This window comes from Carettochelys insculpta, chromosome 2 (genome assembly GCF_033958435.1).
Source record: "Carettochelys insculpta isolate YL-2023 chromosome 2, ASM3395843v1, whole genome shotgun sequence".
Lineage (NCBI taxonomy): Eukaryota > Metazoa > Chordata > Testudines > Carettochelyidae > Carettochelys > Carettochelys insculpta.
In genome coordinates, this window is record NC_134138.1 from 65,183,172 (window position 1) to 65,298,026 (window position 114,855).

Sequence of the window (114,855 nt, forward strand, 5' to 3'; positions counted from 1 at the left end):
CGTCGTTCTCTCCTCTACTGGGGCCCCACTGACCACTGGGATTCATTGGCTAGTGGGCAAGGGGTGAACAGGGCAGGGGCTGAAGGAGAGGAGGGATGCAGGAAACCATGGGGCATCTTGTGTGGGGAGATGGAGGGAAGGAGAGGAAGGACTCATCAGGCAGTGGTGGTGGGGTAGCATCTCAGGGAAGCATTGGAGTAGGAACAGGAAAAGGCCGAGTGCTGGCAGGGCCACCATAACCCAGGTATCTAGTGATATGGTGAGAGCTGTGCCAAAGGAGGCTTAACCTCTTATACTTGCTGCCTATCCATAAGACTAACATTCCGCGCTCTGCATGGTGGTAGTCATGGGGGAGAGCCTGCAACTGGCAAGCACAACCTTCAGAAGAAGGCAGTGCTGAATAAAGGTCGTGACTAGGCTGGCTAGGGAATGTGCTAGTTCATTGCTTCCTCGAGACAGCCCTCTGCTGAGATGCCTCCTGTAGACCTCTGCCTGCAAGTCAAGGTTTCCCTCTGCAACAGAATCCCCAAGAAAAGGCTTCGCTGCAAAGGCAGTGCAAAATTGAACTCTCTTCCTTCCCCCTTCTCTCCAAATTCAACTTTGTAGAGTGCCTGCAGGGAAAATGACGGCCAGAATGCAATCTAACCTGTGAAGCATCTCATGATGAAGTAAGCAGCCACTGAAAAGCACAGTTAATAATCACAAGAACTTCCCTGTCTGGAATGGAATCTGCCATCCACTATTTTAGAGCTTTAAATTCCCATCGGTCTAACTGGAAATTCTGTGCTTTTGTGAGTGGATTTTAACATGTAACAGTAAGTGCTGGTTTTAAAAAACAAACAAACCCATTTTCCTGGAAGGCAGCTGTAATTTTTTCTGTCCAACAATTCCTTTACTCCCTCTATGAGGAGTACTAGCTTCTTCTGCTCTACAATAAAGAAAAAGATTAGCACCAGAAGGTGCTTTTGCCCCTGTGCTCTGAACGTCATTAGGTTCAGGCTCATTTTCTCCTTTGTTTAAGTGAGTTTCAAAGTCTTAAGAATGCTCCTCTGGATCCACAAACAAAAGTAATGAGTCATGCTCTATCAGCAAAAAGTCACACCAGGTGTTTCATTAGGAACCTTCCCTGGTGTACATCTCTAATGAGAAAAAGTCACTTGTCCTTCAGCATCATGCTGCACAATGAACCTGGAGCTTGTACCAACAGTTTGCTAATTCTTGCTAATTGCTGCCCAAGAAATGGTGGCACTGCTAGGGAGAGGGCATAAATAGGGCAGCCAGGTGTGTGCTGATTCATTGCACTTGTCCTGTAGGTGCAGCACTGCAAGCGTCCCCTTGGAAATGAAAGCAGACCCCCTCCCACTGGAGGCAAGTGGGGAGACAACCCAGTCCAGCCTTTGAATGAAGCACCCCTGCTGTGGTGAAGTAGAGCAGGCTGGTAAAGGAACATTTACTGTGCCTGTGCCAGCAAAAGCGCAACAGGCCCCATAACCTTAGTCTGACCTTAATACGGTGGTGGTTTTCCAGGGAGTCTGGTGGAAGTTGAGTAGCTCCCCGTAGCAAGCGCCGCACCAGCAGATGGCGGGCTCTGGGGCTGGGTAGCTAGCTCGGAATCTGAGCACACTGGTCTGGTGGGTCTGGACAACGGCGGTTTCTATTCTCCTCAGGCCCGCGCCAAGCTTGCGGCTGAAGGGGTTTGCACGGAAGCAGGTGGTTCCGTGACCTCCGCGGAGCGCCCCGGGCTGGGACACAGCGGCGGAGCGCCTGGCGGAGAGCAGCGGGGAGCTGATCTCCCGCCGGCTGCTGCCTGGCTTCGCCGCCCGCTCCTTGCCCAGGTGCCCCCCGCCCCCGGCTGCTTTCACCGCTCGGCGGGGGTCAGCGCGCGCCCGGCTTGGCGCCCCGCCCGGGTCACTCCCGCAGCCCAAAAAAGTGGTTGCACAGCTGCCCCCCCCCACCCCCGCCGGTGGCTCCACAGTGATGGGCGGGAATGGGGGTGGGGGCGCAAGCGGCTCCCGTCTCCGGGCAAACCCGTCTCCAGGGCGCCAGACGCGAGCGCTGCCGCTCCGCCCAGCGGGCTGTCCCCGCTGCGCCTGCGTGCGCTGCTCCGCGGGCGGGAGGCGGCGGCCGGGGGGGCTCCGCGTCCTTAGGTGGCCACCAGCCGGGCGAGCAGACGGGCACGGGCTTCCCCGGCTCCAGGAGTGCCCCGCGCCGGGCCCAGCTCCGCCCTCCCGCCCTGCCCCGAGGGGCGAGAACCAGGTGGGTACCGGGGTTGTTCTTTAGCCCGAATGGATGCACAGCGCGTTTCCCTCCGTCGCGCCCCCCTCCTGGCATGCCTGCGGTGCGGGCATGTGATTGGAGGGGAGCCCGGCGCTGCACGTAAGAGAGCCGGTGCAACGCGTGCGGCGTGTCCCCGGGAGCCCCTGCCCTCGGAGACCTGGCATGGGAGTCACTGCACATGCTAGCTACATGGAGCCAGCGCGGGGCGGCATTGAACATGCTGGGTGGGAGCTGAGTAACACAGAGAGAGGGAGAGCGCTTGTGCGTGTATGTCTGTATGCACGCATGCAGCTTAGCCAGGGAGAATCACCCAGCAGGCTGGAGACATGCTTCTTATTGTTTGTAGATCATTGTTCACGTTATCTAAATGGTAATTAATGCAGGAGTTGTATGGCAGTGGCAGCTGCAGAGTTGAACTGCTACACTCAACGCCTCCTCTCCTCCCCCACTTCTCCTTTTCCCTGTATTTATGTCTGTCTTCGCTGGTTGCACAAAGCTGAGTTGGACAGAAAGACAAAAGGCGAACTGACGCGTAAAGGAGAGCGGTTACTCTCGCAGATGGCGATACACGGGGATATATTTCACTAGCTGTACACCGATTACCACATGTGCACTACATATGAGTGTTTGCACGTATACTGTATATGCATAGGTATATCTATAAGTCTGCATGTAATCTATGCATGCAGTTACAGCTGTATTAGCTCTTTGAGCTTGTGTTGTTGTGAGGACCCTGCCTGCTTTTCTGCATGCTCCATGCGTGCATCAGAGGGGTGTCGAGAGAATCACGTTTCTTTATCTCTTTGTTTCCTGTGTGCTTTTCTTTTCCTTCTTTTGAGAAATACGGCTAACCTTCTCCAAGTCACCATAGATTAGGAAGCTAGGCAAGCGAACTTTGTGTGGGATGCCATCTGCAGTGTCCCTCATATTTGTAATTGTATATTTATTCCGGTATGTTTATTTTTAGTATTGAAAATAAAGGAGTTGGTATGCTGACCTTTTGCTGGTGCCTCTGGCTGTAAATAACAGGATGTCTCCTTGAATGAAGCGCATGTACATATATGTATATATGCATATACATCCTCTTATACGTATATCAGTATTTTTGTTTTTACAAGTAACAAACAGAGGATGTTAGGATGTCTTTCAATTCTATGTCAGTGGGACCAATGCAGTAGGGGGTGAGAAATGGTTATAATTAGTTCCCTCAAAATAAAATGAATATGACTGAGTGATAATTGAGAGACCATAACAAGAGAGGAGCTTTAGACTGGACAGAGTCGAGAGAGTGTGTTTCAGGGAGGTGGGGAATGCGATTGCTGGGAAAGGGTTTCAGATGTCCTGCCCTTATTGTTCAGGAACAGAGAGGGAGCTTGGCAACAGAGCCCCGCATGTCCTTTTCTAGCCCCGGGGAGCTGCGGTTGGGAGCTAGTGCCGGGCAAAGCAGGACAAAAGCAGCACGCTGACCTTCTGTTTGATCTCTCTGCATTACAGATTGGCAGATTTGCCATCAGGAGGTTTAAACTTGATTCTGTGCCGACTGCCTCTTCTGATCTGCGGGCTGTGGCGGGGAGGCTCAAATGCAGACAACCGAGAGCTCTCTCCTGCCCAGACTGGGCTATAGATGCACCTTGGCATTTTTCAGTGTTAAACGTGGCCAAATGGTCTGTGGGGAAAATGTTCCAACAGAAATAAAGAGGCGCCATCCAAGCTGTTCGTCGCTTAGCTGCTGGGAGGGCAGTCGGGTCCCTAAGAAGCACTAAGAAGGATGAACCCACAAAGGACGCTGTTAGACATGTGTTCTGATACACCGATGTGACACCGTTAGCTGTGTGTTGGATTCAGCGCAGTAAATCCACAGGGATTATGCTACGTTTCTTCGGGTTTACCCGATGAAATGGCATTGGAGGTTCTAACTGAACAATACAATGTAGCTGATGTTTCTTTTAAAGCTTAACTCAAGCCAGAGATGCTGCCAGCATGGCGTCAGGGGCAAGAACAAAGCAGCAGTACCCATTCTCCCCCAGGAAGCAGCACCCAGAGGATCAAGAAGAGAACTCCAGGTCCAAGAGTTTGCCGGCTCTGAACAGGTCTGCTCCTCGGATTACCACAACACAAAGCACCTTCCTTGGGGCAAAACAGAGTTTTTTGCACAGTTTCCAAGAAAGGTCTGACCTGAGATGTGGCCTTGATACCAACAAATCAGCTCACATTAATGGTGCTGCTGCGTCTGGGACTGTGTTCTCTTTCACGGCCTCCAGCTTTTCAGGGGTTGGGAGTTTCACGGAGAGGACAGACTGTAATATCTTTGCTGGTGCAAGCAAAGGTGTTTCCCCAGCTACCACGTTGATGGCTTTCCCAGGTAGAAAGTGTCTCAGCGTGGTGTTGACAGATTCCCGTTTCTTCTTGGTTTGCATGTGCTTTTTGACTTTCATTCAGTCTTTAATGGTCTCTGGGTATCTGAGCAGTGTTATTACCACCATTGAGAGGAGGTACAGTTTGAAAAGCTCTGAGTCTGGGCTGCTGGTCAGCTGTTTTGATATTGGTAGCCTGGTGGTTGTGGTGTTCATCAGTTACTTTGGGGGGCGAGGAAGGAGGCCTCTCTGGCTTGCTGTAGGTGGGTTTTTCATTGCTCTCGGGGCTGCACTTTTTTCTTTACCTCATTTCATCTCTCCATCATATCAGATTCAAGAATTGAACTCTTCCCTCTCTAATGAGGGCTTGTGCATGACTGGCAATTATACCGCCAAAGACCATTTGGAGTCACCGTCCTGTGTCAAGGACTCAGGTGGAAATGATCACTCCCTCTATGTAGCTTTATTCATTTGTGCCCAAATTCTCATTGGCATGGGCTCCACACCCATCTATACCTTGGGACCAACCTACTTAGATGACAATGTCAAGAAAGAAAATGCATCTCTGTACCTAGGTAAGGCATTTTAGTAAAAATAACTGTAAGCATTTTAAAGGGATACCATTGCCCCCAAATCTAACCATTTTCAAAACATGAATTAAAGTTAGTTCCAGGTATTACATCTGGCCCTGCACTTCCTTGCCACTTCTTGTGGTGTGAGGGTGGCATTTTTTAATTTATTCTTTTTTGTCCTTCTGCAATTGACCAACTCTCTCATGTAAAGAATAACAGCAATGAAGGGTCCTGTGGCACCTTATAGACTAACAGAAAATATATGTAAATAATAGTCAGTTAGCTCTAAGTGTTTCTGAGAAACCGTGAAACTGACTACACGCACATGCTTTCTAATGTTTGCGCTAATCTTTGTCAGTTGTAAGTATTTTCGCATGACAGCTAACAATAGTAAGTAAAATATTTTTGGGGAGGAAATGTTATTTTAGTTTACAGTGTTCCCTTAGGTGATCTTTGATAATAATAAGTCCTCTTGTGTTTCAAAACTTCAACTAACCTATCATTACCATAGAGTCGTAACATTTTGTGGATACTTTGGAAGAGTTGTCATATTTGGATAATGTACTTTATTTACCTAATATTTATGTATCTTTGTTCAGAAGGGTCTTTTGGCACTCATTAATGAATCACCTGAAAACTTTACATAATTTAAAAATATTAATAAAATACAGTACAAGCTTTATTATTCAGCATCTTGGGGGAACTGGGGATGCTGGATAATAAAATGTGCCACATATTCAAGCAGGACGGGTAGCTGGCCCTGCTCTGTCCCCTGTCTGGGCAGCGGGCATTTGGCCCCAATCTTCCAGCCCTGGCTGGGCAGCTGGCCTCCTCTTCTGGCCCCAGCTAGGTAACTGGTCCTGTTGCAGCTGGCCACCGCCTGGTAACTGGCCCTGTGACAGCCAGTGCCAGCTGGTGAGCTGGCCCCAAGTGATCAGTTGGCAGCCCCAGAAGCCTGCCCGACTGGGTAACCAGACAGTGACATGCCGGTTTACTGGCTGTGCCTGTGCTGAGTAGAAGGGCTTTTACTGAAATGGGGAATATCAATCTCTATGGAAACATGACAAAATTAAATAACTCCCTATCTCAGTTGTTCAACTGATCCCTAAGTCAATCAAAAACCTGACCAGAAATGCATATCAGGCTGTGTCCTGAAATTCTCCAACTTGAGACTTTGGCAAACAGCTAGTAGGAGATATTGGGTCACCCACAGAGAACAACCTGGCACCTGGCCCTTGGTAGTTTAACCCTGAGATAGCAAGAGTGGCTCAGGGACGGTAATTACAGTGATGGAAGACATGATCTTTCAGATAATTGGGTCATGACCAGTGTTCCCTGTAAGCTGGATGCTTGTACAGCTGCTCAGGAGACATTCATATGCTGCCCAGCTGATTAACAGAGTGGCCACAGTTAGTTTTTTTGTTTGCTTGTGGTGCACCTTTGCACCTGCCTCAGTGCATGCAACAGTTATTCCGCACATGGATGGAAACAATCCACACTTGGATGGAAAAGATTAGTGGGAACGTTGGCCATGACCAGTTAGACTTTTGGATATCAGGACTAGCACTCCAAATATGCTTAATGAGGGAGGAAGTACTCTGGTTTCCAAGTTTACAATAGTGTTTTCCATTATCTTGCACAAAATAAAGCTTGCTTACATGAGACTGTATTGTTGTAAAGGAAAGCAGAGGCTTTATGAGGGATTGAAAGGATTCCTAAATGGTTTTGCATACTTGCTGTCACTGTTTTGAAGAGTTATTATTATTGACCTTAAGTTAAATTGTTTTGCCTTCAAGTTAACCTCAGAACCAGTAGGTCAATGGAAGATGGCATCCATGAGTGAAGCATGCCTAATGAAGTGAGAAAGTGTGCATGTAATTACTGTATTCAGCAGAAATATTAGATTATATGGGGAAGGTCCCAGGGTCAGTATTTGTGTATTTGTGACTATGTTCTGAACCATTTTTTATGCTAGTTTTCTCTCTGTTGTCTTTGGAAAACCTAAGTCATTTTGGGCTGTGCTGATTTTCAAAAAACACCCAGTATGTTTTATCATCATCCCAAATCATCATAGTGAAATAGTGAGTAGGCAACAGAGTACCTTCACTTTCTCTCCTTCCCTCTCGTTAAGTGGTGTTGAAATGTAAATGCAAAGTAGCATGGGGTGAAATTTTTTGGTGTTTGGAAGCAAGATAAGCAATAACCATGGCTCAGAATGGCAGAGAAAGGGGTGCGGATCTTTTTGCGGAAAGGCAAGTTCAGTGCAAAACAAAAAAGCACATTTTCAGTCTTAAAAGCCAGTCAGAGACAGGGAGGGGGATTTTGCTAATTATGGGGAACTGGAAGCAGTAGCAATGAGCAGTATGAAGGCAAAAAGTTTGGGGAGGGACACAAGATAAGGGTTCTGAAATTGCGTGTATGAAAGTCCCCTCATGTTCTTGTGGAGTGCATTAAAATAAAACAAATACAGTGGAAATCACAGTAAAGGAGTTGGAGATACATGAAGAAATGGATTTGAGCCTGCTGTTGTGGGATGAATTTTTCTCTGACTTACCTTGACAGCAACATTATTGTCTTCAAATTCTTTGCTACAGATGCACAACAGCTCATAAAAAGGTGTGTTTTATTTGGATCAGGGTGGTAACCTCCTGACAATAAAAACTAGTGAATGGTCCAAAGAGGAAGGACTGTGGAGCTAGAGCCTGCTGGAGCCCCCTACCCCAGGAAGGGGGACAGCAAACCTTAAGCCGAAGGGCTTCAGTCCCAGGGGAGAGTGGAGGAGCATGTAACCTTAGTCCCAACAGACAGGGCTGAAAGGCTTCAGCCTCTGGTGGTGAGGCTCCGGCTTGGACTTCAGCCCGGGGCCCAAGCAAATCTAAGCCAGCCCTGCAGTGACCCATTTTGGGATCCTGACCCATAGTGTGAGAATCACTGATGTAGATGCCTAAATTTGACTAAGTGCCTAATTTTAGGCACTTACATATGAGAAATTTAGTCTATGAATCTGTCCATAAAACAACCAAGGGGAGAAAAATGTCAATAAATCTAATAAAAACACCTCAAAAATTGCTAAATAGTAACAGAGAGGTAGCCATAGACATCAAAAATTGCTAGAATACCTTCACTGTATATAAAAAAAAAATCATAGCTTTAGAGTCCAGTATCTCAGGATCTGATAGGGCTATAAGCTCACGTTGTTTTCCACTGGAAATCTAGGAATTGCTTCTTTTCACCAATATAAATCTCTGTGGGATTGAATGATATATTGGGCTTTTAAAACTGCTATTTGTTTAGGACTGAATGTTGATTGGTGACATTATGTGTGTGATTCCCATCATTTGGGAAAGGAGAAAACATTTATCTGGGTGGTTGATTTAAAAACAAATAAGGCTATTTGAGACTTGCTCAGAAGTTTGAACTCTTAGAAGTCCTGATGAGATGGATTAGTGATCAGAGGGTAGGCAAGGCAGCTAGCTGACAGTGAAAAATAAATGCGTTTATCACATGGCTCTGCATTTTAGTCATGTGAAGATGAGACGTAATAATCAATTTTCAGTTCCATGCAACTTTGTTAGGATTAGCTAAATAAGCGTGGGCTGTGTGTATACTGGCATGTACACACAAAAAGGAGGGGATGCTGAGAGACGTTCTAAAGAGAAAAAAGCCCCAAAGAAAAGGCAGCTGATGCTTTGTAAAGGGTATCTTAGTGAATAGAGTGTGAGGTTTATTTATTTATTTTTTTAATTCATAATATAAAGACATTGGCATAGGTAATTGCACTTGTAGTGCTTCTGAGTATTTTCCTCAGAAAAATATTTCTTAATGGGGTCTTTTTGTTTACAAACACAACTTTTAAACAATTCTCCACAACTTCTTACAACCCTTTAAGGCTTGCCCATTTTTACACTCATGGTAATTCTGTAAAGTCCCTGCAGATCAGTAATCTCAGTTCTAGGAAAACTCACCTTATGTGACTGTGGAAGCTATTTTATTTCTTCTCTAAATTAATCCAGATCACAGTTTGAGTGGCAATAGCATACCCTCTTAAGAGTAGGCATGCGAGCTCAGGGTGGGCAGCTGTTTTTCCATTCCTGGCTGGAAGTCCTGCTCTCAGAAAACACACTTGATGCTTATACATAGTCTCTTGGCTGCCTACCCTTCAGCCCATCTGTTAGGATGGCACTGTGCCAGTTTACAAGGTGGTATATGATTTTCATTAAGACAAAGGTGCCAAGCAGTGATGTGTGTAATTGGGCTGTCTGTGCAGTGCTGTCAGTACTTTTTTCGTGCAAGCAGCTTGTTCTCTGTAACAGCAATGCTACAGTGATTCCACATGCTTCTTTACACCTGTTGGTAGTTTTGGGCTGACATATGAATAGTGAGAAAGTGAAGGCCCTCATTTCTTTCAAACAGTTACTATTGTGGCAGGAGAGTCAAATCTACGGAATCTGAAACAGAACTGGCAATTAGTGTGTTATTTTTATTCAGTTCTCCCTTCCCTTCTTTGTAGGCTTTGTTACTATGAGACGTCTCTCTTTTCAATGGCCTGATATATGCAAATTATCTTTTAGTGGTCAATTTCAGCTCATATTTATATCAGTGGCAGACCCCCATTGATCTCAATGGGAACTGGACTGGGTCTTTTATTTTTTTTTCTTTTTTTTTTTTCTTCTGCTTTTGGCATAATTCCTGCAAATTGATACATTCTAAAACTGACTCTTGTACCTAGATTAATTTTAACGACCCAGTTGTGTATATATGATTTATGAGCTTACTTGTAGCTCTTGATTATAATTTATCTCCTGAAAAGATGAGACCTTGTGCATTTGACAGGAAAAGTGTTGTTACTCATTTTAGCTGTAGAATAATTTTTGTAAAACAGGCAAGACACTACCTAAAAAGAAGTTGCTTATGTACACGTTGAAGTATAAATTTACCTTGTGAGTTTCTGTATTCATGGAAAGCCATTTTCAGTTTTGATTACAAAAGTATTATGTTTACACAGTATATTGCACTGTATATGAGTAACCTTTACGTGTGTCATCTGACATGATAGAAGTTGGGATTTTTTTGTTAAAAGTTACCAAAGAATGAATTAACTGTTGTATGAAACACATTATTTTTTCAGAGTCTAGAGCAGGGGTCAGCAACTCCCAGCATGCGTGCCAAGAGTGCCACGTGAGCTGATTTTCATTGGCACATGAGATGGGAGCTCAGCCCTCCCCCTTCTGCCCCTGCCGCGGGGAGCTTGGTTAAAGCCATGTTGCCTGTGGATTAACAAAAGACCAGCTGATGCTACCAACCAGCGCCTAAATGATAAAGTTCTGTGCATTGTTAGTTATTTATTAATGAAGCTGTTGTAAGTAGGACTATTAGTGACTTTAGAAAGTAACCCTGGCACTCGGCCTATAGGTAGTCCGTTGTCTCCGATGATGACATCTTGAGCTTGCACAGGCTCATCGATTGTGGACTCGCATGTGGCTGAGGAGTCCAAGCTTTGAACGGCATGGGTGTTCACAGCGGGGGCAAGGCAATTGTCCTGGCTCTGTTGGTGTGGCTGCTGCTGTTGCTTTCTTCCTCTCACGAGCATCAATGAGGCGTGTGCATCGCTGCTCTTCAGAGTTGTCATATGTGTGTCATACGAGAGCATGCCAGCCTGTTCGGTCTTTTGCATGCTGTTCTAGCTGATCTGGTTTTAAACCAGCATGAGCAATGTTGGCCTTCACGCAGTCTTTATACCTCTTGTGAGGCCTGCCTTGATTCCTTTTGCCCTGGGAGAGTTCACCGTAGAGGAGTTGCTTAGGGAGTCTGGATGCCTCCATTTGTATGACGTGTCCTGTCCAGCGAAGCTGGGGTGTCAGAATCATGGCTTCGATGCTCGTGGTTCCTGCTCTGTCCAAGACTTCCAGGTTCATAACTCTTTCCTGCCATCGAATGTGCAGTATTGACCTCAGGCTGCATGTGTGGAAGTGCTCCAGCAGTTTTATGTTTTCTGTACAAGGTCCAGGTTTCACAGCCATACAGGAGACTGGTCAGCACTACAGCCTTGTACACGTTCAGTTTAGTAGACCGTCGGATATTGTGCTGATTCAGCACTCGCGCTCTCAGACATCCTAGTGCCCGGCTGGCCTGGCGGATTCTGGCTTTGATTTCTTTGTCAAGGGAGCCATCATTGTCCATCATGCTGCTAAGGTACTTGAACTCCTCTACTGTTTTTAACTCTGTTCCTTCAATAAAGATTGAAGCGGGGAGAATGGCAGATCCTGGAGCAGGTTGAAACAGTACGTCGGTCTTTCCTAGGCTGATGGTCAAACCAAAGAGGCGAGTGGCATCAGCAACCTTTTTGACGATGAGCTGGAGATCAGATTCCTTGTGTGCCATAAGTGCACAGTCATCAGTAAAAGGGCTTCAAGGATGAGCCTCTCAGGCTTCTTGGTTTTAACATTCAGACGACGAAGGTCAAAAAGTGACCCATCAAGTCTGTATTTTATGTAGATTCCATGGTCCAGGTCCCTAACTTCGTGGCTGAGGACGCACATGAAAAAGAAGTTGAATAACACTGGGGCCAGCACGCACCCTTACTTCACACCATTGTATATCTCAAATGTGTCTGAGGACTCGCCATTTGAAAGAAGAAAGTCAGTCATGCCATTGTGGAAAAGGCATATGAGGTTAACGAATCTTCTCAGGCAGCCAAGTTTTGACATGATAATCCACAGGGGTTCTCTGTTGACGGTGTCAAATGCCTTGTTCAGGTCTATAAAGACAGTGTGCAGATCCAAGTTCTGCTCTGTGCACTTTTCCTGGACCTGAAGAACAGCAGAGGTCATGTCAATGGTGCTGCGGCCTGGGCGAAAACCACACTGTGCTTCTGGTAGGTTCTCCTCTGGGATGCTGGTGATCAGACAGTTGAGGATGACTCGAGCCAAGATCATCCCAGCAGTACAGAGAAGAGAGATGCCCTGGTAATTTCCACAGTCAGCTTTGTTGCCCTTGTTCTTGAAGAGCGAGATGATTATGGCGTCCTTAAAGTCTTCAGGCATTTCTTCTTCTTCCCAGATGCTGATCAGGATGTTGTGAAAGGCTCCAAGTGACAGTGGTCCTGCCACTTTGAAAATTTTAGCAGGGATACCATCCATCCCAGGGGCTTTGCCAGAGCTGGTCTGGCTGATTGCCTTTTTGACCTCATGCATTGTTGGGGGCAGGTCAAGACTGTCTATTGTGGTTTTCTGAGGGATCTGGTCTAGGGCCACAGGGTTGACAATGGAGGGTCTGTTGAGAAGGTTGCTGAAGTGCTCTCTTCACCTATTGTTGATGCTGTTGTTCTCCCTCAGAAGGGTCATGCCATCTGCTGACAGGAGAGGTGTACTACTTTTATTTGAAGGTCCATATATAGCTTTGATAGCACTGAAGAACGTCTTGGGGTCTTGGTGTCAGCATAGTATTGGACTTAGCTTTACTTTCCCACCACTCATCTTGCATTTTGCAAAGTGCCTTTTGCACCCGGCTCTGAAGGTGTTTGAAATGATCATGTTTGGAGATTGAGGACTGATCATTTGCCGTAGCAGAAATGCGTTCTGATTTTCCTTTAAGATCTTCATGATGGCTTCGTCATTTTCATCAAACCAGTCTTGGTGAGCTCTCTTTTTCAGTCCTAGTGTTGACTTGGCTGACTCCGTCACGATGTCAAAAGGTCAGATTTTGGCACTCTGCCTTGGAAAGGTTGCTGACCCCTGTCTAGAATGTTTAAGGTTGACCATGAGGAACTTGGGGAGAAATGAGTATCACAGTTTAATTTGAGAATAAAGCATCCCTCAGTTTTCAGAACATAATTACTGGGCATGCAAGGATAAAGCATTATGGGTGACTATCTGGAAAATTGGATAAAGCCTGTGTAAATGGGCTTGCTACAGATAGCTGGGATGGAAGCCAAAGGAACAAAATCCTGTCCCAAGCTGCAGGGAAATAATATTTGGATTGATTTAAGCAATGTTTGAATCGTGCCTTTGTTTCAGAATGAATCTCTTTATTCACAGTGTCAGTTAGGCCATCTTAATACTCTTACATTTGACTTTGAAATCTTTGACTTACCAGTGTTTCATAGTTAACTAATACAGGTGCACATCATATATTTTGTATGAAATGCATAAAATACTCTTAGTAAGATCTCTAGTTATGTTTGCAAGCAGATTCATTTCCACAGGTACAGGAAGCGAGATAAATAGCAGCAACCTCAGGACCACTGCTCTACTTCTCTAATGTTTCCACTGGCAGAGGGCAGCTGTGAAATTAATTTGGGGTTCCGTAGTGGATCAGTCCATTGTTAGCAGCTGTCCAAGATAAGCGATAGACATGCCTCTTGACTGGCCTGGTTCTGTGGCACTCACTTTTGAGGCTGTGCCATCGCAGTTCAGGCAGATTATGCATGGCGTGACCGTCCATCCCGTTTTCACTGGGGCTGTCCCGTATCGTAGGCAGGCATCCCTCCTTTTTTTTAACAAAAGAGCTAATTGTCCCATATATATTCACTCCCCTTGCTGAGCTTCCCTTCCCGTGAGTCAGCACAGCTGCAGCTGCACCTGCAGGTAAAATCAATCAAGAGCTGGCAGGACAGCATGTGTAGCACGTACTGACTGGCAGTACAGGCAGCAGCAGGAGGGGGACCCAGGGGCCCTGCCATAGGGGTAAGGCTGGGTATGGTGGGGGGGTAAAGTAGTGTGTTTTGTCCCCCTCTAAGTTTTAAAGGGAGACCTGGTGCCCCAGCAGTGCTGAGCAGCCTCTCCCTGGGACAGTTCCCCCTGCAGCTGGGGAGACTGCTGTGGGGAAGTAGCCCAATCCCTGCTGCAGGACAGCCTCCCATGTAGCTGGGGATGTGTCCCTCCCATGGTGCAGCTGCCTCCACATTTAGGGAGCCCCTGCAGCTGGGGAGCTCTCCTGTGGGGCAGCAGCCCTGTTCCTGTCCCCCAGAGGCATGGGGCAGCTGAGGCGGTGCCTCCCGGGGTGGGAGCCCCGTTCCAGCACAGCGTGGTTTGGGGGGCAGCCAGGGATCTTCACTTGCTTGGCAGCCGCAGCCGGGAGCCGTGCCCCCACCCCCATCACAGGGTGTCCCGTATTTGGCTTAGGGAAATGTGGTCATCCTACTTATGCCATTGGAGATGGGGACCGAGTGCTTGACATCTGACCTTTCATGTGCTGCTGCTCTGATTGTTGTTTAGTAATGTGTATTGCCATAGTCTGCAGGCACCTCTAGTTATGGCCTCGGAGTCCATTGTGCTAGTTGCTGTACACACACAGCACAGAGACAGCCACTACGCCCAAGGAGTTGACAATCTAAGTGTAAGGTAAGTGACAACAAGTGGATGTAGAGTTTCATAAGTGGTTAGGGGCTGTACCCTTCCATGATATTAATGGAGGAGGTGCAGGGTCTGGGATAGTTGTTGGCTGCAGAAAGGAGCTTGGGGTCCAGGAGCGGGTGTGGGATGTAGGAGGAGTTTGTGGCAGGGGGCAGGAAGCAGGAGGGGGTTGGGTTGTGACCTAGGGCGGGGGCGTGTTGTGACCTCGGGCAGGGCACTGGGTGCAGGGGTTTGGGCTGTGACCTTGGGCAGGGCACTGGGTGCAGGGGTTTGGGCTGTGACCTCGGGCAGGGCACTGGGTGCAGGGGTTTGGGCTGTGACCTCGGGCAGGGCACTGGGTGCAGGGGTTTGGGCTGTGACCTTGGGCAGGAGGGTGTTGTGACATGAGGCAGAGAACTGGAAAGCAGGGTCTGGGAGGGGTACTGGTGCAGGAGGAGGGGTGGAGGGTTTGGGTTATGTGGGTTAGGATGGCAGGAGGAGGAGGGAAAGTTGTGTGGGAAGGAAGGGGCTGGGGTGCCAGAGGCAAGTTCTGGCTGGGAGATGCTTATCTGAGCAACTCCTTGGCAGCAGCCAAGCAGGCTCCCTGACTTCAATGCCTCGGCAGGCCGCTCAGAGCAGCCAACTGCCGGAACGTGTATCTCTGTGAGCAGCTACAAGCCCAAGGGGAGAGTGGGAGGAGTAATTCCATGCAGCTTTTTCTTCAAAGAGGCAGCTCCTGTTGGCCAGAAACTGGCCAACTGGAGCTGCAAGATTTTGTTGGGGGCAGGGGCAGCACACGAAGCAGCTCCCCCCTTCCCACTAGGCTCACAACTCTTCACAGATAAGCGAAGCCCCACAGCCAGCTTTGTTGAGTGGCATACTGGGGCAGGGTGGGCTGGGAGCCTAACAGAGCTCCTTCTGTGCCTGTGGACTAGATTCAGCAGCTTGGTGGGCTGGGTTTGGCCCGTGGGCTCTGTTTTGCCTGGCCTTGATGTAGACAGATGGGGGAGTCCAAGAATACAAAAAATATTGCTCAGCGCAACAAGCAGGGGTGTGCGCATGCCAGCAACGCAGCAGTTGCCAAGGTTTTTCTAGGCGTCATGGTGAAAAAGAGTTGTGAGGAGGAATTTAGACGTGGATCATTCGGTAGCATTGTGGAAAGTTTCTCCCAAAAGCTGCGTCTACACGTGCACGCTACTTCGAAGTAGCAGCACCAACTTCGAAATAGCGCCCGTCGCGTCTACACGCGTCGGGCGCTATTTCGAAGTTAACTTCGACGTTAGGTGGCGAGACGTCGAAGTCGCTAACCTCATGAGGAGATAGGAATAGCGCCTTACTTCGACGTTCAACGTCAAAGTAGGGACTGTGTAGACGATCCGCGTCCCGCAACGTCGAAATTGCTGGGTCCTCCATGGCGGCCATCAGCTGGGGGGTTGAGAGATGCTCTCTCTCCAGCCCCTGCGGGGCTCTGTGGTCACTGTGGGCAGCAGCCCTTAGCCCAGGGCTTCTGGCTGCTTCTGCGGCAGCTGGGGATCTATGCTGCAGGCACAGGGTCTGCAACCAGTTGTCGGCTCTGTGTATCTTGTGTTGTTTAGTGCAACTGTGTCTGGGAGGGGCCCTTTAAGGGAGCGGCTTGCTGTTGAGTCTGCCCTGTGACCCTCTCTGCAGCTGTGCCTGGCATCCCTATTTCGATGTGTGCTACTTTGACATGTAGACGTTCCCTCGCTGTGCCTATTTCGATGTTGGGCTGAGCAACGTCGAAGTTGAACATCGACGTTGCCGGCCCTGGAGGACGTGTAGACGTTATTCATCGAAATAGCCTATTTCGATGTTGGCTGCACGTGTAGACGTAGCCAAAGTGTGGGGAAGCATGGGAGAAAGAACGGAAGTCGTTGCTTGAAAATTTTAACTTGTGGCCAATCAGGGGTGACATGAGGGTGGGAGGGTGAGAGAGGACCTGACACCTGCATCAGGGGGTCTGTCCTCCAGCACTTCCTGGCAGTGGTGGAGGGAAGTTCTGGTTCTCTGACTCTGCCACCTCACTCGGGGGAGGACCACCCGCTGCACTGATCAGCAGGAAGTGGAGTAATGCCGCCAGGAGCTGGGGGGAGCTGAGTGAGCTAGGAATGCATTGTTCTGCTTCTCCACGGCCACCGCCAGGGAGTCTAGGAAGACCTGACCTCTGCTGCCAGCACCAGGCCTGTGTTAGTCCCCTGTGTTGTGTTGCCCAGCGGAGGGGACTTGGGGGAAGAGGCAGAGCAGGGGCAGGGAAGAGGTGTGGCAGGGGTGAGGCCTGGGATGGAGGGGCATTGCCTCGACTCTCCCTTGGGCCAAGGGTGGTGCAAGGAGGCATTGGGGGGCGGGGGGTGGTCACATGGCCAGTGCAGCCACTGTCTTCTTTCTCACCTGTTGCCCCGATGGCCGATGGAGACTGGTTTGCTGGCTGATCGGAGGTGAGCACCTGCATCTCTGTAGTGAGTGAGAGATAATAGATACCATAGAGTGGCAGTAGGCTGAGAAGGGCCTTGAAAGTGACTATGAGAAGCTTGCGTTTGATTCGGGAGAGAAGAGGAACCAGTGGAGGGATTCAAAGAGAAGGTGATGTGGTCAATGCGAGAGCCTGAGAAAACAATTTGAGCAGCAGCAGCAAGAGCAGCATTCTGAATGGGTGTGAGCAGCATTGGTGCTGGGTGAAGGCTGGGACTGGGGAGGCAAGACCCAGCCCTGCCTCTTCTGTGCCCACCAGAGCCCAGCCCCCACTGTGGCCTCTGTCCCTGGTCCTGCGCCATCCTCTCAATTATGGTGCTGCCCCCCACAAGGCTGTTGCATGCCTGGGCAGCTGTACAGCCCTCGCTCCCAGCTCCAGCTCTGGGAGCAGCCAGGCAGCCCTGCAGCCATGGCCAGGCAGCTGCATTGTAGCTGCAGCCCTCCCAAGCGGCTGGAGCACTGGTCAGCTGGGCACCAGGCCCCTGCTAGTCCCCTGGGTTTTGTTGCCGTGGATGGAGCCACAGCCTTCCTAGCTAGCTGCAGTGGGTGGGCCGACACACATCTTTTTGGGAAGGCAGTGATCGCCCTTGCCTATATTACCCTTCACCCGTGATGAGTGGGGGTAAGATAGCACATGTCAGCTGCGTCTACACGTGCACGCTACTTCGAAGTAGCGACACCAACTTCGAAATAGCGCCCGTCGCGTCTACACGCGTCGGGCGCTATTTCGAAGTTAACTTCGACGTTAGGCGGCGAGACGTCGAAGTCGCTAACCTCATGAGGAGATAGGAATAGCGCCCTACTTCGACGTTCAACGTCGAAGTAGGGACCGTGTAGACGATCCGCGTCCCGCAACGTCGAAATTGCTGGGTCCTCCATGGCGGCCATCAGCTGGGGGGTTGAGAGATGCTCTCTCTCCAGCCCCTGCGGGGCTCTATGGTCACCGTGGGCAGCAGCCCTTAGCCCAGGGCTTCTGGCTGCTTCTGCGGCAGCTGGGGATCTATGCTGCAGGCACAGGGTCTGCAACCAGTTCTCAGCTCTGTGTATCTTGTGTTGTTTAGTGCAACTGTGTCTGGGAGGGGCCCTTTAAGGGAGCGGCTGGCTGTTGAGTCCGCCCTGTGACCCTGTCTGCAGCTGTGCCTGGCATCCCTATTTCGATGTGTGCTACTTTGACGTGTAGACGTTCCCTCGCTGCGCCTATTTCGATGTTGGGCTGAGCAACGTCGAAGTTGAACATCGACGTTGCCAGCCCTGGAGGACGTGTAGACGTTATTCATCGAAATAGACTATTTCGATGTCGCAACATCGAAATAAGCTATTTCGATGTTGGCTGCACGTGTAGCCGTAGCCGTCATGTTTAGAGAGAAGCTTGGGGAAGTAATGGAGACTTGAGGTGATGAGTGTTTAGGCAAGAGCATTACCAGTTAACCCCTTAACCATTAAAATCTCTGGTTTGGATGTGAAGAACTGAGAGGGATTTGGTGTGGTTCTTGAGAATCTTGGAGTACCCACTTTATCGTTGCACAGGGTGCACAGTATTTGGTTAATGTGGCAATTGTTCAGTATTTCTTTTATCCTCACCATTTAGTGTGTGATAGCATATCTTATTCATTGATCACCATCTCAACCTTGCAATGAATACAAAAATATTAATTTCCCATGGATTTTTAATACCACTTATCACTGTAGCATCTGAGTCTCACAAACATGAATGAAGTTTTTTTGCATCATTTCTGTGAGGTAGGGAGGGATTTCACATGTTGGTATTGAATTCAGAGGGAGATGAAGGCAGTAACTTGGAAAAGTACCCACAGATTTTGGGTGTCTCAGTGAGTGGGTGCCTAATTTAACAACCTGAACTTTCAAAGCACCTGTGTATGTTTATGGCAAGTTTGATGTTCATTCGCACCTTTCATATCATAATCAAGTGAGGCAAGAGGTGCCACAGATCAGTGGCTCTCAACCAGAGGTGCGCGTAGAGCTTTTCTAGAGGCTATGTTAAGGCTATGTCTATACTAGATTAAGAAAGTCGATTGCAGATACACAATTCTAGTTATGCCAGTTGCATAGCTAACATTGATATATCTGTGCTTGGCTAATTTGTCTGTCTCTCCAGGAGAAGGGGTGACAGGAGAGTTTCATCTCCGTCCACGTTTATTTTTGGGACTGGTTTCTCTACTATTTCTTTTCAGCTTGGTAAATATATTTAAAACATTTCTTACTACACTCAAGAAAGCATAAACTCATTTTGTACCTCCTTTTGCTGTATTTACACGCAAGCATCCTCTGCAAACAAGGGATGTAAAATCCCATTTAATTGGTTAACCAGTTAAACAATAGGTTTAACCAGTTAACTGATTGAATGGGTTGCAGGCAGGGGGAGCGATCACACTGCAGCGAACAGGGGCTGCTCTGGCCTGGCTGGAGCACCCCTGCCCATGGCACTCTATGGACCGGGGATGCTCCAGCCTGGCTGGAGTGTCCCTGTCCGTGGTGCTGCCACAGTTGAGGGGGGATGCTCTCCACTGCAGCTGGAGCCGTCCCCATCTGCACCAGCCTCATGTGCGCTTCAGGTGGGGGCACTCCAGCTGGGCTGAAGCAGCCCTGGTCCCAGCGTGCCATGGAAGTGCTCCAGCTCACCTGGAGCAGCCCTCAGGGCTGCTGTGGACAGGGCTACTCTGTGATGGCCCTTGGGTGCTAGAGCAATCCCCTGCTGCAGTGGGCAGCAGGGTGCTCAACCCACACCGGATAACAGTAACTGGTAATCCTCCTTCTACCAGTTAACCAGCTGACCTTTATGTTTCTCTGAAAATTGACTGAAAATGAGACCCACCAGTTAAGCAGATCTGCCTCTTGTGGGAGTGTTGTTGCTACTGACATTAGTGACAAAATAAATATGTTAATGGCTGCGTCTACACGTGCACGCTACTTCGAAGTAGCGGCAGTAACTTCGAAATAGCGCCCGTCACGTCTACACGTGTTGGGCGCTATTTCGAAGTTGAAATCGACGTTAGGCGGCGAGACGTCGAAGTCGCTAACCCCATGAGCGGATGGGAATAGTGCCCTACTTCGACGTTCAACATCGAAGTAGGGACGTGTAGACGATCCGCGTCCCGCAACATCGAAATAGCGGGGTCCTCCATGGCGGCCATCAGCTGGGGGGTTGAGAGATACTCTCTCTCCAGCCCTTGCGGGGCTCTGTGGTCACCGTGGGCAGCAGCCCTTAGCCCAGGGCTTCTGGCTGCTGCTGCTGCAGCTGGGGGTCCGTGCTGCATATACAGGGTCTGCAACTAGTTGTTGGCTCTGTGTATCTTGCACTGTTTAATGAAAGTGTGTCTGGGAGGGGCCCTTTAAGGGAGCGACTTGCTGTTGAGTCCGCCCCGTGACCCTGTCTGCAGCTGTGCCTGGCTCCCTTATTTCGATGTGTGCTACTTTGGCGTGTAGACGTTCCCTCGCTGTGCCTATTTCGATGTTGGGCTGAGCAACGTCGAAGTTGAACATCGACGTTGCCAGCCCTGGAGGACGTGTAGACGTTATTCGTCGAAATAGCCTATTTCGATGTCGCAACATCGAAATAAGCTATTTCGAAAGTTGGGTGCACGTGTAGACGTAGCCAAGATGTGTTACTGTCAGAATGACAGATCCGCACACCTGAGAGTGAGTGACCTGGATTTTGTCCCTTTGTGTTAGTTGTCTGCAGAAATACTGATTAAAGTCTAGCTGCAGCTCAGTGAGTTACAACTGTGCTAACCTGCTAACAGCAATAGGTGTAGTTCTGGTGTCACTAAAGGCACAACTTGAAGGCAGGGTGATAGCCATGTTGTAGTCTGTGAAGTTATCCATTGTAAAACGGGCATAATTAGGTCCTCGATATCAAGCAGAGTTTGACAGTTGTGGGGAAAAAATTGTTGGTTGTAAATTGGATGAATTTGACACAGGAATTACTGAGTGAGAAATAAACTTGGACCCCATCATGCCACACACTTGTGTCACTTTTCCTAATAGTCCTGAACTGTGACTGACTGTATGTTCATATTTCGTTCCAGTCTTCTCTCTGTTCTTTTAATCCTCAGAATTTTTTGATCAGTTCCCTTGGATGCTAGACGGTCCACTTCTTGCGCCTTTCATTTCTCTTGTTCAGAGGTATTGTACTCTGTTGAACCTCAGTAACAGGCTGTAGGTTGCTTCACTCCTTTTGCTTACTTAAAGATTTTACTACTTCCCTGTACTGCATCATGTTCAAAGTGGCCCAGATCTGCAAGGTGCTGAATGTCCTCAATTCCCATTGTCACTTGGAGATGAGGTTACTCAGTACTTCAGGAACTTGGGACTTAGCTTTGAGAATTACCCCAACATTTCTTTTCTTGATATCTAATCCATCTGTGCTTCCTTCAGCATACTGAATTTAGATGTCTTTTTTTTTTTTTTTAAATAGATCCTGGAGGGCTTCTTGTGTGGTTGGATTCTTGCCTGTCTGGATCCTTAAGTTGTCTTCTGCATACTCACTCAATGTTTTGTTAGTTCTGAATGAAATATCTGGTTATTTTTTACACCACATTAGTTGGCCCCAACACTTGCATTCACCCTAAGCAACACATGTTCATTTTGTTGATCATTCATTTTATCTTTACCTAATGTTTCTGACACTGCCTCCCTCCATTTTTCTTTCCTTTTTGTCTTTCTTGTAGCTTGTACTCCTTTGTGTCCACAAACCATATATGGAAACCATCTCACCAACATTGTTGTTATTATTTTGGCTCATCTTGTAATTTCCCATATCCCTCACGCCTTTGGAAAGGCAACGGAGTTCACCAAGGAGTGACTGGTGAGGAGGGACATGGGCAGCAGCAGCTTATATGGTGCCCCCTGCGTGACTCCTCCTTGTGTCACCCTAGCCCTGGGGAGGGCCAGGATAAACTCTCCCCTCTGCCCCAGGCCTCACACTGCTTTTTCCAGCCTCTTCCCTGTGCCTGCTCCACCCCTTCTCCTCGTAGCCAGGGGACTAGTTGACAACCTGGTCCTGGCAGCAGGAGTGAGGCCCCTCTTCACTCACTGACAGCTGCAGGTGTGGAGTGGGGTATAGCAACTAACTTTTCCCTAGCCTGTTCTTCTCCCCTGCCTTCCAGACGCATTGCTCCTGTATCAAGGTCAGCTTTAGGGAAAATGGTGCCCTGGAAGAAACTGAGTGTGGGTGCCCTAGCCTTGACTGCCTCCTCCCCATGGTCATTGACCTTCTAGACCCCAGTACAACCCAGACTCACTGTTCAACCTCCATCTTTCCTGCCTGGCTCCAACTGCATTTAATCCTGTGTGTCAGAACCCGAGGGACTATGGAGAGAATGCACTGTCCTACAGCTTGGGCAAAAGTTAAAGGAGTTTGCAGCTCTCAGGCCATTTTTCAGAAATAGTCTTTTTACTTTACACAAACAAAGGAAAGTCTTAGCATGACAGGGAGGGGGCAGGCATGAGATGCAAGAGATAGGCAGTCAGGGCCACAAAAGCTGCACAGGGGCTCGCAGCTGGAACAGCAAAGAATGCATCAGGGCAGGAATCAGGTGGACTAGGGAACTGTGGTTGTGGTCACTTCATGCTTTCTGGCATAGCCTTAAATTTCTCTTTTCATTTTAGTCTTTGTTATACTAGCTTGCAGGGGCAAACAATAACTAGCTGGAGGATGTGGAGGATTTCTGGAACAATGTTAAGTCATTAGATATTTTTGCAGCACTACAGAAAAAGAGTTAAATCTGCTAGGCCAATTTTCCTCTATGGTGTAAATTCACTTGATTCACATCAGATAAATTATTGTACTGCTAGCTTTCCAGTTCAACAATATATTTTCCATACCTGATACCTTTCAGTGCTTCATTGTGATCAATCCAGTGGAGCAAGTAGTGAGATTTTAAGTAGCAAATGGAATATTTGGTTTATTAGTGTGAAGAAACAACAGAATAAGGTAATTAACCTTCCCTTTCTCCCCAAACAAAAACCAATCATGGTTCATGCACAAAGCCACACTTTGGAAAAAGCTAATTGTTCTTATTCTCTGTAGTTGAAGAAGTGTAGAGAAGTAGACAGACTGTAAGAATAACTGTAAAGACTAACAGAAGAACCCCATGGGCTATTAGGAGTGAGAAGTGCCTTTTTGTTTGTTTGTACTGCCCAAGCTGGTGGAGGTGTTGGTGGAGGCAGCGTATCTGTAAGTCGGAAAAGATAGCCGTTGTACAAATACTGCCTAGGTTGCTGAATACTTGATAGAAGTTTTGACATCTGGAAGGTTTATGTTACAAGCTAGATATCTTCCTTGGTCTGACAAAAAAAACCAAACAAACCAAGGGTAATATATTAGGAATTTTTGAACTTTCCTATTCTCTTTTAATAAAGATATTCAGCCATTTCACCCCAATTCTTCTTTCTGGTGGAATCTAGGCTCAGGGTTCCTGAAGTTATGCTTGCTAGAATGACTCCTCCAGGCTGGTGTGGTTCCAGTTCATCCCTGGCCTATACATTAACTGCCCACCTGCTGGGGGAGCTGGTGGTGTAGAACTAGCTATTACATCAGTGAAATCTCTGGATGTTGCCTTTGTGCCCTCAGCATGGCTGGTGGGGAAAAAAATGAAGCTACAGCCCAGGGTCTGTTCTGTTTTAAGGGTTTTTTTCATGTACAGCACTGAAAAATACCATGAAAGACAAATTTTTTTCCCTTGGATTTGTGTTTTGCTATACTTTCCTCAAAACCTAAAAGCAAAAAAAGTCTGCTTCACATTTTTCTGAGTTGCCTCTGAGTAACAGACGACGTGATACATTTAGGGGAACTGATAGCTAGTTGCTTTCTGATATGGGAGGCCTGACTTGAAATGTGTGAAAGTGATTATATGATTGTTTTTTGATACAAACTTTGGTTCTGTCCTGTAAACTTGTGCTGATTTTTGTTATACACAAGGCCAAAATAGACACTAATCCTCTTATGTAGGATTGTGAAGCAAGTATTAAGAGGACCCAAGTCAGTGCTGTCAGAGCTGTTTTTTGGTAAACATACTTGGCATTTTCATCTGCCAGTTCTACAGTACTTCTTAATATTCAGTATTTAATGCCAGTGACTGTTGCATATAGTGTACATGACAGTACAGGCAACAGTAGCTATGTCATATCTGTCTTTAGTGGTTTTCTCCACAGTCCTGAAAAGTGGCAGCTGCACCATACATCAAACGTTAGACAAACACATTTTTAACAACTGCCTGAAACCCTCACTCCAATGGCCTTAGGATTTTTAAAGCATGTGATAGACTGAGCTGAATGGCACATGTATTTATAGCACTCTTTTTATGAGTGGATTTTAGTTTGACATCACATTTGGAATCATGACCTTCCTTCTTTGTGATGCATCTCCCAGAAAAAAAGGGACGTTTTGTATAAATTAAATGTTCATTTCCCAAGAGTCATTTCATGTATTCAAATAAATGAATGAATTATTTCTGTTATTGCCACATAGGGTAGATTAAATTGATATTTGATTTTATTATTAATCGGCTTTTTTGAATTTAAATGAGATTTTAATTGACATTAAATACATGTTCTTTTTTTAAAAATTAGACATGTTTAAACCAAATTTGAAATTATGATAACATACATTAAGGCCTAAACTTATTATATGGCCTCATGAAATATGACCTAGAATGCTCCAGGAGCTGACTGAGGAGATACATTAATCATTAGCAGTGCTCTTCAAAACCTCCTGGAAAATGGAAGAGGACTGTAAGAGAGTAAATATTGTGCCAATCTATAAAAAGTGGAATCAAGACAACCTGGGGAACTGAAGACCAGTTAGCTTAATTTTGGTGCCCAGAAAGATAATGGAGCAAATTATCAAGCAATCAGTTTGCAAACATCTAGAAAACAAGAAGGTGATAAGTAACAGTCAACATGCATTTGTCAAGAACAAATCACATCAAATCAATCTAATGATTTTCTTTGTCAGGGTAACAAGCCTTGGGGATAAGGGGGAATCAATACATGTAGTTTATCTAGATTTCAGTAAGGCTTTACTTATTGTCCCACATGATCTTCTCAGAAATAAACTAAGGAGATACAACCTAGATTGAGCTAATATAAGGTGAGTGCATAACAGATTGGAAAACCATTTCCAGAGAGTAATCATCAGAGGTTCATGGTCCAGTTGGAAGGACCTCTGGAGTGGGGTCCTATAGGGATTGGTCTTGAGTCCAGTTCCCTTCAGTATTTTCATTAGTGCTTTAGACACTGACATAGAGGTTACACTTATAAAGTTTGCAGATGATACCAAGCTGGGAGGGAATGCATGTGCTTCAGAGAATGGACTAAGATTAAAAATGATCTGTGTAAATTGGAGAGGTGGTCTTAAGTAAATAGGACGAAATTCAATAAGAACAAACATTTGTTTCAAGGAACAAGAACATTTTTTCTCCTTAACCACTGATGATAGGACAAGAGACAGCGGGCTTACGTTGCAGCCAAGGGGTAGGGAATAGAGACGGTTTGGCTGGATGTGACAAAAATCTTCCTGTCAGGATAGTTAAGCACTGGAACAAAGGCTGCCTCTACACTATGAGATTTTTTTCCAAGTGCCTGTCCTCACTGTAAATTCCATTAACTAGATTTATGGACCACTGAAATCGACATAATCTCGAAATGCTAAAATCGAAGTAACCTGATGGGTGCAGCGTTCAGTTCACATTTAAAATTCTGAATGGAAGGTAGTGAGGATGCGCCATGTCTTTAAATCAAATTCATTAGCCTCCACAGATGTCCTGTATGTGCCCCACAGTTTTCGGCTCTGGCCTCTTACACCTCCACTGCTCTCAGGTGCAGAGAAATTAGGCAACAGGAAGATACTTAGAATTCGGCACTTGCAAGCCTGTGGCTGTTGGGTCATGAGAGGCCAAACAATCTTTTTTTTTGCTAGTAGCACAGCTATGGGGTCTGTACTGCTGTGTGTACCCCTGCTAGCTGCCTTTTCTTCTGTGCTGCCTGGTGCCAGCTGCTGACTCTCCCCCCCCCCCCCCCTGCCCCGTACCGTGTGTCAGTTAGGCTGTGGGTGAGGGTCATGCTTGTCTGGTAGGATGAGAAACTTCTTTTCAGCTGTTCCCATGTTGTCCTCACCCCCACATCCCCTCCCATCCCTCGCACCGGAGGTGCCACACAGTCTGGAACATTCCTGCGCTCAGCTGCATCACGTGGCTTGACCCCGAACCAGCAAAGGGACGTGTTGCACAAGGTGCCAGGCAACTTGTGCATGGTGAGGGTCACGATTTTCAGGGGCTGGCTGTAGCTGGGCGTTTTTAGCTGCCCGTGGGACCTCTCCCTCGGTGTTCACAATTTTTGGGGGCTGGCTGTTGCTGGGGCTCTTTTAGCTGCCTGAGCCATACGTGTTTCGATGAAGGTAACATATTAGCTATACAGTTACCACAGTTGTCGAAGTAAGTCTTGCAGCGGGGAATGTTCTTGTTCTTAGAGTCTTCTTTTCCAGGTCCAAACCTGGCTGTAGTCTGGGATCGTTTAGGGTCTTCTTTCACAGGGGGCCTAAATCCAGATTGAAGTTCCTGAAAGGGCTTCCATGGGCGGTCATGATTTTTGTGGCTGTCAAAAGTCTACTGTCTTTTAGCTGCCCCGAGCCATTACGGATCATTCATTTGAGTTTCAGGATAGCAACCATGTCTACTTGAGCATAAAGGTCTTCTTTCACAGGGGACCTAAGTCCAGATTCAAGTTCCTGAAAGGGCCTCTGTTGGCAGTCACGATTTTCATGGCTGTCAAAAGTGTACTGTCTTTTAGCCACCCTGAGCCATTACTGATGATTCATTCCAATTTCACTGTAATGCACGTGTCTTCTTAGGTCCTCTTTCCCACAAGGTGTAAATCAATATCCAAGCCCAAAATAAAGCCTAGGCACGCTGTTTCCGTGTAGCACCCATGTCTACGTAAACATATTTAACATGGCAGGGGAAAGAGGGGAATGAAATGTGGAAAGATGTCATATACCCACATCTACTTGTGGGGCCAGAATGCAACAGGGCTCAGGGAACTGTGGGATAGGTTCCCACTATACTCTGCTGCAGCACTTGGTTTAAGCTTGATTTAAGCTACTTGTGTGTGGCAGCAATAAGTCAATTTCACGAGGAGCATGTAAGAAGGTGAAGATGCTCAAAATCGAATGGGTAAAACCCAGCATTAAGAAATCGATTTTAATAAAATTGGTTTTATCTCATAGTGTAGACGCAGCCAAATTGCCTAAGGAGGTTGTGGAACCTCCATCCTTGGAGGTTTTTAAGAACAAGGTAGACAAATACTTGTTAGGTGTTATTATTTAGACTGGTCTTGAGTGCAGGGGTCAGAACCAGATTGAGGTCCTTTTGGTTACGTCTACACAGCAGCTTTATTTTGAAATAATCCATTCTGGAATAGCTATTCTGAAATAGTTTATTTTGAAATAACACAACTGCATACAAAATACATTTTGAAATAGCACCTAGCTATTTTAAAACAGCATTGCTGGACACGCAATGCCTATTTTGAAATAGTGACATTGGAATTCATCATGGCTTATTTCAAAATAACACTGTTCTGTGTGTTAACAGTGCCTATTTCAAAATAGGTGTTATTCCTCCTGCAATGAGGTTTATGAAATCTGAAATAACATTTGAAACATTTGCTGTTTCAAATTGATTTTGAATTAGCATGTGCATAGTGTAGATGCTTGCAAAGTTATTTAGAAATAACTGCTGTTATCTTGAAAAAACTTCCCTGTGTAGATGTAGCCTTCCAGTCCTACACTTCTATGATTCTATAATCTATTGGAATCATTTAGATTAATTACAGCAAAAATAAGCAGTACACATAGGGTCATACAAAGATTTTTTTGGGGTCTGGGGCAGAATCTGAAATGGAGGCCTCCCCACTCTTCCAAAAACATTACCATGGCGATACTTTTAAGAAATTAGGAGGAGTTTGGGGTCCTGGACTTGTGGGGTCCCTCCTCTCTGCCACAGGAATAGGGAACTGGAGAAGGCATGGGAGAGGAAAGAAGGCTCAAGCCTGTGGGGATGCTGCCCTCCTCATAGGAATGAGGGATGAGGCTTTGCCTAGTGTGTGGCTGGGCTGCTCAGGCTGCTCTTGATCTGGCTTCTCCCTGAGCCTCAAGTCCTACTGTTGGTTGAAGTAGTATTTCTAAGCCTACTCCCACGTCTTGGTTCTTGGCTTGGTGAGTTGCCTTCATCATGGTGCAGCAATAGCAGTGGTGGTGGGATCTAGCAGACTCAACTGGGGTGGAGGAATTGTTCCTAGTACTGTCAATGGGAGGTGCCAAAGCTACAGTGAGCTGCAACGCCATGCTTCCAGTTACAGTTTATGTCTTTCAAATTTGGTTTGGTTCTCCCTCCATAATTTTGGGGAGCCACTCAGATTGGGTGCTGGGGTGCAAACTGCCCCTTTTCCCCTACCTCTGGATGGCTCTGAGTACATGTTTGCTGCCAAGTTTTAAAGGAATTCAAAGCACTGAGCAAGTGGAAGTAGCTGGCTACACATCTGAAACCACAGTTTTTATATAAGTGCTCTACCAGCTTTTGACAGCAGTAGTCTTTTTAGGTGGAAGGAGAGTATAATTATAAGACTGTATTTCACTGACCAGCACAATATTAAGCAAAATGAAAATGGAATGGGATTTGATCAGAAACCTTAGTCTGAAACGTTATTGCATGTAGATGATTTTCTGACACTTACAAAGATAGCAGCTGGAAGTGCTTGAAGTGGCTCAGAGCTGGCTATAATGCCTCTATGGCAATGTTTTCAACACTCACCAAGTGATATTGAGGCTGTTGTGTTGGAAAAGGTGCACTCCCTTTTCCGGGTCACTAAGCCAGAGTGTTACTTTCCACTTCAGAAGCACATAAGGTCAGTGTGGGGATGCTGACCTCCACACACCCCATGCCGCAAGTGGCTGGAACAGGGAAGGGATTATGCAGATACACAGTGTTGCAGGGGCACTGATGGAAAAATGTGATAGCAAGTCTGCATTTTGAGTCCTTTCAGTTTATCTTTCTGACTTAAAAATTTTGGGTTTCTCTTTTAAAGGATCATTTTGTTTTGAGAATGGTATAACCATGCAATGGGCAATGTCTTGTTCAACCCTTGAGAAATTTAGTACAGCGCTATCCTCTTCAGTGATGTGGGAAGCTTGTTTGTGGCAATTACTGCACACAGGTAGGATGAATTTTGTATGAACTTGATAGATATTTTTCAGGCCCTTGCAGAAATACATACTGGGGGTACTTCTAGCAGAGATAAAAACAGGGACCTTCCACTACACTGACCTACCAGGGGATTGAATTAGACATGCTAGTGCATATATTGTGACTCCCTCAAGATAAGCTTCAGGAGCTACTGCATTACATTAAGGGAGGCAGAAGGGACAAAATAGTTACACTCTGCCAATCTGTTGTTTGGCATCTTAACTTTGTCTGTTGGGTAATAGTGTGGTGTGAGCTTTCTGCACCCGGCTCGCAGTGGTCACTGCACCATTTTGTAAGAGTTACCAGAGATGTGAAGGAGGATTTGGAGGCATGGGAAGATTTTCTAAGCCATTTTTAATGGAGCGTCTTTATGGAGGGGAGAATAAGTACTGGAGGCTGATTTAAAGGTCCGCCCAGATGCTTTGGGAGGTACAAGTTCTGTGTCTTTTTTACCAACATAGGTGATGTGCCCAGAAATGGCCTTGTACCTGGATGCAAAAAGGGTAGTGCAGGGACATGTTTCCCATTTTGGTTGCAGTGGTTATTTGAGGAATGAAGTGCGCTAATGGAAGAGTGTCTTTCTTGCATGACAACATGGTATCAGTACATGTCCTCAGTCACCCGTTGTCAGATTACAGAGAGTTATGAGGTTGGAAGGGGCTTTTGTGCTACAGTGTTTAAGCCTGAACATCTGTTCCTTTTCCAGACGTGTCTGGCATTAATAATGGTGTAGCTGATGCAGTATCTCATTTTCAGAGGGACAGATTTTGGGAGCTGTGACCAAGAGCCATCAAGGAACCCGAACAGATGTTACTGGCACTATGAAACCTTGGCATATGATCAGCTGTCAGTGCCGTGTAGAGGTCGGTGCCTCTGCAAACACAATGGAGTTATGAAGGATCTTTTAATATTTTTGTGAAAATCCAGGCTCTGGAAGCCCTGTCTGTGATATAGCTTATTGTAGAGAAAGCTACGCATGTCATTAGCAGCCCAATGACTGTCAGCCTTAACCATCTCCACTTACCTTACATGTGTCAGTTGGCTGAGTGGCTACGCATATCCTTGCAGCAGTGTTTTAGTCCAAAAGTTTCTAATAGGGATCTTAAAACTCCGGCCTTAGGGGGAGCATACATTGCCCATCATTAATACGCTGTAGGGATCTGGTGAGGATTCTAGAACCCATATGCTGATGGGGACAGTAAGTGGTCTTGTTCAGGGTGGCATTTCTGCAGGCATTTTTTTGTAGCTTTTAGGACCAGTGAGCTAGTACCTGGATATTGTGGGATGACTCTGGATGGGCTTTAGAGTTGGGGGATAAACCCGGGGTGGGACAGCTAACTAACTAATAACCATGAGGAAGTCGAAGATGGATCATGGAAGCCAGGATGAACTCATTATTTTACAGGAGGGTGGTGAGCATTGGATGTATCTTGTGATGGCTGTAGGGGAATACATGGTGATAAGACCAGCAAGGGCTGGGCCCCTGATTGCAACTTAACAGTTTGTTACAATTTTAAGAGTGGGACTGATGAAATAGTGGCTTCCAGCATGTGAATATTGTTCCTGCTCTTTCAGAATTGTGCTGGCAGAAGCAGTAGCCTAGCTAGCTATGGGGTCAGGGCAGTTTGGGCAACTGGGTGTTGACATTCTGAAGCATACAGAATGTATGAGACCTCCCCAGATGGGGAATCGGTGTTAATTTTCCATTGTGTTTTCATTCCAGATGCAGGCAGATGGGCATGTGAATCTGCAGGCACAGTATTCCTTACTGGGTGCATAGGCTGGCTTCCAGGTTGTCTGGAGGTTGCAGCTTGTTCTCAGTAGTGAAGAAGTCCTAAGCTGGCACAGGAGGAGGGGCAAGCTATGGGACCAGCTGATGTGTACCATAGGGGCGCGCAAGCAGACATAACTGTGGTTCATCTGGTGGTGAGACACGCTCCAACACAGGGACTGGTGGGGGAGGCAGTGTGTTGACAAGCCTAGAGAGGTGTATTTAGGAGGCACGTAGATAGTGGGGTGGCCAAATGCATAGTGTCATAACAGGGGCTGATAATTTGTAGTCTGGACATAGGGCACAGGGCATCAGAATTATTCAGGGATGATGGGGTCTGCTTGCCAGACTTGTGAACTGAAATGGTTTTGGCTGATATTAAAGAAGGCAAAGTCCCCTGGGAATATATTGTAATGATTATGGGATTACCTACACTGTTTCTCTGCGGGGTGCTCCCAAACAGTTAAGAATAAAGTTGGAGACCAGTTGAACTACATGCAGCATCTCCTGTCCTTCCTGTATAACCAGACAATTGAAGATTTTCCTTACTTAGGTCAGTTTAAATCCACTTTGTGCTACCAAAGAATCAAAAAGGGATTGTACCATGGGCCATGATCTGGCCCTTGTATTAAATAACCAAGTAACACTTGAGAGAGAGAGCTATGTGTGTCATCTAGGCACAGTCCATTGTTTTCTATGGTGCAGATTATTCAGTCATATTGTGTCTTTGAAAATAAAGTTTTTCACATTTTGATCATATATTTGGCCACAGTCATTTAACTGAAAAGTGATATTAATTTATGATATTGGAAGAAATGGGACATAAATAGCAGAGACTGTAATCTAATTTTTCTTTGAGTAGATTTTTTTTAATTTTTAATTTTTAAATATGCCACTTAAGCGTGCGTGCGTTTGCAAAGCACGCTAGAACCAGACAGTTTTGCCAAGCAAAATGCTCATTCCTTTTGTCTGTAACCTCTTCCTTAGCTTTATGAGGCAACAAGGCTCTGATGTCCCTCAGTTTCTCTCTTAACTGCCTGAGGCTGGAGTCAGAGTTCTGGGTGGTTATAAACCTCACAATCTTTCACTGTTGAGTATTTCTCCTAATTGTTGAGAGTAGATTTAGTGTTAGTTACATAATTATGTGTTTCCCTCAGTGGTACGCTCAGCAGGATTCAGACGTTATCCATCACGTGGGGGACTCTTGGTGCTTTCCCTGTTTGGACAGGGCCCACATGAAAGAGTGGTTTAAGGCTACATCTACACTATGAAATAAATTTGAATTGAAGGCAGTTAGCTCGTTTGTACCAAGTACCTGTCTTCACTGTAAATACCACTAACTAGATTTAGGGAGCACTAATATCGATATAATATCATCAGAACTGGGTGAGTGTAGTGGTAAGTTCGAATTTAACCGTTCAAATGAAGGCTGGTGTGGAAGCGCCATGTCTTTGAATCAAATTCATTAGCTTACAGAGGCTGACTAGTGCTGCTGCACCTGGCTCCTGGCTGCCTGCCACTTGTGGGAGCTGGGAAACTGACCAGTGCAGCAGCCCTGGTCAGTTTCCCAGCTCCTGTGACTGAGGGGGATCTGGGAAACTGACAGCATTGCTGCACCTGGCTCCCAGCTCTCTGCCACTCATGGGAGCCAGAAAACTGACCAGCACAGCACCTGGCTCCCTGCTGCACCTGGCTTCCAGCTCCCGCGAGCCAGATGTAGCTGTGCTGGTCAGTTTTCTGGCTCCCCCAAGCTGTGAGGACCTGTGAACCAGGCAGTTGGGTGAGCGCTGCCAGCAGTGGGGGTGCAGCAGGGCCCGGGGCTGAGGCAACTGTTGGATAGGTTCCCACAATGCACTGCTGCAGTAGTGGATGTGTGTCCACTCTCGTGTGGCAGCATTAACTCAACTTTATGTAGACTTTGTGGGAAGTGAGGGTACTCAAAATCAAATTTACAAAACTCAGAGTTATAAAACTGAATTTAATAAAATCTGATTTATCTGGTAGTGCATACATAGCTTCAGATTTATAGATCATTCACAAAGTGGACTCAGGTGACTAGGGACCTTCACCTAAATTAGAGCATGTTCAAACAGGCCGTGTGACCTTCTTCAGCACTGTGACCCTCATTGGATTTGAGGTTGCCCTCAGGTTCTGAGAGATCTGCCATGCCCCATGCTCTGGAGCTGGGGCCTTTCTGAAGAGATGGCGGTGCCATTCTCCATCGAGTGCACCCAAGAAATGATTGCATAAGACCAAGGCTATGTCTACACTAGCACACTACGTTGAAGTAGCCTATTTTGAAGTAAGGACATTGAAATAGGCTACTTCGACGCATATTGTCTACATGTCCTCCAGGGCTGGTGCCATCAACATTCAATGTTGAAGTAGCGACGGAGAATGTCGAAAGGAGCTGCCCTGGAAGGAAATGCAGCGTATCCACACACACAAGTGCTCCCCGTTGAAATAAGGGGCCAGCAAAGCCCCAAGTCGCTTCCTTAAAAGGCCCCTCCCAGACACACTCAGCCTGCAGAGCACGAGATCCACAGAGCCGACAACTGGTTGCAGACCCTGTGCACGCAGCGTGGACCCACAGCAGCAGAACCATCAGCAGCAGCAGCCAGAAGCCCTGGGCTAAGGGCTGCTGTATGCAGTGACCATAGAGCCCCACAGGGGCTGGACAGAGCGTCTTTCAACCCCTCAGCTGATGGCCGCCATGGAGGACCCTGCTATTTTGAAGTAGCAGGACGTGGATCGTCTACACACGCCCTACTTCGACGTTGAATGTCGAAGTAGGGCGCTATTCCCATCTTCGGATGGGAATAACGATTTCGACGTCTCACCACCTAACGTCGATTTCAACGTCGAAATAGCACACGGTGCGTGTAAACGCACTCCCAGTGAGATTACTCCATGTCTTGAGGAGGTACTTCTGCAGAGAAACTCTTTGGAACCATTATATTTGGTATCAGGGAAATTACCAGAAGGGTTCTCACCACCCTCCACTTTGGTGTCACTGCTGACTTTAGGATAGGTTCTGCTTACAGCCCTGGGAACAATGGAGGCATATTTAGTTCTGACTTTACTGCCATGTGTCATATATGGACCATATGCAGGGTCAAGTGGTTTCCTCACCAACAATTGCTAAATGGATGGTGTCCTGTATCAAGTGTACCTACAAAAGATTCTTGATTACTCTTTCTCAGGGGGTGTGAGTATCTCCTATGTATCAACAGCATTCCTCAGTGACATTTAGGTACGGGACTTGCATGGTCATCCATACATATGTTTATGAACCATTAAGTCCTTACTGCATTTTCCAGAGCTTATGCAAACTTTGGAAAGGTGATTCTGCAATCTTGGTTTAGATAGGCTGTGAGATCTGCCTCCTGTGGAGACTGCTTGTGGGTTACCTAAATGGAACACATGGCTGCACCTGTGTGAAGACTTGATTTACACTTGACTTAAACCCTTGTACTCTGAGTGGAGCACAGGTCATCTTCAGGTCTCCTCCACTACACTCTGTCTCAGAACAAAACTTCTAGCTGACTCCAAGAGTACCGCGGTTGTTGTCATTCGGTCCCAGGAGATCTTCTGGGCGTTGTTTGAGGTCTTCCTCTTCTGTTTTTGCAAAGGTGATTCTTAGTGATGTGATACAGATCTGCACTCCATGACACACCCTCCTTCCCAATGCAAAGGGTGTTTGGTCCAAAGGAACTGAGGAGGGTCGAGGCAGTGCTGTCTCATATAGCCAGCGGAGGGACTATTATCAGGAGGTATCGGTGTCATCCCTCTACATGCACTGGTGAAATTCTCCAGCTCTGGTGCTCTGGACAAGTATGTACTTGAGCACAATACACATTTGCAGCATGTCTTGAAGAACACAGTTACTATAAGTAACCCATTTCTTTCCCACACTAGCTGATGAAGCTCATTCCGGTGAATATGTTGTGTAAAGCCCTATCAAAAGTAAGGCTCCTCCGTGAGCCTTGTTCTGATGAGCATTTGTGCTTTGATACCATCTCATTTTTAGGGATCTCACTGTTAAATTTTTTCATTTATGGTCGTTGAAGATAGGAAAAATCTACTCGGTCATCCAGTCAGTTACTGTGCAATTTAATGCCCTGCTTATTAAAAGTACTTAATCATTTGCTTTAGATTCATCCCTGTTCAGGAGAGCACATAAACATGTGCTTAAGTTTCACTGACTTTTAAAAAGCTAAAGCAGGTAGTCCTTTCTTGCTGGAATGGACCAAAAAATGTGGAGCTTGTTCCTCCTTGATTTCAGTCTTGGCCTAACCATCTCTACTTTAGAACAATACCTTCACTTCAACTTTGTTCCGAAGGCATTTTAAAGTATGATTATCTCTTAATATAAGTTCTCCTTCCCTTTTTTCCGGTTAAACAACACCAGCTTTTAAGGTAATTTTATTGCATGTGCTTGGGTTGGATGATGCACATTTTGCATTGCTGTACAGCGATGTGAAAGGGATGTAGAGTGAGGCAATCTGGAAGTGAAATGATTATGATTATTTAATATCAGATCTGTAGCCTTATTATGAAAAGGTCATATTTAAAAAACAAAACAAAAAAAGCAAGTCTTCCTTCTTCTGGAAGCATGTTGTGTCTGCATTTTGTACCTACGGTTGATTAGTAGCCTCTATTTGTTCCTCATTTGTTTAAATGCAGATGCCAATTGGAGTAATTGTTCCTGTAGGTATCTACTGGTGACTGATGGCGCAAATTGTTCCTGTGAAAGAGGAGGGCCAGGCTTTTTGAAATTGATTACTTGAAAATGTTCCCCTTTGTGTAACTATCAAACAGTTCACATAAAATTTCTAGAATGCTATATGTGAAATGTTTTACAGTTTATGTCCTGTACCTGTTCATTCATGGGTATTAAAAAGACATCAGTTGTCCTAACTAAAGGGAAAGAGAGAAAGCATTTGATGCTATGAATTGTAAGTGCTCTTGTCTTCCACTGACTCCCATGCACTGCTTGGCATCGACCGATTCTGCAAAAGATAACTTCAATGGAAGTGATGTGTATCTAAGAATCTGTGATGTAGTATGCCAATCCCACACTAGGCCAGAAGGAGTGAAACAGTAATACTGGGCCCATTTAGTTCCACTGCTCTGGGCCTGACTAATATGCTTTGGCTGGATGAAAAGGTTAAAAGGAATTTGCAAGCCCAGACCAGGGACTAAGGACAGGGTGCAGAAGAAAAGGATACTTCACTGGGAAGTCAGACAGAAGATTGAATCTGAGAGGGGACCACAGAGCAGGTGATGCCCTCATCCACTACTTTCTCCAGTTATGCTCCCCTTTAAGAACCTGCAGTTCCTTCAGGACTCATTTGGATTTTATAAGTTATTGACTATTTGGACTCTAGGTGCTATGCTCCAAATGGAGAGAGCACATAAGTAATAGTCTGGGAGCGTCAGATTTTGACTCACTGCAGGGATGACCCCACAAGTGTGAGTTCTCACAAGGCTCTGGACAGTTACCTGGTGGAGAGGGAGGGCCCAAGTCTCCCCACTTCAGGGCTGAGGCCCAGATACTTCAGTCCCAGGTCAATTACCAATCATCTCTATTGCCCACACAGAAAGACGAGGGGCTGGACATCTATCATACTGTTAATCCTGTGGCACCTTGTAGACTAACTGTTAGTCTACAAGGTGCCACAGGACTTCTTGTTGTTTTTGCGGATGCAGACTAGCACGGCAGCCCACCTGATACTGTTGTATCATCATCATCATGTAAGGCCCAATTACTGCTCCAAAATTATATGGTGGGGGGGGCAGTGAGCCGTGCCTCCCTAATTGCTAATGAAAGAAACATAAGCATAGAATGTCCCCCAGCAGATATTTGTTCCCTGTGGCAGAATGGTAGATTCTGCCAGGCAGGTGCTGCTATTACACTTTTTGCCCATCAGGGGCTGCTGTGGCACCAGAAGAGAGGATAGCTGGCTCAGCGCCAGAGCAGTAGAGGGCACGTTGTATGCCATCATATCATAGAAGTGGAAGGGACCTTGGAAGGTTGTCAAGTCCAGTCCCCTGCACTTACAGCAGGACTAACCTGCCCCTGAAAGGCCCCCTCAGGAACTGAGCTCACAGCACTGTGTTTACAAGGCCAATGCTCTAGCCACTGAGCTATTCCCTCCACTTTTGGCCTTCTTCCCACCCCCATATGCTTCTACAAAGCCTTTGGCACCCTGAGAGAGGGGGAGAATGGGGCTCAGGATTACTCTATCCCTCCTCTGTACAGAGGCTCACTAACCTTTACATCACGTTCCCTTCCAACATCCTGGTCTTCGCAGAGCTGCTTCTACAAGTTCAGGATCTGCATCTATGTAGTAAATGTGGCAAGAATATCTGCAATATGTCCTACATGAAGTCCTGCTGAAGTCCAGTATAAAGTAAATGTATCCTGAGGCACTCATACCATGCTTGGCTTTCAGATAGTATGGGGAGGACCATGGTTTAAAAAGCTGAATAGAATGGCATAGACTAGCCTTTTGAGGTGAAACAGTGAACTCCACTGAGTGAGTACCATAGAGAAAGCTTAATACCTTCTTCCAGTAAGGTATTTTCTTTGGTTCTGAATAAATTATCTTTTACACAGAGGTAGTCAAAGAGATTTACATTAAAAAAGAGGAGAAAACATAAAATACAGCAGCAGTGGGTAAAACATTAAAGATGTACTAACTAATGGTAACTCTTAGATTATATTTAGTTATGTGTTTAGAGACAAACCAAGACAACACAACTGTCTAGAGCTACATCTACATGTGAATGCTACATCGAAATAGCTTATTTCGATGTAGCGACATCGAAATAAGCTATTTCGATGAATAACGTCTACACGTCCTCCAGGGCTGGTGCCGTTGATGTCCAGCGTCGACGTTGGGCAGCACTACATCGAAGTAGGCGCTGCAGGGGAGCGTCTACACACCAAAGTGTCCCACATCAAAATAAGGGTGCCAGGAACAGCTGCAGACAGGGTCACAGGGTGGACTCAACAGCAAGCCGCTCCCTTAAAGGGCCCCTCCCAGACACACTTGCACTAAACAGCACAAGATCCACAGAGCCAACAACTGGTTGCAGACCCTGTGCATGCAGCATGGATCCCCAGCTGCAGCAGCAGCAGCCAGAAGCCCTGGGCCAAGGGCTGCTGCACACGGTGACAATAGAGCCCCGCAGGGGCTGGAGAGAGCGTCTCTCAACCCCTCAGCTGATGGCCACCATGGCGGACCCCGCTATTTCGATGTTGCGGGACGCGGATTGGCTACACGTGCCCTACTTTGACGTTCAACGTCGAAGTAGGGCGTTATTCCCATTTCCTCATGAGGATAGCGACTTCGTTGTCTAGCCACCTTATGTCGAATTCAACTTCGAAATAGCGCTCGCCACGTGTAGATGTGGTGGGCGCTATTTCGAAGTTGGCGCGGCTACTTTGAAGTAGCTGGCACGTGTAGATGCGGCTTAGAAGAAATATCTGTGAAGACGCATCTGCTCCACAGTGCCCAAGGTCCTTTCTTTTCCCACTTGAGTTGTAGTAAATGTACCCTCAGAAATGATGATTCTATAGCCATAGAGAAGGGACAACAAATCTCCTAAGTTAGTCCAGCTGATGCACATTTACATGTGTGTTTTCATCCAAGATTTGAAGTAACTGAGGAGGGAATAGATTTCCGTTCTTATCACTAAAATTCAACTGCATTGTTCTTTTATGGCTTTCCTAAATGCAGCTACCTAAAGTTGAAATAACACAGTTGTGACGGTCTTCTCCTGGGACACTGTGCGGGACAGGTGTTTTGGAGAGACATTCTGAAGTTACATCGTGATCTCTGGGAAGCTATTAGCATAGAAGGATTCCTGAGAGGAAATTGAACACCCCGCTTGGTATTTATTTTACAATAAAAATATTTCAGAAATTTTGTAAATATTAGACTCCTAGAACACTGTCTCCAGAAGGATATGAACAGTTTTTTTTTATTAGTTTTGATGGGAAGTATCAAGAGTGAGAAATCCAAATGAAGATATAAAATAACTTTTCTGTGTTCATACAGATAGTGAAATATTTTCTTCCTAAAAGACAACTGAGGCTCCTTTTCCAAGTGAATTAAAAGAGTCTGTTTCATCTCCTCTAGAACAACTTGCTTGCATTGGCAATAAGGAGAGGAAGGCATGCTGTGATCTCATTTGCATTTGTGTAAAATCTGGAATGACTCCACTGACTACAGTGAAATTACTTCAGATTTACCTCAGTGTAAATGAAATCACCATGTGGCATATAAGCCTGTTAGATAACTTGCCATTTGTATCTCTTCCTTATATCTTCACCAACATAATGTCATAGACCAGTGTTTGTACAGTACCAAGAATTGCTGCAATTTAGGGTCCCATTGCATAAGTAATAAATAATAAAACTGGGGACTAATAATATATGTCTGAAGGCAAATCTAAGAGCATCCCTCATGCTCATGTGTGCATCACAAGCTCCTCCACAAAGACTAAGCAGACACATGTATATACTTCTCTCTCTCTCTCTGTCATGCACACCCAGGAAGAAGGAGAAAGAGTCCTACTACCATGGTGAGGGGTTGAGAAAAAGCTACTCAGTGGTTAGAAACATAAGCAGTCCTGAGGGTGGGAGGTACATTTATGGGACCTACTGAATCTGGCATATAAATAAGAAACCCTAAGTGCAAGAGTTAGAAAGTATCAGTCACATCCTGTCTCCAGCAAAATAATGTTTAAGAGTTGAGGTAGTGGTGGCATTCTGTTGGGATGGATTTCATCTTTAGCAAGGGAGTCTGAGATTTACTTTCCCAAAATTCTGTAATGGTAGCTCTGACTTGTCCTTTCTGTGGAAGAGAATGTGAAACCCAGTAGAAATGAAGTAGAAGACATCACTTCAAACAGGAAAAATTACAAAGTACTTACTTTGCCAAGGACAAATACCCAATTTTGCTCACAGATCTGCATGGTAGCTCTTAGTTGCACCATTTTGATTTTTGTGTACGTAAAGGTTTCTTGGTAATTTAGATGTATGGAAAGCAGAATATCAACACATGATTATTGTTCAGTTTTGAAGGAAGAATTTTTCTCTAAGTGACTTATATAGTTCAGCAGATGGTGATTTTAATGCAGCTGGTTTATCAGAGTAAATTAGGTATTTTTCAAGCTCAAAAATTTCTTAACACAAACGGCTGACTGTGCACTGTCTGCAGATGCAAATAGAGCAGTTCAAATGTGTTCAACCATGATTTGTACAGATTTGGAGATTAGAATCTGATTCAAGCCAATGATGTGCCAACCCAGTATACCGTACATCATCCAATCCCATCAGTGTATCTGAGTCAATAAGTTATGTCTGTGAGTCAATGGAGGATTTATTTATTTTTAGTTTAAAAGAAAATCACCAATTTGAGCATGAAATGTGTTGAATTTAATGTATAATGAATTTATCTCGGCATTCTGAGTGTGCATTCTTCACACAGTATATACTTAACATTTCTAGCTGTTCTTCTCAGAATATATTAGAGCCAAATAATTTCAGATGTGTTTGCATTAACATTGTGGGTCACGCCAAAGGTCCATCTAGCCCACTGGCCAATTCCAGGTGCTTCAGAATAAATGAATGGAAGAGTGATCATCTAGTGATCCACCCTTGGGTGCCCATTCCTAGTGTTGGGCAAACAGAGGTTAGGAACACCCATCTTTGGCTAAGAGCCATTGGTGGACCTATCCTCCATTAACTTACCTAGTTCTTTTCTGAACTCTTTTGCAGTAGAATGTTGAGGTGTCTCTGACCTGCTTCTATCAGCAGATTGTTTCACAGGTCTATCCTTTATGTGTGCTGTTATATCTAAACTGTGTTTATCACTGCACCGTATGCATTCATTTAGGGCAATGTTCTGCCACCCTACTGCAAGCAATGATGGGAATTTTGACATTCCTTTTGTGTCTACTACAGGCACAAAATCTAGGGTAAGGCTAGGTGAGTAACAAGTATAAAAGGTAATCACTATAATATAAGAACGATTTGCGTTTTACCTAATTTATAATCTTATTATTTTAGTTCAATATAATGTTAGTCAAAGGGATTTTTTTCTTTTGGTGGGAGCAAAATACATCAAACTGCAGATAATATTGTAATCTAGGGGTTATTATGTGATGAAAAATTGCAACAAAACCAATAAGGGAGAGCTATCAAGAGGTTTGATTCTTAGCCAATAATTGTCTGAATTGTAGTCTAGCGGCACCTTACATATTCTCCATTAGTGATGCTGATACCAGTCAGCATATTTTTCTGATCCTTATTGTTTAATTACATCATAGTTACAAGCACTTTATAAAATAACAATTTCATAACTGAATTAAGGCATCCCCGTGTGGAAAAATTTAAATATTTATTATTGCCTAGTGTAGTGAGGTGGTGTGCGTGTCCCTAGAAGCAGAAGAGTCCTTCCTGAAGCCTGGGTGGTTGGAGCCAGAGCGCCCTTGCCCTACTCCCAGAGACTAAAGTTCAGGACAGGAAGTGGAAGAGGCAGAGCCCCAAGGTCATTGAGGGAGCAGCCGCTGGACGTATGCCCCTGAAAAGGGGTGCACAAGGGACTGAGTGGGACCTGCCAGTGAACAGCCCTGACAGACCCTGGAGTAGCTTCCTGACCTGCCACTTGCCTGCTATCCTGGGCACACTGAAGTGCCTAAGCTCCCTCATGACCCGGCCTGGAATCAGATACCTACAGAGTGGGGAGATAGGAAGTAACCTGGGGGCAGCTGATGTCATTGTGTTGCAGTCTGGATCCCCATTGACCAGCAGCTAGTGACGGCTGCTGTTAGGTCCCCAGGCTGGCGAACAAGGGAATAGGTGAGCCTGTGTCCCCCTGCTACCCACAATGGGGGGAGACAGTCTCCATGCCCCCCCGCCCTAAACCAGACTGCTAGTTTGCTCAGCCTTGCTAAAAGGAGCTGTGCCCTGCTTGATCACAGGCCGTGCCCTTAGTACCTACTGTTGGTTGCTCAGCTGAAAGGAGCTGAGCCCTGCACTAACTGCTGCCCAGCCCTGAACCAGGGCTGGCTTATGTACTGACTGTTTGCTCTGGCCCTGCTGAAGGGAACTGAGTCTGGAAAGTGCAGTTTTGCTCTGAACAAGGACCTCCCAGGAACTGACTGTAGTGAGGTGTGGTGGCCATCTCCTACCCTGGAGAGGGCGAACCCCAGCAAACACCTCTACACCTAGGTGCACTGTCTTCATTCTAGTTGCATAAAACACTGGGAGGAACCAATCCAACCATCCCCGTCAGCTGTTGCTGTTTAATTAAATTTCAATTTCATATCAGCAGAAAGATTACTGTAACAGATGCTATCATAATGCATATTTCTGTTGAGAAAACTCACATTATGCAGTTTGGATTTCATGGCAGAATAAAGATCTTCCTATGTTTTGTACTGGTGTTAGTTCTCTTCAGTTGCCTAAGGAAGATACAGGAATATCCAAGAGCAGGGCTGTCACCAGTTGCCACTGGGTCCCAGTAGACATGTCTTTTTCCTAATTTAAAACAAAACTATCAGAATTATGGCACCCAGGCTATTGGTGCTGTACTAATCTTACCTTGTAATTAACATAAAGATGTTCTGTTGTTACAGTTCAGCTTTTCAAATATATATAGAACTGGGGTGGGGAATAAGGAGTCTGTGGGCCAGATGTGGTTTGCCAGGGTTAGCACGAGGCGCTCCACTGTTCGCTTCCACACCCGTCTACTGGCACCGCTGCTTGCAGATTCCGTTGGGTGCATTTCACTGCTCCAGGCCAGTTGGAGCTGTGGGAAGTGGCATGGGCTGGGCCACCACATCCTCTAGCTCCCATTGGCTAGGAACTGTGAATTGTGGCCAAAGGGAGCTGTGAGTAGCCATAGCTGATGTAGAATACAGTTAAATTAATTCGAAATACCCTACTTGTTACATTAGAACAGCTGCTACATTAGTTTATTTCTCCAAGGAAGATTGGGTGAAGGAGGGGGTTGCAGGTTGGTGTTGTTCTGGGGGCAGGAGAGGGTAAGGGGTACAAGGTCTGGGAGGGAGTTTGGTGCTGGAGGGGATTCTGACCAGGGGCAGAGGGCTGGTGTGCAGGAAGGAGTGTGAGATGTAGGCTTTGGCTGGGAGGCGCTTACCACAGGTGGCTCCCCACCAGCAGTGCTCGCGTAGGCTGCCTACATGCCCTGGTCCCAGAAACAGCCAGCTGCTAAAACGTCTCTGTGCGCCTCTGAGGGCAGGGGAATAGTGTGTCTGTCTGCACTACCTGCACTTGCAAATGTCACTCCTGCAATCCCCTTGGCTAGGAACGGTCATGATTGTGCTTGTTTTGGTGGCTGGTTTATTAACATGAATTTGTAAACTTAGATAAGGGGCCAAACCATGAACTGAGAGACCTCTTGTTCTGTCAGTTTCTGTAAAAATCATCGATTCAGTAAAATAATGCCAAGTGGATTTTCGTCATATTTGGATAACCCCTAACCACTCTCCCCAAGAGCAAACATCAACCTTAACGCTTGCAGTGTAGTTAAAATCATCTTTATTCAAAGCATCTTCCAAACAATTTTAAAGGACTTCTCTCACTGGCAGTTTCTACACATGCCATTTTCTCCTAAAGGGACATGCTAATAAACAGCCCGAAATATGCTAATGAGGCAAGGATGCAAATTTCCCATGCCTCATTAGTATAAGGTCATGTGATTTGGAGTCCGGAAGACGGTCTTCTGGACTCCAAAACAGCGTGTAGAAGCGGGGCCCCCCAGGGGTCTTCTGGAAGGAAGAGCTCCTTCCAGAGGCCCCTTCTTCCCAAACATTTTTGGGAATAATAGGAACTAAGGGCTGGCTTCTCCTGTACATTGCTGCTCCTTTGCACTGGTAGAAAGTCATCTCAGCTAGCTAGTTGGAAGATCACACAGAACTGGTGAAACCCCTGGAGTGGCATAGTGCTGGCCTAGAGCTCTAAGTTACCCACTCTTGGTGCCCTACTGGGTGAGCTGAGCACCTCTGCTATTCCTTGTTGTCAGAATGGCCCCTTGTGACCCTACACTCCAGTTCTAAGACTGCTTTAACTTCAGTGGTTTTAACAAGCCTTTGATAAGTCTTATGATCAGGGAGACACAAAGGAAATGCAAAGCCACCTCTGTCCCTCTCCCATGCAGACTACTGAGACCCAAGAGAAGAATGCTGTTTTTATTAAGTGTTTTGGTTAGTATGGACGTGTAAACAGATGGTTAATAAAGTTGGTTTGCTCACTGAAGGGCTCACTGTGTTTGAATATGCAGTGCTAAACGATGACCTTGAACAAGTTCATGCATCTAAGTATGGAAGAGGTATGATGATCTCTTCTTAGTGTGACAACATAATTAGAAGAGCCATAGAATTTCACCAAATGATTTCTTTGCCTAGCCGATAACTGCAAAGATAGAGTATTTAAAAATACATTCAGTTTTGATGTAAAGTGAGGGAGAATCCATCATATTTCTTGATAATTTGCGTCAATGGTTAATTACCTACAGTGTTAAGAGAGTGTGCTTCATTTCTAGTCTGAATTTGTCTAGTGTCATCTTCTAAACATTGGATTTTGTTGTGCCTTTTTCTGCCAAATGAAAACCCATCTACTATGACACTGTGGAATCAAATAATCTCCTAATCTAGATATTTGAGAATCGAAGTCTTCAAACTCTTTTTATGAGAAAGAGGAAGAAACAGAATGAACAGCCTTTACTGATAAGTAAATGAGAGAGTCCTTGGCCAGTTTTCAAAAAGGGTTTTGTATGAATAATTAAATTATCTAATTAGTGAAATAATTATGATCTTTATGGTTAATTTTTAAGCCTTCAGTTCTCCCAGATCAGCTGTGAATGTTTGTTTGAAAATATCTCAGAGGAATCCCTTGAGTAACATAAATCAATTTTTCCTGAGATCAGACACTGAAAATTAGTAACATGTTTGTTCATATTTTATTAACACATGAATGACATTTTCTGTATATGGCAGTGAGCTGTAAATAAAATGGTGAGTCACACATTTCATAGCCAAACTAAAAGCAGACAAATCTAATTAGAATAGTTTAAGACCATTTAAAGTAAGAGTGGTTTGTTGTCTGTTTTGTAAAACAATATCGTTGATATATAAAAATGATATTATAGAGTTGTTTGAAAATTTTCTAATAAAACAGTTTTCTTTTGGAAAACTCTGATTCAATTAAATAAAAACTTTCACAGGAATGTATTGCCAACATTTTTGCGTGAAACTATCAAACCAATGCATTCCAATCAGATCAAAATATTTCATGTAGGCTTTATTGCTTATATTTTATGTAAGTGTGAAAGTTAAAACATTTCAGCTTTTATTATATAGTTGAACTGGTAAGGCTGAAATACTTTCAGAAGTGAGTGGTCCTGGATGGAAAACTGAGCTCTGATTTAGGCAGGGTAGGGATTTGACATGCCCTTTCCTCCATCCCCCACCACTGGGCCAGAGAGAGATGCACATATGTTCCTTTTGTCCTTGGCATATGTAAGATTTGGTACAATAAAAGACATAGCAACAAAATTCCAATTTCATGAAAACATGCAAAAGGTTCCAGTGTGGAACAAAACCAAATTTGTTTACCTCAAAAGTTGCAGTAAAATGGAGATTTGTTTGTAACTCTGGTAGGTGTGAAAGTAAATGCTGTTGCAAAGTGACAGAGCTGTGACAGTGTTTCAAATACGGTTTTAGATATGGCACCAGACTTACCATGGTCTCTACGTTTTAATTTCCTAGTCATTTTTAATAATTACGTGTACAGACTGTCACAAATTTAGACTTTTTTGAGTGAAGAGAGGTAGAAAAGTAGTTTTTTCAACAATACAACAATTAAATGTTGGATAATTATTTCAACAATTAAATGTTGGATAATATAATTATCAGGGTCAGCTGCAGGCTACTGTAATAAGGCACATCTGCTTAAAGGCAAATGACTAATGTGAGTAATAAAATATATTTATTATTTCAGCTGAAGAATGAAAATATAACTGCAACTAAAGAATTGGGGGGGGGGAGAGAGAGAGAAGAAGAGAGAGAATTAGAATAGTCACTAGACCTTCCTAATAGCAAAGAATAATAATAGAACTCATTTAGCTTGATCTAAAAAGAAGGCAGTCACCCATATCCTGAGTAATGAATGTATACATAGGGGCTATAGTTTTGCTTTTGAAAGGAAATTAATTCCTGCTTGTGGTATTTTTTATTAGTGACTCTTGTCCCTCTGAGGGTCAGTGGAAGAAAACTGTACACAAAATCCTTTGACCTTCAGACCATTTCATCCTTGGACAGGGAATTAGGGTAATCAGCCGTCCTGTATTGGGCAGGCTGGTCCTGTATTTGGGATGCCAAAAAGGCGTTCTGACTTATTTTTTAAAAGGGGGCTCATTGTCCCATATTTGGGCCACTCCCCCTGTGACCTTTTCCGCCAGCAGCTACGAAGGTGCGGCTGCTGGTGGGAGTCACTTCCCTGAGCCTTGGGAAAGCAGGGGGAGTGCGGGCAGCTGCCACTTCCCCAGGGCTCAGGGAACCCTGGGGGCTGCTGCTTCCTTGGTGCTCCCAAGGAGGCGGGCAGCTGCTGCTTCCCCGGGGCTCTGGCGGAGGGTGGGAGCTGCCGCTTCCTGGGGCTCTGGGGGAGGGCTGTCAGCTGCCGCTTCCCCAGGCTACACAGGGATTGTCGGCAGCTGCCACTTTCCCAGGGCTCCCGGGGAGCATTGGCAGCTCCCACCTCCTTCCCAGCTTCCTGGGGCCTCGAGGAGCTGCGCCTCCCCACATAACTCCCTGTCCTGTATTTGGGGCAGGGAGATATGGTTGCACTACAGGGAATGCTTACCCTAGCTCAGTTCACCGATCGTGGTTTCTCTCGTATGCCCAGTGGTTCTGGATTTTTTTAAAGTTTAGGTGAGTAACTGAGCATGCAAAATGTGTGTCCAATTTGCATGTGCAAATCATAGATTTGTGCGCAGTTACCCACAGTGTGTGTCTGCAGTTTCACTAGGTGATGGCTGTATTCTTAAAAAAATTTGGTCCTTGTGCCACTGAGAGCTGTTTGAGTGCACCAGTCTTGTTTTGAGAACCTCAGGCCCTGCACCACAAAAAAAGACTAAAGAAACCAAATTTTAAAACAGTTTCTGCTAGCACAGATTTGACCTCACATTAGGTAGGACATTGACTTTAATTTTTTTGTTTTTAAATATGATCAAGACAGGGTCATTAAGCAAGGCATGCACTGCTCTTTAGGAATTGGTTGCCGTTTATTCAGTCTCCCATTGTTCTGCCATGATTTCTCTTATGGATGTTTCTCCCTCCTGTCATATTAGGCTGTCTGCAGCCTGCTCAACTCCCATTACTAAATTCTACAGTACTTTTTGGACCTGCTGCTTGGTGGTTGATCTCTGATTTTCACACTTCATCTTGTTCTCATCTTGTGATCTCTTATTGTCACTGCTCAGCTACTGAACTATAGTGCAAGAGTGGATTTGACCTCATCACATTCACTGCTGGCTGTCACTTCAACCGTTATTTGCTTCGTGGTCTACGGCTTTGGTTCTTCAGCTTCTGATGGGAAAGAAATATTAATAGAAGAAATGTCTTCTGGAAAACGCAATCACATAATAGTCTTGCTGGTTAGTATATTCATAAGAATCGTGGTTTTGGTTTTACAGCTGACTATGTTTAGTGTGATTTTTTTTAAAGGTACATAAATTTAGAAAGAATCAATTTAAAAAAGAAACCCCCACTAGATGATCACTATGTTGCTTAGTGAGATCCAGATTCATGCCAAGTTTCAATGTTCAGCACTTTTTTAAATTCAGTGTTGTTATTTTAACACAAGCAGCCATAATGTTCACAGTGGAACAGGTGCCTGTGTTTAAAAGTTGAGTGAAAGAAAACAAAGGTCATAAATGGAACAGCTTTGTGCTCGCTTCCATGCAAAAGTTGCAATGATCTAATGAGTATTTTCTATTTTAGTTGTCTGCCTTATCAAGAGGGATTAAGGAAAGATGGCAATGTAATAATGCTATTAACCCATCTAGAGTACATTTAACAGTAGAATGGAGGCCTTTTACATAATAACCACAAGATACTTAAAGATGAACCGTAAAGGAAAACAATGTGGATATTTCCTCACATTTCTCCTTTTTGGATGCACAATGATACCAATAAACGTTTCAGTTACACATTTTTTCCTGTTTGCCATTTATATTAAAAAATCTGGTACTGAATACCATGGAAGTCTCTCAGGTGAAAGCTGGGCTTTAGAGTCCTGATCTAAAGCTTGTTGAAGCAAATGAAAAGACTCCCACTGACTTCACTTAAGAACAGCCATACTGGGTTAGACCATAGGTCCATCAAGCACAGTATCCTGCCTTCTGACAGTGGCCAATGCCAGGTGCCCCAGAGGGAAAGAACAGAACAGGTCATCATCAATTGATCAATTCCTTGTCGCCCATTTGAAGCCTCTTGCAAACAGAGGCAAAGCTAAGGACACCCTCCATGCCCATCCTGGCTAATAACCATTAATGGACCTATCCCCCAGGAATTTATCTAGTTCTTTTTTAAACTCTACTATAGTCTTGGTCTTCACAACCTTCTCTGGCAAGAAGTTCCACAGGTTAGCTGTGCATTGTGTGAAAAAATATTTCCCATTGTTTGTTTTAAATCTGCTGCCTATTAATTTCATTTGGTGAACCCTGATTCTTGAGTTGTGAGAGAGAGTAAATACCAATTCCTTATTTATTTTCACTACACCAGTCGTAATTTTATATACCTCTATCATATTCCCCCTTAATCATCTTTTTTCTAAGCTAAAAAGTCCCAGTCTTATTAATCTCTCCTCGTATGACAGATGTTCCATACCCTTAATAATTTTTGTTGTCCTTTTCTGACCCTTTTCCAATTCCAATATATCTTTTTTGAGATGGGGCGACCACATAAGTATACAGTACTCCAGATGGGGACATACCATGGATTTATATAAAGGTAATATGACATTTTTTGTCTTATTATCTATTCCTTTCGTAATGATTCCCAACATTTTGTTAGCTTTTTAACTGCTGCTGTAGATTGAGTTGATGTTTTCAGAGAACTATCCACAATGACTCCAAGATCTCTTTCTTGAGTGCTAACAGCTAAGTCAGACCCCGTTATTTTATATGTATAGCTGTGATTCCATTTTTCCAAAGTGCATTACTTTGCATTTATTAACATTGAATTTCATCTGCCATTTTGTTGCCCAGTCACCCAGTTTATTAAGATCGTGTTGTAGCTCTTCACAGTCTGCTTGGGACTTAACTATTTGGAGTAGTTTTGTGTCATCTGCAGATTTTGCTACCTCAGTGTTTATCCCTTTTTCCAGATAATTTACAAATATGTTGAATAGGACTCATCCTAGTACAGACCCTGGGGCACACCACTATTTACCTTTCTCCATTCTGAAACAAACCATTTAGTCCTACCCTTTGTTTCTGATCTTTTAACCAGTTACCAATCCAAGAGAGGACCTTCCCTCTTATCCCGACAGTTAACTTTGCTTAAGAGCCTTTGGTGAGGGACCTTGTCAAAGGCTTTCTGAAAATCTAAGTATACTACATCCATGGGATCCCCCTTGTCCACATGCTTGTTGACCCTTTCAAAAATTTTTAATCGATTGGTGAGGCATGACTTCCCTTTACAAAAACCATGTTGACTCTTCCCCAACAAATTATGTTCATCAATGTGTCTGACAATTCTGTTCTTTACTAGAGTTTCAACCACTTTGCCCTGTACTGAAATCAGATTGACTGGCCTGTAGTTGGAGCCCTTTTTAAAGATTGGCATCACATTAGCTATCCTCCAGTCATCTGGAACAGAAGCTGATTTAAATGACAGGTTACAAACTACAGTTAGTAGTTCTGCAATTTCACTTTTGAGTTCCTTCAGAACTCTTGGGTGAATACCATCTGGTTTTGGTGACTTATTACTGTTTAGTTTATCAGTTTGTTCCAAAACCTCTTCTAATGACACCTCAATCTGAGACAGTTCATCAGATTTGTTATCTGAAAAGAATTGCTCAGGTTTGGGAATGCCCTTCACATCCTCTGCCATGAAGACTGATGCAAATAAATAAGTTAGTTTCTATGCAATGGTCTTATCATCCTTGAGTGTTCCTTTAGCTTCATCCAGTGGCCTTACTGGTTGTTTATCAGGCTTTGTGCTTCTGATTACTTAAAAAATTGCTATTACTTTTTGACTCTCTGTCTAGGGGTTCTTCAAATTCTTTTTTTGACCTTTCTACCTATACTTTTACACTTCACCTGGAAGAGTTTATGTTTCTTGCTATTTTCCTCACTAGGATTTAACTTCCATTTTTTAAAGGGTGCCTTTTTGTCTCTCACTGCCTCTTTTACTTTATTGTTTATCCACAGTGGCACTTCTTTGGTTCTCTTAATACGTTTCCTAAATTGGAGTGCGTATTTAATATGAGCCTCTATTATGGTATCTTTAACAAGTTTGTATGCAGCTTGCAGGGATTTCACTTTAGAATCATAGAATCATAGAATACTAGGACTGGAAGGGACCTCAAGAGGCCATCGAGTCCAGCCCCCTACCATCATGGCAGGACCAAGTACTGTCTAAACCATCCCTGACAGACATCTATCTAACCTGTTCTTAAATATCTCCAGCAATGGAGATTCCACAACCTCCTTTGGCAATTTATTCCAGTGTTTCACCACCCTGACAGTTAGGAACTTTTTCCTAATGTCCAACCTAAACCTCCCTTGCTGCAGTTTAAGTCCATTGTCTCTTGTTCTGTCCTCAGAGGCCAAGAAGAACAAGTTTTCTCCTTCCTCCTTGTGACACCCTTTAGATACTTGAAAACAGCTAGCATGTCCCCCATACATCTTCTCTTTTCCAAACTAAACAAGCCCAGTTCTTTCAGCCTTTCTTCATAGGTCACAGTGTCTAGACCTTTAATCATTCTTGTTGCTCTTTTCTGGACCTGCTCTAATTTTTCCACATCTTTCTTGAACTGCAGTGCCCAGAACTGGACACAATACTCCAGCTGAGGCCTAACCAGCACAGAGTAGAGCAAAAGAATGACTTCATGTGTCTTGTTCACAACACACCTGTTAATGCAGCCCAGAATCATGTTTGCTTTTTTTGCAACAGCATCACACTGTTGACTCATATTTAGCTTGTGGTCCACTATAACCCCTAGATCCCTTTCTGCTGTAGTCATTCCTAGACAGTCTCTTCCCATTTTGTATGTGTGACACTGATTGTTCCTTCCCAAGTGGAGCACTTTGCATTTGTCTTTATTTAACTTCATCCTGTTTACCTCGGTCCATTTCTCCAATTTGTCCAGATCATTTTGAATTATGACTCTGTCTTCCAAAGCAGTTGCAACCCCTCTCAGCTTGGTATCATCTGCAAACTTAATAAGTATACTTTCCATGCCAATATCTAAATCATTGATGAAGATATTGAACAGAACTGGGATATGAAAAAACTAGTCTACTCAGCCTCTCAAAGGGTCCCCCTCAAGGATTGAGCTCACAGCCTTAGGTTTACGAAGCTAATACTCTAACCACTGAACTACACCTTCCCCTTACTGTCATCTGGATCTGGAAGGGACCTCAGGAGGTCATCTAGTCCAGTTCCCTGCCCTCTTAGCAGGACCAAGCACCAACCCTATTAATCGCCGTTTAACTAACTTCCTCATCTTTGTGTAATCCCCCTTTCTGAAATTAAATACTACGCTTGATTCTGGCTCAGTCTGTTTAAGGCATTATTGTATTACAACAGCACCTAAGACTCCAAGGCATAGACCAGGCCCAGGCATCACAGGCACAAAACAAAGATAGTTACTGCCCCTGCGTTAAGTCGAAGTGAAGATACAGAAGATAAATATAGCTAGACAGCCAGTGAGTACCAGGGACCAATGAAGCAATACTGCTCTGTATGAGAAGTTGTTTGGTTTTGTTAACACCTGTTTAACTCCAAAGACACAAATTAAATTCAGGAGATTCAACCTTGTAGCCCCACTAGTTAAAGTTTGAGAAGTCATAGCAAACATCTGAGTCCCAAGACATCCTCCGGGTAGTGGGACAGCAGTCTTCCACATGGTCTCTCATGGCTTCTGATTTCTCTTCAGCACAGTACCTTGGTTTATTCTCCTCATGCTCCTTAGTAAATTCCTGTGAGAAAGTGGGCATGTTCTTAAAGATTTATCTGAACACTCTATATGTCTTTGTTTCCCCTATGTATTACTGAAGTGTCTAGATAGATGGTGAGATAAGGCTATACCATCTTTGCAGAGACCCCTAGGGGGCAAGTGTGACTGCTGACTGGATGCCTGAGTACCATGGGTAGCTGGTGCCTGGAAGAGATGGAGGTTCAGGGAGGGCCACCCTGAGGAACAGGAAGGGGTCACCCCATTTAGCAGGGGCACAAAGGGACAGTGCACCTCCCGAATGTTACCACGTGTTTTGGCAGGGCATGATTATGCCACTGACACCCATCATAACCAGCTCCTCTGGTCTCCCCTAGCCAAGGCACAGTGTTGGGGTTACTGCCCTCTTGCAGAGCAATACAGGCACTGATTTGCTTTACCTGTGGGAAGATACAGTTATAGGGCACAGCACCCAAGAAATGAACCACCCAAATAAACCTGTCTCTCTCTATGCCAAAGATTTGCAAAAAGAGGGCTTATCAGGTCAGTCCCTGTTATCAATAAAAAGAAGATATACACAGTGGTAGCCCTCTCCAGGTAATAATTACTTACACTGCGCTTTACTATGAACAAAAAATATTTTATTAAGCAAAAACAGTAGGATATAAGTGGCTGTAAGTAAACCAGAGAGATCAAAGTGAGTTACTAAATTAAAATGAAAACACATAGTTCTAGTCCACTAATCTAGTTATATGTAAGCTCTTGCCCTAAACTGTTGTTCTTACATTCAGTGAAAGCTTCAAACTGGAAATGATTTTGTTCGGACTTGGGTGTCCTGTTTTTTGACAGCTTCCCAATTCTTAAAAAAGAATTTTTCCAGGTTGGGAAACCTTTGTTCTTTAACCCCAACCCCATCAAATGGAAAAACTCTAGATCAAAATGGCTTTCAGTGCCAGGTAGTCAGATGTCTTTCTACCACCAAGCACCTCTTAGACTTATAGGTCAAACTAATAAATTAAAACAAAATAATAAACTAATAAATAAACAGACTAATAAATGATTTTGTTAATCTTTAAAGTGCTACATAACTCCTTTTTTTGTTTGTTAGGACAAACAAGACTGTTTACAAGTTGTTAACATGGCCACCCAATCATTAGGGTTGATTACCTAGTCATTTTTATTGGGGGAACGTCAGTAATGACCTTCATTAGCACGTTTAAAATTATAAACAGACAAGTCTTTGAGGGGTAGCCACGTTAGTTTGTTTCAGCAAAAACAACAAGGAGTCCGGTGGCACTTTAAAGACTAACAAATGTGTTAGGGTTTTATGGCATAAGCTTTCCTGAGATACAACTCACTTTCTCAGATATCGAAGGGAAAAAAATAGGGATAAACAGACATACACTCCATGTTTCTAACTTCACATACAAGAGTGATACATGTACAAAAATACAGTTTCAGCAGATTATAGTGTTAAAAATGCTAGGTCACAAGAGGTATTATGTCCAAAGCATCTCTGAGTTATGCATATTTATATTAATAAGCCAATTTTCATAAAGCATGGGGGGGGGTCACGTGTCACCGATGCTGGGCACAGACAATGGCTGACACTCTGTATCCTGGCATGTAATGGCCAGGGATTGTCCTCTGCAAGAATCAGCTGGAGGTGTGGGAGACCAAAGTGGGAGGTGGAGGTGTGGTGACCGGTTTGCTCATGAAAGAGACTCAGGCTAGGGATACACCGTAACCCTAGGTTGAAATAAGTTACGCAATTTTTTTCATGTAAATCGCACAGGTTATTTCAGGGCATTTATTTCAAACCTGGTGCAGGCTACACTGCACCGGAGTTCGAAATAATTACTTATTTTGAACTTCTTTCTAATCCTTGTATGACAAGAGTTACCAGGAACAAAATACTATGCTTGAACTAGCCCTGCTATTTGGAGTGCTGTGTTTGGCTGCATGGTTTCTATTTCAAGATGCAAATGTATCCCGAAAAAGAAAGCATAGTGTAGCCTTAGCCGAAGGGTCTGGGCCGAGAAGGAATTTGCTGTAACTTTCTGCTTTCTGTGCTAGCAAGATCTGTTCTGTGTTCCAGACGACTAATAAAGCCTTTAGTTTTATCTTGCTTAATGTTGACTGCGAAGTTGGGGTGCATAGCTCCTTTGGGGGCCTTGGCAGGCTTCCCCAGGTGTCCCATTCAGGTGGACTCACTGCAGGGAGCCCACAGTATTCAACAGGAGTGCTGATCGCTTTGAGACACTGGAGCCAAGAAGGCTTGTCCAGGTGAATGTGCGCCCAATGGGGAGTCACTTTGCAGGAAGGTCCTATCTGATTGCAGTTGAGTTGGGGAGATTGCCAAATGTTGGCCATTGCTTTCATCTGTTCATTCAGGATGAATAAATTAAGTGTCTGATTAAAAACTCCATGTAAACACTAGGGGTAGATTATGTTGGGGCAACCACCCCTCTGGTTGTTTCAAAGTCCTGATTGGATTCTGAGGAAGGAGAGACATCCCAAAGGCAATGAAATAAGGCAGTTTTTTTCTGTCCTTGGTTTTGTTCAGCTTTAGTATATTCTGGATGCACGGGCAGAACCAGCAACAGAGTACCTTGTTTTATAAACCCAGTCTTAACATTGTGCACATATGTATTGATTCTTATGGGACTATGGATGGTCATATAACTTTTTACAGTAATTATGTATCTTTGTGGATCAGCGAGACAAAGAGGGCTTGTCTACACTAGCTCCCTGCTTCGAAGGGAGCATGGTAAGTAGGGTGGCAGGAGATTATTAATGAAGTGCTGCTCTGCTCTTCATTAAGCTAATTCTCCCCCGCGGCAACTTTGAAGTGTTAAACTTCAAAGTGCTGGCTTTTGTGTAGCTGTGGCTGTGCCAGTACTTCAAAATGCCTGGGCAACTTTGAAGTCCTTTTACTCCTCAAAATTTTGTTCTTATATCCGGTGTTGAGGAATAAAGGGACTTCGAAGTTGCCCAGGCACTTTGAAGTACCGGTGGGTTAGCTGCAGCTACACGCGAGCAGGCACTTTGAAGTTTTACACTTCAGAGTTGCCACAGGGGAGAATTAGCTTAAGGAATCGCTGCATATGCAGCGCAGCACTTCCTTAATAGTCTCCCAACACCCTAATTACCATGCTCCTTTCGAAGTAGAGGGGTAGTGTAAACACAGCCAGAAAGTCACAGTGCGGTGGCAGTATTTTAGAGCACCCACTTCTAGATAAGTGATCTATTTTTTTATGTTAGGTTGGAGTGATTCTTCTGTCCTCTGTGGCATCATGATCATTTTCATAAGAACCAGTTAGTGCTGTGAAGTATGACCTCAGTCAGAAAATAAGCCGTAGAAGCAGTTTAGAAATAATAGTTCTTTAAAACAGAGGTAGGATGCCATTCTGATCCAAATGATGAATTCCCTAGTAATGAATTAGGAAGAGAAAATACAATATGCAGTATTTTTCATGTGGCATCAGCCAGTCCTTGGACATCTTGCATATAAGAATTAATATTCAGCATTTTTTAATAGCATGGTAATGCTGAAACATTCATAATGAGTCCTTTAATTTGTGCAGTAAGCATGTAAAACTCACTATGCTGTGCTTGCCTGAGAACTCCTGTCTTAATCCATCTTGTGCTAAGTAGTAGAAATATTTTCTAAACAAAGATCAAGGATCTCTGCTGCAGTACTTCAGTTGCTCCATTTATTACTTGGAATGGGATGTCTGGTTTGAGATCCCTTTTAAGTCAGCATAATGCTGATATATTTTGAAAGGAAATGATTTAAAGATTTTAACTGTACATTGTTATCTGATTTGTAACAATGCTCACAGCATTGGTTCTTCCTGAGGGCATAACTGAATCTGAAAAGAAAAAAAAAAGTTATAAACAAATAGAAATGTTTGGTGCGTGCGTACAGAGAAAAGGAAAAAAAGCGACATGAATAGCCTGGCGGTTAAGGCTCTGAGCTTGTGAATCTGCAGTGGGACTTGCAAGTAAGCTTACTCACATGTGTGAGTGTGTGGAGGATTTACAGTTGCCAACTTTCTAACCGCACAAAACCGAATACCTTTTTCCCCAAGGTCCTGCGCTTTCTCTGAAGTCCTATCCCCACTTGCTCTATTCTCCCCTCCCTCTGTCACTTCCTCTCCCTTACCCAAACTCACTTTCTCCTGGTTGGGCAGGGGCCTAGGGTATGGAAGGGGGTGATGGCTCCGGCTGGGAGTACAGGCACTGGGGTAGGACCAAGGATGAGGGGGGTTGAGTGAATGACAGAGCTCAGGACTGGAGCAGTGGATTGTGTGTGTATGTGGGGGTGGGGGGTGGAATTTGGGTGTGTGCAGTCACTTCAGGCTGCGAGGGGTTGGAGTGTGGGGCAACGGGGTGAGGGCTTGACTGACATTGCTGGCTCCAAGTAGGACTAGAAACAAGTGGTTCAGGATGTGGGAGATGATTGTGGAATGGGACAGGGTGAGAGGGGTGTGCAGGCTCTGGCTGAAGGTGGGGGCTGGGGCTAGAGATGAGGTGTTTAGATTGCAAGAGGGAGCTGAGGACTGGGGCAGAGGGTTGGTGGATGAGTGGGGGTGTGTGGAGTGCAGGCTCTGGGAGGGAATTTGGGTGCAGAAGGGAACTCCAGCCTGGGGGTTGGAGCAGGGTTCTGTCAGTGCTTACTGTGGCTCCCAGAAAGTGACTGATAGAACCCTGTGGTCCCTAGGTGCATGGGTGGCCAGGGAGACTTCGCATACTGTTCTCACACCCACAGGTGTCACCCCTGCAGCTCCCATTGGTGTTGGTTCCCTGTCAATAGGGGCAGCTGAGTTGGTACTCGGTGGTGCCTGCCAGCACCACCAGGGTCCCTTTTTGACTAGGCGCCTGGTAAATCCTAGTAGGCTGGTCCCTAAGAGAGAAAAAATAAAATAGCTTATATTCTATGGGATTCATGCTCCTCTCTTCCTGTAAGGCCAGATGGGAACACAATGAGCTGTAGGCTGGAGAGCCCAGGAGAGCATGAACATAGCCTCTGATACATGCTGCATCCCATTTGTGAGCCACTCTGCCCACGTCCTCTGGAGTCTGCTCTCCATAAACGTGAGAAAATGGGAAAGGATCAGGGTCTGGAAGCTGCTGCTCTACCTAAAGTGCTTCTCTTGTCAACTCTGCTCTGAGTTTAATTAAAATCTGCATCACCCTTTGGGAGTGGATGTTGCATAACCATGTTCATTGTAAGAGCATCTGGGTATAGGTTCCCCTGTGGATAAATGATGGAAAATATCTGTCATCTGGTGTAATCATAGTAAAGAAAAATTATCTTCAGAAGTATTTTATGATCCCAAGAGGCCATACTCTCTGGCCACGGTGGTAAAGCAGTATAGGCCATGGGGAACTTCATCACAGGCACGAAAATTAAGTTTTAACAAGGGGCTCTTATGAGTCCTTGAGTCATCCTTCCAGCATATTATTATCCCAGTCACATGAATGGAGTGACCAGTGTCTACAGCTTGCTGTTTTAAAGGGAACAACATCTGCATCCCCATATCTGTCATGGCTGAAAAATGTCAGACAAGACCATATTTCCTAAGACAGTGCAATTTGCACATTCTTTCTTTAGTTAGACTTCGTAGTGCTGTGCAAATGATCAAGACTTGGAGGCAACTGGTGATGTCATTACTCGGATTATAGTCTTGTTGGTAATATTATTATCTACTTTCTTTTCATACAGGGATAGTCTATCTGTTATTCAGGATGGGAAATCTGTGAGGAGCATATATATTTCATTTTTTGCATTGGTTTCCTGATAAAAATAGGTTTTTCAAAAATTATTTATTTTTATCTAAAATAAAGACATCACTCCACTTGGATAAAGAAACCTCCCCAGTCCAAGGCTATGCATCATTGCTACCCTCTCTGCTATGGCTGGCTGGCTGTGAGATTGCAGTAAATGGCCATCGTGGCTCCTTCTAGTTTGACATTGAAATAGATGATTTTTCACTGCAACACATTCTTTAGAGATTCGCCTTTAGAACTGGTCAGAAAAATTCATGTGGGAATTTTCTGATTTCTCCAAATCAAAGTATTTTGCTAAGAGGGTTCCATTTCAACAGCGTAGGGCCAGGGTTATGGCAGCTTTCCTGCCTAGTTCCTTGGCAGTCCTCTTACCCGACTGCCTCGGAGGCTGGGACCTCCGGGCTCCCAGAGTCTGCTGTACTGGGGCAACTCACCAGGCAGACTGCCTGAGAGGTGAGGTTCCATTTCCTTTCATGGAGAATTTCAAGAGTTTATGATTTTTGTTCCGAATCAAAAGGTGCAAGAGCCCTGCAGTAGACAATTATGGAATAACCTGCCTACTAGGCAGATTCCTTCCTCATCTTCATCAGTTCATAGCTAGCTTATATCCTGAAGCATGAAGGCTTATCTCTTTTCTAAAAGGCACATGCTTTTTGATGGATCCTGACGGTAAAATATAGTTAGAGGAGCTTGGATGGTAAACAGGATACATTTGAAATTTTAGGCAGGATTCCCGTCTCTAATGCAATGTTGGGTACAGTGTTATTTTTATCTCTGCTATACAGTGTTTCTGCATATGATTAAACCTTCTTCAGAATTTCTAAGCATACATAATACAACTGCTGAGTAGTGTTGCTGCACTTCAGTGATGGAACTGGGGCTGGGTAAATGCTGCAAAAAGAATTTCCTTAAATACCTCACGCTTGAATATTAAAATGAGCTTACTTTGGTTATTCTAGCTCTCCTTTTGTGTTTGATTCCTGAACACTTTTGACGTGCAATGTTTGCTCCCATAAACTGTCCTAATATGTATTTCAATGTGAGCATTTATGGAAATGGAATTTGAAATGTACAGGTTGAACCTCTCTGATCCGAAACTCCCGTCTGACAAACTCCGCAATCCGGTATGATTTTAGTTAGCCAGACTACCACTTATGGTGTGGCCAAGTTTCCCGTGGTCCCATAAAGTTTGTTTCTAGCCACCAGTCCTGGCTCTCAGTCTTCTGTGCTGTTATTTTGCTGTAATTTACCCTTAAATGTCTTCTAAGATCCCAGTAAGCAGTGGAAATGTTGGTAATGGGCTAGAAAACATTGACCCCTCATCACCCTGCAAATTCTCTCATCTGGCACTTGTCAGGTCCTGAGGGTGCCGAATGAGAGAGCTTCAGACTGTACTCACTTGAAAGTGTCTGTGTATTGATGTAGTCAGGAAAGAGAAACAATCTAATCTAGTTTATCAGTTTGTTGTCCCACCACCATGATATTGAGTGCCCTTGTACACAACAGAGCCAAGTGCTATATCTAACAAGTTGCAACTAAACAACACAGCTCAAATTATTTAAGAGAATTGTTTGCAGTCAATCTAGAAGTGGGGAAAAGTTGAAGAATTACAAATAAGGAATAAATTGTAAGAAACTACTGTATTGTTGCAGAAAACCAGGATCTAATAATTGCATAATTTATTCAGAGTGAATTGTTTGGCTCTGGTTAATATATACTGAATGGGGCAGATTCTGGCCCTTCTGCAGTTACTCTGTTGACCTAAATGGTGATACAAATTCTGTTCTGGGTTATGATCTAAGTAAGAGAGATTAAATAAGTGAGTATAACAGTTGGAAGGAAGGAAGAGAAGGGAGAAAAGAATTAATAGATTTGTTGACGATGAAGATTGAGGCCTGCCCTTTGTCTCTCACTTTCCTGAGCATTAATGGAAAGACCATTAATGGAAAAAGTGTTCACCAGGTAAGAAAAAGCCTGATAGACCAATGAGATAACATGGGTGGTGTAGAATGAAGTCTTATGGTAACTGTTATATATTTATTTATTCATTCATTCAAAGATCAAACAAATGTGCTGTGTGTCTGGAAGACATTACTGAGTATTTAGAGCAAGATGAAGTATTTAGCAGCATGAAGAACACTGCATGTTTTTAAAGTGCTGAAACAGTGTAGAGAGATTAAAAGCCTTATGGGCATGTCATGATTTCTTTGTGAGATTCAAAGCATTACGTAGTCTAAATTGAACGTAACAAATTTGGTGAAGTATAATTATTTTTAATTAGTGTTCCATAAATAGGTAAAGACATTCTGTTTAAAGAGAAGAAGTTAAGAACCCCAGGAAGTTTATTCATCAATTTGCAGTGTAAAAGCATTTCTGTCTTCTGTATAGACAGTACACTTAACCCTCGTTAAACGAGTACTTTATTTACGAGTACTCGCTTAAATGAGGGACACATATACGTCCCTTAGTTCACTCAATGAGTGAAATCCTCCCACTAATACGAATGTAACCTCCTCCCCACCGCTCCAACCCCCCATAATCTGACCCCTCCCACCAGACCTGCATCCCCAAACCAGAGCAGCCAGACCCCCCGCTGGACCCACGGCCCCAAACTGCAGCAGCCATACCTCCTCCCCCGGCCCCGTGACCCCAAACCATGGAAGCCAGACCCCCTTGCAGGCCCCGCAGCCAAATCTCCCGCCGCCTGTATCCCTCTGTGGCCCCTCAACCTGACCCCCCCCACCGGCCCCACAGCCCCAACCCGTGGCAGCCTGAACCCCCCCGCATACCCTTCCCCATGGACCAAACCCACCACCAGCTTTTAACCCTCCCACCCACTCATGGCCCCAAACTGCCCCCAGCCTTTAACCCTAACCCTAACCCTCTCCAACCCAAGGTTCACTTACCTTTCAAAAACAGCGCTACCTGCTGCCCTCCTTCCCTGAATTTGGAGCACTAGGAACCAGTCAGAGACATTTGCATGTATTTTAGTGGTAATTTAGTGTCTCTCTTATGAGTTTTTGCCTACGAGCAGAAAGTTGGGAACCAATTGTGCTCATATAGCGAGGGATGAGTGTACTTAGCTAGACGGCTAAATTCTGTAATTGAACCCATAATGAGGATCTCAGCTAATCAGCTTCTTTTTCTCACAAGAATGTGCTTGTTCATCACTCATGTCTTTCAAAATGTAGGATGAAAACAAGCAAGGTAGTTGGATTTAAATAGGCATATTCAGTAACCTTTTTGTACTTTTCATGCTGTGAGATGTTACTTGAGTTTGAGGTTCTCTGGGTGAACAGGTGATATGCTGTGTGAGTAAGCAGTTGAGTTCAGACATGTTCATTGTAGAAGAAGCTGGTAGCTTAGACTGTGGGTAACGCTGCCTAACACTTTTCATTGTAAGAAAGTGTTTTTAGTTGCATGATACGTTGCTAAACTTTAACTGTTTGGATTAAAACTTTCCAGGTCTTGTGCCTGCTTTGGAATTCATTTTTCTGGACAGTTTCAGCATTCAGACTGTTCAGGATATGAGTCACGGTTCCCATGGAAAGTAGTTTGTGATCTTGTAAGAAGGGTTATATCATAATGTGTTTGTGTAGAAAGGCCAGAGAAAGGTTGTGTGGGCAAGTTTAATTCTGATATTTCAACATTTTTGGGTGTTTGACTTTGTAATCTTAATATTTTTATTATAATTTTAAGTTAAAGTATAATTCTGATTATCTGATTCTAGATTGCCTTATATTTTATATTTTATATTTATTTGGTCACAATTGGTTCTGGTTTTGTACTGATATTTTTGTAAAATTTTAATACAAAGGAAATAAAAATACTAGAAACATGTTAAAAATTATTTAGAAATCAAATACAGTATCTGAAATACACTATGCAACCATCCACCGTCTGAAAGAAATAAGAAACAAACAACTGTTAGGGGTAATTTAGATGGCCCTTGGTCCTGCCATAAGTGCAGAGACTGGACTTGAGGACCTTTTGAGGTCCCCTCCAATTCTGTGATTTCCAAAGCATTCACACACTTCCCTTATCTGTCGTCTTCTGTGCCCAGGAGATAAATCCTACCCCTTGAAAATTATAAAGGCTGCTCTTTTGCAGGCTTTTGGGTGCCAAAACTCCCCTGCTTAAGAAGCATGTAACCTATACATTAGATCTCAGTGGCTATCTTCTCCTAAGCCCAAGGAAGCTTGTAACCTGTTGTGGCCTGATTCTGGGATTTAGACAACCTAAGAGGCAGGCAGGTGCCTAAATCCTGGAGTGAAACAACCTCCCAATTCCTGTTCTGCAGCACATTTTTTAAATATAAAGAGTTATTGAAAAACATGTTTATTATAATGCATGACTGAGCATCATAATATATATTTTTTCTCTTTGTATTTTCTCAGCCATCATGTATGTAATGGGAGCACTTGGTCCTGCAGCAGGATATTTACTAGGAGGAGTTCTAATCGGTTTTTATGTTGATCCTAAAACGACTGTTTATATTGACCAGAGTGACCCTCGATTCATTGGCAACTGGTAAGAATCAACTCTTTTTCAAAACTGCCCTAAGAGTTATCAGGAGTCTAGATAACTGGGGAAGCATGAGTGATCTAGACTGCCTGTTGAAATATTTAGAAAGGAAGCCAGGAGTGAGAAGATATTGGATCGCTGTAGGATTCAGTAGCACAGACCTGACAGGCAGGAAATGTTTGTTGTTCATAGACCCAAGCACATACTATCCAATGGATACAATGACATGTTTTTTTCCACTACTACAGGTCTCCTTCTGACTGGCGCATTGCATTTGGTACAGGAAAGATGAGATGAAACACCAGTATTATGCAGATCTAGAAGTATGAGGTCACTGCTCCCACCCCACGGCAGGCTCACGGGGCTATCTGCAGCAGTACTCTGCTCAGGGAAAAAGTAGTAGGATTACATCAAAGCATAAGAAACCCTTGTATATTGGGCAGACCTGTGTGGAATAGGTATATTTGTACTAGGAAATCATGTTGAGTAATTTATGAGGGGTTTATTAATTATACATTTAAAACAGAGATAAAACATTCTCCAACCACTAAGTACATTACTATTGCACCTTTCTACTCTTGTATCTCAGGTGGCTGAGGACATGTCTATGCTAGAGCTGGAAAGGTATAAATTCCAACTCAAGAGACATACTTGTGCTAGCTCCACTTGAGCTGAGGCACTAAAAATAGAAGTGCAGCAGCAGCAGCAGCAAGAGCAGCTAGTTGTTCCGAATACAGAGTGGACTGTGCTAGGGGTAACTAGCTCCTCCTGCTGCTCCTCCCACTGTGACTACACTCAGTCTTTGGCAAGCTAGTTCGAACCAAGTTAGTGGAGGGATGTCTCCGGAAGCTGGAATTTATACCTTTTAGCTCTAGTATTGACACACTCTTTAGCTTGTGGCAGTCAGGACTCACAGAGCTAAAGATACACATCACTAAAGCCATTCACTGTCTTGTACATAAGTTGGCCTGCTGGAAATGGTTCCATAGGATTTGTAGTGTGAATCAGCCTCAGGAAGTCAAGGCAGATGCTGAGTGCATTTGTAAGTTGTTGATCCATTAGCTGAGGTGAGTACTTATTTGCTGCTGAGGTGTAACAGTCATTATGGGTCTGGGATACCTCTGGGCATGTAATGACTTGGTGGACATGTAAGATCTGCATGGTGATGCCTCCTAGAGCAGTCAGGTCCTGAGGAGAATGCACTTTGGTTGACCTACCCAATGCAGCTCATAAGTTTGACCTAAAATTGCCATGAAGGACTCAAAAAAGCGGTCTTTGAAGATTTCACAGTCCATTATCTCACTGGGGAGTGTACATTTTGCATCTGCCACTGCTCTCCTAGCTGGTTCAGTTCACTAGATACCACTGAATCCTTGAATCATTATATTCATTCATATAAGTTAGAGTTGAAGTGGCAGGCATGTGTTTCACGGTTGCCAGATCCTTGATACAACTCCTCCCTGATGCTCAACTTCAACTTGGAGGTAAGGTGGAACATTCCTTGTGACCCAGACCAAAGCCTCAGCCAATGGATAAGCAACTTACAAATGTCCTCAGCATCTGCCTTTGACTTCCTGAGGCTGATTCACACTATAAATCCTATGGAACGATTTCCAATAGGCCAACCAAGTACAAACTTCCGTACGAGCTGGTTAATACTTTCAAATGACTGCAGCCGTATCTTGGCTGTTTATACACCTAGTCCCAATGATCCCTTGCTCCACAAATTAGTCTTGAACATACTCCTTCTCTAGAATGGACTGAAGCCTGTAGAACATCCATTCAGGTTATTTTGCTTTGTTATTTTGAATCCCATGAAACAGTGTTCAAGAGAATGATGTTTAAATGTCTGTTTGACTGAATTCTCTGTGTAGTAGACTGGAAATCCTTACCCCAGCCTGCTGTGTCAGTCATTTATCGTGTGACTTTGGACTTAACCAGTTTGTCTTAACTATCTACTTCTCTCGCAGAGGTTTTCTCAGGGTTAATTTTGTGTTGAAAAAGTGCTTTGATGTCATTGCACTAAATGCGCAACTGTAAGTGCAAAATATTTTAATTCTTAGTAATTTCCTGGGGCATTTTGAAGCTTATTTCACTAGAGACATGCCAGAAATGATAACCGGCCTCAGATTAGTACTTGTCAAATGATTTTCTGGGCATCCGTATGAGTATCTCTGATAATTTTCTAAATCTCTGTTACTTGTAATTAGTGTCGTGGCATCACATATCCACATTAGCCTATCCGTATTATAAAATCTTGTTTCTGAGCTGAGTGGAGACTTACTCTGTCTGCCCATCAGTGCATATTTTTAGAGATGTTTCTAGATTAGTTTTTCTGTTTTCTGTATTCCGTTATCTCTTTGTTGAGAGGTATCCTGCTTCCAACTATAGAAAGGAAAGTCGTTTTTCTTATTAATGTTGCCTTCCATGCCTGTTGCACTAGAACATTGTTAATTTCTGTTCTCCTTTTTTCTATGAGTTGCTTTTTCATTTCCTAATTCTTTTCTGAAATTTCACTAGAACATTTTGGTTTCCATTAGGAGGATCTGTCAGAATCACTTGTCTCTGGAGAAGAGGGAGTTTTTTCAGAGGGAAATAATTTAAGAGGCTGTCATTCATCCATCCATTTTACCTGCAGAAATGAGGATATTTTGTTATGTCTTTTGTGTTACCATTTTGATGTTAAAAGGAACTGACGTATAGAGCAAGTAGTATATCTTATCAACATGTATGCTCAAGCCATCCACTAGTGGGAGCGGGGCTTAATGGCTTAAAATACTTAATTATGAGAGTTTCATTCAAGTCACTTTTTGAAAGCAGGAACAATAGACCAAACATATAATTGTAGAATGTAACTTACTAGCAAAACTGGTTGTTCTTCAATCCATAGAACGGACACAGCATTGGTAGCAGCGGTGAAATGTCTTCCGTATCACTTCACCAATGTACCTGAATGCTCATCTGGCATCACTTTGAGCAAGAATGTGTTTCCTTTTACGTGCCCATTCATTATTTGGTTGATCTGATGAGACCGCCAAAACATGAGCCATTTAGTGACATTGGTAATGGTGAAATTGGACTGGGATCACCAAAAAGCCATTAGGGCTACATCTACACGTGCACGCTACATCGAAATAGCTTATTTCGATGTAGCGACATCAAAATAGTCTAATTCGATGAATAACGTCTACATGTCCTCCAGGGCTGGCAACGTCGACGTTCAACTTCGACGTTGGGCAGCACCGCATCGAAATAGGCGCTGTGAGGGAACGTCTACACGCCAAAGTAGCACACATCGAAATAAGGGTGCCAGGAACAGCTGCAGACAGGGTCACAGGGCAGACTCAACAGCAAGCCACTCCCTTAAAGGGCCCCTCCCAGACACAGTTGCACTAAACAACACAAGATCCACAGAGCCGACAACTGGTTGCAGACCCTGTGCGTGTAGCATGGATCCCCAGCTGCGGCAGCAGCAGCCAGAAGCCCTGGGCTAAGGGCTGCTGCACACGATGACCATAGAGCCCCGCAGGGGCTGGAGAGAGAGCGTCTCTCAACCCCTCAGCTGATGGCCGCCATGGCGGACCCCGCTATTTCGATGTTGCGGGACGCAGATCGTCTACACGTGCCCTACTTCGACGTTCAACTTCGAAGTAGGGTGCTATTCCCATCCCCTCATGGGGTTAGCGACTTCGACGTCTCGCCACCTAACGTCGAAGTTGGCGCCGCTACTTCGAAGTAGTGTGCACATGTAGACACGGCCTAGGTGACAACTACTGATTGAAGCCAGATTTGAATAAAAAATGCCTTAGAAGTAAAAGGCCAATCCTATGAGCTGCTTGTTCTCCCCACCTGCCTCAAACAAGATTTGCCTAACTCAGGATACAATCTTCAATATATAATAGTAGATGTCTCGGTTGCTTGTGGCATTGCATATTGAGGCTATGTCTATACTAGGCAAATTAAGTCAATCGTAGATACACAATTCTAGCTACAGCAGTTGCATAGCCAGAGTCAATCTACCTGTGCTTGGCTTACTTGACTGTCCCCACTGAACAAGGTTGACAGGAGAGTTTCTCCCATTGACCTCCCTTACTCTTTGCATCTCGCAAAGACTGAAGGGTTTGACTGCTATCGCTGAGAGGTCAATTCATGCATCCCTACTAGATGCGCAAAATCACACTCTGGAAGATCGACCCTACTCTGGAAGATCGACCCTAGTGTAGACTAGCCTAAATGTTTTTCACACATAAATACTGATTCAGGAATATTCCTATTCACAATCAGAGGCTAGCTGTTGAACTTTGACTTGGCTTCTCAAACTTTCAGATAAACTGTAGTAATATGCCTTCCAGTTTATCCACTGTAGAGAAACACTGTTCAATAAGTAACTGACAATTTACAATAGGAATCTGTAAAAGAACTTGTCCAGCTATCATTAACCAATTTTATAGTGTTTCTGATCTATTTGCTTTTTACCGAAATTTTGGTTTCAATAATAAATCTCTAAAATTTTGCCTATTTAAAAAAAAAGTGTGCCCTGTTATTTGGCCTCTGGTAATTTTGTTTTGCAATCCAGCCCAGCTCGTTAAATAGTTTTTGCAGTATTCGTAAACAATTGTCATAAATACTGATCCTGATTATTTTGTCTGTCTCTGAGCAATGTGTGTTTGCATCTTGATTGTGAACAACTAATATCAACAGAGGTTTTAAAAACTGGCTTTAGTGGTGCAGAATCATCTTCTTGTTCCCTTAATGCATTCTTTAGTTCCAGAGCAAGGAGATCCAAAAATGAAGCCATTTGTCCCATAATATCTATTTTATGTGGGTCCAGAAATTCTCCACCAGTGTCATTTGGGCAGGTTTTATTTGATTTCATCTAAAAATGTTAAGTACGTTGCAGTCCTTGATTCAGAGGTTTGATTTTCCCCCACCCTGCAAAGTAGCAATATAGTTTAAGATGAGATTGAAGTTTAACAGTCATATTTGGGACCTGCAGCCTCAACTATCTGAAGTAACATACTGTCTCTAATTTCAATTCTTTGCTTGAATTAAAGCTGTTAAATGCCTAAATTCACTTGTCACAGAAAAGTGTGGAAAATGAATAATCAAAATAATGATTATGGCAGTATACAGTAACTTTAACTGTAGGAAGCAAGTGTTGGTGTCTGTGGGTTCTCCTTATTATTGAAAAGAAAATCCCTTCTTCCTTACTTCCAAACATATATTATGCAGAAATGCAATTATGTTTTGACATTATGAGGTCAAATAAATCCAGGAAGAGTCTGTCTGAGTACAACTAGTATTCAGTCTCTTCGTCTGAATTTCAGTTTGCTCAGACCGTTGGATTCTGGATTGTTTTAATGCATCCTTCTCGACTGCTTTGACTATATTGTAAAAGTTTAAATCAAGTAATTGTACCCCGGCTTTAAGCATTTAAACTTATTTTATATTCAGTGATTCTAATGACCCTATATGCCTGGTTTTATCTGCTGGAAATGATACATCCATTATAGACTACTCTAGATTGTTATATTTATAGACCAGTTAGCATGCGGTATAAATTGGCAAAGGAGGTGGCTGTGCAGCTGTAGGAGGTACATTAACCAGCAAATGAGTAGAAGTATCTTTCTGTAATTCTTTTGAAAATGTTTGTTTAATTTTGAGTATGGTTTGATCTTGTAATGCTGCCTTTCATTGTCTGTTTGACACAAGAAGTTGAAAGAAAGTTCCCCGATGCTGTCTGGTTTTCCTAGCTTCCATTCCTTTTGCTTTGGTACTTGTTCAGATGCCTTTTCAGGTGTCCCCCATTTCTTTACCCTTTAAAACACTAAAAAGGCCTCTGTCCCCTATGTTCTAATTAATATGCATGTCACTTGCCTATTCATTCCTCATTGTTGATGCTGAAATTCCTTATCTCTTTTGTCTGTTGTGCAGTTCTTTGATGTCTGTCATGTAAGGAGACATAGTGTGCTGCGGTTATGATATATGACGCACTTGGTATCCTGCCATAACAGGCTCTTAAGATTTGTGTTTCAGCTATTGATACATGTCAGTAACCTGCCTCCTTTGCTGCTGGATACCAAGTGCATGGTTTGAAATTTTATTTCTCATCGTCTCCTGGATCATTCCTTGATTGATGTTTTGTGTTTTGATGGGTATGTTACACTACAGCTAGAACTAGGGTTTCCAGCATTGAGTAGGGAGATGCTGACTGTATCTTCTCCCTGTGGCAGGGGTCTAAAACCTGTGGCTCTTTCAGGACTTCTTTGTGGCTCCTGATGCTATAATTGAAAAGTAAAAAAAGAAAAAACACAAACAAAAACAAACAAAAAACCCCTCCTGATTATTTTTGATAAACAGCAAATCTCTAAAAGCCCAAAAATGAACAAGTCATATCTGAATAGCAAATTGTGTTATGTGATATGTGATCTCAAAATGTTGGATAACTCCACCTAGTGTCCTCCAGAGACAGGGAAGGTTGGGGAGTGAAAGTCAGGAAGACAGTGGTACAAACACACATGTAAAGTGTGAGGAAATAGAATATATGAAAAGTTTCTGGATGTCCTGCAGTAAATGTGTATGGCATTACAAATCATTGTGTGTGTGCTGCTCTTAAAATAGAGGTCACAGAAAGTATGGTTTGACGTTATTTATTAAGGACCATCTCATATTCACATGCATTGTGGCACTTGAGTTATTGAGGTTTTTTGCCAAATGGGAAATATAGTTCTTCTGGCTATTTTAGTTGTTGACCCCTGGCCTATGGGAAAGGGGATATCCAGCTGTGCATAAGGGGACCCTGGGCTTGGGCCTCCAAAAGTCCAGTCTAGCCCTTCATTTTTAAATCTGGCAAATACCCATAAATTTCAGTGGGACTTTGTCCAAGTTTGAGCTAATTAACTCTCAGTAAAGGCCTTCTCCTCAGTATTGTTAAAAGCAATAAACTCCAGAGAGTACACGAGGAACATTGTAGTCGTATCAATTGATGCTGTCTTGGTAAATGATTTTAAAATTAAACTAAATGTTGGTGTTGGTATAAAAAATGCTTCTTGTGGTTTCATTTTGCATTCAGTACCACAGAAAAAGCTTTGTTTTGGCTCCTCTATTCTGTTAATACTCGTAATGGCTTGCCAGCCATTCGCATGAAACACGGTTTTCTGTTTAGTTACACAAGGTTCTACATAATGCACTACCTCTCAATTGTTATTCGTATTTTCTCACTTTAGGTGGAGTGGCTTCCTCCTTTGTGCCTTTGCAATGCTCCTTGTCATAGTCCCAATGTTTACTTTCCCCAAAAAACTCCCACCTCGACATAAAAAGAAGAAGAAAAAGAAGATTAGCTCTGATGATATTTCAAGTGATGATGATGTCATGAAAGAGAAAACAAACAGCAAAAGACAAGTGGATAGTTCAGGTCCTGCTTCTATGGGGTTTGGAAAAAATGTTAAAGGTAAAGTGTATATATTTTTTTAAAGACTCACATGTATAATAGGGTTAGGATCATTTCCAGGGTTATATTCTGGACCTGCATGAATTTGATGGAGGCTGGAATTTGGCCATATTATACTTGCTGATATTAAAATGAGCTATAGATATTGATATAAGGGAAGTTTTAATAGATTGCCTGTTCTTCTAATTACAAAGTACGGTTACAATTGGCCTACCGAATGCTGAAAACACGGTAATATGAGTGCCTTTTCCTTTAATTATCACAGTGTGCTTAATACTTAGCTGCAGCAAAGTAACAGATTTGCTTCGTTAAACAAATGTCTTCTGTGCTGAGAAAAAATGTTTTTTCTATAGCTTTTCAGCTTGACTAAACTGTAGCTATCTACCTTAGCTATGTGATTTCCATTATCACAGTATCTGAGTGCCTCACAATCTTTAAGATAACTGTACTCATTGAAGTCACGTTAGTCTCATTGGAATAAAGTGCTCCTCTTGTTATTGTCTGTCAAAAATGTGAAAAAGAATTGTGGCCCATCATTTTTTCTTACATTGGGACAATCAGTTGTGGAATATTCCATTATTCCGTATAAATTTTCTGCCAGTTTCATGTTATGTTGCCCTGTGTCTATTTTCAGAGGGCTGTTTCTGTCAGGTTTTGAAATCAGGAAATAATAACAGTGCTGCTGAAAGAAGAGATCTACCAGTAATTATACTACATTTACATTTTATTCAGTAACACTATTACCGTGAAGTCTAAGCATTTTTGAAATGTAACCAGAAGAAAGGCAATTTGTCACTTTTTAAAAAAAATAAATGAGTTATTTTCGAGCTGAGGAAAGAGAGATTGATAGAATAGGCTTGAGTAAGGTATAATGTGAAATGATATAGGGCAAGATTTCTGCTGTAATTTAGTGAATTCATCTGGAGCTTTTACTTTTGCTGTTTGAATCTTGGGTATCTGTGACATACAGTTAAATGCTCTAAGTTCATGGAAGTTTTTTGATTAACACAATTGGTATCAGAAATGACTGTGAAAGACACAACCTACATGTTTAGTTTGCATTCGACTGAATTTTACAGTTGCTTTTATTGTTGTCGACAATCCTGAATTTTGATGATGTATTTATTAATAATACATTCTTTTAGCCATTTCCTGTAGCAGTTAGATAAGGAGTTAACGGCACCATGTAAGGAGTGTCTGCCCATATGCTCAATATACTTTTTTGCAAGGCATTTGCTTTCTCTTAGATGCAGTTATAGTAGTTGCAAGCTCTTTTAGTCTTTGTGGAAAATTAGTAAAACAGTGGAAAGTCAAAAGGGCCATGATTATGTTGTGTTCTGGTTGTCCTGGCAGCAAATTACTGTGTCAGAACCAGTTGTGCAGATCAAACAAGACACATATACACAGTCATGTTCTTTAGGACTTCCCTCTTTTTTGTTTTGTTTTGTTTTGTTTCAGTTTGAGGTAAATAGTGATGACACATTGGATTAAGAGGCAAATATTTGGGTGTAGTTACTTCTCTGGAGACTGCTAGCAACACAACCCTGGTGTCTTTTATTAGGTAAAGCCATTTTCACAAGTTGATGTAGCCAGCTGGATTTCTTTTTCAGGCACCAGGCAAGTGTCATTGGTAGAAGTAATTCTGAGCTCTCTGGTTAGGTCCAGAGTCTGTCATTAGCTACCAGGAGGTCTGAGAAATGTGAGCACAGTTCCTATTGAATGTCTTCCTCATCAGCATGATTTTGCCCAAGTCTCACATATCACACAATAATTTAAGATGGAAGCCTGTTTGTTTATGCAGGCAGCTGGCCACAATAAGGAAGAAAAGCAAATAATTTTTTATAGATCCTTTCAGTTAGTTACTCTGAAGAAATGAAACCTGACAATTTCATATTTCCTTCTGTTTCATGTACTCATCCTGACTACATATTATAATGGTAGATACTGTTTAGTGATCAATTAACTGAAAACATTAGTAACTCACTCCACTACTGGCTATGGTAATAAAAGTTTTCATTTCCACCACAGGAAAGATCCAGCATGTGGAACCATTAAGAATGTCATTGTATTTTGGATGTCAGCAAGATGTTGAATAAGTTGAGATCAATCAGTGAAGAGAGATTTGCTTTAAATCACAATGTCTTTTCAAATAGGGTGCAGCTCACTCAAGGACAGCAGGTGTGAATGAACAACAAGAAGTCCTGTGGCACCTTACAGACTAACAGATATTTTGGAGCATAAGCTTTGTAGGCAAAGACCTGCTTCATCATATGCATGAGTGGTGGGGGGCGGGGTGGTTTCAGAGGGGGTCTGAATGAGGAATTCATCACCATTTAAGCCCTGGAGGGGTTATGGTGAAGTTTAAGTGGGGTTTATGCAATGCAGAGATCCTTCCTCAAGCCTTTGAGTTAGGGTGATGAGGGAAAAGTAACACACTTACATAGGCCTGTCTCATTGCACTGAAGAAGCAACACCTAGTGGTTTCTTCTATCATGTCCTTTTAACCCAAATAAGTATCTTGGTTCCAGAAATCTGCAGTAAATCATTTTAAAAAGGAAAATAATAATATTTTTAAGTGTCTTAGAACAAAAGTATGGCCAGTAAGACTAGACTGAGTCACTAATCTCCATATTTAGGTGGACTTGCTCCCCTCAAGCTAGAGATTTTGCCAACCCATCTGTAATAATAATTAAATGCTTCTGCTGACGATAACAATGTTTTGCACAATCTGAAGACCTGAAATTTAGTGGATCTTATAACGATGGTGCATCTTAGGAGTGTGGAAATTTTGATCAATTTCTCTCTAAATATTTTGGTCCAATTCCAAGTGTTACTGTACTCAAAGTATTTTAGGCAGGGTCTCACTAGTGGAATCCATACACCCAATGTTAGCCCCTTAGGCTGCATATAAAATGCATTGGAAGAGATAGGCTCTGGGTAATGGGCTCCACAAAACCCAGCATGCTGAGAAAGGAGCAGCCTAAACCATCCAACAGCAGGGAACAGGGGAGAGGACCGTATCCTAAGCCTTTTAAATCTGATGAAGTTAAATGGTTAAGTCTGAGCGGCAGCAAGGTGACTATCTCCTCTTGGTCCATAGTCAGGAGCTTCCTTTCTGCTGAGGATAAGGGATTTGAGCATCATAGCTCTGAGGTGAGTGCTTTAATATGTGGACTGTGGTTGAGGGGGGTATCTCTTTCTGTTCCTCTTCTTGAGGCCACTGACAGTATGACTCTATAGAGCAGTGCTTAGGGCGCTCACCTCTGAAAGAAAGGCACTCTGACAATGCCTATTAGATTGGGCCCTGCAGGAAAGGCAGGCGGGGAAATCTGCTTTACACCAGGGGATTTAAGAGCCTCCGTAACTACACAGTAGCTGAGCTGTGGTTTTAAAAGTCTCAGTGGCACCTAAACAAGAGAATTAGGAGAATAAGTCCTTTTTGTGTATCAGAGCCCTTGCAAGCAAAAACAATAAAAACAAAACCTGTAAGGGGCAAACACATTTAAACTCTTGAGGTGAAGTCCAAGCCAGACTTAGGAGAAGGAAAAAAGAAATGGAGAAAGAACATTGTGTTTAATGTATGCAAGAAAAATAGACTGCTGTACAATGTAAGTATCTTGGGCAGAGCAGGCGTATAGTACAGAAATTAAGATTTGATCCCATAAGTGATGATAAATCATGAATACAAACAGATGGACTCACAATTTTTCTTTCTACTGTCTGGTTTGCCTAGTTTTTTAGCATGGTGCTGTGCCTGCATACCCTGGAGCAATTACCTGAGCTAAGTATACTGTGCAATTACATTAATTAACCTGCGGGTGGTACAGTATAGCAGATAAATATAGTACTGAGCTTAAACGTGCTACAAACACCTGTTACCTCAGTTAAATAAATTTATTTTATAATCTCTGCTTTTCTTTCTAAATGACATAATGGAAATGGGCCTGGATCCAGACAGTCCTGAACTGTGGGGTTTACACATCTCCTAGTCCTCTGTTTCATACCTTTCCCAGCTATATTTGCACAAGAGAATGGTAGTGTGCTGGTAGTCCATTATACATGAAGACATGAGCAAAGTGTCAGAATTGCCAGGTTAAATCTTGCTAGAGCCAGACTTGAGCCCAGCACATAGGGAAAGTTCTATGTCATTTTCTGTAGTGGGCAAATATTACTCACCAAAAGTGTGAAGACAAGGAGAAAACACACTACAGGCTCAGAGCCTAAGATCATCCATTAATATAGAAGATCTTCAGAGTTCAATGGACAACTGGACTGGGAACCACGAGATTTAAGTTCTTGATTTAGTTGGGGTTGGTCCTGTTTTTAGCAGGAGGTTGGACTCAGTGACCTCCTGAGGTGTCTTCCTACCCTATGGTTCTGGGATTTTTCTACCACTGACCTATTCTTGGGTGCACCAGTTCATCTCTCTGTGCTTCTGTCTCTATTCCCATCCTTGGCCTTTCTTGCCTTGAAGTGTTTACAATCTAAATAGACAAGGATTATGCCCTATAATATGTTTGTACAGTGCCTAATACAAGGAGGCCCAATCTAGAGTGGGACCTCTAGTTGTTATGGCAATGCAAATAAATAATAAAATTTACTCCAGACCTCTGTATATGGCAATATGGTTTATTAAGAGGTCTTCCTGCTCCCCAAGAGCACTAAGTCCTGTCTTGAAAAATCCTAATGAGAGCTAGATTAAATGATTGCATTGATATAAAATAGATAATGAAACGTGTCAAAGATATGGCTGTATAGCTGAAAAAGGGATTTCCTCTGGCCCTGCAAATGGGGCACTCTACTCCTTTGGTCATCTGGCTCACTGGAGCTGGGTCCCCTCTGCTCTGTACTGCCCAGGAGCAGGGAATTTAAAAATCAATTAAAACCAGTGATTAACTTGAAATTAAATTACTGAAGTTGTTTACATTTCTTTCCAATTCTGTTTACCATGGTTTAGGAATTCTTCTTGTTCACCATAGGGTAGTATTTACAAGTATTAATTGTGAAAAGTCTCCGAGGGATAGCTGTGTTAGGCTGCAGCTGTAAAAACAAGCAGAAGTCCTATAGCACCTTGGAGATTTAGCTCATGCCCTGATAAATCCATTAGTCTCCAAAGTGCTACAGGCCTCCTCATTGATTTTACAGGTATTTGTCACTTCAGATGCTTCTTATGATAGCTGCTTTTCCATGACACCGAGTCAAGCAATGGTCTGACATGCTAATTACAGAAAATGGAATCCTGATCAGACTAGAGAGACAGATACTCTCAACACTCAGGGGCCTTTTCTACACAGAGCACTTTTTCTAGAAGATGATCCATTTCCATATGGCAATTGTATCCATTTTGTGTAGTTTTTTATTTATAATGTAATTGAACTTTATAAAGCTTCTCTAGATAGAGTTTAGTTTTGTCATGTTAGAATAGTAGTGAAAATTTATTTTGGGATGTGTATTTTATTTCTGTAGTAGCTTTATAAAATTTGGACTTTATCCTATGTTCTAGAGAACATTAGATCAGTTTCCACAGAGAATTGCAGCTAATACTACAAGTTACTACAGGTTGAATCTTTCTCATTTCTAACTCTCTTTTCCAGCCAACTTCGTAATCCAACATCATTTTAGTTAGATAGATGACCACTTCTCATGAGTGTGGCCAAGTTTCCCATGGTTCCGTGAAGTTTGTTTTCAGTCACCAGTCCTGACTCCCAGTGTTCTGTGCTTTTAATTAGCTGTAATTTACCCCTAAATGTCTTCTAAGAGCCCACTAACTAGAAGCGTTGGTAATGTGCTACACAATATTGACCTGTCAAATTCTCTCATCCAGCACCAGTCAGGTCCCAAAGGTGCTGTACAAGTGAGGTTCAATCTGTAATATGAAGTTCTATAGTTGAAACTTGAGGTTGTGAGTTGGTGACCTACATTGTATGATGACCAGAAGAAAGCCTCCCTGTTTCAAATCAGTAACTAGGAATAATCCAATTAGCATTTGTTTTTTAAGAATCGATCATGGATTTTATAGACCTAATGCATGGTACAGGATCATTAGTGTTTTACTTCTATAGACATGCAACATGCAACACAAATAATATGTTCAATAGCACTGTCAGCTTTTAATGAATAGTGAATTTGAACGTATTAAATTGAGCTCTCAGTAACCTGAGAGATGTAACTAGAAACATACTCAAAATCCCAGATTAGAACTCTAACACAAAAATCAATCAATATAAATTTAGTATCTCTGTAATGAGCTATAGCAAAATCCTGAATCCAGATACTCCTGAAACTGAGTTTTATCGTGTAGATTTGATTATGAGCTTTACCAGGTGCAGTGACATTTGGATTTGGCATTTTATAGTGATTCTGTGATTCAGTCCGGGGTCCAGAGTTCAGCTTCAATTGTTTGGTTTCATGTTATATCTAGAAACAACATTTACGATAGAATATTATGATGATAAATTATCTGTGGTGGCCATTGTTCTGAGTGAACACAGTAGTGTCTATGTTTTGTCTAGCTTTCACGCCATTGTCAGCTCTTGTTCAATGTCTATTTTACTGCATCATCCTCCTTCCAAGTCACTACTGAAAACCAAATTCCTCTCTCTCTCTCTCTCTCTCTGCCTGATAGGACTGTTCAGGGAATTACAAATGGATTATGGAGAATACCCTGAACTCTCACCTTTATGGGAGATTGGGCTGTGAGACACAGATAAGCCAGTCACAGCCCTCATCTTCTCTGCCCTCCCTGTGGTGTTTTGAAAGGCGACCTTCTCAGGGGCAACAGTGGGAGTAGGGGTGATCTGTTGATCTAAGGTTTTCTACTGTGCTCATCGCCCCAGCAGTTGCTCAGAGCATATGTTTAAAAACTGAAATCCAGTTTCCAACATTAATAAAATCAGCCCTGGATTTCCCGGCTTCTTCTCCATGTTCCATGTTCCTCAGCAGCAGAAGTGCACTACTTTCAGAGGTTCCCTTCTGCATGTTTTTGGGGGGGCACTCTTGGTTGTGTGGTTGCTGGTGGGGTCCGGTGTTGCCTATTCTCCTTCCCTCTCCTATTAATTCTGGTTGTAAGGGCAAACAGGGTTCTTTGTCCTCCACCTAATTTCACATCTGTCCTGCTCCTTTCCACCAGTCCAACAGTAGCTGTTCCCTTCAAGAGCTGGGCTTTCCCTAAGAGCCCAGTCCTCTGCTGTGACATCTGAGGCTTTTCAAAAATTATTTTAAAAACTTAGGGCTATGATTAACACTGACAACCCTCCCCACCCCGCCTTTATAAGCCCTCCACAGACAGGAATGGGAGGTACACTAAATTAATGCTGTTGTAGTGTATGGGATATTTTTCTCTTTAGTTTTCTTTTGAATGTATGGTAAACTTGTATTTGTTATATCTGAAATTTGTAATATAGCTGTTTCCTTTTTGTCCTTGTCACTCTAATTTGGTTTCCAAAAATGTTTATTGATATATTTTTGGCATTGTCATGAAACTGTACCACCATGGCATAAATATATTATCTTCCCACCCCAATGTCGCCTTGTTTCTTTCTGTTTTGACATTGCAATATCATAAATTTTCAATAACAGTGATGTGGGCTTAACTGTCTTGGCTATTCTAGCCAACATTTACTTTTCAAAATAAATGAAAGCTTCTTAGTGCAATTTATGGATTATTTCTTTCCACTGAATTTTATAACTTAAGTTTAATACTTTTCTTTGTAAAGCTGGCAAGAAAACATTTGAAACTGGATCAAAATGATAAATCCTCCCATCTATAACTGATTTACTAGTATTTTGCAAGACTGGAAAAGATTAGAATTGGATGCACATAGACAGTGGGTATGCTGATCTGCAGCCTGGCCAGTTTTGAAATGACCAGGGCCTAAATCCATCTTGCTTTGCTCATACAAGTGATCCCACTGAAGTCAACTGAGCGTAGGACCATAAACACTAACATGCATAACCATAATGATATGGTCTGAAGAAGTGGGTCTGTCCCATGAAAGCTCACCTAATAAATTATTTTGTTAGTCTTTAAAGTGCTACTTGACTGCTTTTTTGTTTTCATAATGATATGGTTATCACATGGTATCACTACAGGTCAGAGTTGGGGTTGTTTATGTGCCTTGACTGTGTATTTCTGTACCTCAGCATGTTTAGTTTTCTTTTAAGTTGGGTAATGCTTGTTAGGATAATTACAATTTTAAAAAAATGATGTACAGGTATTACGCTGGGGCAAATGCTGTGCCATTATTCAGTGCAAAATTTGTACAAAAGGAATGTTCTGTTCAGTTTTTCCTTTTTCCCTGAAGACTTGGTGCTACAGAGCTGTTGGCCATCATTGGCAACAACTGGATTTAGCAGAGCCCAACCTTCAGTTCACAAATATAGGACACTATGAAATGGAATGGAAAGGGAGAGAAAGAGAGTTCCAGGCTGCTGTGATTGCTAGTACAACCTGAAGATAGGAGATGGAGTGCAAGCAACTCTGTACAAGTCTAGGACCCAGCATTAGGATGTTTCTTTCTGTGGCTTTCTGGAGGGGGAAATGATGAGAGTGTCTCACATGAATGAATGCCTGTAAAAGGTTAAACCCAGACATAGTGAGTTCTCTCTTGGCAATCAGCCAGTTGAACCAATGGGAAGAGAAAAGGGTTTTATTAAATGAAGCAGTTAGCGGCTGAGGGAGTCCTTGTGTGCGTGGGTGCGTCTACACTTGCATTCCTCTTTTGAAAGAGGTATGCAAATGAAGTAAGTTGAAGATGCAAATGAGATATAAATTCGCATATGTGACACCTCATTTGCATATTCTAATCTCGAAAGAGCTTCTTTCGAAAGAAGAAAGCCAGTGTAGACGCTGCTCTTTTGAAAGTAAACCCATCTTCAAAAGAATCCTTCTTCCCTTTGGAATATGCAAATGAGGTGTCAAATGTACAAATGTATGCCTCATTTGCATTTTTGGTTTAATCGTAGAACAATAGAGCTGGAAGAGACCTAAAAAAGCCATTAAGTCCAGCCCCCTGCTCTAAGCAGGACCAAACCCATCAGACCAGCCCTGCCAGGGCTTTGTCAAGGCAAGACTTAAACACCTCCAGGGATGGAGACTCCACTACTTCCGTGGGTAGACCATTCCAATGCTTCACCACCCTCCTAGTGAAAAAGTTTTTCCTAATGTTCAACCTGGACCTTTCCAACCACAACTTGAGACCATTGTTCCGTGTTCTGCCATCTGTGAACAGCCTCTATCCAGCCTCTTTGCAGCCTCCCTTCAGTAAGTTGAAGGCTGTTATCAAGTCTCCCCTCAGTCTTTTCTTCTGCAGACTAAACAGTCTCAATTCCTTCAACCTGTCTTCATAAGTCATGTGTTCCAGCCCCCTAAGTATTTTGGTCGCCCTCCGCTAGACCGTCTCCAGTGTATCCACATCCTTCCTATAAATGGCGGCCCAGAACTGGACACAGTACTCCAGATGCGGCCTCACCAAAGCCGAATAAAGAGCAATAATCACTTCTCTGGATCTACTGGCAATGCTCCTCTTGATACAACCTAATATGCCATTAGCTTTCTTGGCTACAATGGTACCGCTGTTGACTCATGTCCAGCTTCTCATCCACTACAGCTCCCAGGTCCTTTTCTGCAAAACTACTACCGAGCCAGTCGGACCCCAGCCTGTAACAATGCTTGGGATTCTTCTGGCCCAAGTGCAGGACTCTGCACTTTTCCTTATTGAACCTCATCAGATTTCTTGCAGCCCAGTCTTCCAATTTGTCTAAGTCAGTCTGGACCCTGTCCCTACCCTCCAGCATATCTACCTCTCCCCCTAGCTTAGTGTCGTCCGCAAACTTGCTGAGGGTGCAATCCAGCCCCTCATCCAGGTCGTTGATAAATATGTTGAAATGTTTACCTCATTTGCATACCTCTTTTGGAATAGGAATGCCAGTGTAGACGCACCCTGTGTGTGTGTGTGTGTGTGGGTGTGGGTGTGTGCGCGCGCGCGCATGCACGCACACACCTGGAAAAGAGAGAGAGACAGATGTTTTAAATCTGAGCTGGGCTTGAAGGATTCCATAAATATCCAGGCCTCAGGGAAATCTGGGAATGCAGATATGTAAGTAGAAAGGAAATGTTTAGTCAGACATGATCAAATTTTCTATTTTGGGTTTGGTATGGGACTTCTCAGGACTGTACACTATACCTTTTAAATTGAATCCCATGGAAGTAATTCTTTGTCCTTTATTCTACCTTTTTAGTTGCTCTGTAACACCTAGCAACCAAGTGTGCTTTACCATGTGTATTGAAGCAGTTTTGTTAATAAATCACCTTTTTTTAAAAAAGGCAATGACTTGATTCCTGTGTCCTACATCAGTGTTTCTCACACTTTTATTTTTTATAAAATACCCCTTTTTAAAAAAAAACGTTATACATAACCCCAGACTTCTCTCACATATCCCTAAGGATACACATATCACTGGTTGAGAAACTTTGTCAAAGTAATCTGAGGTCTTGAAACAGGTGCCATTCAACCTTTCCAGATTACGGTACCCTTTTCTGAAGTCAGATTTGTTTTGCATACCACCAAGTTACACCTCACTTAAAAACTGCTTACTTATGAAGACATGCAAAAATGTCACAGAAGACTACTACTAAAAATTTGCTGACTTTCTACCATCTTATTATCAAATAAATGAATTGGAATAGAAATATTGTACTTATATTTCAATGTAAGGCGTACAAAGCAGTAGAAACAAGTAATTGGCTGACTGAACTTTTAGATGTACTGACTTTAGTGGTGGTTTTTATGTAGCCTGTTGTAAAACTAGGCAAATATCTCGATGAGTTGACATACCTGCTCGAAGACCTCGGTGTACGCTCAAGGGTACACGTATCCCTAATTGAGAGATACCTTCCTAGAGAAAGGTCTGTGTATATGCCTGCTTATGACTGAAAGATCAGCTGTCAGATTGCAGCTTAATTTCTTTCTCTTTGTTTTCAAACTCTCTCCTAAGGGAGGGTTAAGAGCTTGGGGTTGTCCCTCAGGGCACCATCCTGAGTATGTCTTACTGGGTTTTAATGAGGGGTTTCTCACTTGGGTGGTGGCAGTTACCTCCCCAGATCAGGGAATCTGTGACCTTGGGAAGCTTTTAAGCAGAAGCCTATAGAGACAAGGTATTTTTAAGGTTTCTTATAGGCCCCCACCTTCTGCACTTGGAGTGTCAGAGTGGGGAACAGCCTTGACAGTGTCTGAGCTGGGGAATGCCCCACAGGTGAGCCCTGGGAGTGAGGGGGTGCAGGTTGTTGGGCTGGTAGGTGCCCAGCGGCTGGGCTTTGGGGCGGTGGGGAGTGAGGTGGTGTGAGTGTCTGGCCTCTGGGAAGGACAGCTGTAGCTGGCTTATGGAGGTGTGAAGAGTAGGTGTCTAGGCTGGAGGGGCCCTGTAGCAGGGCTTCGGGGGGAAGGTGTGTGCAGGTGTCTGGATTGGGGGACACCATGTCAAGGTGCTGGGGCAGAGGTAGTGCAGGACTTTAGCTCTTCACCTGTGTTCAGGGGAGTAAGAGTGCAGCTGTCTGGTCTAGGGGCTCACCACAGCAGGGTCCGGGGAGAGGAGGTGCGCGTGTTGAGACTGGGAGGGCCCTGTGGCTGGGCTCTGAGGGGAAGGAGTCTGGGTGTCTGGGTTTGAGGGCAACCCACAGCTGGAGTTTGGAGGAAGGGGTGATGGGTATCTGGATAGGGGGCAGAGCTGGGCTCCGAGAAAAGAGGATAGAGAAAAGGAAATGGGTTATCAGAGGAGTTTTTTCACCTGTCTACTCCTCGGGTATCTTTTTTGTTTGTATTGTTGCAGACAGTGTTGCCAACACATATTTGGAAATAAATTACCAAAATAATTAAAACCAGCGTGATAAAAATGCAGATTTTGCAAAATTTTAAAGTTTTGCAAAAATAATCTTTAATATTCAGCATAGAATCCCCCCAGGAGTCTATTATGAGCTTTGAGTCATAACAGATTTTCCTTCTTTTTCTTTTCTGGGACTTTTATATGCAGTTTATTTATTTATTTATATATTTAAAACTTTCAGTGTGTTAGAGCTACATGTGTTATTAACAAATATAGCTAAATATGACATCATACAGTTTACCTTCCTAAATCATGGCATTGTCATCAGTGGATCCCAAATACAATTTTTTAAAACTTTTTTTTATGTAGGCAAAGTTACAATAAAATGTTAACATACTACAAGTGGTAGTTTGATTTATATGGCAGGCGGGCGGCTGGCCCTGGCTTGGGCTGGTTAGGAAGAAGTGCTACGTATTATTCTTCCATTTTTGTAAATATACTCCTGTGAAAAAAGCTTTTCAAGTTTACTCACATTAAAAATGAAACAAAGAAATTGACTGGATGTCAAAAACGATTTGCACTGCGCACTTTTATCTTTCAAGCCGAGGATTTCCCAACTTTTGAAGAAAATGCAGTGTCATCCTTCACATTAAATTAATTTTGTTTCTGTTGTTTCTGATGTTAAATTACATTTTTATTAAATTTTTGGGACAAGAAAATCTATTTGTGCTCATTTTTAATTTGAAATAACATTTTTATATCACGCTTTTGTGTTTATTTTAAATTATGAATTGAAATTTTGGTTAAAAGGGGCGTTGGATGATGGTAAAGAAGAGGTGGGGAGATGTGAAGGTCTTTCAAAAATCAAGAGGGGGGCGTGTGATGCTGAAATGTTTGGGAACCACTGATCCAGAGCCTCTATTCCCACAAGCAGTTATGGGCTAATGGACTCCTATGCCTGTGCAGGGCTGGAATGGGGCCTAGAGGGGTACATTTAGGGAAAAGAACAAAAGGGAAGTATTTCCAGTCTGAACTATCTATACAGTCTTTTTTTCCACTTTGCAAATATGGCTGAATGTTAAGAAAACATTATTTACAGTCCATCTCAAAGAAAGTCCAGTGTTTGTTTTCCATAACATTTGTTTGCTATTTTTGTTATTTTGTAGAGCTTCCAAGAGCAGCTGTCAGGATCTTAAGCAACATGACATTCCTTTTTGTGAGTTTGTCATACACAGCTGAGAGTGCCATTGTTACTGCTTTTATTACCTTCATTCCCAAGTTCATCGAGTCACAGTTTGGCATCCCAGCTTCCAATGCCAGCATCTACACTGGTAAGGCTTTGCCATTAGCACCACATTAACAACATTATCATTTGCTGATCGCTGAAACAAAAGGAATAGAGGGAAAGAAAAATAAAACTGGCTTTGAAATGATAATCTTACCATCTCAGTAGTTCATAACTGCCTTTTTCCTGTTAGGAATTCCAGTAGTTCCTTGGGTGTTTGGTATATTCGTTTAACAAAATGTGAACCAAATATTATTGTTTTTGTTTTGTACAAGTGAAGATTTTGCTGTTTTAAAGGTTATATTAAAGTGTTCTTTTAAGGGAAAAATATATGGGGCAATATCATCACACTCACAGATCTTAACGTCAGAAGGGACCATTGTGATGACATGCAAGTTACAGAGAATCTGCCACTAGTTTAAAAGGTTTTATAATGTATTCTTATATTACTTAATATCAATGTCTGAAAAGCTAATTTTACTTTGGGGACCTCAGTCTACACAATATTCCTCCTTCCCCCGCCCACTTTCCTTTTCTCTCCAGTGGCCATATGTCTTGTCCATGCCCTACTTATTCATCTTCCACATTGACTATTTCATTCTCATCTTTGTTTGTTTGTTTGTTTGTTTATAACAGCCTTGCCATAATCCCGCCCATTGACAATGTTGCTGACAGAATTTTCTCTCTCATCACTTAAATAATTACCTGTCCTCTTGGAGAGATTTTACCCATTCACCATTGCAATGTGTATCAAGTTCAAACATTGATCTTTGCTTTGAAAGTCCTACTGATCCAGTAATATTTTCCATGGCAGCAGCAGACTCTCCATGTACTCACATGCAGCCCAAATGGGGTGCTCTTTGTAGATGCAATGGGCCACCTTTGGAGAATAATTTACAGAATTGGGGCCCACGTGTTGGCCCTGCTTTCTCGACTCTGTTGATGAAAGCAGACTTGCTACTCCTCTCATTTTCTTCTCTCAGAAACATCTTTGTACATTCGTCTGGGATGTCTGCTGCATTCCTGTACATGGAATGCCCTCCTCAAACCTGTTCACCAACCCACCTCTCTTTTCTTCTTCTAATCCCTCTGAGAGAAGGTCTACGCTAGACCTGAAAGTTGATCTTAAATATGCAATTTCAGCTTCAACCATTGCTTAGCTAGAATCAACGTATCCAAGATTGCTTTATCAGGCTGTAGGTTGATGGGGGAAAGTCTACTGTTGACCTCTCTTACTCCTCACAAGAATGAGGAGTACCAGAGTTGACTTTTGAGCTATGATGGTTTGATTTAGCACGTCCCCACTAGGATAGTATAGATGTATCCTTAAAAACATGTCTTCCATCTTACCTTTGAGACTGGAGGGAGAGAAAAATAATGTTTAAAAAAAAAACAACCCAAAACTATCAAGACATGTACATATCTCTCAGAGTAAGAGGTCCATTACATAGCTCCCAGTGTAACAAAGTCCCTGTTTGGACCCATCTATGGGACCTGGAGACAGAAACTCTGGCTCAGAATGAGTGATCCTCTACTGCTTGAGAGAAAAGAGCTGGTCTGGTAACTTGGAGGCAGAAACAGTCATAACAGTTTGTTATTCAACCACCAGCTGATATAATATGTTACATTTGCCCATTCTCCACTGTTTTTGTTGGTAATTAACCCTGGCTTCTTTGGCATGCCATTATTAAATTGTCAGCCTTTCAGAGGGAGAGCCACATCTTTGAAAAGTGTCCACTGTTATTTTTGATAAAGCAATAATAAACCTTAATTTTTCCCTATATGGCTTCTTTTGAACTTCTTGCAATATAGATCATTTTGGAAGGAAAACCCTTCCAGTTTTTCACTTTCAGTATTGTTTTCTTTCTGTAGTTAAAGATAATAATTCTCTCACAGGTATTCGATTCTCATTTTTTCCTGGTTCTGAAGCAGGTCCAGTGTGTTTCTGTGCAAAGTACATTAAAATATGCCATTGTCCTAGGATGCACAGTAAGACTATGAAACTCATACTCACGAATTGTTATTGAAGCCAGGAGTTTAGAAAGATTTTTAAAAGGGATGAATACTTATGTGATATGTAGAATATTCAGTTACACTAAAGAAGATTTTAAAAATGGGAAGACTATAAATCCATATGCCTCAGGACATGTAGAAGAGTGGTAGGAAAAATTTTCCTCTATAGGAAAGCTATTCCATAATTGCCAACTTCAAGGGATTTTTTTGTCATCTGTTTCTGAAGCTGATGTTATTGGCCACTGGACTAGTGGATGGAGTAATTTAGATGGAGTAATTCCTCCCCCCTTTAAGATGGAGTAAGATGGAGTAATTCCTCCCCCCTCCCCCATGCACAGCTATTCCCCAAGGGGTGACTGAAGTGCAATGGGATAAACGTGCATGTTCACTCCAGTAGAAGAGAGAGAACTGTAGGAGAAGGAGGGGGGAAAGCTGTCTGTTTGCATGGATCCAGGAAAGGAGAGCAAGCAGGTTAAGACAGAGATATGGGGAGAAAGAGAATCTGAGTGGGAACCTTGGAAGTCTGTTTAGTTTGAAGTGGGTGAAAGAAAAGAGCGGTTTCTCTGGGATCGTGATAGGAACGGTGGGGAGTATCAGCAGTGTGAGTTCTCTGTGGGAGCCTTTGCAGAAAGGAGGGAAATCCTGTGGAGGGCATGAAATTAAGAAATACAGATGCTTACGGTGATGGTGTGGTCATGTTGGTTTCAGGATATGAGAGACAGAAGAGAAGTGAGGTAATGCTTTTTATTGGACCATCTGTGGGTAAAGGGAACAAGCTTTTGAGCTTTATAGAGCTCTTCTTCAGGTCTCTTGAAGATCCACTAGGTTGCCTGAAGAAAAACTCTGTGTAGATTGAAAATGTATCCTTTTCACCAACAGAAGTTGGTCCAATTCAAGACATTACTTACCTCATCTCCATATAAAATACAATGGCAGGTATTATTTTTGGGGGCTCTCATTCTAATTCATGGTTCTAGTGGTTATACAAACCACTAGAAAGTTTTGCTCTCATGGTTTATGGCATCACTAGGAATCTTGATGGAATTTTTGCCCCATAAGTTACTTTAGAGGCTGTATACACACAAATGTGTGCCAATAAAATATTCATGTCAGACAAAGCATACAAAGATTGGGAAATTCCAAAAAGTTAGGACTAGATTAAGCCTTTGCTGTATCCTAAGTATGGAGCAGTGTATAGCTATGCTGTCCCAGAAAAGATCCTTAGAGAGAAACTGTGACTCAAAAATTCAAAATTCTCCACTTACTGTTGTGGCAGGAGGGTAATCTCCAATAGCTTTTTAACAACTTTTATTTTTTCTAGATTTTCTTTTGAAGGAAAAGAGGGAAAAGAAAGAAGATCTATAGGTAGCCAGTGTACACACTTAAACCATCCAAGCAGTTAAATTACTTGTACCATTAGTTTACAAGCTCTTCTAGCTTCAGCAGCAGTATAATTTGTAAATCCTTGGAACCAAAAAATCTACGCCTCAGCTGTGCATTTAACTAGCTGTACACATATGCTCAGTGAATTTATGTTTGTGCAGTTAGCTGGTGACCTAATGAGATTTTGCACAGTGCATTTTCAATTGGCAGTTTTTGAACAGCCATTGCTTTGTTACATTTCATAACATTTCTTTTCTTAAACAAGGAAAGGCATTAGCCCTCAGTGAGGATTAAGTCTATGTCAGATGTCAAATTTTGAACTTGAGTTTCCTTTGCTGTAGTCTTTTATTAAAAATAAGTGGTTAGATTTTTTTAAATGGAAAAAATGTATATTTTCCATCCACAATGAACGAAAACAAAACAAAGCAACCCCCCCCCCCAAAAAAACCCCCACTATCTTAATCTATTAAATTTTCTAATATCAAACAAAAACTTGGAAAATTTCATTTCAAAAGATAAATGATTTGGTGGATTATAAAAGTGTGCAAGGAAAGCAGCCTATAACTCCTTTATTTTGTGATCTAAATTATTTTGCATTCACTATCAACTTTCACTGCTCCTGTATATAGTAATCAATGGTAAACTTTTTCTAGAAAAAGTGCAATGTGCAACTCACACAGAATTGATTTTAAAAATCTCTTTGCTATTCCCTTTGTCAGTGCAACACTGGTAGTAAATATTGCAGGCTTCTGTAACCAGACTACTAGTAGCTGTTATAATCTTTTCTTTTGTGGGAAAAGCTTCAAGTGCTGCAGTATTCTAACAACAGCAATAAGGGCAGAGCCCAAAATTTGCTGACTGAAAACTGATCTTGCCTTGGGGTATGATATTCAGCAGCGTATTTTGTGCACACAAAAATTCTGTAGGCCAAACTGTCATTATAAAATAAAGCTAAGGGCAGTGTTCTGCCTTACTAGCAAATCTCAGTTTTGTTCCATCATATGACTTTGAAAGTGAAAAATGAATATCTTGATTAGTTGGACATGCTTTGCTTTGGAAGCTCCTCTGGAAGAGCCACTGTAGCAATGACTGTTTTGTTTTGAGAGTTTATATTATCATTTTGCATACACTGTATGAAAGAAAAAAATGCATACATCAAGATCTGCTTCATAAAGGGGGCAAAATATAGCTCCTTGCTATATTGAACGACACGTAGAGGAAGCAGTCTATGTGCAGTTTCAGTATAGGGCTTGCAGTTGTTTCTTAAGTCTTAAGAGTGGGATGAATAGGGGAAGAAGAGAGAAGACAGGCATTTTCCTTATCTCCTCATCTCCTGTTCTAGGACCAAGTTCAGGCTCGCACAGAATGGATGAGAGAACAGCACAGTTTTTTGTAATAACTAAAAACAGGTCAGAAAGAGGTAGTGAGGTCATTGACTGTCACAAAGAGGTAACTGGAAGAATGAAGGTAAACTATAGGGAGTGGGGAGGAGAATAAACTGTGAGGGGATTTTTGCAGAAAGTTAGGAAGAGCAACAAGATAGTACGCAGGGCCAGATCCCTATGTGCTGTAAATCAATTTAGCTGAGGACCGATACTTAAAGGGTATTCCAAATTGTCCTGCACATCACTCTTTGTGTTTGTGTGCTACCTCCATATAGAATAAGTTTCTCAGAACAGGGGTCTGCCTGGTGGATTCAGTTAATCAAGTTATTTTGCTATTTGTCCTTTTGATAAATGGTGAGAGAGAAAATATTTAGAAGGGTGGCAAGGTTGGAATTATGTCTCCTAATTCCTATTCAATGGCTTTCCCACCCCTGGGAGTTAACAGCTCTGAAGTGGTTCCTTCCGAAGAGGCATTCTTTTAGAATGGGAGATAGAGAAGTCTTTCTAATTTCACACAGAATTATTACTAAAAGTTTAGATTCATGATTGGTACAGTAATTATGGTGGCAATGCTTGTGATATTTATTAATACTTATTTTCACATGTCCACCCTCAGACTTGCTACAGAGATTTCCTTCAGCAGATGTCTGTGGGTAAAGCAAGGGAGGAAGAGAGAGTTCTGTTGTGATTGCAAATATGCTACAGAATGTATGTCCCAGTTAAAGAAAATAATAAAGTCTATCATGATTTTTTCATCCCCCCACGCACACTTTCTGAAAGCTTCTAAATTCATATTGGATGCTGAATGAATCTCTAGGAGCACAACCGTCACTTAAACGTGTGCAGAAAGAAGCAGTAGGCACTTACATTCAGGAGAGTCTAGCAGAAACAGGAAGTTTGCACAGTTTAATAACTCCACTGGGCACAGGAGTCAGAGCTAGCCTGGGTCCCCACTAGAACAGTTTCAACTGATGTTCATAGCCACAAACTCACAGCTCGTGCTCATAAACCTGTCAGAGCTTAAAGTTTATTGTTTTCTAAATTTTAAGTTCCAAGTCTTTCAAGTGGTTGAATGCTAAGGGCCAGATATGTTCACTCACATTCAGTCTACAAGTAGTCCTGTTAAAAAAACAGTGGGGCAACACATGAAACATGGTCCTGCTCAATGTGAGTAACGGTATCAGAATCTGGATCTTAGCTGGTTAGCGTCTATGACCATAAAAAGTTTACAGAACTTTAGAAACAAGACTTATTAGGTTGTTAGCTTTAGGTAGGCTTATGAAGCTTGGTCCTATTTGGAAGGTTTTGGAATAGTACATACACTTCAGTGAGGCTTATGAAGTAAGAAAAGCCTTACCCCAACAGTTTGAATGAAGTCTTCAGAATTTCACTAATTAAATGGAATCAATCTGCATTGCCTCTTGTGGTGTTTTGGGGACCTTCCAGAGCAGTATGAGGTCCCTCTAACCTTTGGTGTCTTTGTGCTACACAACCAAGTTTTAATTCCCTGACACCCATAGCCAGCTCATAAGCCTCATCAGCCTAGTTATGCCTTCTCAGGTAATTCCACTAGCCCAGCTGGTCCAGAGTCTGCATCTTCCCTGAGTTCTCAGGTACCAGACATTTCGACCGTTCTCCCCGGTTCATTATTTGCAAAGGTGTGATACTAGCCCCAGATAAACCAAAAGATTATTTAGTAGGAAGTCAGTGATTCAAAGATTAAACAGCAATGGAAAGCCCACATATAAATCACACGGAATTAACTATACAGATGCTATCTGGCGGCTTTACAGTTCTACAGTTGATAGTATACCTTTCCTAATACAAGTTATGTGTTCCCTTTGAACGGTTTCTCAGCATCCCCCCAAATGTAGTTGACATCAAATGTTCACGGGTAGCCTTCTGCCTATATAGACTGGTCTTCAGTGTGGTAATGACAAACTTCAGTTCCAAGCAAGCCTGTTTTTAAAAGGATTTCTTTCACATGGTCATTCTCCCACCGCCAACCCCCACCGCCCCACCTTGTGGTTCAGTATCATAACCAATGGTTATTCACAGTGGGGAAAATCCCTCTTAACCTGATAGCCGGGAAGTCTCAGTATCTTTTTACTAACTCTAATGGCCCATCGTTGTCTTTTCTTTGGTCTTGTTTACTCTACCATGGGCCATAGACCTAAGTTATGCAACTATGGCCATGTCTACACTTGGCCAAAATTTTGAAAGGGCCATGCTAATGGCCAAATTGGAGAATACTAAGGAGGTGCTGAAATGCATATTCAGCTGATAAGAATAAGGGGATTTCGATGTTTGAGGAGTCCTTTCAAAATGAGCCCCGTGTAGACGAGCTGCGCACAGTTGAAACACAGCACTGAATATTCATATCAGCACCTCATTAGTATTCTCCGATTTGGCCATTTGCATGTCCCTTTCGAAATTTTGGCCAAGTGTAGACATAGCCTGTGTGAATAACATAGCCAAAGTCGAAGTACCTGGGTTTGGCTACCACAATGTTCTCACTGTAGTAAGTCAATGCTGACACTCTTCTGTCAACTCCACTTACTTTTCTTGTTCTGATGGAGTACTGGAGTTGACAGGAGAGTGCTTGTTGGTCTTTAGTAGGTTGGATAAATCAACCCCTGCTGGATTAATCACTGCCTTTTGACACAGGCTGTACTGAAGACATTCCCCTAGTCTGGTCAATGGAGCGTTACTCAAATTGAGCTTTGTGTAAGTGCATAGTTTGTGAGGTGCCCTTTTGTACTTAACTGCTCACTGCCCTGCCACAAGGTGTAGTTGAGGTGCTAGTTGAGATAATAAGCACAGTTTTCTACATACGGCAATACCTAGGTTCATAACCACAGTCTGCATATATAGCTCATAATGGCCAACAAGTGCAAAGCTTTGTGAACATTCAGGAAAGACATTACTGAATATACTCTTGTAGTATAATAAGACAATATGAAAACAGTTGGCTTAACTGCTCATTTTTGGGGTTTAAGAGCTTTTGCTCCCCTGGTCGGGTACCTAGACTCTGCTTGTCACACCCATTATCAGTCTAAAATTAGTACAGATCACTATTTCTGCTTGTATATGAAATATTTCTTTTTCTGCAACTGGGAAAATCAATAAGGAAGCATTTCTTAATCTTTGACATCAGTCCAGAGCTCTAAAAATTCTGATTCAGTTTGCTGTTTTGAATTAGACAGTGAGTACCATATTGTGGAATTTGTCATAAGCTAATTGCTGAAACCAATAGGTGTTTTCTAGTCTTGTTCCAAAGTTCCAATTTTAATCTTAGTTTTCACTTTCCTCTAAACAGGGGTGATTATTGTCCCGAGTGCTGGCGTTGGCATTGTGCTTGGTGGCTACATTATAAAAAAGCTCAAACTTGGTGCAAGAGAGTCTGCAAAGCTGGCTATGATCTGCAGTGGTGTGTCTTTGCTGTGCTTTTCAACGCTTTTCATTGTTGGATGTGACAGCATTAATCTAGGGGGCATAAATATACCATACACAACAGGGTAAGTGTCTTTGAATCAATGACTGCAATGCCAGCTATTTGCAAAAACCTGGCAGTAATCTATTTTACTTAAAAAAATGAGCTATTTTTGAAGTCCATTCATCAAACAAGAACTCGGTGAGTACAGTCAGATAAATACATGATTTTTCTGTGTGGCCAAATGTTTTTACAGGTGATTAACACTGAAAGCCTATCAAACACCCATTCGAGTGGCCTAGGAATTCCTGCTCCTACCTGAGCATGAACAGGATTGATGGCTGAACTTATTTGAACTGATATCAAGCTCACTCAAATATTTTAGGTTTGGAAGTTCAGTTTTGAATTCTGGTGCTAGTGGGTTTGTGTTTCATTTGGAGGCACCACGAAGAAACCAGAACAGGAAGAGAGAAAACTAACACACAAAAAGATGGGGTAAAAGAGGGGAAAGAGAGTGGTCCACATGCAAAACAAAAAGGGAGAATGTGAAAAAAGGAAGAGAGAGAAAACACAGAAACCAAATAAGAAAATAAATACTGGGTCCATCTTCTTGTGGTGTTATGTGTCTGTTTTGTACCTTATTGCCAGCAGAATCAGGCAGTGATGATCAAAGCAGACACCACAAGAGGAATCATCCAAATGCAGGGGAAACTTTTGTAGTAAAGCTGTCCTGGTGCCTCGTATGTCAGAGCCCTCCTGGATCTGACTCACACAGGTAGGGGGAGCCAGTCCTGAGGGTGAGGCTGTAGCGTGCAATGATCTTGGGGCCGTGCTGCTGGGCTGAAGAAGCAGGAAATGGGGAGAGAAACTCGGTGTCTTGGAAGGGGTTGCAGTGGTTACTGTCTTCAGCTGAAATGCTGTGGCAGCCCAGCAGTAAAATGAAGAAATACAAGTGAACACAAAATTGGCTTTAATATGGTTATTCTAAATCTTTCAGATGAAATGTAACTACCATGTTCCTTCCCCAATTTTGGAAAGTCGGTATGATGGCCCCCTTGTCACAAATAAGAGAGCAGAAGGCTTGTCTACATGAGAAAGTTGCTCTGATTGAATTTAAATTGTTTTTTAAAATTAATATAGCTAAACCAGTGCAAACCCCTAAGTGGACATTCATATTCCCATTCTAAGAGTAGCTTGAGGCAGTTTACCTTATACCAACACCTATCTGACTTCAATTAAACTGAAATAAGTCTTCTCCTCGGGTTTTAACTAAATGGGTTTGAAGTAACATTCTATGTTAAATCTATTCTGCTTTTTCATTTAGACATGGTTGTAGGCATATTAAAAGCTGAATCGTTCATAGAATTGATTGCTTGTCAACTCCTAGTGAAATCAAAATGAAACGTTAAGTTATTGGGACTTAACCAGTATCAATGGAAGTAGAGGGTGCTCAGCACATTGCAAGAGAGGGCCGTGGGTGAATAATTTAAAGGCACCTAGCAAGACAGTTGATACACAGATTAATAAAAGGCGTGGTTGTGACCCATACGTTCCTCTTTACAATTGAGACTTCTCTGAGATTCATTCAGTTGTTATCGTTTGAGCTAGCTTTAAATCCTTTCATTAAAAAGATCTCTTTTGCTCAGACATTAAAAAATGCCAGCATTAAAAAAACACACACATTTTCTAAAGGAAATTCTTCGTTTTTGAGGATACCAAAAATAGATATAGCCTTCTCCATTGTTTAGCTTGTAATAGATCCCAGTTACTAACTCAGCGTCTCATTTTGAGAAGCAAATACAGAATGGCTATGGAAGAGATCTTCCGAAAGAACGCCTTTCGAAAAGAGTGCATCCACACACAAAAAAGCGGTTCAAAAGAGTGATCTGCTCTTTCACAACAGAGCATCCATGCAGACCATGCTCTTTCAAAAGAATGGGACAGGGATAGAAAAATCAGGCTCCATCAGAAAAAAGGGCCCATGGAGTGTCTACACATTTTCTTTCAAAAGATTATTTCAAAAGAACGTGCTTTTCCTGAAACGGAATGGAAGAGCACTTTCCAAAGGAGCACCACATTCTTTCAATTTACTTTTGAAAGAACGCTTTTTGTGTGTACACGCTCTGCTGGATCTTTCAAAAGAGACCCCTTCTTTCAAAAAATCTTTTGACAGAACATGCTGATATAGTTGTAGCCAATCTGTTCATAACCACTTTTTCGTAGTCAAAAGACACATAACAGTAATTTCCGTTTTTCTGTCTTGGGCATAATCCACCCATCTAGTAGAAAGGAGAGGGAAGAGCTGTGTTCTAGTTAGCATTAAGAAACAAAAACCAAAAAAAGTGCATACACTTCATTATCACTTACCTGAGTTACCACTAAAGTCAAGGGCGACTCTGTATTTTGCATTTCAGCATTTTAAGCAATGCAGTTGAATGACTCCAGCCTTGCATCTAAGGGCAACCTGACCTATGTAACATTCAAATTCAACATGGGAGCCCTTCTGCCAGTAGCACAAATTAGGCATGCTCTTATGCAGCCCTCATTTGCACTGGGCTGGGCAGTTCTGAATCAGGCAGCTGGATCCCTTCATCTCTCGGGTAGACGGAAAGGAGAGTTAGGATCAATGTGTCTGAAAGGAGAGTAAAATTCTGCTTACCAAAAAAAATTGAACATGAGGAGCATGAAATACTCTAAAGCAAATGTTCAACCATTTATGTGATGTGTACACCCTGCAATGTTTTTGGATGGCAGCCAGACACACCACCATTTGAAAAAGAGTAAGATGGAGAGGATGTCATGTGGACACTAATCAGTTGCAGACTGAGCCCCAGTACCTGTCAGTCAGGCCTGATGATGAGTGGGGAAGCAAAGGAGACAGTTGCACTGGAGCCTGGCATATCAAAGGGGCCAAGAGTTGGCAGAGGCTGAGGGGTGCAGGGAGAGGCTCTAGGTACTTTGGAGCTCTGTGCTCCAGAGCAGCTGAGGTGGAGATAGGGTGTGCACCGGTGCATCAGCACCAAGGAGGTCTCTGCCTCCAGTGCAGCCCTGAGAGGCTCCCCTGGTGTTTCGCTATTGGAAAGACAAGACAACACTGAATGAGGCTTTAGGGTAAAGAAGATATGGACGTGATGAGAAGCTTATGCATCTCCCCTAGCAAGCCCTGTCAAGCAGGTACTAAGTTGGCGCTGCTGCTGTGGAGGGTGTGTGTGTGAGGGACTGCAAGAAGTTCTTTGTGCAGCCAGCAGTTGTGAGGTCCAGTGGAAATAACCCACCAGGATTTGTGGGCATAGGCCTCTTATTGTAAATGACGGAGATTCAGACTTTTGTGTCTTCATGGCAGTTCCTCCTCTCCACTCATCATCATACAGTTACAGGCAGGAATCCAGAGGTAAAACACTGTCATGTTTGTCACAGTTCAGGCCAGTTATCCCCTGCCTTACACTGGGATCCAGAAAGGGTGCCCACTTCAGGCTCCTGGTTCCTCAGCTGTCACCTCACTGGGGTAGAAAACAGTGGTTCTTTCCCTCCTGACTGGGGTATTTCCAGGCTGCAGAGCTCCCTGCCTCTAATATGCATTCCTCAGCAGAGTTAGTCTGCAGGCTGGTTTTTCTCCTTCGAAACAATCAACAGTGTAAAAGCATTGCAGCGACAGACATACTGAAAACAATAAAAGAACCTACACACATGCTAATAGTGTTTATGGTGCTTGTCGGTGTTTATAACCCCCTTCACTCCAAAAAGGGCTGTGGATGGTGATTAGTTCTTCAAACCCCATGTAGGGTTTTATCCCATGGTCACAAATGCATCACAACATCCACTCAGAACACGCGCACTCATCAATCTGAATTCCTTCTTTATGTAGTTTGGATCTTTGAGGAGACCATGAATAGGGAGTCAGCCAGTCAGTGGGTTTCCCTTTCAGGGCAAAGCTTCAAAAGGCTGCTCTCTTTACTTATGCACCACTGTTCGTGTCCAGAACTCAGGCTTCGTGTGGATTTCTTTGCTTCCCTGCTAAAAGATGGATTCTGACTGGGAAGCAAAGAGAAGCTGCAAGAATGACCATGCGTCCCTCCCCAGAAGTTTGGGCCTGTTATTTCAAGCACCTCGAGTAGCTGGCAGAGAGTAAAATCACCGCAGACCTGGGGATCCCTAGACAGTGGCTTCTAATCTGTGCTGGACTCTGCTTTTTGTCTTCTTTGGGGGAAGAGGAGAGTTCCCCATACCTTGCAAGGAATGGCCATGGCCAGGGCAGACCCACCCCTGGAAATCTACCCTGGTACCATGAAGCTCTCCTCCCCCCTCCTTGCCCCCATCATTCCTTAGCTGCACAGGGAGAGGGGTCACTGTCCCCTGCCCACCTAGCTGTTATGTATCTGGGCCTCCCTCATAACCAACCAACCCACCACGCTAAGCTCCCTGCAGGCTAGGTGAAATTAAGTGGTGGACCAGATATGTTTTGCAGGCTGGAGGTTCCCTACCCCTTCATAGACGTAGGCTTTGGAAGGATTAGAATTAGGTTTTTATTGGTAAATGTCAATAAATGTAAATTTCAGCACATACACACACACACACTACTGGTGTCAAAATCCAGTGAGTTGGACTTTTGAATTAGGCTTCTTATAAAGGGATTAACAAGTAAATAGTAAAAACAGGTATGATATGTTGATTTAAGGTTATGTCCTAAAATTTACTATTTTGACATGCGTAGTTGACAGTGTGTGTTTTAATGAATTATAAAACTTTCACTTTTTGAATAGCAGCGTCTGCTGTCACTAAATAATTGCCTGACTCCCAATAATTCCTCACAACTTTAATAATTTAAATAGCTAAAAATAAAGGAAATGCCCAGAACCCATCATTTTGTGCACTCATTAAAACTGAAATAAAAACCTAAAATAATGCTTAAAAGAAAGGCCAGTATTATCCACCACAATAATATGTAAAAAATGGTCAATTTCTTCCAAACCTAGGTGTACCTCATAAAACACAACCAATGGAGTGCGCTAAGATGAGTGACACCAGCCACCATACAACAGACATCATTGGTGACAGATTTCAGGCACAGCCCGATTCTGTAAACTCTTCAAGAAAAGAAGTAAATTTGTCGCTGTAGCTTTTCTGTACACTTCTACCCCAACTTTGATACCCTTGCACTCTGCTCATACCACTTTTGAATTCCCTGTTTGTGTACCGTGCTGGGCCTCCATGGCACTTAGGGGGATAGACCTTCTGCCCCTGAGTTCAACTGCCTCCCTGCTTAATAGAGCCACACTAGTTTGCCTGCCACTAGGCCCATTGTCAGGAAGGGGAGGAGTTTCCTCTTAGTGGCTTGGCCAAAAAGTCAATAACCGGTGAATTGTTATATATGAGCCAAGTGAAATAAATGTATTGACTTAAAGAATTCACTTAAGCTCTCAATATTGCAGAGGCAGATGAAATGATACCTACAGAAGCACAGGAAGCAATAAACCACTCTCTTTTCATGCTGCATCCTCTGTTCCTCTGTTAATTAAATGAATTCAGCAATATGGAAACAGTGCAAAGCCTAGAAACTGCAAGAGAAGTACAGATGTAAATATAATGTGCTCCATTAATAAAAGCTATCCCCATTGTAAATGTGTGGTACATTGAGAACAGGAAGGCAATAACAGCTGTAGCTCATTTACTGTTGGAAGGTACTTACTGATAAATGAAGTATTCTTGATGGCAATCACAAATATTCATTAGAATTTGTAAATGATTTCACTTTGGGCATGACAAGCTCCTTTTTTGTTTATGTTTCATGACAGTTAATTCAGTCAATATCATGTACTAGAAGGGATGTTAGCAGGAATCAAATTTCAAAGTAGCATGCTTGAGAATTTGCACAAATCAATTTTCAAATTTGCACATACCAGTTCTTACTGCCTGATCTAAAAAATAAGGCTAACCAACCCAGTTCAAATAATAAGGCACAAATATTGGAAGACAGTGCTTCACAATCAGCCCAAAGAGTTAAAGAAAATATACACACAAAAATGGAATCTTTTCAAATAAATTTGCCTGGCAAAAATATCAAATAATTGTATCTTATTCTTTCCCATTAATTAGAAAAAGTGGATTAAGGGTTTGTGTCTTTTATCCTCTGTGGTAACCCTTCCAAGAGGTTGACATTGACCTTAATATGACAAAGTCTCTTTACCCTGTTAAGAACAGCCTCCTACATAACTTTCACCTTTCTTTCCACTCAGTTCTGTTTTTTTTTAACTTAGTTGCTCTACACTATTTATGATCCTACTTCCACCTTTGCTTTCATTCAGGCTACATCTAGACTTGCATTCCTCTTTAGCAAGAGGAATGCAAATGAGGGAAATCAAAAATGCAAATGAGGCACTGATTTACATATCTTGTGCTTTATTTGCATAATCTCTTTTCAGAAGAGATCCTTTCCAAAGGAAAAAAGCAGTGTAGATGAGGCTCTTTTGAAAATAAACCCTGTCTTCTAAAGAACCCTTCTTCCTATTTTGTTTCCTCTTTCTAATGAGGAATGCAAGTGTACACATAGCCTCAGTGATTTCTGACTCTCACCTCTTAAAGCTATTCCCATTTTTTAATTTCTTATTATTACACGCCATGGCCTCATTTTACTGAAGAACATCACACACACACTATTGACACAAATTCATCACCTCATAATGAAAAAATAACATATTGCCACATTGACTGATGATCTTCTCTTGACAATTAGTGAAGATCAAGTGTTCATGTTGATATTACTAGATCTACCAGTTGCTGTCATTCCAGTCAGTGACAAAGTGTTGACATGACTGCAGTCCTTCTTGGGAGTGGATGGGACCAGTCTTCGGTGGCTTTATGCCTTCGTTGCTGACAGGTCCCAAAGACTAGTGTTGGGCGCATGTTCTTTTACCTTGAGAATTCTGGTGGGCTACCACAATGATCTATTCTGTTTTTCACTCCTAAGACAGTTAATTAGATGTAGGTTGAAATGTTTTCAGTGTGCTAGAGAAACCCAACTCTATAACTCTGTCTCACCCAATGCAGAATGATGTGCCCAGGTGTCTTTCCCAGGGACTGGGTGAGGATGAGACATGGACGACTGAGACTCACTATGAATAAGACTGAAGTGATTAGGGTGGTAGGGGGAGCAACTGGATGAGTTGAAAGAACTGTATCAGCTCCTACTCTGAGGGTATTTGGTCACCAGCTGTAACCACAGTTGACATTTTCATAGGGTTTGCATTTAAATAATTCAACAGAACATTGACTTGGACTTGGGCTACTTTTTCTGTTTCCATCTGGCCGAGAGGCTGCAACCTTTCCTTTTGGACGTGGACTGTGCTATTGTAGTCTGTGCTTCCATCACCCCTGCAATAGGGTGCAGCAGTGGACTCCAGTGACATGACACCTGAGATCCATTTGGAAGCTGAAGCTGACGCACACTGGCATAGATTTGCTTGCTCAGTGAGTCTCCTGCCATGGGCCCATGATGCCAATGCTCTGGGACCTGTACTGTCTGCCTGTGTCTTCAAAGTGAAGGTGTTAGGTCTGACAAGTAACAATCTGAATGACCGGTCTATGCGAGACTCTCACTTTCCCTGTGCCATTCAGCTGTAGCTGAAATTGGCTGGCGCTTCTGTGGCAGATAAAGAGATTGCTGCTGGCACAATTCTCTCTGTATGTTCCTCAGTTCTGGCACGCCCTTCCCTCCCACTGCACCCCCCACCGCCCCAAAAAAAAATCTGTGGATATTCCGGGCCCCTGGCAAAAACCCTTGTGTAAGGGAGGTTTTAGGGCTGAGGTAGTTGACGCTCTTTTGGGAACATGCTGGCTGGGAGATAAAGGTTTCATTGGCATTCTCAGGTCTTACTCTAGGGCTGGGGCACACATTTAGTACTGCCATGCAAAATATAAACAGTCATTATGGTTCCTAATTGGGGATGGTATCCAGGGCTGGGAGGGAGGGAGGGGGCAGAAATGTGCTGCTTCAGTTTTGTAATGCTTTTTTGCATTCATTGCAATTTTCAGTTAAAATCAGTGATGCCTAGAGACTCAGAATGATCATGCTTTTGTGTTACACCAAAGAAGAAGCCAGCCTTTGCAACCTTTTTAATACTGAAAGTCATTAAATGACTACAGAAGAGTTGAAAGAGGTAGCTGATCTTCAAATATTTGTTTAACATGCTGTTCTAATGTAATCTGTTTCTCTCTCCTCAGTCCTACGCTCACCATGGCACACAGAAATCTAACAGGCAGCTGTAATGTTAACTGTGGATGCAAAATTCATGAGTATGAGCCTGTTTGTGGATCAGATGGAATAACATACTTCAATCCGTGTTTGGCTGGCTGCATCAATGGTGGAAATCATAGCATAGGGGTGAGAGTATAACAAAATGTTGGTAATCCATACTCTTGGGCCTGAAGCAGACAGCATAGAAAGATTCAGTACAGAGTTGAAGTTTGGCAATGTTAGAAGTAATTGATGGGAAGTGTCAAGGAAACAATAATAGAGGCATTACCCCCAGCCATGTCAAAGGCTAAGGCTGTGTCTACATTACATGATAAAGTGAATTTTAAGTCAGTTAGCTTGGTTTTACAATGTCACTGTCTTCATTGCAAATACCGTTAGGTTGATTTTATGGAGCGCTAAGATTGATATTATAACACCGTCAAAAGTGACTGGGCGTAATGCCAAATGTGAATTGAAAAACTGAAATTAAGGCTGGTGTGGAAATGCCATGTCTTTAAATTGACTTTATTAGCCTCCAGAAGTGTCCTGTGTATGTCCAGAAATGCCCCATGGTTGTCAGCTCTGACTGCTTCCATCTCTGCATCTCTCTAGGTGTGCAGGCATTACCTAATAGGAAGCCCACGAATTTGAATTCAGCAGCAGGAAGCTGTGGTGGCTCAGTCATGCTTGTGTGAGAGGCTGAGAATCTTCTTTCTTTATTATCAGTGTGGCAATCGCATCTACCCTTGAAAAAATAGCCCTGTCATGGACTGGTGGCTTCTTCCCTGCACAGGATATAGCAGGAGAGGCCAAGATTTTTTTTCAGTGCTGGCACCAACTGTACTGCACCGCGTGATGGCTGGGCCGTAGGGGTCGTGCTTCTGTGAGAGCCGGAGAAACTTCTTCTCTGAGGCTCACATTTGTACAGGGCAGGCCCCCTCTTTCCCCTGCCCCACAGGTGCCATGCAGTTGGGGTCTGTCTCACGTCCAACCACATCACATGGGTGGCCCCTGACCCAATAAAACTGCAGGGCAGCACAGCCCATGCCGCCAGACAGCACCATGTCCTGGCTTGCACGTGGTGAGGGCTCCAAAGGCAGGAAAGATTTCTGGAGGCTTGCTGTCGCTGGGGAGAAGTCTCCTTCCGTGGCAAACATTTTCAGGGGCTTGCTGTCACTGTGGGAAAACCTCCTCCTGCTGCAAAGATTTTTGGGGGCTGGCTGTTGCTGTGATATCCAGAACCCCCTGGACACCCCTCGTAGAGTGACCCAGCACCAGAGCAGCCTGCTGAAGGAACCCTTTCAGCTGGCCCTTCAACCTACTCTACCACCCACACCTTGACACCATTGGCAGACTGTGCAGGGGCCAGATATCACAAGCTGTAATCTGTTCAGGGAGGTTGATGCTTGTTTCAAGGGGGTGAGGGAAATGGCTGGAGGGCCAGATGACATGACACGGCCCCCTGGGTGATCCCAGGGCAGTATGACAGTAGCCTGTCACTGTCCTTGACTGATAACATAAAAGCTGTAGCTAAAGATGTTCTGGCATGTGGAAATTTGGCGGGTCCCATGTCCCATATTGTATAGTGAAGTGGGAAGGCAAAATCCTTCAGTGCAGGCTTTTCACCTGCCTGAGGGAGTTGGCTTTAGTTGTTATGGTTTGCAATTTCCTCAATTTTACTATCCTACTCCTTCCTCAAGCATAAATCTCTTCCTGTAACATTTTCAGCGAGGATGTTTCTGGGAAAAGTTGTTGGAGTGCCAGTTGGCATGATGTAGCCACCGGAGTGATCCCAGGGCAGTATGACAGTTGTACCTAAAGGTGTTACTTCTGTGGGGCGAAAAGCAGCTAAGCAACCAGAATATGTGGTTCAGTCACTTTCTGAAGCCAGCCTATTTCATTTTCCTTCACCTGGGATTCCCTACTCTTCTTTCTTTCCTTCTGAAAAAATGGCTGTTTTCTTTCCATGGGAGGGAAATGAAGGTATGTATTGTGGGAAGATATCACATACCCACAACCACCTACAAGGCATTTTTTCCCCATATTCTACCAGTGAGAAAACTCAGAATGCTGCAGGGCTGAAGTAACTGTGGGATAGGTTCTCACAATGCACTGCTGCAACAGTCGATATTTGACAATTCTGTGTGGCAGCTCTAAGTTGACTTTGTGGAGACTTTGTGGGGAGAGGAAAATACTCAAATCTGACTTTATAAAACCCAATATTATAAAATTGATTTTCATAAAATTTAATTTATATCACAGTGTAGATGTAGCCTCAGATAATATCTTAAGCAACCTACAGAGATTAAAAACATCTATGTGGTAAATGCTGCTTATTGTCTTGGTTTAAGGGTAAAAAAAAATCTTTTGATCACAAGATTTTATGTTTTTCCTCTTTGTTTTTCTCAGGTAAGAAATTATACTGAATGTGCCTGTGTCCAAAGCCGCCAAGTTATCACTCCGCCAACTGTGGGCCAGCGCGGTCAACTCAGGGTTGTTATTGTCAAAACATACCTGAATGAGAATGGCTATGCTGTTTCTGGGAAGTGTGATCGCACGTGCAGTACGCTTATCCCATTCCTAATATTTCTTTTCATAGTTACCCTTATCACAGCATGCGCTCAGCCATCGGCAATCATAGTGACACTCAGGTAAGAATCTAGCTGTGTACATATCTAGCTAGATACCTTTACTCTGATATCATTACAGCGATTGTATCACATAATAGAGACTGTTGGCCAGGCCTGCAGCGGGTGTAAAGTAGTGCGCCTCTGTTGAAGTCAATGGAACAATGCTTGTTTACACTTGTTACGGATTTGATCCCTTGTATTTATACCATAACCTGTTTTGGTCAATTTCACAGTCATAGGATTTTCAAAATCATCAGTTGCAAAGTTTCAGATGTTTATGTCTGAAATTTCATGTGCTGTAATAGTGGGATCCCAAACCAAAATGGGGTGGTGAGAGGTTGCAAAGCTATTGTAGGGAGATCTTTGGATTGCCACCCTTACATCTGTGCTGCTGCTGGCCAAGAGCCTAGCTCTAAAGCCAGCACCGTGCTAGCAGCAGCACAGAAGTGCGGATTGCAGAGTATAGGGGTTTGGAGGGACACAGGCGGCCTTATGGTTGGAGGGGGGTGCTGTGGTTAGTTCCCCAGCCAGCCAGCCCAATTTCTCTTTAACCCACAAGCACTGGGCCCAAAGCATGAGAGGGCAGGTTTGAGGATGCGCCAACCAGGGATGCCTACTATGCACCAGGGTCTGGCTGCTAGCCCTGATGGTGTTAGGAAGGGATGGGACTTCCTCTTCCCCTGCATGAGCTGCTCACGGTGGAGGGCACAGATGCTGTGGCTTTCCGAATGACTCACCTCCAGGAAGCTCCCCCAGCTACCGGAAGCTCTGTGGCTTCCCTGCCTTCAGAGCTAGGCCACCAGCCAGCAGCCATGGAGCTTTCTGCAGCTGTGGGATGTTCCCAGAGGTGGCTCAGCCCCAACCCCAGCCCTAGCCCTAGCCCCAGGAGCAGCTCATGCAGAGCAAAGAGGAAATGCTGTCCCTCTCCATCCTGGCTGGGACTAGCAGCTGGACTCTGGCATCTGGAAGGACCCCCCTCCCCTGCTAGGCCGCCCCCAGTCTGTGGGCTATAGGGATAATAGGCTAAGTAGGGTTCCCAGATGTCTGGTTTTCAGCCGGATCCTGTTGTACATACGGTCACTGGCACAGTGGCACTAGAGCCTGGCTCTGCATGGCTCCTGAAAGCAGCAGCAGCAGCATGTCACCCCTTCAGCCCCCACATGTAGGGGCAGCCAGGGGTCTCCACATGCTGACCTAGCCCCAAGTGCCAACTCTGCAGCTCCCACTGTCTGGGAATTGCGGCTAATGGGAGCTTCAGGGGCAGTGTGCAGAGATGCCTGGCTGTGTTTGTGTGTAGGAGTCAGAGGGGGGACATGCTGCTTCCACCCAGAGCCTGTACCCGTGATCGCCCCTTCCCCCCAAGTGCTCCAACCCCCTACTTCATCCCTGATCCCCCTCTACCTTTGAACCCTTCCACTCTTCCATCCCAGCTTGGAACATCCTTCTGCGTGCCAGGCCCTGCACCCTTAGTTTCACCTCAGAATCTGCTCCCTGGGCTGGAGTCCCAACCTTCCTTCCCCACCTCAAATGCATGTCCTGGACCTGATCCCCCTCCCACCCTCTTGACCCCAGCGTGGAGCCCCCTTTTCAATCCAACCCCCCTCATCCTTTGCTCCTGCCCCAGAGCCTGCTCCTCCAGCCAGAGCCATCACCTCCTTGTCAACCGGAGTGCTCGGAGCCAGCCTGGTGAAGTTGAGCGAGTGAGTGAAGGTGGGGAGAGTGGGAGACAGAGGGAGAGGGGATGGAGTGATGAGTAGGGGCCTGGAGAAGGGGAGAGACAACAGCGTTTGGTTTTGTGAGAGTAGAAAGTTGACAACCCTAAGGCTAGGGGAGGTTAAGTCTCCCTTAACCAAGGCCCGTCCATGCTCTGTCCGGAGGCCCCAGCCTTACTCTTCCATTCCCCAGAAGCCTGCAGGGGCTCAGCTTGGGGCTCCGCTCACTGGTGGGTTGGGCCAGCGAGTGGCCTGGGATCTAGTCAGGCCAGTGCTTGAAGCAGTTGGTGGCCTAGCGTTTGGGACAGTCAGTGTGGCTGCAGCCGGCTTGCGTAGGGCTTGGAGTCTGGAGAATTTGGGGTGGATTGGCAAGTTGCCTGCAGCTTGGGGCAGTTGGGGCTGGCCAGCTGGTGCTCAGGGTGGTTTGTTTGGGACACCTCTCACTGTGGTGGATGGGTAGAAGAGCTTGGAGTCTTGGGGGAGTGGAAGGGCTGGGGTAGGGGGCCGTGCCTTAGGTGTAAGGAGTGGGGCTGGGAGGCTAGCCTCCCCAAAGGAGGGGTTCATGCATCACTCGTGCTCCTGCCATAGTGAGATATTATGGGGCCATGTAATCTGATAGTACAGTCTGTGGTGCATTTTTTGTGGCCATGAATTTACATTACCCACAAAATGATAGTGTGTATGTACTTTGTGAGACAACAAACCTGCAGCAGATGCAGTGTAAAGAGAAAAATGTAAAAAAACAACCAAGGTCTGGTACATTTGAAGACATCATAAACCACCTGAAAATAATGGTTAGATTTTCTGGTCAGGTGCCAGGAAAAAACTTAATATTTTGATTCATGTGGCTGTCACCCAGAAAGGATATTGTTCAAAATATCAGGAGGGGCCTGCACTCATATATTTTTCTATTAGTAACTTGAAATTTTTAACTCAGCCCTAACCTGTATCTTTTCCTGGGTCTGACCCCCTACCCCCAGGAACTTTAAATGATATCAACTAATTATTGCCTTGGTTAAAAGGCTGTATATTTAACACTGCTTTCTGTAAAGGACCTTCAGTGAATCAGAATGCTCAAGAAAGTGAATCCTTTCTGTAGCTATGGGACACAGATCATTTGCTGGCTATATCTCATTTAATCAGTTCCCTGCCATTTCAGGAGACTGAGGCACTGGTGCATCACATTTCTTAATGCTGTCTTTATAGCATACTGTTCCGCGGACAGGAACTGGTTTAATTCTGGTCGTTGGGCCTCGTTACAGTCTAGCTAAGTATGCTCATACATGCGTGGGCTTCTACAAGACATGAGTGGAGTGAAAAACATGGGAAAATTGAAGGAAGCTGCCCTATAACCATATTCTTCTTCTCTCATCCCAAACATAAAATATAGTAAACCAAAGACTAAATTACGCCTCTGATATTTGCAGTTTAACCATGGAATTCTCATTAATAAGACCCTCTGTAAAGCACCCAGAAGTTCACCTTCCTAACTGTATATGTTTTTTTGGGGTCAACAGATGTTAGAAGCTTTCCAGAAGAAGCTGTCTTGTGCGATGACTAGCGGGACCAGAAGTAATGCTAGAATGAACTCTTGCATTATTTTCACATGGTTCTCACAAGGACTTAGATGGGCAGACATGAAATCAGGGAAAGAAACTACTTTTAATAGATTAATCAAAGCAAATTTTTTCATTAATCAGATCATTATATATTACCACCAGAGTACTGAGAGGAAATCTGGAGCTCTTTTATCTCATTCAAACCAGTTTTTTCCACCCCTGTTGTGACTCTGTTCTACATGATCTTAAATGAAGGCACAATACCTCTGTTCTGGCAAGACTACTCAGGAATTTGAGAACCCCTGTTACCTTATTAAGGCAGTACCAGCCTGTCTGGTAGCACTGCCCATCGTTAAGGTTACCCTACGGTTCCTATTACTCCATCTTCATAGGTCATTCTTTATCCCCTTGCAGCTGTTACATGTGATTGGCATCTCAATACACCATCACCACAGACTGACTGAAAGTGCTCCCCTCAGCCGGGGCCTGTGGTGTAAACCAGATTGATGATGGTTCCTCTGGGCCAGAGTGGGCTGGTCTCTGGAACTGAGAAGTGTGATCCTGTCTCTTGTGTATACTCTCCCCTACCCTGGCTCCCTTGTACCCATATAGCATGGAGAAAGAAGCTGCTTTATTCAAAGGCAGAGAGGCTGTATCTACACTGGAGAGGTTTGTCGACAGAAGGGGTCTTCTGCCAACATAACTCAGTGAGCATGTACACACTTAAAGCATTCTGTCAACAGATTCTCGGCAGAACTCTGCATTTGGCTGGACACTATCATCCCTCAAAAATTTGAGGCATAACAATCTGTTGGCAGCAGTGCAGTGTAGACACTTTTGTCGACAGAGAGGGCTTCCAGTTGCTGGGCAGCCCTCTTTGCAAAAAGCTGCCATTCCTCTTTCTGACACAAGAGGGCGGTGCAGTCTGGCAGCTCTCTGTCGACAGAGCAAGTTGTTTATAGAACAACAAGAAGTCTTGTGGCACCTTATAGACTAACAGATTTTTTGGAGCATCAGCTTTCGTGGGCAAAGACCCGCTTCATCAGTTGCATATTTCAGAATTATAATGGTAGAGCTAACACAGAACCTGAACTCTTTGATGTGCAGAATGTTGTTAAGTGCTTGAATTGCCTGTCATTTATGTTAAAAACAACAAGAAGTCCTGTGGCACCTAATAGACTAACAGACCTGTTGACAGAGGTTCTGTTGAGATTTCCCTGTCGACAGTAACCTCTGTCGACAGATGATTCTAATGTAGACATAGCTGGGGAACAAGAGTTGGAATGGGGGTGTGGCCCGGGTGGACAGAGTAGATTGGGAGAAGGAGGAGTGAGAGGGTAGACTGGGATTAGGTGATGATGGGGATGGGGGCAGAGAGGGAAACAGTGGGAGCTGAGTTGTATGTGAATGCACATACACATATAGATATAGTAAATGCATGGCTATAATGGGCTGCTGTTTGACCTAAGTCTCAGACAGTGTGAGGACTAGGCTAATGGTCCTAACTGATTATATTTCAAAATATTTGAAGTCCAGGCAGAAATTCTGTGGTTTGGAGTGCCACAGGTATCTTGCTGCTTTGGATTCTGAAATTTAACAACTTAATCCTTTTCCTGTTGACATCAGTGGTGTTGGAATTTGGTTGGGCCTTGGTAAATCTGTCCTGTGCCTCAACTGGTATGTTGCCTGACCTAGCTCAGGTGTGCATTCACTGAGAAATGTTCCGTTGATTAGACTGTCAGGGAAGTAGTGCCAGAAACCACGAGCAACTGTGTAATTGTATTGAGGACCTTCCTAACCGTTCTTTTTCAAGTAAGACTCCCATTCAAGTTTATGGGACCTTTTCCTAAGGACAGCAATGTTTTTTTCTTGTTTTGTTTTATCTTCATTAGAAAACACACGGAAGACATTTTAACTGGCATTTATTATAGCTGGAGAAGCCCAGGACAAGGCACCCAAAACATACTGGAAAAAAAAAAAAGATAATTTGCTGACGCTGTGTCTTAAGAAGATGTTTTCTTTCTCTGCTAGGTCTGTGGAAGATGGTGAGCGGCCTTTTGCACTAGGAATGCAATTTGTTTTATTACGAACTCTTGGTAAGTCATATGGCACACATAAGCACCAACAGCTCCCTGAACACCATTTGCAAAATCCTCCCAAAATTCTCCACAAATAAATAGTTTATGAAAAGCACTGAAATTCCTTAGTGAATAGCAGCCTTAACCTAAAATCACCATTGAACCTAGCAACTGAGAGGTTATTTGATGTTCATGTTTTTCTTATATTGGCTTTTTTACACCACATTTGTCTATGCTTACCACACCGTACGGTAGTGGCCAACCAGCACCATGGAGACAAAGATACCTACACTGACAGAATGTAAGGATGTGGGTTTTGCAACATTCTTTAACAGTAATTTTCTACCAGCATTTTTAAGATCCTGTTTCTTCAGCACTTGCCCAAAGTAGCAGTTTTTATATGCAATGGATTGGGAATTTTAGTGGGAATTTTAACAGTTCCCTCTGTTCAGCAGCCTTTTCTTTGTGTTACTTCTTTCTAGTGTTTCCTAGAAAATTTTATGAGATAAATAATGCAGTTGGTTGAAACCTTTTTAATCAAAACATTTTTATATGAAAAGTAGCCTTTTTAATGGGTTTTCAGTAAAGATTTTTGAAAAAAATATTTTTAATTGAAAAAGTAGAAAAATTCCACACACAGAAAATGGTGAGCAAATCAAACCATTTTGTTTATTTTGAATACCCCTCATCCTCTACCCAAGAAAATAACATTTTCTGGCCTGTTCTAGCAAATAATTTCCAGTATCGGCTCATAGAGAATTCTCACTGGGGACCCAGAGCGAATGGCTTCATTTTCTCCTCTTCGTGCTGCCCCCTCCTTTGCAGTACATGATTCAAATTTTTCAGGTGAAAACAAACATTAGGATAGGTTACTTCTGCACTGGCTACACAGGAGCTGCATAGAAAATAGTTTCCCTTGTCAACTAGACCGTTAGAGGGTTTGAAAGTTTTTCCTCCCCTGAATCAGGTCAAACTGTTAAAATCTTCATAACCCAAAATTTCCCCTTTTCCTCAAATTTGGATTAGGTCAATAAAAACATTGTGCTTAAATATTGACTTTTAATTAAATGTTGTTTAAATTTAAATTTATTTCAAACTGAAAAATGAAAGATTTGTTTTAAAAATACCCCAAGATGTTTTCATGATTTCAAAACGTTTGTTTCTGAAATGGGAAATTTGTTCAAAGTGAACCTGTCACATAACGTTACAGAGTTGTGATGAATTGGCATTCCCAGTTAAAAATATATCCTTGCCATTTCTGTCTACTACATTAAGAACCAGATCCTGATTTTCTGCATTGACTACCACAGCAGTGTAAGGCTACATCTACATGGCACCCTAAAATCAAAATGTGATATGCAATTTGCACTACACAAATTGCATATCTTAATTTGAGTTTCTTTCGAAATAGGCTATTTTGGCATTTGGTGCTGTCTTAGTAGTGCCAAATATTGAAATGATGCACTATTTCGAAGCATCTCTTACTCCTCCTACAATGAGGATGACAGGGATGCTGAAATAGCGCACCCATTATTTTGGAAAATATTTCAAAATAATGGGCACATTAATGGGTACATTTTCCTGAAATAGCTCTGCCGTACAGTCATAGCCAAATTCTCTGATTTCATCTGCTCTTCCACACTGAATGACTGTCTATGAGTGTCAGTCCCTAAAGACAGGATTAAGGATTACTTGAAGAATATCAAATAATGGGGTTTACCATTCAGATACAGTCCAGATTTTAGTATTTTTCCTAAATGGAATTTGTTGTGCAAAGTTTTTAAAAACAATATTTTTGTTTTCTTCAAATGCTAAAACAAGACATATTTGTACTTCAGTTATTAGCCCCTAATTCTTCTTCTTCAAAGCAGAAAGAAAGCTTGTTAGGTTACGGTTTACACGGCGATATTCCTCTCAAGCTTTGGAAGTTATCAGATCTTGCCTATCCTGACAGTAATGTTGTTTATTATGAAGAGAGAGAGGAGAAGACCAGTTGGCTGCATCTAATCACTAATAAGGCTTTTGTTTCCAGAAGCTTGTCATGACTTATTATAAAATGTGAGTTACCTTTCTAGGACAACAAATAAACATTTAAACTGAGCCAACTGCACTGGTAGCAACCTGGTGAACTCAAAGCCTGTTTCCATGAAAGAGAATCTCTCCTCAAAGGAAAAATTTGAAAATTTTTCTGTTCTCTGTCTTTTTTTATAAGGACAGTTACAATTTTAATGGTCTGCCTTTATTTGTGCTTCATACTTTAATTGCTAAAGGAAGTTTTTCTTCACAAAGCACACAGTCAACTTGTGGAACTTCTTGCCAGAGAATGTTGTGAAGGTCAGGAATTTATCAGGGTTTAAAAAAGAACTAGATAAATTCACAGAGAGTCGGATTAGCTAGGATGAGTAGGAATGGTGTCCCTAGCCTCTGTGGCTGCGTCTACACTACCAAGTTCTTTCAAAAGATTTTTTTGCCTGCAAGCAAAGATTTTTTTGAAAGAAGGGGTCTCTTTTGAAAAAGCCCATGGAGCATTTGCACAAAAAAAGAAAATGAGCATAGGCACTCTCCAGGGCCTTTCTATCGAAAGAACCGTCTTCATTTTCAATCCCTGTCCTGTTCTTTCGAAACAGCGGGGGCTATATGGATGCTCTCTTTTGAAAGAGCAGATCACTCTTTTGATCTGCTTTTTTGTGAGTGGACGCACTCTTTCAAAAGAAGCTCTTTCAGAAGAGATTTTCCAGAAGGGCTTCTTTCGAAAGATCTCTGGAGTGTAGACGTAGCTTGTTTGTCAGAGGTTGGAAATGGATGACAGGAGAGGAATCACTCAATGATTACCTGTTCTGCTCGCTCCCTCTGGGGCCTCTGGCATTGGCCACTGTCAGAAGACAGGATATTGGGCTAGATGGACCTTTCGTCTGACCCAGTATGGCAGTTCTTATATTTATTGATTTAGCTGGGGCTTGCAGGCAATGCTTCCACACATGCTTATGAGGGATGCTTTCCTGAATCAAGGTCTTAGTTTGAAAATTTTGGATAAAGCGATAGTGTTTCATTGCATTCGGAGATGCCACTTTCGAGTGGTGTTGAAATAATACAGTCATTAAAACAATGTAAAACAGGGCTATTGCATTGTATATACTTTCTTAGAGTTTTCTGAACACTCACCACTAATTACTTTGTTACTATTATTACAGCTTACATTCCTACTCCAATTTATTTTGGGGCTGTTATTGACACCACGTGCATGCTTTGGCAACAGGATTGTGGCGTGCAAGGATCTTGTTGGGAATACGATGTAACTTCATTTCGCTTTGTTTACTTTGGATTGGCGGCTGGGCTCAAATTTGTGGGATTTTTTTTCATTTTTCTGGCCTGGTACTCTATTAAATATAAAGAAGATCAGCTGCAGAGGCAAAGGTGGAGGACCTCACCTGTCAACACAGTGAGTGAGACAGTTGACAATGCTGGACATGAACAAAACTATGCACGGACTAGATCCTGCCCTGCTTTCAGTGCTCAAGGGGAGCACACTGAAGACATCTCTCTGGCACGTGGAATGAATTACACAGCACAGACGTATCCTGGCCCCTTTTCAGAAGCAATAAATTCTTCACCTGAAAATGCACTGGAAGAAGTCACTGCTGAGATATAGACCCCGGGCTTGACAAATGCAAAATTCAGTTTTGTTGGTTGATTTAAATATGGCGCCTTGTGAAACACCCGTGCCTTCTTTTTTAATCTACATGTTACATGATAAACCAACTACGCTTAAAGCAAATATCTATAGCATACTTGAGGGCTGGATACCTCAAAATGACCCAACTTCTTATTTCTCCTCTCCAGATAATGGAGTTTTAACATATCTATTTGGGATTGCTTCAGGTGTGTCCATTAAATGTCCATGCTCTGATCTTGTGTCAAAATAAGGATGAGGTCTTCTAAACAGTGGAAATCAGTGGAAGGGTCACAGCCATGCATATTATGTCAAGACTTTAAGAAAATGTTTAAAGGGATCATCAATTTTGCATCCACAAATCATAGTTCTTAGAGCTAAGTAATTGCTGGGAGTTCTGCTACAAAGCACAACTGACTGTGTTTAAACTATGCAACTTCTCTCAATAATTGTCGATGCAGCATGTTAATTTTGCTTTCAGAGTCTTCAACCCACTGAACGTGAATGGGCTATTTTACAATATAAGATTTTAAAAGAACACCAATGCTTAAAGTACTGTTGATAACATGCTAAGCCATAGAAAAGTTATATAGCAGGTAAAGTTTTCAAATTCTAAGGCACCATTTCCTTCTCTTATTAAAATGTACATTTATTTTCATTTGATAGGAAGTAGTAGTATTCAGTGTTGTACACAGGCTACAAAAGTATGACTCAGTGTGAACAACTACAGTATTAATTTGTAATACCATTAATCATACCCATAGATACTAAAACAAGTAGATGCATATTTCTGTAACTACCTATGCAGGTATCTGCTACAGTGGCTACAACTAACTTCAAATCTGTATGTTTCTCAGTGTCCAGGTTTAATTTGACAGGGAATGCTTGGCTGTTCTTTGCAAATGCATGCAGATCTTTGGAAACAAACTGTTCTGGTTTTACTAAGTGAAACTACCCAGAGGGTGAATCTACACTTGCATTCCTCTTTCGCAAGAGGCGTGCGAATGAGGGAAATCAAAATGCAAATGAGGTGCATATTTGCATACTTGGCACCTCATTTGCATATTCTTATTTCGAAAGAGCTTCTATCAAAAGAAGAAAGCCAGTGTAGATGCTGCTCTTTAGAAAGTAAACCCTATCTTCGAAATAATCCTTCTTCCCATTAAATAAAGGGAAGAAGGATTCTTTCGAAGATGGGGTTTACTTTCGAAAGAGCAGTGTCTACACTGGTTTTCTTCTTTTGAAAGAAGTGCTTTTGAAATAAGATTATGCAAATGAGGTGCCAAATATGCACCTCATTTGCATTTTTGATTTCCCTCATTTGCATACCTCTTTCGAAAGAGGAATGCAAGTGTAGACTCACCCAGAGAATTTGGAAAGCTGCATTTTGGGACTACACTACTACTGTTCCCCACAGACCTCAAACTGAAAGGAAAGGGGTATTTGTCATGCATGTGTGGCCTAATGGCAGGTAAGAAGTGATTTGAGGCAGCTGGAAATAGATTTGCACTACAGAGCTTCTGTCTGGCTTCTTGTGAGTGCTGTGGGGTTGGGGTCCACCAATTCTAAGGATGTTTCACAGCCAGGAGGCTGTTCAGAAGGCAGTACAGCTTGAGGTTGTATTAACTGATGCATGAACACCTCACCAATAATTTGGATAATGGGCTCCATGTCTGCCCTCCCCCATTTCCTCTTGTCTCATTTGTAGAACCCCATTCTCATTTAGTGCTCTCTGTGAGGTCTGGGGGAAATGGCAGAGTCAGTTGACCCCTTCCTGGGGGAGATCTAGGCCCAGAAGGCACCTCTGGTCAAGGACCTACACAGCATGCACTGGCCTTTGATTATGCAAAATATTTTAGTAAATTTTTTCCTATTTGATTGAGTCCGCTAGAGGCTACTTGATTTTTTATGTGCTTTTTGTGCTAATTACGTCTCTGTAGACTTGAAGCAGGGTCATTACAACTGGCAACATTAATGCTGTCTCAAGTGGGAGGTTATGATAAGAAGCCCGGGTTGTATTCTACTTTCAGGAGCATGTTTCAGAGCCTTTGGCAATAGAGGAGGGGATTTTGTGTTTTATGAAATTGCATTTGGTGAGAAGCGTGTGGGTAAAAGCCAAGACACATACAGTAGATTATTTCTAAATAGATACAAACAATTTTGGTGAGATCAGGAATTTTAGAGGATTTTTTTTTAGAAGTTACAACTACAAGAGATTGGGCCTGGCTGTTTCTAGTAGTATTAAGGGCATATTTCCATGGGCTTCTTCAGGATTTGTTCCATAGAGTATAGATTTCCCAGGTTCCTCCTTATCTCACTGTCATCTGAATTTACTCAGCATACTGGTGTCATATCCTGGTGGAAATGTTGGTTCCATCTGTTCCAGCATGTCTTGATCAGTTCCTCTGACCCTTGAGCCTCTAATGACTGTCTGTGCAGCTGAACATTTAGAGAAAATTGCTATATCAATCATTATCTAAGTATCAGTGACTTTAATTAGCAGTTCACTAATTTAGGAACCTAGGATACAGGACTGGAAGAGACCTCCTGCATCATTGAGCCCAGTCTCCTGCTATTGCAGACATCATCCTAACACGGGTTGAAACCTCTCTAATCCAACACCCTCAGGACCTGACCATTGCTGGATGAGTATTTATTTGGGGCCAAATTTATTTCTTTTAGAATAGTCCAGTTCAGACTACGAATCAGGTGTACGTTTTAACAGTGAGGGTCATTGACATCTCATTTAGGGGTTAGCTCTAACTAGAAATCTTTAACTCAGAACCGGATGGCTTTCTGAAAGATAAGATGTAACACAGCCAGACATTATGCGTTTGATGTAGGATTCACTTAGTGAAATTCTGTGGTATATGTTATTCAGGAGGACTGACTAGATCTTTGTAATGGCCACTTTTGGCCTTAGAATTGATGATCGTCTATTAATTTAATCATAGGATTGGAAGGGATCTGTTAGGTCATCAAGTCCAGTCCCTTGCACTCATGGCAGGATGAAGTATTACGCAGACATTCTGGATAGTTGTGTGTCTAATCCATTGGTTCCCAACCTTTTCAGTAACATGGCACACTTCAATGAGCCAAACAGTTCTACGGCACACCTACTTTTTCAGGAGAATAAATTGCTCATAAACATCACATTTACTTACACTTACTATGGTTACAGTCTTATTGGAGAGATTTGCAACATAGTAGTGCAGTCAACAAGCTAAACAAGGATCAAATGCTTTAATAGTTCAAATCTGCCACAGAATACACTGTCTTAGACAGTGAGCACAGGCACATTTCCAAAAGCTGCTCAATGCCGTGCTAGGGCTATTGAACGAAGAAGTTACCACTGAAAGCAAGTTCCCATTCCTGCCAGCCCTTTGGAGCCAGGATGCGGTATTTAAACCACATTCCAGCTCCAACTGGCTTCCGCGCTCCCTGTTGCCACAGCAGGGAGGGGGAGCAGGCTCTCCACCAGCTCATCTGGGACGGGAAGCAACGTTTCAGCTGCCTTCTGGCATGAATGGGATCCTGCAGGGTTGATATTTCCCCTTGCGGTGTTTCTGCAAAAAGCCACCATGTGTGTGGGGGGACTGATGAATCCCGTG

At 43.2% G+C, this 114,855-nt stretch overlaps 1 protein-coding gene across 1 annotated transcript; it reads left to right on the top strand.

Moving 5' to 3' along the window:
* The first annotated feature begins 4,174 nt into the window (after positions 1-4,174).
* On the top strand, positions 4,175-111,778 carry SLCO5A1 (solute carrier organic anion transporter family member 5A1). The gene is given in 10 exon segments (XM_074985738.1): positions 4,175-4,217; positions 4,220-5,206; positions 62,470-62,602; positions 69,823-70,046; positions 83,033-83,197; positions 91,252-91,450; positions 99,583-99,742; positions 102,005-102,246; positions 107,528-107,592; positions 110,766-111,778. Coding segments are annotated over 10 exon segments (2,676 nt in total). The 3' UTR covers positions 111,224-111,778.
* The last annotated feature ends 3,077 nt before the right edge of the window (positions 111,779-114,855 follow it).